This window comes from Patella vulgata, chromosome 1, assembly GCF_932274485.2.
Source record: "Patella vulgata chromosome 1, xgPatVulg1.2, whole genome shotgun sequence".
Lineage (NCBI taxonomy): Eukaryota > Metazoa > Mollusca > Gastropoda > Patellidae > Patella > Patella vulgata.
Window position 1 is genome coordinate 2336248 of NC_065879.2, and position 117723 is coordinate 2453970.

General features: G+C 36.8%; 3 protein-coding genes and 2 long non-coding RNA genes across 5 annotated transcripts; 2 read left to right on the top strand and 3 right to left on the bottom strand.

The window, feature by feature from the left end:
• The first annotated feature begins 1778 nt into the window (after positions 1 to 1778).
• LOC126825505 (dynamin-1) lies at positions 1779 to 44436 on the top strand. The gene is made up of 9 exons (XM_056102152.1): positions 1779 to 2015; positions 8129 to 8202; positions 11281 to 11430; positions 12444 to 12647; positions 13696 to 13794; positions 14097 to 14205; positions 14628 to 14822; positions 15418 to 15439; positions 44428 to 44436. The coding sequence occupies exons 1-9, from the start codon at positions 1852 to 1854 to the stop codon at positions 44434 to 44436; spliced, it is 1026 nt and encodes a 341-aa protein (XP_055958127.1). The 5' UTR covers positions 1779 to 1851.
• A 3229-nt stretch (positions 44437 to 47665) lies between these two features.
• LOC126823102 (alpha-(1,3)-fucosyltransferase C) lies at positions 47666 to 49392 on the bottom strand. Its single transcript, XM_050551849.2, has one exon. The coding sequence runs from the start codon at positions 49224 to 49226 to the stop codon at positions 47850 to 47852; it is 1377 nt and encodes a 458-aa protein (XP_050407806.1). The 5' UTR covers positions 49227 to 49392; the 3' UTR covers positions 47666 to 47849.
• A 9622-nt stretch (positions 49393 to 59014) lies between these two features.
• LOC126823091 (uncharacterized) lies at positions 59015 to 67348 on the top strand. Its single transcript, XR_007681076.2, has 5 exons — positions 59015 to 59157; positions 62248 to 62371; positions 63017 to 63189; positions 64779 to 64862; positions 65879 to 67348. It is a non-coding gene; the product is annotated as an uncharacterized LOC126823091 (long non-coding RNA).
• Positions 67349 to 68429: 1081 nt separating this feature from the next.
• LOC126812562 (uncharacterized) lies at positions 68430 to 78576 on the bottom strand. Its single transcript, XR_007675984.1, has 5 exons — positions 78440 to 78576; positions 74568 to 74642; positions 72151 to 72329; positions 71465 to 71548; positions 68430 to 70007 (listed from the first exon to the last, which is right to left on the bottom strand). It is a non-coding gene; the product is annotated as an uncharacterized LOC126812562 (long non-coding RNA).
• Positions 78577 to 92050: 13474 nt separating this feature from the next.
• On the bottom strand, positions 92051 to 102524 carry LOC126825499 (glutamate-rich protein 6). The gene is made up of 7 exons (XM_050555133.2): positions 102320 to 102524; positions 99400 to 99536; positions 97688 to 97773; positions 96214 to 96366; positions 94798 to 95026; positions 94360 to 94439; positions 92051 to 92372 (listed from the first exon to the last, which is right to left on the bottom strand). Exons 1-7 carry the CDS (start codon positions 102522 to 102524, stop codon positions 92159 to 92161), a joined length of 1104 nt encoding a protein of 367 aa, XP_050411090.1. The 3' UTR covers positions 92051 to 92158.
• Between the last annotated feature and the right edge of the window lie 15199 nt (positions 102525 to 117723).

A 117723-nucleotide genomic window follows, 5' to 3' on the forward strand; every position in this document is an offset into this window, starting at 1 on the left:
CCTTCACCATAGAATAATATCATTTACAGATTTGCAAAGTTCCACCTCCCTGAATTTAGCAAGTAGATCAACCAGCATGCAGACAGACAGGAAAAGTATGAAAATTCCGAGAAAACCCGTCAAAAATAATGATTAAATTCCAGTCTTTATCATTGTTAAAATCACATCAAATATACACCTTCGTGTTCTATGATACATATAGATTCATAAAAACGCTACGATACAACAATCAGCGTCTACAAGTAGCACAAAAGACGGTAAAAAGACGACGATGTTATACGGACCTTTTCCGTATAAAAGCTGTTCGATACGCGCTGCCGTATCCGTGTGCCGTATCACGTATGAGAAATACACACACATTGATGACGTCACACACCAAATCCATACGGATAAGCGATACGGACCAGGAATTTACTCTTGCCAAACGTCTCTATTGAGTCAGCTGGCGTGACGTACAACCGGGGAATCGAAATCATGACAGTTGACTCCTTATCTGTACTTTAATAAACGTAAAATCGTTAGATATCCTACATGTATACGTCTCCGTTTACAGGAACAGTGCCTATAGATCTTTCATTAAGATGAAAAATAAAAGTAATAAATTAGGATGAGTGTGTGTTAATCTTTGGTAGTGGGATTATAAGTCCTAGTGCGGCCAGGCCCGTAAGTAGGGGGGAGGGGCAAACCCCCGCAAAAAGTTTCGCCCACTCCCCCCTGTGAAAAAATTGTCGACCATAAAAACAATAGATATACGTTGTCCGTCAATTTTACAGCACCCCTGAGAACACATCCCGTCCCCCCCTCGTTGCTCTGAACTAGTTATGGCCCTGTGTGTGACTCGCTTATTGACAGTCGAGCACAGCATCGGTTATGTGCCGACGATGGCTTTCATTTGGATTTAACGTCCTTCATTTCTACACCAACTAGCAAAACGAAGAAGGACATACGTCATGCTGGGAATTTTGTCCAAGCAGCGTCGCGTACACCCTACTATTCTTTCCAATTCAAACTACCTGGGGTTCTTTAAAGTCCACGCCGACGTAAACACGTGCCATCGGTTTTTGCCCCATACGAACTACTAGACACTGTAACGTGCCAGGTCCTCGATCCATCCTGAACCACTGACAAGGGGAAACCCACACCGAAAAGCGTTTTCATTGAACATAAAGTTCTGTTTCTCAAAACAAAGCAACTTATAAAATTTAATTAACCGTCAATATATTTTATCCAAATCAGAGGGAGTTCTAAAAACTACTTGCCATGCAATGTTTTAAATTGCACTCGTTTCATTATTTACTTTATTTGTAAATCTTATGTTTAATTAAAATATAAAACCAAAAAAAATCAAACAATTCCTTTGTGAATTGTTTATGATGGTTATTCTATATTTAGGCATATAATCAGTTTAATTTGGCAGTGTCATAGTTCTATATTTATTAATGATGTCGCCCCCTTTTGATGAATAAACCTAAAGGTATGCTTTGTTTATCCAGGGATTTATTATGTTGAATATTTGGTTGGCGTCTGGATGATCGAAATGTGATACGTCACGAGCCAGTGACAGATATTTTAAACTTTGACCTACATCTGAGCCGCTCAGAACATTTACAATATTTTTGTTTTCCGTAACATCTTTCTTCAAGTATCCGGATTTAATACAAATAATATTTTTTTCTGTTTCAAAACGGTGTATAGAGTGAAAACAAAATGACGCCTTGCTTCAAGTTGGAATGAAATAAGTTATTTTCAATGAATGAATTATCGTTGATGTAAGCGACGTATTTCCGCCATGTCAAATTAATAATTGGATAGTGTTTAGATGAAAGTTTGTATATAAGTTCAACCCCAAAAATGTCTGGGAATGTGGGAATGGAACAGTTGATCCCTATTGTGAATAAACTGCAGGATTGTTTTGCTTCACTAGGGATCCCAATTTCTCTGGATTTGCCGCAAATTGCTGTGGTGGGCAGTCAAAGTGCCGGAAAAAGTAGTGTGCTTGAGAATTTTGTGGGCAGGTTTGTATGGTTATCGAATGATAATTTTAGTCTTGTTTTTAGCTGATTTCAACACTTCCGCCTTATTTAAAAACCACTTAAATACTTTCCCGACTTTGTATATTTCCTGAATTCAATGACTTCCTATCTGTTTGAATCGATCGACTGAATCTTATCGATCATGAGAAATTATTGATTCTTCTAGCGGGCTAAATTATGTTTATTTACGTTCTGTGTTTGACCTATCTTTCTCATCCAAATATCCCGGCCTATATGGCATTGAAAAAAGGGGGCGTCACCAAGCCACATTAAATGACTTTTTAGCAAATTTCTTGTGTGTTTTTTTGCTTATCAATGAATGTTTTTGGTTAAAAAGAATGTTTCCGTTGCAGAGTGACGACCTGTCGCTTGTAAAAAATCAATACATGTATATATATATATAGAAGGGATAATCTAACCGAAGTCAACTAATCAGTTGGATTGGTTGGACTGTGAATCTATAAGTTTAAATTTGATCAATAATTGAGTGTAGTCTATCGTAGGATACGTTTACACCCGGACTATAAGCTTAGTTTACTGATTTTATGTCAGTTACACATTTAGATTGATTATTTCTGGGACTGTAGTAGGTCGTGTAAACCATTTGTAACTGATCTCGCTAGTCTTATCTTGTCGAGATTTACTTCTGTGACTGTAAGTCAAGTAACTGAACTTATGGATTTTCTATTTCTTTGTTTATTACATACAACGTTTCATCCCTCTTACAGGTATCTTTATCAACCATTGAAACGTTGTATGTAATAAACTAAGAAGTACAATGTAAATCCATAAAGTTGTGTTACCTCTACTTCTCTACTTCTAAATGTCATGTAAGGATTATACATTGTCAATAACTGACAATCACTCGGCAAACCTTGGCAGATTCCGGTACCCTCGGCTGTATGACGGTAAGTGATATGTACCTACGCCTATGCCGATTTTAGAAAGAAGTTCTAACAATTGCATTGTTCGAAGAGTGTGTAGAATTTTCAGTGCAAACTTGTCCTTGTCCAAAGAAAATCGGATAAACTTGAAAGAAAAACAGCTTCAGACTTTGAAATCTTTGTATGATAAAGCATTCTTCAAAGTCGTCGTCATGGCCAACGCCATTTGTAATCCGGGAACTTGAAAGTTGTTCCAATGGAGGACTTCGTCATACAGCCGAGGCTAGATCTAGGGTACTGGAGTCTGCTGAGTGAACTGACAATAACTCAAGTTACTTTACCATTCAAGGTTCGCGCACTCCTTGAAAATCCTGGAGGGGGGTTGGATGGCTGAATGGTTACCGTGCGCGCGCTGTATCATAAAGTCTGTCATTGAGTCGACTGGCGTGGTTTCGATTCCCCGGTTGTACGTGACAAGGAGTAGGGTCGCCTGTCCAACCTCGTGGGTTTTCTCCGGGTCCTCTGGTTTCCTCCCACTGCTAAAGACCCCTACGCACAAGCGAATTATTGAAATAAAATTAAACCATATGTTAGTCCCGAAATGACCTAGTTTGTGTCGAGTGGACGTTAAACCCCATTTCTCTCTCTCTGAAAATCCTGAAAAAATGAAAATGTGATTTCCAGTACTGGAAAATCCTGGAAAAACAAAATTACTCCTTGAAGCTTCTGGAAAATTAACATACATGTACATGTGTGGTTTCGCTACATATTTTAAGATGTAAAACTGAACGTAGTCATCGAATGTTTCTTCAAAAGTTCACAAGTTCGTCGCCTTAAATGTTCTTCAAGCGTAAAGAAAATACATTATGATGTAGAATTCTATACAGGGACTCTTGGAATCTGGTAAATACTGTAACTACTGAAAAACTCCTGGAATTTTAAGTGTTCACACTTCACTTCCATCTTCCAAACAGAGTCTTCCCTCCCAGTACAAGAGCTAATGGCACAATTGACCTCGCCACCAAGATTCTTGGTGTTGATGGACAATGATAAACAATACGATTTAAAACAAATAAATGATAATATATTTAATACTACAATGTATTACCATATCTAAATTTAAATAGAAATGGGGTCACAAATGCAAAGTAACAATGTATTTACAAATATTACAGGAAATTCTTTCACGTAAGATTACAGGGTTAAATGGTTGGAAATACAAACTGCGCATGTCGCCGTGCTAATTTTAGAATATAATACAAATGGATCTGTTTACCTTTATAATGTGATCGTAAGGCCTAATACATTACACACGAAACATGCAAATTAGACTGTTTTCTTTCGGAGGGCCGGGTAATAATTGATGACATTTTCCCCTAAAATTGACTAAAACTGACATGCCATTTTCATCATGTAGTTAATCCTGTGACCAATGACCTCTAGGTCAACCAGTGTAGTGCGTGAGCCTACGGCAGAGTCGAATGCTGGATAGCGAGACTTGTGTGGAAAGTGACTTCACTTAAAAGTGTTCTGAGTTGTGCACACCCTGTTGTAACAGATCTAATTGAACTTATACTACCAGTACTGTTGCTATTTTTCAAGTTATTGTACACCATCGTGTCCAACTTGTTGGTGTTCTCCGGTTCTCCTGTTTCCTCGAATCCCCGGTTGTAGGTGACAAGGAGTAGGGTCGCCTGTCCAACCTCGTGGGTTTTCTCTGGGTCCTCCGGTTTCCTCCCACTGCTAAAGACCCCTACGCGCAATCAAATTATTGAAATAAAATTAAAAACCATATGTTAGTCCCGAAATGATCTAGTTTGTGCCGAGAGGACGTTAAACTTCATTTTTCTCTCACTCTCTCTCCTGTTTCCTACCACTGCTAAAGACCCCAACGCGCAATTGAATTAAAAGGATTGAAATAAAATGGAACCATGTGTTAGTCCCGAAATGACCTGTTTTGTGTTGAGTGGACGTTAAACCCCTGTTTTTTTCTATCTACATGTAACTGAACGTATATGAATTGAAAATGAAATGGAATGGGGTTTAATGTCTGATTGTTCTGCTCCGACTGGGCTAATGAAGACGGCCATGGAGGAAATTTTGCCCTTACAGCGGTACTACGGCATACTATTAATATTGAATTCTAACTGTCAAATATCACTAACAAAGGGGAACCACGCTGGAAAATCCAGATAAACTTTATCGGGCAAAACCGGGATCAAACATCTTACTCATTGAGCCACCGTGGCTATTATGACAGAGTCTACTGGTATTTATTGCTATGTTAAATATTATTGTGTTAATTATCCTGGTCACTGTACTTGATCAATACTGCTGGCTAATCTTATTATTCCTACATGAATATGTAGCCGAATCTCTTGAAATTTTACTTCCCATCTACAGTTACAATCAGATCTTCAGATCAATAATACATGTACATGTAAGACGAGGATATTCTTTTCTTCAAAGTTCATGGTTTGTCACACTCACACCAACAGTGTGTCACTACATTTACATGTGTACATGTAATTTCTCCACTGCTCTGCTCTGTAGTAATTGTAGCCAGGCCACTATCAGACATAAAATCATAGTTTGTAATATACATGTACATTTCTACAACCTCTGATGTCTGGCAGAGAATTTTATTAAAACTTTCATATAGGTCCAACACAAAATTCTTAATACATGTGTACATGTGTGTTGATACAAAATACTTCTAGCAGGACAGATTGTGTAAAATACAATGTACATCCTAGAACTAGAGAAGGACAGATGTCTAATAGACATGTACAATGAATGGGACAGAGTGTTTTTTCTGCATTACCCACCATTTTGAGTTACAGTGTAGCTGTAAGCCGGTTTCATTTTCAATAAGATAATACACTATATATAGGAGGCCTATACATGATACATGAACATGTATTTATAACTTTTCTAGAAAACTTGTCTGTAGATGAATTAAAACTAACTGAATAAATTTTATCTTGAATATATAATAATTATATTTGACACCATGGATTTGCCAGAATTTATTTTAGCTCGGTAAATATAATACACTGTAATTAACTGTACTGTAACAATAATGATATGTTATATGAACTACATGTACGGTGGTAGGGTATACATGGACAAACTGTCAGACTATACATGTGCATACGTAGGGTAGAAGGGTATACCTGTCAGTCTACATGTAGGGTAGTAGGGTACACCTGGACAACCTGTCAGTCTACATGTAGGGTAGTAGGGTACACCTGGACAAACTGTCAGACTATATAATGATGATAATAGATGTCCATTTATAAAGTTATTCGTGTTCTAATGTACAGCACCCTGTAAATTTGGACAAAAAACGAAAATGAAATAGGGTTGAACATCCTACTTTTCTGTACCAACCTGGCTAATTAAAATGGTCATCCACGGTCGCCATGCAATGTTCTATCGGAAAAATTGTGCTCCGACAGAACAATACACTATTTATTGATTAGTTTTACAATGAAAAACTGTGATTTTAAAGATTATTTTAGGAATAAATTGTCAATATTGTCAATTAATTTACAGTCATATACATGTATGTAATTGTGATTTGCAAGCAAGAAAGGTGTTGACTAGATTGGACGTTAAACCCCAGTTCATTTCATTTTATTTTAGTTACTGGGGTAGTTACATTTTGTTCATTTTCTTGACAGTATTTAATTTAACATTGAATGAAGTTAAAAAAACATCATAGCGTACACAGACATTTAGGAAAAGCAATGGGTTTATTGTATTGCTAGGTACATCATACATGTACTGTATCTACATCTCTGTCAATCAAAGGGCAGGGGGGTTCTATCCATAGGGGTGGGGGAGGGGGTGGAGATGTGTGTATGGTTTTCTATCTTTAGATTGTATGTCACAAGAAGCCGTCCGCCATCTAACAGTACATGTAACTTCTTCAATTTTCTTAATTTCCTCTGGTTTGATAACATTGCTAAAGGCCCACTTCTTTCAAGAAAATTGTTGATATGATACTATAAATAGTCCTGAGAAGACCTAGATTCTGTTGAGTGGAAGTTAAACCCTACTGCTCCCCTCTCTCGAGAAACTGTCAGATGACTGAAACAAGATGATAGATTGTATGGTTTTATTTTTATTCTATTATTACTGATCCCTCCCCCTCGTATCAGGTGTCACAGTGTAATTTAAATGTCATAATATCCTCTAGCTATTATGTCAATCATGTTTGATCAAATGAATCATAGTACAACATCTATTAAAATATAAAATCACTTTAATATTTTAACTCTTGAATCATACATACAACATCCATTAAAATACATACATGTAATCACTTTAATTCATAATATTTTAACTCTTTTTATGACCTAACAAATAAATAGTTCAAACAGGAAATAAAACAACAAGAAATGAAATTGAGTTTAGTGTCCTACTTGTCTGCTCTGATGAATATGGGCATACGTCATACAGTGGGGAGTTGGATGAGTCAGCTGGCGTGGTTTCGATTCCCTTGTTGTACGTGACCAAGAGTAGGATCGCCTGTCCAACCTCATGGGTTTTCTCCGGATCCTGCGGTTTCCACACATCGTATTAAAGATTCTTCTTTCACAATATTTTAGTTTGCAAGGGACTCTTATAGAACTAAATAAATGAGGAAATGCAATGAAATGGGGTTTAACGTCCTACTGTTCTGCTCTGAACTGGGCTAGTGAAGACAGGCATACGCCATACAGTGTGCTATGAGGGAAATTTTGCCCAGACAGCGGCACTATCGCCTACTCTTATATCGACGTCCAACTGTCAAGGGATCTTTTACGTGCACGCCAATGTGTACACAGGACCTCAGTTTTTCATACCATCCAAGCAACTAGACAGCTGTCTTTGTCAGGCCCTCCGTCCTGCATCACTGACAAGGGGCAACCACGCTGGAAAATCTGGATGAACTTTCTCGGTCAATGCAGGGATCGAACACCCGACCTCCAGGCTAGCGCGCCAGGGTCTTGCCCACTTAGCCACTGTGACCCCCACATGTATTAGGACTTTAAAAGCTGAATTAAAAGACTGACTTAAATGTACATGGACTCTTTTGTAATACATATTAGAGTATAAAAGTTTTTGTAATACATATTAGAGTATAAAAGTTTTTGTCTCATATTTAATATCCTTAAATGGTTTTATACAATGTAATTAATTTGATATTTTATTTTACTTCAGAGATTTTTTACCAAGAGGCAGTGGAATAGTCACCCGACGACCTTTGGTTTTACAGCTCATCAACTCCCCTACAGGTTGGTAACGGGATAAATCTGACTTTACAATAGACTTGTTTATCTTGTCATACAATGTACATTAAAATGAAATAAAATGGGGTTTAACGTCCTACTGTTATGCTCCTAAACTGGGCTAATGAAGACGGGCATACGCCATACAGTGTGCTATGAGGGAAATTTTGCCCGGGCAGCGGCGCTACGGCCTACTCTTATATCGAATTCCAACTGCCAAGGGATCTTTTACGTGCACGCCAATATGTACATGGGACCTCGTATTTTTGTCCCATCCGAACGACTAGACAGCTGTCCTTGTCAGGCCCTCAGTCCTGCATCACTGACAAGGGGAAACCACGCCGGAAAATCTGGATGAACTGTCTCAGCCAATTTGTCATACATTAAATCTGTGAATCACTTAATTCTTTCTATTGATATGAAATGGAGATTAAAGACATTAACAGCCTACTTTTTGGCTCTTACCAGGCTAATGAACACTGTTTTATACAAGTTGTCTATCGTATACATTTAGATCATAAGGTCCGTCATTTAATCAAGTGGCACGAAAAATAAAATCCAAGATTTTTATCAAATGTTTTGATTAAGTTTGTCACAAAGTGCTTTTTATAAGTCCAAGGTATTTTTTAAGGGCTTCGTATATGTAGATAAATACTGGTAAGTTAATTAATATTTCACACAAATACAATGTACCTATTTTGGGAGGATGTTTGCTGCGTGCAGTGAATGCATGTGCCATGGTGATCAGTCTAGTAGTACATTTGAGAGGCATCATGCCCATTAATACTGGGGGGTGGCGATGGATGAATGGTTAGCGCGTGCATGTTGTATCATAAGGTCTGTCAAAAAGCCAATTGGTGTGGTTTCGATTCCCCGGTTGTACGTAACAAGAGGTAGGGTCTGTCAAACCTCTTGGGTTTTCTCCTGGTCGTCCGGTTTCATCCCACTGCTAAAGATCCCTACACGCAATAAAAAAGTGAACCATATGGTAGTCCCGAAATGATCTAGTTTGTGTCAAATGGACTTAAACTCTCTTCTCTCTCTCTCTCTCTCTCTCTCTCTCTCTCTCTCTCTCATATAAATCCGTGTAGGTTCAGTTTTTATAAGCACATATTTGAGGATATGGACCATGCTACCGGTATGATACATGTACCAATGATAGTAGTAGATTTAATAGAAGCAAGAAGTCAAGCAACCAAACAATGTATCGCCTATTTGGATTGGTCTGTAAGCAAACTATAAATAGATCAATGAAAACAATCACCCATAATTATTATTTAAATACAGCCATGTTTATTGAGCTCATTTAAACAGACGACTAGCATTGTAAATATTAAATTTGTTTACATCAAAAACAATAACAAATTACAAGATTGAGATAAATTCTAAAGATCTAATACCTTTGATCTTATTATTATATTTTGTTTCGTTTTCTTATACTTTCAATGGCCTACACAAGATCTGACCAGATGTTTTGGAAGGTTGCGTCAGAGATCATACGAGTGGCTTTTGACCCCATAACGTCAGACATTTGATTAATCAATCAGCATTGATGTTTCTAGTGGATTACCCACAGGTCCGTGCACCTCACACCAAAAGCTTGCCGTAATCCATCATATCAATCAGAATGTGGGTTATATAACAACTCTTCCAAATTTGAACTATAAAAACGAAACGAAATTAACCTAGTTTATGTCGAGTGGACATTAAACCCCATTTCTCTCTCTCTCGACCGAGAATATGCCGAATCGGACATCAAGATGCATGTCAAGTGAATCATTTAAAACTCAAAAATATATTAACTGCACTGAGGTTATTACTATTATTAATCTCAATACAATTTGTCAGGTCCATCATAATCCAAGACATATCGTGGCTTAGTGAGGATTGGCTGAAAAAATTTATCAGGAATATCTGGCGTGGCTCCTGCTTCAGGGAGGAGGGTGTGGCAAGGGACAACGTACCGTAATGTCGTTTAGATAAGATGAAAAACCGAGTTCCCTTGTACATGTACACCAGCGTTCATGTAAAACATCCCTTGGCAGATAGAATTCGATAGCAGACTAACCCGTGGCGCTGATGTCCTGGCAAATTTTCTCTCATAACACACTGTATGGCGTATATGCCAGTTCTTCATTAGCCCAGTCGAAGCAGAACAGTTGGACGTTAAACCCCTTTTTATTTCATTTCTATAACGACCCTTCAGGAGTGAATCAAGAATCTATCAGATATATATTTCTACATATAAATTAAAGCACAAACATCAAGAATCTATCAGATATATATTTCTACATATAAATTAAAGCACAAACACATAATATTTGCAATTGTCAACAAACAGATGTAAGAGTTTAATTAAGTACACAGCTACTTATAGAGATAAGGGGATCAATATCTTGTATAAACTGTGATATGGCAGGTATTTGATAAAAGTTGTATCTAAAGATTGTAATTTAATATATCTCTGCATGTACTGATGTACCAGTATGTATCACTTTGTCATATATTGGGGGAGGAGCGGGGCTGGGGGGGGTCTCCGAATGGTTAAGCACATGAGCTTTAGAAATGAAATGGAGTTTAAAGTGCTACTGTTCTACTCCGACTAGGCTAATGAAGAAAAGTATGGGCCATACAGAGTGCTATAAGGGAAATTTTGGCATGCTTTTGATCCCCCTGCTAAAACATTTTTGTGCAAGCGAATTATTAAAATAAAATTGAATCATACATGTATATTAGTCCTGCAATGACCTAGTTTGTAGCAAGTGGGGGCTAGAGCCCCCCTCTCTCTCTCTCTCTCACTCTCTCTCTCTCTCTCCCTCAATGACCTAGTTTGTTTTAAGTGGAGGCTAGAGCCTCTCTCTCTCTCTCTCTCTCAATGACCTAGTTTGTGTCAAGTGGAGGCTAGAGCCTCTCTCTCTCTCTCTCTCTCTCTCTCCCTCAATGACCTAGTTTGTGTCAAGTGGAGGCTAGAGCCTCTCTCTCTCTCTCTCTCTCTCTCTGTTTGTTATTAGCAATCACAGAAAAAGTCCTAACCCTCTCTAAACTAACAAACTGTAAATTGTTCTATGTTTTCTTTTTTTACAGAATATGCTGAATTTTTACATCAGAAGGGAAAACGGATATCGGACTTTAATCTTGTTCGGAAGGAAATCGAAGATGAAACAGATCGTGTAACAGGAGCTAACAAAGGAATCTCCAACATTCCCATTAATTTAAGGGTTTATTCTCCAAATGGTAATTATAGATAGGTCACTGCTTCATAAACAAAAAAAACAAAAACTGAACACTCTTTTTCTTTTAAACAATCGTTGACGTCCTTTTAGTCCTTCTGTTCATAGAAATATAAACTAGAATATGAGCAGAAGGACTAAAATGACGTCACAAATTGTGTATTGACGGAAAATTGTGACTACTCAATTGAATGGTCAGCTTTAAACTGGACACAAGTACAAATAAGATGATTTATGGTGATTTTAAACGTTTTTTACCAATTTTTAAACAAAAATTTGATATTAAACATATGTGAAAGAAATTAGTGCTAGATACTCAAGATTAAATGAGACCTGGGTTATAGTGTTATGAGTGTTTGAAGTTTTGACAAGAAATAGCCATTAATTGTCTGTTATTATTGCTGAGAATTGTTTATCATTGGCCGATGGAATACGACGCCCACAAGTTATATTCTCTGTTGTCAAGTACTTTGTAATGAAAATAAACAAAGCCTCGACAAAAATCCAGATCAGCATTTGAGGATAATTATCCTCATCAGTAAGGGCTAAGGTTGATATTGAAATTATATCATTTGTGTTTTTTTAGTATTATAAACAGAGATTCTCCTACACGTTTTTTTTTTATATCAAAAAAGCCAAGTAAAAGGTTTTATTTATCATCCAACCCTTAGAAGATATCACTTAGTAGATTATAAAAGTTATCACACAAGCGATTTCTACTGTAGATTGTGTTATTAGGTGATAAATTATGTTTTTTGTATTTTTCATTATTGAATTATAATTTATGTTAACGTAACACAGTTTTTATGGGAAATCAATCACTATTTCTTTCTAAAAGTTTGACGTTTCGACAAGTATCACTGCGCTCGATAACGATAAGGGTATACTTGTTGAAACGTTAAGCTTTTTAGAATAAAGTCAGTGATTGTTTCCCATAAAAATTGTATTCTGTTAATATGTGTTTCAATTTCTAAATGCAACTCAAAGATTAAAAATGATTTTGTTTGTATTTTTCAGTATTAAATTTGACATTGATTGATTTACCTGGTATGACAAAAGTACCGGTTGGAGATCAACCAGCAGATATTGAGATGCAGATACGAGCTATGTTACTAGAGTTTATAGCTAAAGAGAGTTGTCTTATCTTGGCTGTATCACCCGCTAACGCTGATCTGGCCAACTCTGATGCTCTGAAGATAGCTAAAGAAGTTGATCCACAAGGTAAGGGGAGATAATTATTATCTGTTCAGGAGGTTGGATGGCCGTATGGTTAGCGTGTGCACATGGGTTCATAACGTCTCTCATTGAGTCAACTGGCGTGGTTTCGATTCCCTGGTTGTACATGACAAGGAGTAGGGTCGCCTGTCCAGCCTCATGGGTTTTCTCTGGGCCCTCCGGTTTCCTCCCACTGCTAAAGACCCCTAAGCGCAAGCGAATTATTGAAAGAAAAATTGACCCTTATGTTAGTCCCGAAATGACCTAGTTTGTGTCGAGTTGACGTTAAACCCCATCTCTCTCTCTCATTATCTGTTCATTTTCTGAAAGCTTACAGAGATCACCAGACAAAATAAAATGAAATTGAATTTAAAGTACTACTGCTCTGCTTAGACTGGGCATATTCCAAGCAGGGTACTATGAGAGATATTTTGCCTGGACAGTGGCCCTACGGTCAGCTCTTCATCAATCAAATTCCAACTGTCAAGGGTTCTTTTACATGAATGCCAATGTGTACACAAGACCTCGGTTTTTCAGCCCATCCGAACGACTATACATTGTCGCTTGCCAGGACCTCTGCCCTACATCTATATCACTGACAAAGGGGAATCACGCCAGGAAATTCATATGGACTTTCTCGGCCAACACTTGGATCGAACACGGAACCCCCAGGGTAGTGAGTCAATGTCTTACTCACTGAGCCATCGTGGCTCCTCACAAACAATACAAAAACATTACATTCGAAGTATTTCTCCATAGTAACCAGTTAGTATATTTTATTGTCCTTTGAATATCCAGTAGAATTATTAAATGCTATAAAGAGATTTTATCAATCAACTTGTGACTGGATAATCATGTATTTCAGATTAAATATCACTCAACTTGTGACTGGATTATCATTTACTTTAGTGAGAAAAAGCATGTTATGTTGCCATTTTCACAACACTAGTGTTTGGATTTTGGTTCCGAACTGCCTTGTACATGTAACTAAAAGTCAAAATTGTGTTCCCTTCTAATTAATAGAAATTATTTGACATATTATGATTTTCTTCAGGTTTACGAACTATTGGTGTGGTAACAAAATTAGATTTAATGGATCAAGGAACAGACGCAAGAGATATTCTAGAAAATAAACTTCTTCCTTTACGTAGAGGTAAGTAGAATATAATTATAATCTTAGCTTGTTCTTTGTTTTAAATTTTTTTTGTTTAGAGAAATAATTAATTATTAGGGTTGTCAAAAATATTGCTATATCGATATATTGCAATACTATCGTCCCTGATACACTGTATATTGATACATTTTTGTTGTATCAATATTTTTCTACTTTTATTTTATGATGCCATGTATAGCTCAATGATGTCATGTATAATTTTATGATGTCATGTATAATTTTATGATGTCATGTATAGTTCATTAATGTCATTATAATTCATTGATGTCATATATTTTTAGGTTATATTGGTGTTGTTAATCGAAGTCAGCGTGATATTGAAGGAAGAAAAGATATACGAGCTGCTCTAGCTGGAGAACGTAAATTCTTCCTGTCTCATCCCTCATACAGGTAAATACAATACACATTATCTCTCATATAGGTAAATACAATACACATATCCCTTATACAGGTAAATACACTACACGTTATCCCTCATATAGGTAAATACATATTATCTCTTATACAGGTAAATACCTGTATGATTTATTAAATAAAAAAACGATACAGTGACAATCATGATAGTGATAATCATAGAGAAACACAATAGTGTGACAATAGCAACAGTGACAATAGTGTGACAATGGCAACAGTGACAATAGTGTGACAATGGCAACAGTGACAATAGTGTGACAATGGCAACAGTGACAATAGTGTGACAATCACAACAGTGACAATAGTGTGACAATGCAACAGTGACAATCATAATAGTGAAAATATTGACAGTCCCAATAATGCAATATATTGTTTAAAACTATTTATTGTTTTTCCAGACATATGGCCGATCGTATGGGAACACCATATTTACAGAAAGTTTTAAATCAACAATTAACTAATCATATTCGTGAAACTCTACCCAATCTACGCAATAGATTACAGTCACAATTACTGGCCATGGAGAAAGATGTAGAGGAATATAAAAACTTCAGACCAGACGATCCAGCACGAAAAACAAAAGCCATGATGCAGTAAGTAGAGAAGGGTGGTGGAAGCTGTTTAAAATATTTACGAAAACAATGAGAATTGTTCTAGCTTACGAATTAAGAGTAGGGTTGGGTGGCCTAATGATCTAAAGTGTGTGCTATAGACCATAAGGTCTGTCATTGAGTCAGGTGATGTGGTTTCAATTCCAAGCTTGTATGTGACAAAGAGTAAGGTCTTACGTAGGTTTTCCCTTGGTCATCCAGTAACCCCCCCCCCCCTCCAAATGAAATTGAACCAATGTTAGTCCCAAAATGTACTAGTTTGGGTCAAGTGGACGTTAAGGTTTGCAGTAAGGTTAGATAGTTCTTTGAGATTTGCCTACCAGGTTTCTTTGTGTCATTCAGTTTTTCTCTGTTAAACCCCATTACATTTAATTTCGCGAAATGGAATATCTATTTCAATCAGGTTTTAATTTTAGTTGGCCTACTTCATCATGTCAGAATTGTACACTGCATGGTGTATGCCTGTTTTCATTAGCCCGTTTGGTGCAGAAATGTAATGGTATTTTTTATCCAGTTCAGTACTCAGACTTTTTACACGTTATGATAGAATGTGTGTATAGAATTTGTTTATTTTTAGAATGATCCAACAGTTTTGTCGAGTGGACGTTAAACTCTCTCTCTTGTTTATTTTTAGAATGATCCAACAGTTTGGTTTAGATTTTGATCGTGATATAGAAGGTTCAGGTAATCAGGTCAACACAGAGGATCTGTCTGGTGGCGCCAAAATAAACAGAGTATTTCATGAAAGATTCCCTTTTGAACTCGTTAAGGTGAGTTGCTTTTAAGTGATCTACTTTTGTGGGGTCTGGGGGTGGGGGGAGAAATGAAATGAAATGGGGTTTAACGTCCTACTGTTCTGCTCCTATACTGGGCTAATGAAGACGGGCATACGCCATACAGTGTGCTATGAGGGAAATTTTGGCCGGGCAGCTGCACTATCACCTACTTTTATATCGAATTCCAACTGCCAAGGGATCTTTTACGGGCATTCCAATGTATACACCGGACCTCGGTTTTTCGTCTCATCCGAAGGACTAGACAGCTGTCCTTGTCAGGCCATCCGTTCTGCACCACTGACAAGGGGAAACCCTGGGGTCTTAGGGAGGTCTAGTGGTCTAACATGTACACTTTAGATCATAAGGTCTGTCATTTAGTCAACTGGCGTGGTTTCGATCTCGTAGTAGGGTTGCCTGTTCAACCTTGTGGGTTATCTCTGGGTCCACTGATTTCCGCTCACTGTTTTTGTTTAAGTGGAGTTCTGTCTTGTATATATAAACGTTTGATTGAGCAACATGTATATATGATGTTTGATCAAGCATATTGTATATAAATGTTTGATCAAGCAGCTTGTATGATGTTTGATCTAGCAACTTGTTTATATGAGGTTTGATCAAGCATCTTGTATATATGATGTTTGATCTAGCATCTTGTATATATGATGTTTGATCTAGCATCTTGTATATATGAGGTTTGATCTAGCATCTTGTATATATGAGGTTTGATCGAGCATCTTGTAGATGTGAGGTTTGATCGAGCATCTTGTATATATGATGTTTGATCGAGCATCTTGTATATATGATGTTTTCGTATATTTAGATGGAGTTTGATGAACGTGAATTAAGAAAAGAAATAGGAATAACAATCAAAAACATCCATGGTATCAGGTAATGTAATCTTACTGTATTTACCTTTTATTTACACAAGTGTTATCAGGTGTTACAGAATATCCACACAAAACATATTAATATTATATTAATATTTACTCTGACTATTCTATAACTTGGGGGGGGGGGGGGGTTGCTGAATGGTTAGCACGTGCGCGCTGTATCGTCATTGAGTCAACTGGTGTGGTTTCGATTCCCCGTTTGTACGTGACAAGGAGAAGTGTCACCTTTCCTACCTCGTTTGTTTTCTCCGGGTCCTCCGGTTTCCTCCAACTGCTAAAGACCCCTACGTGCAAGCGAATTATGGAAATTAATTGAACCATATGTTAGTCCCGAAATGACCTAGTTTGTGTCGAGTGGACGTTAAACCCCATTTCTCTATCTCTCTCTCTAACTTGGGTTATCGATATAGAGTCACTAACTCAGTTACTAGCCAATCATGGTTTTTATTTTGAGTTTTATCACTGAGTAGTGACTGCTAATTGCCACAGCTTGAATCACATATTCCTGAAACAATGACAAGAGAAATCCCTCTCTGGCCATTGCTGGATTGGCTTCTGATACTTGAGCTTTTGAGGGAGTGTGTCTATCCTATCGTTCAATCAAATCTATCCCCAAGCACAGCAACATGACAGCCCTTAATCTGGGGTATTCCCTAAAACTTTGGACAGTGGATTAATGTATTATAAACAGTGAAAGTATTGTTCGTCTCCAAACAATGTTGTTTACATTGCATCCGTTTTGATGGCCTCGTTTGTCACGCAATTAGTTTTTCTGCAATATTCTGCTATGCACTGGTTAATTGGGCATAATAAAATTGTGAGTCATGACGTTGGTCCAATTTGGAGCTATGTATCGTTACGCAGTTAGTTATTGGTGGTCAATCAGGCTATTGACCAGTCATAATTTGAAATAGCAATTTTCTTCCATTACAGCAGTGTTAAGTGGGATTAGCTCTAATCAAACGAAACACTGCGAGGAGTATGCTTGAATCTCTCTCTCTGTTATTAGGGCTTTATTTTATTTACTCCATTGCCACCCCGGTATCTTTTTCCTGATCCAGTACCCACGCAGATGTATCAGCCTGTCCAGCTTTAGTCACCTTGTCAAGGGTTTGTTGCTGTTCCTCTTCTCGTATCTTATATATACTATTCAAAAAAAGTAGGGGATATTTGATTTTGGGGGCATAATACTAAAATATGCAAATGACTACGAAAAAAGTCACTATAGAACCTAACAGAAGAAACATTTCCAGTTACATGTGACGCCCAAACGCACCAATAGCTACCGCATGGAATGCAGGTGATGCTTGGGATCATCGTGGGGGTCCAACCCAAGATTTGCACGACTCTAACTTTGAATGTTACAGTCATTGTGGCATTGAATTCCAGGGTGGAAACATCAGTTTAATTGTTTTAGTGACCAGAAAACAAATTTTGATATGCGTCGGCTTACCCAAAATGAAAGGTTACGTGCCCTTGGCATGCTACAGATCGGCACAACACAGGCGGTTGTGGCGCGGACGATGAATGTTTCTCAGTCTGTCATAAGCAGGCTATGGTCCAGATACCGTGATACACAATCTGTACAGGACAGACCACGCTCAGGTCGACCAAGGGCGACAACTCAAGCCCAGGATCGATTTATCCGTACCTTGGCCTTGAGAAATCGTGTCATCACAGCAAATCAGATCAGCGCTCGTCTTCAAACAGACACTGGTGTGAGAGTGAGTGGCCAGACGATTCGGAATCGACTGCATAGGGGTCACCTTCGCGCCCGACGTCCTCGTGTTTGGCAAACAGAGGAGGATTTACCCGTTACTGACTTGGTTGTGATGCTGTGGTAACTTTGCTGTTTGACCCCGGGTATCATTTTACCCTTATAATGGTCAGTCTGTGCCTTACTTAGTCTAACGATCATTTGGAATAAATCGATGAATGTGAACTTCATTTCATTTTGTCATTTGTTTCTTCGTCAGTTTCATTAGGTGACTTTAATAACACTTAAAAATCAAATATCCCCTACTTTTTTTGAATAGTATATGTAAAAAACCAGGCTACTAGAGGGCCTACATGTAGTACACCTGTATACAATAGTAGGTGGGATGGCCGAATGGTTAGCACGTGTGCGTTGTATCATAAGGTCTGTCATTGAGTCAACTGGCGTGGTTTCGAATTCCCGGTTGTATGTGACAAGGAGTAGGGTCGCCTGTCCAACCTCGTGGGTTTTCTCATGGTCTTCTGTTTTCCTCCCACTGCTAAAGACCCCTACGCGCAAGCGAATTATTGAAATAAAATTTACCATATGTTAGTCCCGAAATGACCTAGTTTGTGTCAAGGGGACATTAAACCCCATTTCTCTCTCTCACAATGGTAGGTTAAGAATGAACTATGCCGATACTGACAATCCAATCAATCAATTGATTTCAACTTTTAACTTCAACCTGTTTTTTTATAGAACTGGTCTATTTACGCCTGATATGGCATTCGAAACAATTGTAAAGAAACAGATAAATCGTCTGAAGGAACCATCACTACGTTGTATTGATATGGTTGTTCAAGAACTCTCCAAGACTATCAGAAAGTCAGCAGAAAAGGTAGGAACTGTCAAATTACTAAAAATACTTGGACATAACTAACTTTTGCTATATATCAATATTCTCCATTTAATTTGACCAAGGCTGTAGGCACCAAAAAATGTTTTCATTTTGGATTGTTAATGATAGTGACTGACACAGAATCACATTGTCTGGAAGTTTATTCCACACAGTTTATGGACTGTACCAAATATTTCTGGATTCAAATGTCTTCATGTTTTGGGTAGGTACATGTACATCTAATAACAATTTGCCTTCGTATGGTAATGAGCATTTTGAAAGATACTAGATTTGTTATAGTTAAGATATAGTTTAATTATCGCCTGATCGTTTGTTTGGGGTTCTGTTTACACTTGATTTTCATAAAACTGCTTTTTATACTGTGTCAATCGAAGTTAAGATGGGATATTGAAATGGCTGGGTCTTGTTTTAATTCAGTCATTTATCAAATAATTTTATATTCTAGGCAGCATAATATGTAACCTGTCAAAAAAGTTTAAATCCCACTCAAGACAAAATTAAGGGCAAGATATTGAAATTTGCACTGTCTGTCATTCCATCCTGTTTTGTTTTTTTTTGGACCATATCTCATAAACCTTTCATGGTATCATTATAAATCTATTGTAATCGTTGTGCTGTTTCTGGAGCATATCTCATAAACTGTTCATGGTATCATTATAAAACATTTTACACACGTAAACCTATTATAATCATTGTGCTGTTACTGGACCATATCTCATAAACCGTTCATGGTATTATTATGAACCTAATATAATCGTTGAACTGTTTTTGGAACATATCTCATAAACTGTTCATGGTATCATTAAAAAAAATTTTACACATGTAAACCAGTTATAATAGTTGTGCTGTTTGCTAATTATCAATTTATGAGATTTAATCATTTTTGTGTTTCCATGGATATCAATGTTTATGAATGAGAACTGAATGAGATGATGTGTTTTTTTGTAGATGTGTCGATATCCGTTATTACGAGAAGAAACAGAGAGAATAACTAATACAAGAGTACGTGAACAGGAACAAAGAACAAAAGAACAATTATTATTATTAATAGATATACAATTGTCTTATATGAACACAAATCACGAAGATTTTATAGGTTTTGCTAAGTAAGTACATATTGTGTCATATTTATTTGATTTATCTTTCATCATAAGGTCTGTCATTGAGTCAACTGGCGTGGTTTCGATTCCCCTGTTGTACGTGACAAGGAGTAGGATCGCCTGTCCAATTGTGGGATTTCTCTGGGTCCTTCGGTTTCCTCCCACTGCTAAAGACCTCTATGCGCAAGCGAATTATTTAACTAAAGTTGAACCATATGTTAGTCCCGAAATGACCTAGTTTGTGTTGAGTGGACGTTAAAACCCATTTCTCTCTCTCTCGTTATCTTTGAAGAATTGTAATTATATTAGCAGCTGGGCTGGAACGAAGGGTGGCTGACTGAGCTGTAGTCAAGGGCCCCATATACATTTATTATGTATGTGCCAAATAAATCTATCTACCAAACTGACATACGAATTGCATTTGTGTGGGTGTTCCTGACAAAGACAAAAATATACTCCCTCTTTACTGTTGATGAAAGGGCCCCGGTTTCATTTTCAACCAGTGGCCCAATATATGGTTTATTAATCCAGCCCTGATAAGAAGAAAGGTTATTTTTTAGAAAAAGTAACTCGAGTCAAATCGATGAAATCAATGCGGCTTCAAACAAAGTTATATACTTTACAAGTATTTCAAGTTTTGACTCTTAATATTATCAGTTTTTAGAATCTTGCCATTTTCTAGGAATATCTATTTAATTCCCTTTTTATTAAAAATTTTAAACTTATTTTAGTGCTCAACAGAAATCCGAAAATACCACAAAGAAAAAAATTGGAAATCAGGTTCGTATTAAAGATTTATGTATTTATTATTATTCAACCTATTTTTCATAGTCAACCAGTTTTTGATCAGCACTTGTTGAGAAACTACAGGAGGTTAATCTGCTTAGCTGGCCATAAGAATGGTGTTATTGTGAGAGACGTAAATGACCGTGACTATTGGTAACTCCCCCCCTTGGTAACTTCCGCTCCCCACACCCCCACACCCCACACCCGCGCATTTCGGAAAAAGACAGTGTGGAGTGAGGATGAAACAAGTGACTTTCTGTCCCGTATTTCTAACACTAGCCAATAATAATAGATAGATAAATCACTTTACAAAGGGTGTGCCTTGTCATTTGTATCAAACCGAAAGTAGAGATCTTAGTAATGGTTGGATAGTTGTAAGGCTGCCATGGCGAATTCTTGCAGTAGAAGTATTGACTTTGATTGAAAACTTACAAATCTGATAATAATACAGATCTATATTTCGTTTCGTTTTTTTATACTTTCGATGGCCTACACTTCATGACAATCTGACCGGTTGTAGTGGAAGTTTGCGTAAGGTGTCATACGAGCGGCTTTTGACCTTATGACGTCAGGATTTGATTAATCAATCAATGTTGACGTTTCTAGGGGTTTACCCACAGTTCTGTGCAGAGCACACCAAGAACTCGCCGTAACAGACCATTTCATTGGCTAATTCCTCACATCAACCAAACGCCAGTAATATAACAACTTTTCCAGATCCTAGTGTTGTGAAGACATGTAAAACAAAATTTTGAACTATAAAAAGGTCCGTGTTTTAATCAGAATGAAGACTTATAATATTTTTTTTTTTTTTTAAATTCTAAATCTATAGGTTGTATGTAAAAAACAGGCTAAATTACAGTGGCTGTCTTAGCCAAATTTTTTCTGTAATAGTATTGTCAAAACATGAATAAATGTTTTATTTTCAATTATTAGGTTATACGTAAAGGCTGGCTAACTTTACATAATGTCAGTTTTATGAAAGGCGGGTCGAAAGATTTCTGGTTTGTTCTGACAGCCGAGAATATCTCCTGGTTTAAAGATGAAGAGGTACGTCCATGTTTTATATTCATATATCACAGCTACATCTAATATTTAAATCTATATGTTGCAGCAACACGTGTGGCACCTAAAACATGGCTAAGTGGGTTAGACGCTGGGTCGGTAGCCTGGAGGTCGGGTGTTCGATCCCTACATTGGCTGAGAAAGTTCATCCGGATTTTCCGGCGTGGTTCTCCCTTGTCAGTGATGCAGGACGGAGGACCTGGCAAGGACAGGTGTCTAGTCGTTCGGATGGGATGAAAAACCGACGTCCCGTGTACACATTGGTGTGTACGTAAAAGATTAATTGACCGTCTTCATTAGCCCAGTTCGGAGCAGAACAGTAGGACGTTAAGCCCCATTTCATTTCATATCGGCACCTTAAACATATGTTGCAACTACATGTGTTGCAATATGTTTCAGCTACATGCATGGAAGCGGAAACGGAAAATATATGTTGCAGCTAGAAGCGTGGCATCTAAAACATCAAATATATGTTGCAGCTACATGCGTTGTCCCTCAAACATAAAACATATGTTTCAGCTACATGGGTGGCAACTAAATTATAAAATATATGTTGCAGCTACGTGGTGCCTAAAACAAAAAATATATTTTTTTGTAATGACAACTCTTCATGGATTTTTTTCTGATGAAATAAATTATGCATATTTTGATTTTTAACAGTGCAGTAATTCATACAAGCAGCACTGTTTGATGTAAAATAACCTATGTTCAGCTGTCCCTTCTATCCCCTATTTCTCCACTGGATCATTTACATGAGCAGCTAAAAACTTTACCAGTCTATATTCATAAAACTCATCCAGATCACCATGTGTTCTTCATCATATAGCCCGGTTGGAGCTGACATGCCATAAAACTTCATTCATTCATGCCTTTTTACAATACTAGCAAAAATTCTGCTTTTTTTATCTGTAACCAAATTATCCAACAGATCAGAATTCTTACTTTATCTTGTAAATGTGCACTAATTTAATTCTTGATAACCACGTCAGCTTTATGTCCGCAATTGTTTTATGAAATGTATTTATGTTTGTCATCGTAAATTATGTTACAAATGAATACTATACTCCAAGCCGTACTTAATTTTTAACATCATAAGCTGACTGGTGGTGTTTATTTTCGGGCTGGTCTTGAAGGTCGGAATTTTCCACACAGAAAATTTGGAAAATGAATATGTCAGAATTTGGGTGGAGGGTTAGTATTGGAGTCTTCTACCCCGAACACCATCAGTGTCTAATTTCGTGTGTGGAAATTTCCGACCTCCGCAACCAACCTTAAAATGACCTCTCCCAAGAAGCTGAACATTATAAAGTGTTATTAATGAATAATGTATCATACTCTGATTTATGTGGTGAGGCTCCTAAAAAAACTCTCTTTTTTTAAATTTTAAAGCTATTGAATTGGAAATGGTACAAGTAGTTAAAAATGTAATAAATAAGAGATATCTAGCTTTAGAAAAAAATGGTTTTTTTATACAATTTTCCTGATTGTTACCATGGCCACGCCTTTTTTTAAAAACTAGTTTTCCCTTATTTATTACATTTTCTAACTACTTGTGACTTGTACCATAATTCAATTCCGAAGTTTTAAAATTTGAATCAATGTATTCTTTCTGGAACACCATAATTATAAAATGTTTACATATTACATGGCATATTATACGATATTCATTTAAGAAATAATTCTAATGATCCCCATCTGCTGTATTAAATTTATTCCCTATCAAAATGGTTCTATCTGTTTCTATTCATAAACTGAGCTGTACATCGAACGATTGACGTTGTTCGTCTTCGGTAAAAGGGAATAATTATAATATAGCAGTTGCTTTCATTAAAACAGAAATACTTTTTAAAAAGATTCTAACAACGGCACATGGCTTATCTTCCTCTGACAACCTTCAACTAAATGACCTTGACCCTCTACAACTTTGCGTTGATTGTTTTTATCTAGCGTTGTTTTTATCATCTATCTTTACTAACCTTTACCATGTTTCTCTTATATATTAGTAATACAAGCTTTCTCTAAAAAAAATATTTTTAATTCCACACATGTTCATATTCTGGCTCAGTTCAATTCTTAAAACTAGACTTAAACAAAAAAAGTAAGAGGCGAAAACCAATATATCCTTCTGGATTTTTTTTTTCATCCATTTATTTTCTTTTATTAAGCATTGTTTTAAAAAAAAAACTGATTTATTGTAAGTAAAACAGATTTTCTGGTTCTAGTTCAGTTCTCTTCTTAAAACTGTGAAATGAAAACTTGAATAAATTCTGGTTTTTTTCTCCTTTTATTTAACATTTCAAAATAACTAATTTATTGGAAGTAAAAGAAAATTATAATAGAGACTTTCTAGCTCCATTTACTTCTTAAAACTAAAATGGAATAAAACAAAAAAGTTTTACATGTATATTAAGCTTTTTTTTTTATTATTAAACAAGTCAAAGTAACTGATTTATTGGAAGTAAGTCTTACGGGAAATTTGTGTTGAAACAATTTTTTTTTAATTACACATTTTAAAATACCGGTAACTAATTTATTGAAAATAAAACAATATCATTAATTTAAATCAGTGTTAAAGGGAATTACTGTGAACTGTTGTTATCAAAAAAACTGTGCCAGATCAGGTAAACTACAGAAATAATGTGTATTCACTTCACATTACCCTCCCACCATCCCTTATCCTCATGTTATGCTTTTTTTCACTTTCTAAATCACAAATGCCTTGTTGAAATTAATACTAAGAATATACAGGTATATCCAAATTATTTTATAAGAAAAATGACAATTGTCCAAAAAAGAATTCATAAACATTAGAATCAAAACAATGGTTCCAAAAAGAATTCCTAAACATTAGAGTCAATCAAAACACAATTATTTTAAAGTAACTGGACAAAGTTAGTCTAGTTTATTTTGAATTAGAGGGGCTGAATGGTTAGCACGTGCGTGTTGGAACATAAGGTTTGTCATTGAGTCAACTGACGTGGTTTCGATTCCCTGGTTGTACGTGACAAGAAGTAGGTTCGCCCATCTAACCTCATGGGTTTTCTCTGGGTCCTCTGGTTTCCTTCCACTGCTAAAGACCCCTACACGCAAGCGAATTATTGAAATAAAATTGAACCATATGTTAGTCATGAAATGACTTAGTTTATTTCGAGTGGACGTTAAACCCCATTTTCTCGCTCTTCTTTTTTATCTTGAATTATTGAATAACATACCTTGCATGTTTTCCCTCTTAATGCATGAGAAAGTAACTTTCAGACCGTAGAATTAACTTTAAGACTGATATCTTTATAAATCAAGAAAATTCTTAAAACATTTCTTATTATATATACTCTAACAAATATTACTAAAGTCCATGCTTGACAAAATAAGTAGAACTAATATTAATATTTTGCAGCAGATTATCGTGTGATTTTCGATTTAAGATCAACAGAATGCTACTTTTTATTTAATCCAGTGTTTACTAAAATCATTATTAAGAGTTTTAATATTATTTATCATTTTATAACCATGCTTCAATACCTTATTTTCAGGAGAAAGATAAGAAATATATGCTACCTTTGGACAGCATTAAGCTACGCGATGTAGAAGCCGGAATTTTTTCGCGTCATCCTACCTTCGCGCTCTTTAATTCTGAAAATAGGTATATCTGCAGTTGGAATTCATATGATGCTGACCCAGCCTCTGCTCTATTACACTTTGCGCAGGAAAGATAATTGATGACGTCTGCATGTATTTCATGAGTTTCATTTGACATTCACGCATTTGTGAAAAACTCCAAATTTATTCCTTGTTTAGAGCTTCCTTCTGATTAATGCCTACTATTTGAAAGATCATGCCATTCATTGTAGTGTGAAATGCGAATAGGGCGTTCAAAATACCAAATGGTAAATCAAAAATTGTAAGGAACAAATAAATATAAAGCAATGGAGCAGAAGGCTATGGTAGCATCTGGGCTTGCCTCACATCCTAACTCTTAACAAGCTATAGATACATGTATAGTCTTAGTGTTCATGTGTAGTCCTGGACGTCTTTGTTGCATGTCTTAGTCATTAGTCAACAGTATCGTGCTTTCAGCTGTGATTTTAATGTGCACGTCTAATTTCTAGTTATATTATTATCTTTATTTGATTTGAAGTTTATATGTTTTCCTTTTTAAGTTTTAAGTTTTAACTTAGACATATAATATATCAATATATATTTTTTGTTTATTAGAAGCATGAATATATATATATATATTTATATACATGTATATATACATATTAGTATTGGTCCAGTTGATTCTGTACATCTTATCAGATGCTGACAGTAACTAAATGTTTTTATATCAAGTACATTTTTCTTTGATCATTACCAGCCATGAACATGGTGATAATGATCACTTAATTAAATTTTAAAGAATCAGAGTTAAAAGGAAAGCAAATAAATAGACTGGGAAAGAAAGAAAGTAATTCAAATGTACATTCTTTCTTCCTTCCTCTTAATATATTCATGGTGATGGTCAATTTTTGTTTTCACGGTAATGGTTGTCATGGCTTTGTGTTCATTCTGTTTGTCCAGGAGAAAGATAAGAAGTACATGCTGCCATTGGATAATTTAAAGATACGAGATTTGGAAGCAGGGTTCATGTCACGGAAAATCTCGTTTGCTCTCTTCAGTCCTGACTTGAGGTAGTCAGTTCATATCCAGTCTCTCTGATTCTGATCTTCCTGGCTTTCAACTTTCAAATTCATAATTGCATATATTTTTTTTATTGCTCTCTATTCTTATAGCAGTTTGACAAAGCTATGTGTGTTATTAAACAAACATAGTTTATCATTTGGTCATTTTCATGGGCTCCTTCTGTTAAACAAACTTCAATGAGTATAAAACAAGATATAAGACTATGCTAATTATTTTTACGATATTTTAAATCCAGTACAAAAGTTGAAAGTCATGATATTAAGGATCAGCTTCTTTCGCTATTTCAAGACTTTCTTTACCATTTCCTCTCATCACCTGTCTCTCCTTGACTATTATCTCTTAACAGTCATCAAATAGACTTCTAACTTCTGACATACAAAGAGTTAGTACCCTTGTAGATATTGTTATCAAAATCCAGTCTATTCATTCCTATCTTCTATTATGCGCAAAAGAAAAGCTAACCCAGGTTAACACTTATTTTAAGATTTTATACACCTTTTTATCAGTTTTTAAATAAAAAGGGAAATAACTCTAATGCACAGCACACACTTTGACTCAGATAGTTAACACAACTCTGTTCAAACATTTAAAACTCAGAAACATCCTATGATGTTCTGGCACAAAGATTGTCGTCTTTTCCAGTAATTGGTTTATCTTTTATTATTTTATTTTTCTGTGTGTGAAAAAGCTTTATTTAACGTCCACCTCCTCCGAAGTGATATCAGAGACAAGTTTTTCTAATTCCCAAGGCCTTTTATGTAAAAATGGACACAACCATAAAATCTGTCCCAGTTAAAATCTATAAAGTAGTAATAACTGTTTGTCAGTTATATGAAACAGGGTTCACTCTTTTCAAAACATTATTCAACCAATTATTTTGTGGACCTTTAACACCCCAAAATATAATTCTTTGAGTTCATTTGTGAGTTGTAGAAATCTACCAGTTACTGGAAAGTACATAAATTCTAATATTAATGAATGACTACTAATCATACACATATGTATAACAATTACACAAATTCTACTAAACAAGTTGACTGTAACCATGACAAAAAAACCAAAAAGACTTGACCGTAAGCATGACATAATAAAACAACATGGCTATGACCATGAAATGATAAAACAACTTGACTGTAACCATGTCATAATAAAACAACTTAACTGTGACCATGACATAATAAAACAACTTAACTGTGACCATGACATAATAAAAAACAATTTCCCTGTAACCATGACATAATTTAAAATACAACTTGACCATAACCATGACAGAAACAGGTGAGTAAAATTAACAAATTTTAAAGATGTTTTCAGGGAGAAATATTTTTTGGCATGATTTTTGAAAGTCGTGGGATTTTTTTCTGGCCCGTTTTAGGAGAAGGAGAAACGTTACATGTTACCGTTAGACGGAATTGAAGTACGAGATGTGGAGGGAGGATTATTTTCTTCTAAACGTTTTGCACTATTTAGTCGAGGAATGAGGTATGTACTGTAATGACAATGAATCCTGATTTATTCCTGGTTTGGGTTTGAAATTGTTGAAAATATATTATAATTTAAGAATAAAAAATTACTAAAACTCATTCGCGATGTTTTGGATTGATTTGAAACCAGTAACTTGACCAATTAATCAAATGTTTTAGTTAACTTTTATTTTGTTCTGAATATATCTAAAAATCAGTTAAATTACATATTCCTGAATGGCTTCATTAATATTATTTAGATTTAATGCATGGTTGTTGATTCAGAATGGTTAGAATATGTGTTTGAATGAAAATTTATAATCAAATGAATGTTGTACATTATAATTGTGTGCTTTTGTTTTATTTTCTACCATCTTTCTATTCATCAGAATTGTTACTATGATTTTAGAAAAAGTAATTTTAAGATTGCATCATTCTGATTAAAACACAGATCCTGTTATGTTTTGTTTTTTAGAGTTCAAAATTTTGTTTTTACTTGTCTTTACTACACTAAGATCTGGAAGAGTTGTTATATAACCTGAGTTCTTGATGATGTGAGGGATTAGCCAACAAAACGATCTGTTACAGCAAGTCTTTGGCTTGAGTTGCATGGAACTGTGGGTAACCCATTAGAAACATCAACACTGATTGGTTAATCAAATGTCTGATGTCATAGTGACAAAAGTCGCTCGTATGATCTCTGACGCGACCTCCCACTACAACTGGTCAGATCTGTATGTAGTAAAGACAATTGAAAGTATTAAAAAAAGAAACGAAATATAGATCTGTATTTTAATCAGATTGAGATTGCATGGTTGAGATTAACCCTTTGAATCCCCAAACTGTCCTTCAGTAAATCTAACCAGTACAAATATGAAGCTTCTGAATATAGATAGTGTGGTAGGGTTGTAGCAAAATGTATCTTCATAGGCAATGTGAATTTAATTTAAAGCGAAGCAACTTTAGATTCTAAAAAGTTGAAATCTATCATGCTCTTTGCTCAGTATTAAACAGTAATTGTATTCTCAAGATAGAAAGGACAGTAAAGTTTGAATTCATTCCACAAAATGCTGAAAAGGCAGAGGAACCAGGACATACTGGTACAGATAAATAAACCCCATTTCATTTACTACCAGATATGACTGTTATCATTGAGATACCGGAGAGGACATTAGTTACTACCTTGTTTGTATAGTAAGGACATCGCAAGTTGTAGGCTAGACCAGTAGGACGTTAAACCCAATATCTTTTCATTTCATGTTAGAAGTGACTTATCATTGAGAAATCCGAGAAGACATTAGTTATTACCCTGTTCTCGTATAGTATGGCCGTCGCAAGACGTAGGAATTTAACCCCATATCATTTCATCATATAAGCTAGATAATACTGATAATATTAGTTGATCAGGTTTTGTATTTCTGTCCTAGCGTGGTATGGTTTTATGATAAAAATTAAAATGTAATAAAAATGACAGATAACAAACTATTAATAATATATCCTAAGGACTGTCATAGGCATGAGAAATGCTGTCTTTTTATCCTTAATAGTTTTAGATGGTTATGCATTATTTTACTGCTAATTGGTTTTACATATTTTCAGATCTGTTAGACCTGCTTTCTATTTACGCGTTTTCGCCGTTGAACAAGTATGTCTAATGCAAATGTAATAGGACCGTTTCCGTGAGCAAGAAAACGTGAACAAAAAATTTGCTTAATAAGCAACTTTTTTTCATAGCTTGCAATCTGCCTGTCCAATAGGATGTTTATAGGCAACTTCTACGCAGTCAATCAGTAGCTGTTTATCAATAGCTGTTATTGGTGCGTGGTCAGCTTGATAATAGCAGATTATTTGGACATAGTGTGTGTTAATGTCATTTCAAAAATGTGGCAATTGAACGAAAGTCATAACAGCTCCCAGGCTGTGAAGAGAAATCCTCGCTTATGGTGTAATTAATGTTTCAGTAATTTTCAGTACAGAGTGAAATCCAAATGCGTACATGGAAAGCGACCCTTCGTTTAGGATCCAGAATGACTTATGCTACAGGATGATTATATAGAATTTTAATGGACAAATTAATCTCCAGATTAGGACTGGACTTGTTTCTCTCTGACAGCTTTATATAATTTGCACGCTTTTCTATAAACCTTCCAGTCTTTATATCCTTCTCAGCTCAGTTCATTGCAAAATGATAAATTCATTTCCATATTAAAACTAAAATCTTAAATTAAAAATATGTAAAATTGGTTTGTATTTTGTTAATTACAATATTTAATCAGACCAAACATAACAAGATGTAATTGTGTATCAATTTAAATTTGATGCAGATTATTGACTGTGCTTTTCTGTTTTATTATTATGTACAGAGAAAATTGATAAAACTTATTCATTGATTATTTTTTTATTTTATTTTTTTTGTATTTAATTGTTTTCTGTTTGTTAATTATCAAGATACGGCAATCAATTTAAATTTGAAAACAGAACTGAAATGAAATGGAGTTTATTTATTTATTTAGGAATGTATATAAAGATTATAAACAGTTAGAGTTATCTGCTGAAAGTCAAGAAGATGTGGATAGTTGGAAGGCTTCGTTTCTACGTGCTGGAGTATACCCTGAACGAAACAAAGAAGAAAGTACACATAATGTACGTCTTCTTTTTATTTCTTCAAGTGCTTTACCCAACTTTTCAAGGCGGATCAGTTGAGAAATGGTGAACATGTGCATGCTGCATCATAATGTCTGTTATTGAGTCAAGTGGCAGTTTTGATTTCCCACTTGTACATGTTGCCTGTCATATCTCATGGTTTTTCTCACAGTCCTCTGGTTTTCTCCCACTGCTAAGGATCCCTATGTGCAGGCATATTATTAAAATAAAATAGAACCATGTCTTAGTCCCAAAATGACCCAGTTTGTGTTGAGCTGACATTAAAACCTTTTTCTCTTTCTCTCTGTACGTTTGAAGTAAAAAAAAACAGACCTTTGATACATGTAGTTGGTCTCTGACAAGGAGTAGAGTTGCCTGCCTCGACTTTTGGGTTTTCTCCAAGTTTTTCCATATTTTAGTTCTGAATGACCTATTGAAATAAAATTGTAACATAGGGAGTTTGAATTCTCTCTCTTGATAGTTGGTTATTGTTTTCATGAACACATATTTTATGAGATAACAAATTTCGTGAAGGCGCAGTGAGTAAGATGTTGCCACGCTAACTTGCAGGTCACATGTTAGATCCTGTGTTGGACGAGAAATTCATCATTATATACCGGCACGGTTCCCGATTGTCAGGGCCTGGCCAGGGACAACGTATAATCGTTTTGATAAAACGAAAACGGGAGGTCTTAGGCTCTAACGGCACTCTCTGGTCGAAATTTCCCTCAAAGCGCACTGCATGGCATGTCCTCATCATCATTAGCCCAGTCTGAGCAGAACAGTAGGAAATTTCAGTTACTTTGATAAATTTAACTTCATTTTTATTTATTTGCAGTCGAAGGATGATATGGGTTCCATGGATCCACAACTTGAAAGACAAGTTGAAACAATTCGTAACTTGGTCGATTCCTATATGAAAATAATCAACAAAACTCAGAGAGATCTGGTTCCTAAAACTATTATGTATATGATCGTTAATAATGTAAGTTACTCATAATATAAGTCTTTCTGAAAGTAGGACGGTTTAGAACCTAAGTTCTGTGTCATTGAATCGGGCGATTTAGAACATACATTCTCTGTCATTGATTCGGGCGGTTTAGAACATACTTTCTGTGTCATTGATTCGGGCGGTTTAGAACATAAGTTCTGTGTCATTGATTCGGGCGGTTTAGAACATAGTTCTGTGTCATTGATTCGGGCGGTTTAGAACATAAGATCTTTGTCATTGAATCAAGTGACTTTGTTTCGATCCCACAGTGACACTTATTTTATCATGTGTTAAAGATACATTGTGGAAGATAAAGATAAAGAGCTGACAGTTCTCACTATAATAGTTAACAACTAGATAATGTAAAGGGAATATGCTGAAAATATCAATCAAATTGCTTCACTCTAAGCCAAGAAAACCTTATTTTAAAATCACTGTAGCCTTGATTGTCATTGTTACCACTGTCACGATTATTAACAAAGTCTTGATTATCCATTTTTGCGGTTAATCATCAATGGGGGTTGAACAGCAGATCGGATTCAAATCCAATGAAAATCAGACACATAAGATGGCATCGAGAGTTGATGATGGTCTGGATAAGTTAACTAATATCTAATTAATAATTTAGATAACATTTCAGCCCTAAAGAAAGACCTGCAATAGGCAGATTTATCTCTTGCATAGTGTATCTTTAAACAATCAATTTGATTAGATTTCAGTGGAGATTAAGCCGTGAAAATTTTTTTATTATCTATAATATATTGTACTGATATTTTACTACAATATAGTATGAAGGGGTCATTGTGGAGGAAACTCTATTCTGACATACCTTGTATGATTGTAGATTAAATAATATCCTGTTAAACCCTATTGTAATATACAATTAAGGATTTTCTCGTAAAACCCTATTGTAATGTATAGGTTAAGGATTTTATTTTTATACGCCCACATTGAAATGTGGTCGTATATTGTCGTCGCCCCCATCCGTCCGTCGGTCCGGCATCCACAATCTAGAGGCTAAAGTTAATATCTGATTGACTTTAAATTTATACACAGTGTTTAAGGTCTTGAGACGAAGAAGCCTATTGATTTTCAGCTATTTCTGATAATTACTGCCAGAGTTATGGCCCTTGATCACTTTTTAAAATCTTGTGGACGCTCTAGAGGCCAAAGTTAATATCCAATTGACCTTAAATTTATACACAGTGTTTAAGGTCATGAGACGAAGATTCCTATTGATTTTCAGCGATTTCCGATAATTACTGCCAGAGTTATGGCCCTTGATCACTTCAAAAAATCTTGTGGATGCTCTTGAGGCTCAAGTTAATATCCGATTGACTTAAATTTATACACAGTGTTTGAGTTCATGAGACGAAGATTCCTATTGATTTTCAACGATTTCCGATAATTACTGCCAAAGTTATGGCCCTTAAGTTATCCGATTGACTTCAGATTGATACACAGAGTGTAAGATCTTGAGACGAACAAGTATATTGATTTTCAATGAATTTTTATGACTTGAACAGTTAAATCTATGATATTAAAAGCTTTGCATACAAAACGTTAGCATGGGGCAGAACTTTATAAAAACCAAACAAATTCTAATAGTTTTCTGATAATTACTTCGTGAGTTGTTGCTCTTAATCAGATTTTAGTGTATTATAAATGTTTCATTACCGAAAAAAGTAAAAATATGTGACAATCCTTGTTGACTGCCCGGACGATTTAGTTGCTGTGGGCGTATGTTTCGTTGCCTGGCAACCTATCTTTTAAAAAAAACTATTGTAATGTTGTACAAGTTTAGGATTTTGTTGTAAAACCCTATTGTAATATAGGTTGTAAAACCCTATTGTAATATGGATTGTAAAACCCTATTGTAATGTAAAGATTGTAAAACCCTATTGTAATGTAAAGATTGTAAAACCCAATTGTAATATAGGTTGTAAAACCCTATTGTAATGTATTTTGTATAATTACAGCTTAAGGATTTTATTGGTTCTGAACTTTTAGCTCATCTATATTCATCAGGTGATCAGGTAAAATTTATTTATATATCTACCATTTAATTTTATTTTTCTATAATTCTTACTTTTTCTATAATTGGCCCAGAAAGTTCATCCAGATTTTCCGAAGTGTTTCACCCTTGTCAGTGATGCAGGACGGAGGGCCTGAGGTCCCGTCTACACATTTGAGTGCACGTAAAAGATCCCTTGACATTTGGAATTTGATTTAAGAGTAGGCTGTAGTGCCACTGTCCAGGCAAAATTTCCCTCATAGCACACTGTATGGCGTATGCCCGTCTTCATTAGCCCAGTTTGGAGCAAAACAGTAGGACATTAAACCCCATTTCATTTCATTTCTTAAGCATTGAACAATTGCCGTAAAAGTTCTTCAGGATTTTCCGGTATAGTTTCCCATTGTCAGTGGACGTAGGGCCTGGCAACTGACAATGTATAGTCGTTTGAATTGGACGAAACACCAAGATTCTGTGTACTAATTGGCGTGCACATAAAGTTTGGTATTCAAAATAAGAGTAAACCGTAGCACCGCTGTCTGGGCAAATTTCCCTCATAGCACACTGCATGGCATATGTCTGTCTTTATTAGGCCACTCAGACCAGAAAAGTAGAACGTCCAACCCCATTTTATTTTATTTTGTATCTTTCAGTCATCAATGATGGAAGAATCGATGGAAGAAGCTCAAAGACGAGAAGAATTATTACGAATGTACCACGCAACAAAAGAAGCATTAAGTTTAATTGGTGATGTATCAGTAACAACAGCGTACACGCCCACACCACCTCCAGTAAATAATGATTGGTTGAATCCTGAGCTAAGTAATAACGGCTCGGGACCACCATTCAATGGGTTAGTTCTTCTCTTTTTGTTGGGTCAACAATTTAAAGAAGCTAAATCTCTAACTCAATATTATCCTTAATCATTCGACATTTACAAACACAAATTATATGCTCTCGAGCACCATAGTAAACATCATAGCTCACATTCTCAGTGACTACCAATATTATAGTAAAGATGCATTATGTAAGAGCTAAATCTGCCTGTTGCAGGTCTTTATCCCTTAAATGTTTTATAAATTATTAATTAGATATTTATTCACATGAGCAGCCCATAATCAACTCTGTAGACCAGGGGTCACCAAATTAGTCTTTAATATTCGTTTTTTTTTTTTTATTATTAGACGTCCACCATCACCAGCCAGACAGCGAGTTCCTCCAGTTCCTAATCGTGTTGCTGATAACCAGCCACCTATGATGCCAGGTCGTCCAGCACCCTCTGTACCTCTACGACCAGCTCCTTCAGCACCTCTTATTCCAACGTAAGTACAATATATCTTGATACCCCTTCAGCACCTCTTATTCCTATGTAAGGGTGGCCAAATGTGCGCTTTAAATCGTAAGGTCTATTATTCAGTCAAGTAGAGCGGTTTCGATTCACCGCTTGTACATGACGAGGATTAGGGAAACAGGTAAATCCCAGGAAACTTTATCGTCCAACCCCACGATTGCAACCGGGACTTGCTCGTTTTTCACCCACACAGTCTTACCATGGCTTCTGTTTTCAATTCGGTGGGTTGGGTAGCTGAATGGTCAGCGAGTGCCCGTTGCATCATAAGGTCTGTTATTGAGTCAAGTGGCGTGGTTTTGATTTTCCGGTTGTACGTGACAAGGATTAGGGTCACCTGTCCAACCTTTTGGGTCTTCTCCGGGTCCTCCGGTTTCCTCCCACTGCTAAAGACCCCTACATGCAAGCCCATTAATGAAATAGAATTGAAAGGTATGTTTTTGTTGAGTGGAAGTTAAACAACCTACTTTTCTGGACTGAACTGCTCTACTGAAGACGGAACTTGGTATATAAAAATAAACTAATAGTGACACCGTTCAAGAGAATTGTGGGGGTTTTTTTTTGGGGGGGGGGGGGAGGTTTGTCAACGAAAATACGTAAATGTTTTTCATGTTTCTTTTGTAGGCGACCAGGGAGTGTAAAGCCTCCACCAAGAATTCCAGATAGGCCACGCCCTTAATAGGAGATCATTTTTATATTATGCAAATTAGGTCAAAAGTGTTTATTCATACATTCACCATGTCACACCTTGTCTGGACATTCAAGTATATGATTGTTTCAATAGAATAGAAGTAGTCTCAAACAACCAGTTGATGTAATCCACTTATTGAAACATGTACATACCTATGGTAGATGGAGTTAAAAATATATATATATATACACATGCACACATGTATAGGGTTGGCTTAGTCTTAAATAATTGACACCGCAAATATACTGTCTTCATTTTAGATGTAGATAGTTCATTGTCATAGACTGATTGTGCAATTAATTATTTATTTGATTCGATACACATCATATGTAATGATTAAAATTAGCATATTAGACACATGAATATTTATCTTTATATAAAATTAGCATATTAAACATGTCGCGTTTGAATGAGTATCTATCTTGACATAAAGTAGTACACATTTCTAAACAGTGGCAGTTAAGTATATAGCTATTGCATTTTGACTAATATATTCCGGAGCAATTTGATGTATGTATAAATTATTCAATGTATAAATTGATCACACAAAAACTTTATTTAAGATGTTTTTACTAATCTGTAAATTATGAATTTTGTAGAATAGATATGACTAAATTGAGTATTAATTGTGTTGTAAAATAGTCTTCATTGTTATCGATATATAATTAAAGCTACTACTTAACGTAGTGTGGGGAAAATTTGGCACAGAATGGAGTTTTGGTACATACATGTATATCATGCAAGCTGAATTCTGAAAGTCATCTAATTAAATCATGGCATTATTTTTATGAGAATTAAAAATGATGTATTAGGAAAGTTGAAGACATAAGAATGTTTTATGATAAACTTTATAAGAAATAAATATTATGTTTTTGTATATAGAAGACTGTATATTGTTAAGTTTTATAATCTGTAGTCTATTGTATTGTTGTTGATGTAAAAATAGACATATACCTTGTATACATTAGTTAGGGTATATTAAAGATACTATCATGCTGAATCCTGTAATAGTTTAATAATGAATGTCTTGTATAACATTGTAGAAGCCAATGTCATATAATTAATAATAAGTTATTGTAGCCAATTTCCTATATATATATAGTATACAACATTATACTAACCAATTGTTCGTTATTATACTATTCCAGGAATGATGACCAAACTGATGCACAAGTGACACATTGCATCTCATAATAATAATAATTATCCTAAGTTAAAAAAGAACAAAACTAATATGACTCTAAATATGAACATCTTGGAGATACTAAAATAGAATTATGAACATCTGATGTTTATGGATAATATTTGGTGCGTGGAATGTAAAGGATTTGCAACCTCTGCTCTATAGAATGTAATCTTAGTTAAAGAGAAATGAAGAATGTTGTCTTGTCATGACAGTTTGGTAGATGTAGTTAACTTAGTATTTGTTCACTGAACATAAACACTGAACACTAATCACCCAATACTGTTATTGAAGAAAAACACTGAAAATGATCGTGTAATACTGTTATTCAAGAAGAAGGGATATCAATAACCATGTAATACTGTTATTGAAGAAGGGGTACCAATAAGTAGAATATGGTAATTAATCTATAGTTAATAATTAAATTAATGAATGTAATTAGTATAAATTGTTAATCAGGTTACAATTATATCAACTAGCTAAATAGAGTATAATAACAATAATATGTAACCGCACAATCTGGTAAATATGTCAATATGTAATAGTAATAATTAGTTATTTATAACAACACAGTATGGTAAATATGTAATAGTAATAATTATTTATAACAACATCATCTGGTAATTATGCCAATATACAATGTAATATTTATTACAAACACAATTCACAAATATAAATCAAAAATCTTATTAATGAGTTCCTTAGTTTTACTTTTTACACACTGGGGTCTAAATCACGAAAATTTAAAACTAAACATTTCATTGGTTGTTGGGGGAATATTTGTACACATTGTAGCTCTTAGCCCTTAGTCAATGAAAATGCTAAAGTTTTATAATATTAGGGTAAGGGTACAAATTGTAGCCCTTAGTCAATGAAATGGTTGAATTCTTAAAATATTTGAGTTTATATTTTTTGTGAATAACACCCCACGATCATTTGTTTCTTCACTTATTTATAATGTGATAACAACAGCTTTTAAACCTCATTTATTATTTGAACCGGAAATACAAATTTTACAGTTCTCTGGTCGTTATTAAGCAATGACAGATAAAACCATACATGCCCCAGTCGAAGATGTGTGAATTTTTTATTTTTCTGAGTGTAATCACTTCATTTTGATAGCATTATGTTAATTCATGTTTTATTTCTTGTTAATATTTTGTTTCTTTTGGAGGATTCTGTGTCTAGTAATTTACTGATAAATATACATATGAAAAGAAATATACCGTCTTAATATGAGTTATATTTTATTCTTTGGTAGTGGGGTTTACGGTCCTAGTTTTGGTATCAAACCGGCTAATAAACATGAATCATTTTTGGGGAGGAATAAGCGGTTAAGAATGTCAAGACTAGTGGGTACAGATTTTCCTAGTAGACTTTTACTAGGTTAATCAAAGGTTCATAAGTCGTGCTTGTTTGTTAATTTGGCAGTGCGATTCCCCATCATCCATTTTGGTTTGGGAAATTATTTCAGCATAACTTTGAAATTCATATTTTTATTGTTTTGTACATTAAGACAGAATAATTTGTTTTAAGTTGAATCCATGCAATCATGGCCCCAAATTTTTATTTGCTAGCAAAGATTTCACGCATTAGTCACGTGACTAGGCAAGATATTGAAAAGCAACGTCTTGAGACAAACACAATCAAACCTGACCAGTAGTCAAACTTAAATGGCCAGAGGACGTAGTCGCAAAAAAAACCCCAACAAACAAGAAACAACAGCAAGCGAAGCCGCCACATTAGAAACGTCTCTAAGAAATGAAATGAAAGGGGTTTAATATCCTGCTTTTTCTTCTCCAACCAGTCTATTGAGGGAATAGAATGTTTTGGGGGTTAAACGTCCTACTTTCATGCACCTGCAACGACTGGTCGACGATTGTTGCCCGAACTGGAGTTAAATTACTCTTAATACTGTTGTTCACTATTGCTGTCCTACTTTTCTTCGTTATGACAAGTGTTGTTGGTGGTGCTTGTTTCATGACGTTGATGATAATATATAATTTGTAATAACACTACAGGTTAATTAGATTATATTTGTTAATAGAATTGAAATTGGCGTCATGTATAGCGTATTGTTGTTCTTATAGACTATGTAAATATAATACTTATATGTCATTATTGGGGTCGTGTCATTATTATTGTCCTCGCGACACGTAGCTCATTTCTTCTTCTCGGCCTCTGTTTGAACACTCTATGGGGAAAGTTTCAAGTTTCTTGGTAGATTCCTTTTCTATCTGACGATAATCCGAAGTAAAATGCAAACAGAACCCCAGTCCAATTATCTCATTTTGCTATCGATTTATGTCTATTTTTCTCTGTGTCTATCTTTCATAGATTAGAGCCAAAACAACATTTTAATAATTATACCAATCATGTCACTTATTGGGAAGACCTGATAGCTATATTGCTTAGCAACAATAGTTTAACGTCTGTCAGTAACCCGGGGGTTGGATGGCCGAATGGTTAGCACGTGCGTGCTGTATCATAAGGCCTGTCATTGAGTCAACTGGCGTGGTTTCGAATCCCCGGTTGTATGTGACAAGGAGTAGGGTCGCCTGTCCAACCTCGTGGGTTTTCTCCTGGTCCTCCGGTTTCGTCCCACTGCTAAAGACCCCAACGCGGAAGCGAATTATTGAAATAAAATTAAAAACCATATGTTAGTCCCGAAATGACCTAGTTTGTGTCGAGTGGGCGTTAAACCATCTCCCTCTCTCCCTCTCTCTCTCTCCCTCTCTCTCTCTCTCTCTCTCTCTCTCTCTGCCAGTAACCCAATCTGATTAAAACACAGATCCTATTTCGTTTCGGGTTTTTTTATAGTTCAAAATTTCATTTTACTTATCTTTACTACACAAGGATCTGGAAGAGTTGTTATATTACTGGCGTTTTGGTTGAAGTGAGGGTAAGTCAGTGAAACGGTCTTACGGCGACTTCTTGGCGTGCCATGCACGGAACTTTGGTAAACCACTAGAAACTTCAACGCTGATTGATTAATCAATGTCTGACGTCATAGGGTCAAATGTCTCACTCATAGGGTCAAAAGCCGCTCGTATGAGCCTTGACACGACCTCCGTGTACAATTTGTCAGATCTTCGTGTAGTGAAGGCCATCGAAAGTATAAAGAAAAGAAACGAAACATAGATCTGTATTTTAATCAGATTGTCAGTAACCAAAATATCAACCAGTTGTTATACGCCCACATTTTCATGTGGACATATATTGTCGTCGCCCCTGTCCGTCCACAATTCTTATCCGATTTTGACGAAACTTGAAATATAGGTTTATCTCCAAGAGATCTCGGTTGCTTTCGATATTGGCATGTATCGGACCGAAACTTCATGGATTGTGGCCTCTGATTGTAAGAAAAATCATGTTTTTAGCTTGTGTGCCTTATAGAGGTCATAATTGTTATCCAATTTAAAAAACCGTTTTAGTATATCACCGTTACACCATAAGGATGGTTAAGTTCGAATTTCGTGAAAATCGGCCCAAAACTGACAAAATGACCGTCCCTCGTTCTCAAATAGCGTAAAAATATGGTATATCAATGTTGTGGACCCTCTAGAGGTCACAATTTTCTTCTGATTTTGATGAAACTTGACATGTAAGTTTATAACCCAAAGACCCCGATTCCTTTCAATATTGGCGCATATCGGACCGTACCTTCCTGAATTATGGCCCCTGATTGTTCGAAAAATCGCATTTTTAGCTTGCGGATTCTCTAGAGGTCACAAATTTTTTTTCCAATTTTTGAAAACCGTTTAAATATTTCACCATTCCACCATAATGGAGGTTGAATTCGAATTTCGGGAAAATCGAAATGAAACTGCCCGACAAAATAGCCGCTCTTTGTACGCAAATTGTGTAAAAGTATGCAATACGAAGGTTGTGCACCCTCTAGAGGTCACAATTTTTATCCAATTCTGATGAAACTTAAAACACATCTTTATATCCCAAAGATCTCAGCCCCTTTTGATATTTGCGCATTTCAGACCATAACTTTCTGGATTATTGCCCCTGATTGTACAAAAAATCATTTTTGATTTTAGCTTGTTCTCTATCCATCTCTTGCAAAATGGGGGCGTATCCTGCCTGGCAGCCGCTGGTGTAATTTCGACCACAATTGGACGGTAAATCCAAAGTTGGGTTAAAGAGTGGTTAAAAACGCGCGCGTTAGATCACCAGGTCTTTCAAGGAATCAGGTGGGGTATGGTTCCGATTCCTGGGTTGTACGTGACAAGTTGTAGTCTCGCCTGTCCAACCTCGCGAAAATAATAAGAAATGTGGTATTAACAGTATATGTAAGAAATGGCATGGGGGATTTGCCGTTCTACTGCGTCGACTGGGATAATGAAGACGGCGTATGCGTAAGGGTTGCATACAGCCAAAGTAAGATATGTAAAGTGCCGCCCAAAATATATTTCATTTTGTTTGCTTATTCTGGCGCTGACATCACTGTGACGAATCCCACTCCAGATCTATCTGTCAACAGGTTTTTTTTCTATGTGAAATTTGAGGGTTAACAGTTGGGGAGTGTCCTCAATTTATGTGAAAAGTTCGTTCAACATCAAATAAGGCCAGTCATCGCTGAAGAGGACGGAGATTCTTATTTCCTGTTTACGAGCAACTATCGACGTCATCTAGCAACTATAAAAGTCATTTTATGCAGATGATGACCAATATGCATGTTGCTTGCACACACCGACTTCTCCACCCGTAATGTTCTAATAGACTGATTATGTGCCGATTACATATATATAACATTTTTTACCTATTCTAAATAATTTATTTTTTTATATATATTTAGAAATAGGGGTTTAACGTCCACTCGACACAAACTAGGTCATTTTGGGACAACATATGGTTCAATTTTATTTCAATAATTCGCTTGCGCGTAGAGGTCTTTAGCAATGGGAGGAAACCGTAGGACCCACGAGGTTGGACAGGCGACCCTTACTCCTTGTCACGTACAGCCGGGGAATCCACACCACGCCAGCTGACTCAATGACAGACAATACGATACAACGCGCACGTGCTAACCATTCGGCCACCCAACCCCCTATTTTTATATATAACATGTAATTGTCAGCGATATCATATCGGTAGGCCGCATTCCATGGGTTTAACGTCCACTCGACACAAACTAGGTCATTTTGGGACAACATATGGTTCAATTTTATTTCAATAATTCGCTTGCGCGTAGAGGTCTTTAGCAATGGGAGGAAACCGTAGGACCCACGAGGTTGGACAGGCGACCCTTACTCCTTGTCACGTACAGCCGGGGAATCCACACCACGCCAGCTGACTCAATGACAGACAATACGATACAACGCGCACGTGCTAACCATTCGGCCACCCAACCCCCTATTTTTATATATAACATGTAATTGTCAGCGATATCATATCGGTAGGCCGCATTCCATGGGCACAAATTGTCGTTGCAAAAATATTTTCGTTCCTACAAATCCGGTCTAGAAGAAATTTTGTCAGTGTATAGTTCATATAGAGATATTCGTTTGTTGTAATGTTCCCCAAAAAATTCCATAGTTCTTCGGTGATATTCTTCGTTGAAATCCGGACTATTTATTGATAGTAAAATTCATAGTGCGCGAGGTCACTGGACAGAATTCAGCGTTGTTCGCCGCGTCACGTGATCGTTTTTTCCACAATCGACCAATCACGTTATTGTCTACATTCGCGTGTGTTGTTGGTAAACACAAAATGGCGTGCTTCACGAGGAACACATTGCAGTTATACATGTAGAAGCTACACTAAATGGCGACAAAGGCTCAATTAACTTGTATTGTTCACTTAGACAGTGTTAATACGGGAAGTGCAGAACCCTTTACAAACACAAGGTGAGATAAATGTCGTGAGGTAGTTATAGACTGGTTTCAATTGGATGGAAATGACCAATCCATTGCAGCATTTTTCGATACAAATGGATATTTTATTACGAAGGATATTATATTGAAGATACAGTCGGCAGTGGTTTTGGATTTCATCCAACGTTTTATAGATGTTTTAAGAACAAAACAGTTAAATGATGCGAGAAAGAAAGAGAGTGACTCAGTGATAAGGCAGCGTCTACATTCAGTCCAACCGAAACTAAAGTGTCACGACATACATACAGACTATTAGTATTAGTATTACTGTGATGTGGTCATAATATATTTTACCAAACATTATTTAACAACTTACTATTATTATATTAATCATTCGACAAAAATAATAATTCACTCATAACATAATATTTTAAACACGGTTTCACCAAACCTTCAACAAGATATGACCACTTCTATTCCAACTAGTATAAGTAATAAATAAATGTAATAAATAAAGGTGCATCATATATAGGCTACAGACCATAAGTCAAGAAAAATTTGTGAATGAAAGAATTGAATATAACCATCCAAGTCAACCCAGAACATTGCATGCTGTGATTCAAAGGAAAGAGGGGATTAATCAAAGTTTTTGATAATACCTAATTAAGTCTTTCACACCCCACTGATAAAGTAACATGAGCTGAACATTAATGTCCAGTCGACACGGTTCCCTTTTATTTAAATAATTTGCTTGCATGTAAGGGTCTGTAGCAGAGGAAGGAAACTGGGGGACTCGGAGAAAACTCACAAGGTTGAACAAGTGACCCTAGTCCTTGTCACGTACAAGCAGAGAATTGAAATTAAGTCATTGACGCAATGACAGACCTTATGATTTCATGTGTACATGTTAAACCATTCGCCACCCACCCTCCATATTAAATAGATGTCTTTGTAAATTATGTATGTTATAGTTATACAGTGTATTAAGTATTAAATGTCTACAGTGTTTTTAAATTTATGTATTAAAGAAATGTATATGAAAATATTATCTATTAAGAAATATTGGTATTTATATTATGCAATATTTATATTAATAAATATCATTTGATACATAATATATCAAAATTCAAATGTTCTTTTTGGCCATTATGACCCTAATGTTTTGACCGTTATGTAGTTTTGACCAAAATGTTTGACCGTTATGACCAAATACCTGAGCCATTTTGGTTTAGGGCCTTTATGTCCATAACCCCTACTACTAGGACTAGTACTTCAACAAATTTAAAAACTAAAAGTGTGTCTCATTCACCCCTACTCCTTCATTAATATCACCAAAGGAATCACATCATGGTGCAGTACTTGTTACTACTTCATCAGAGTTAAAGAAGTCAGTTTTATCAGAGAGCTGTATAATTTGCAAGAAAAAATCCAAGTATGTTCGAGCAGGGGCCATACAAAAGAGGGACAATTTAGTCCAGTGCGAAATAAAAACAGCATTTTTATTATTTTATTTAAAGCACCAATAACACTAATGCTGTTTTGATAAGTCCAGTGAAACAAATACCGGTAGCCTTATTCTAACTACTAAATAAGTTAGTGTCTTACTCTTAGTGTAAATCCTCCATTAAATTGTATTTTATTTATCTTAGGTGATCAAAAATATTTTTCAAATCAAAGGTAATTAGTTTTGGATTTGATCGACTACATGTACAGTATCTGTTATAATTTTTAAAAAAAATCAGAATATTTATTAATCAGAAGCAAGATTCCAACATTGAAAGTGTGTTTGGCACTTTTATCGATGATTACATGTAGACTATGTCGTAGGTGAGCCCCATATTGATGGGGGGGGGGCACCTGGTTCATTCGCAATTGCAGACAAAACCCATTTTGAATTCATATATCTATTGTAAGCTTATACATTGTAGATGCAAAATTTTATTTTGTCCATATGGGCTTTTCCCTGACAATTCTGAGCTAGTTCAAATTATTTAAGCATTTCTTCTTAATATTTCTGCAACTTTTAAAGTTTTCAACCTTTATTTCAAAATATGTTTTTTCATTCTTAATCTTAGCTATACACTAGCCTATCCATGATCATTATCAAGACAGCAGGCTAGACAGGTTTTAATTATTTTGTTATGTAAAATGAATGATTTTATTAGAATTACACTTATAGAAGCAGTGACCTTGTTGCATTCTCTGTAATCTCCCTTGATATTAAGGCATTTTTCTAGTGAAATAGACCGGTCCAATATCCTTAATCAGTGTCGAAAAAACCTGACTGACTGCCACATTTTATGTCAGTGTGATCAAAATACCTTTTGTGGCTCTCATACACCACTTCTCTACACGAATGGGACGTTTTTGGGGTTCATTTGATCTCTGTTCGTCCCAACCGCAAGCGATTTGCAAGGTAAATCGTTCGCATGGCGTTGTTTACAAATGCTATGACCTGGCACTTGACCCCAGAATTTTTGACCGCAACCCCGCAAGCGAGACCGCTGATTGGCCAAATTTTAAATAGATGCGCAGGATCCAACTCACATCTACGCAAATATGGCTCCACACTATAAAGAAATAAGTCATCGATTTATAGCCTATTTCGAGCTTGAACTATTAAATTGGCAGATTTTATTGGAGAACTTTGTTGACATATTGATTGCACGATTATTGATAGTCCGATTTGTAGACCGGTTTAGCGGGAGCGAAGGTGACAAGATTTTCACCCCGAGAATACGGCCTACGGTGGAAGCAGACGTTATCTCTTACAGTTTTCGTATCGCAAGACATCCTCACTCACAAACTTCTTTCAAGTCCAACTGAGATACGGCGTATACAAAAACGATTGGAAACATCGAATGTACTGGGAAAAAAAAACTTAATATCCAATTCTTTAAGTTACGTACAGATGCAATGTGATTAAAAACACTAATTTAACTGCTATAGGAAAAGCGCTGAATATACCCATGTTGAATGCCGAAACTCATAACTGGGATTTGGTCTGAACCCCCCACCCCCACCCAGGGGTGTGTAGTTAAGGAGTTTAGAGCGATACGTTATGTCATATATAGGGTGACCCACCATAAATAAATATCTCCATATATCTCGACAATTACGCCACAATACTTATATATATGCCAAGCCTCAAATCAGTTCCACACAATTATAGTCACTAAATAAACGATCATGTTGTACTTAATAAGCTATGGCCATTAATCACGTATAAATAATAGACTGAAAACTGGTTCCAAGAGTCGTCCATAACATCCAGACACTTTTGAGTAAAAGATAGGTTACGTGCCCTTGTTTTGAAATTAGTCTCGCTTAACCAGTCTATCGACCATTCTACGTCTGATTGACAGGTCGGGATAATCAAGACTACTTTTTTACGAAACATAACAGAAAGCTAGAACAAGAAATTGAATTTAGAAATAAGCACGTTAGGTAGCTCAACAATCGTTTTAAGAAGCTTGTAAAAGTAAAATGAAACTACTGCTAGTATCATGTTCTTGCCTAACCTGAGTGTTTCAGAGATATTATTTGTACTAAACCAAAAGATGCCGCTCTTAACGGTACAGTTAATGATAAAGCGATTTAAAAAATGAAACGAACGTAATTTCTAAATCTGCTGTAATAACCAAGAAGCTTAATTTTACTGCTATTCAAAATCGTCAACAATAAATTTTTACGGCTGTAATAGTTGATAGATTTGTAGAGAATTGCACGTGCCATGGCTATTTATAGTATCATACTGTCAGAAAGTTGGTCTCGGCACGGCGAATGTGCACGCTTCAGTGGTAGTCTCGAACTATCAGCGGTGGACTGTATTTCTGTGAGTACATGGGCCACCCTATCATATACGAGGGAGTCGAAAGAAATTCCTCCTGAGAATATCAGTACTGGTGATCACAGGCAACACATATTACAGGTAAACAGATCAAATAAAATACAGGAACAACAGGACAATCTATATTCTACAGGTCCTCGCAGCAACAATCACACACCACATCACACACAATACAAGACAATCTACATTCTACTGGTCCTCGCAGCAACAATCACACACCACATCACACACAATACAAGACAATCTACTGGTCCCCAGATATCACACACTACAAATAATACAGGACAATCTAACCCACGGGTATTACGCTCTTTTCGATCCAGGGGCCACATGAACTAGAATTCTACTTCAAGTGGGTCAGAGGTATACAGAAATTCTATACACAAAGCCAAACGTCCTTGACACAGGTATTTTTTAGACTGGTTTCCAAATTGCCAAGATTTAATATTGAACACAACGTTCTCTTGTATGACATAGAGCGCAGAAGCCAGAGTTTTACCGAAAGCGTAAAACAATAAAAAATGATTTCCTCCACTAGTTTCTAAGAAGTATCGATACGTCACTTGTTGAAATTTGTTCCACGGGCCGGATTTAAACCCTTGGCGGGCCGCATGTTTGACACATCTGATCTAGATTCTACAAGTCCCCTTGTCGGTAATGTAGGACAGTGGGCCTGACAAGAATGGTACAAACAACGAGTTCCCATATCTATGTTCGCGTTGTTGGAAAAGAATCCTTGACAGTTGGAATTCGAAATAAGTGTAGGTAGACCGTAGCGCCACTCTCCGGGAAAAATTATCCCCATCCAAAGTACACACTACATGTCGTGTGTCCGTCTATATAAGCCCGGTTGGTACAGAAGAGTAACACATATGCGAATAGAAACGTGTTTATTTTTGGTTATTTACTTGAAATTTAATTACAAATTATTGAGATAAAAAAGAAATACATTCTGATCGAAACCAGCATGGGATTAATGTTGGCTATAATCTGTTGGCGTTCGATACAAGTTATTTATAACTGTTCACACAGTTTACATATTGACGCCATCTTGTATAAAAAAGATGGCGACCACTACTTATCCTAGGATTAATGTTGGCTATAATCTGTTGGCGTCCGACACAGCTTGAGATCAAACCACGCCTTAATGTCATGGTAAACCTTACGATACTTATTAACGTTCCATAATCGTTCACATAGATTACACATAGACGCCATCTTGTAATGATAATTCGTATACAAAAGATGGCGACCACTTCTCAGTTCGTATTTTTCGAATTCTGCTTTATATTGGTCTTTTCGCCTAAGCAGCGCTTCATATAAAGTGTCATTCTGGTTTAACTGATTCAGATATCTCGCCAGGTCTTTCGGTGATTTAAAATCAGCAGCATCGACATAAACACCCTTTGGTGCGATCTGGGAATATGTTTTCCCACCACGAACCACGGTTATCAGATCTTCGTTAAATTGACGGAAGAACTTCTCTGTGACGTAATCATCACAAATGGCGTTTTCAAAAGAGAGATAAAACTTGTAATCGTTGGTTATAATCTTTCGACATTTTGATTCAGAACTTCGTGGACATTTTTTTCCACACTGCCCCCAAATATCAACGGACAAATAGTTCCGTAGCACTTGAACATATTGTTCCCGCTTGCCAGAGGTTCGACAGTGTGACGTCATCCACGCTCCTACTTTCGTTTTTTTCTTTATAATGTCTGTATAGTTTTTATTAGTAGGTAATTTACGTTTTGTTATCAATCCATATGGGTAAACAATGTCTGAATCCAGTCGATAGGACATCGTCCAGTTTATTTCATGTTGCCAAGCAACCTTCCTGAAGCTCGGCCTTTTCCGCCATCCCTCGTGCGGCGACTCGTGGTTGTGAAGAACAAATACTTGATCTGAACGAAAACGTTTAGGTGGATCAAGTCGCATGGTTTGAGCTACGAATATTGCCGCATGACTCTGGTTGTAGTAAGCACGGTTTGTTGTTTCTACACATTTCCAGGGACAACTTTTCAGAGGGAAAAGTTCAGCTGAATACTGAATAAATCGTGGTTTCACATACCACAGAATAACTTTAGAGTCACGTGGTACTTTCATAAGCTTAGGTTTCTTTACGGGCGCTTTTTTGGCCTTTGTCTTGTTGCGCCCAGTTTTGGGAACATGCTTCTTTTTCAATGCTTGACCATTGACATCATTATGTTCACGACTTTTATTGATAGTAGGCCTAAGTACTTCATCAAAAGCCATTTTGGATTTGATGACGTAATTACCTGTTATTGATGTCAGCATTTGGTTACCCATGTCCGCAAATTTCGTGACGTGATAATGATGAGCTGTAAACGTCATCAAAGTGATACGTTCATACAGAGTTTCCTTGACAACCAGCAAACAGAAGACAAAACAAAAAGAATAGACAATAAATGTCGACTTGGATCCTTGTGATGACGAGGACATCATTGGGATAATAATGTCTTCAGAAACCCTGACAGCAATAGAACTGGACGATCAGAGAAAACAGATTAAAACATGGGTTTCTCGTTGTGAGTATGAAAGCTGTTGGTCTGTACAGTAGACCTAAAACTGTTTATACCCTGACGAAGACAGCAGTGACTCGACAACAAACATAAACAGTGCTAAATAAACATTAGAAAACTGATCAGCAGTGAATATTCGCTAAGCCGCTACAATCACTGATAGGGATGACACCGGTGCGGCTTAATGAGACCCAAATATTAACTATTTTCCTTCTGCAAATTAAACTCTATAACATTTTTTTGAAGTATTAGAAAAATAAATAAAGGCGTTTAAAGTATATATAGATGAAAATATTTCCTATTTAATGTAAATAATCCAGACTTTGTGTATTATCGAAACATGCATAACTTCGCTCATAATAAAGTAATTTGATTACCACTTTCAATATATATATATTTTTTTTGTCTATTTTAACTATAGGCCTACTAGCGAGAACTGGCCAGCTCTTTATCTAAATCTTTGATAATGTATCTTTAATATAACTATTATAGCAAGAACGTCCAACTCTTTATCTAAATCTTACATAATGTATCTTTAAACTATTATAAAAGAAGTGTCAGCTCTTTATCTAAATCTTACATAATGTGTCTTTAATATAACTATTATAGTAAGAACAATCAGCTCTTTATCTAAATATTACATAATGTATCTTTACTATAACAAGAACAACCAGATCTTTATCTAAATCTTACATAATGTATGTTTAACACTTGGACATAGAGACGATCATGACTCGTTTATATGGGTTGTAGAGGATACAGCCTATTTTCGAAATCTTCAACTCAACCAACCTGATTAAAATAAGATTTATATTTCGTTTCGTTTTTTAATTGTCGTCGCCCCAGTCCGTCCGTCCACAGTTTGTTTGTGGACAGTCTACAAGTCACAATTTTTATTCGATTTTGACGAAACTTAAAATAAAGGTCTATCTCCCAACGATCTCGGTTCCTTTCGATATTGGCATATATCGGACCATAACTTCATGGATTATGGCCCCTGGTTATACGAAAAATCACGTTTTTAGCTTGTGTTCACTCTAGAGGTAACAATTTTTATCTGATTTAAAAAACCGTTTGAATATGTCACTGTTACACCCTAATGATGGCTGAGTTTGAATGTCGTGGAAGTCGGACCAAAATTGCCGGACAAAACGGTCGCCCCTCGAACGCAAATAGTGTAAATATATAGTATATCAAGGTTGTGGACCCTCTAGAGGTCACAATTTTGATCCGATTTTGATGATCATAACTTCCTGAATTATGGCCCTTGATTGTACGAAAAATCGCGTTTTTACTTGTGGTCTCTCTGGAGGTCCCAATTTTTATTCAATTTCAAAAAACGTTTGAATATATCACCGTGACACCCTAATGATGGTTTTTGAGTTCGAATTTCGTGAAAATCGGACCAAATCTGCCGGACAAAATGGCCACCCCTCGTACGCAAATAGTGTATATATGGTATATCAAGGTTGTGGGCACTCTAGAAGGCACATTTTTTGATCCGATTTTGATGAAACTTGAACTATAACCCAAATATCTTGGTTCCTGTCGTATTCGCCAATATCGGATCGTAAATTCCCGAATTATGGTCCTTATTGCACGAAAAACCGCTTTTTGTTTTAGCTTGTTCTCTATCCATCTCTTGCAAAATGTGGGGGGTCAGGGGGGGGGGGTCTCCCCCCAGAAAATTTTTGAAATTTGACAACAGGAAACGCGTTTTGCAAGCACTTCTGGGAGAAATCTAGGTATTATATTTTCCAAATTTATGCTGCTATTTTGACTATAAGACATACTACTGTACTACACAAGACACTCATGACAGGTCTGCTTAATATAATGCTTATACAATGTATTTCTATCCAAATAATAAATTGCATCTTATACATATCGAGGCATGAATACATGTATGAATCTTTAGTCTCTATGAGACATGATACTAACACAAAAATGCAGGAAATGCAATTATGCTATCAGCACCACCTTAAGGTGACAGACATTTGCACGTCAGCATAATATATTTTACTAATCGTTGTGTATGTATGATTTTTCGCGTGCGCACTCTCAATTTTTTGAGGGGATTCCGCGTGAAAATTAGAGCTCTCGGGGGGGGGGGGGGGGGGCGCTTATACGGGTGGACTTATTGTTTGATGGGGGCGTGGGAGGACACCGTCCTCCTAAACTCCCTGCCAGCACGCCCCTGCTGCCTGGCATCCGCTGGTTTATACTTTCGATGGCCTACACTACATGAAGATCTGACCAGGTGTTTTGGGAGGTCGTGTCAGAAGTCATACGAGCGGCTTTTGGCCCTATGACGTCAGACATTTGATTAATCATTTAGCATTGATGTTTTTATAGTGGATTACCTAGAGTTCCGTGCACCTCAAGCCAAAAGTTCGCCGTAACAGACCGTTTCATTGGCTAATCTCTCACATCACCCAGAACACATCAATGATAACAACTCTTTGAACTATAATAAACGAAACGAAATAGGATCTGTGTTTTAATCAGATTGCAACTCAGCCATCGTGGAATGAAACAACCTTTACAACAATGTTGTAAGAGATTAATGATCTGTTTATTTGGAATTATACATTTTTTTAAATAATCGTGTAGTTTGCAAGAGATTTAAAATTTAATTGAAATTAATAATCCGTTTGTTGGAAAATGTTTGGCGGCTAATGAAGTCGGTCGTTTCTCTTATTACTATCCATTTAGATTTTTATTGACTTTAAACATGCAAGAGCTAAATCTGTCTATTGCAGGTCTTTCTTTATCTAAAATATTAATAAGACATCTATTAAAGGGGCATTATGAAAGATTAGATTAAGAGCTGGCCCTTCTCCCTATAATAGTTAAAAATATAGATATTGTAAAGGGAATATGCTGAAAATTTCAGTCAAATTGACCCACGCTGAACCGAGATATTAGGGATTGAATTTTAGACCTAAAGTCGGCACGATAAAAAAAGCAAAGTCTCGATTATCCAGTTTTTGTGTTTAATCATCAATGCGCGTTGAACATTTCAGGACCCCCCCCCCCAAAAAAAAACAACCTGCAATAGACAGATTTAGCTCTTGGATAATGCATGTTTAGCTTGTCAACTCTCGATGCCATCGGATGCTCTAGATTTTCAACAGATTTACATACGATTTGCAATTAATTAAATTGAAAGGGGGGCCACGGTGGTTAAGTGGGCAAGACGGTGGTTCACTAGACTGGAGGTCCATGGTTCGATCCCGTTGGTTCTCCCTTGTCAGTGGTGCAGGACAAAGACAACCGTCTAGTCACTCGGATGGGACAAACATCCGAGGTCCCGTGTACACATTGGCGTGCACGTAAATGATCAGTTGGAATTCAGAAATATAAGAGTAGGCCGTAACGCCACTGTCCGGGCAAGATGTCCCCCAAAGCACATTGTGTGACGTATGTCCCTCTTCATTAGGCCAGTCGGAGCAGAACAGTAGGACATTAAACCACATTTCATAATCATTTAAATTTGGATAATCGAGACTTTGTTGATTATCGTAACTGCGGTAGCAATGGCAATCGTGACTACACTGTTCAGCAATTAACGTTAACTCAGCTCAGAATGGAGAGAGAGAAATGGGGTATAACGTCCACTCGACACAAACTATGTCATTTCGGAACTAACACATAGTTCAATTTTATTTCAATAATTAACTTGCGCGTAGGGGTATTTAACAGTGGGAGGAAGCCGGAAGACCCGGAGAAAAACCACGGGGTTTGACAGGCGACCCTACTCCTTGTCACGTACAGCCGGGGAATCGAAACCACGCCAGTTGGCTCAATGACAGACCTTATGATACAGCGCGCACGTGCTAATCATTCGGTCATCCCTCCAATCCCCCGAATGAAGTTATTTGAAAATTAAAACTATTATAACAAGAACTGACAGCTCTTTATCTAAATCTTACATAATGTATCTTTAAGAAAGGATTTATAATATTTGTCTTGGTAAGATATTACGTTCCTGGACTACCGAGTGGAATGGCTGTAAAGTGGTGTGCTCTAATACTGTTTCTAGTTAGCTGTCGACTTTATTTGTCAAATAGTGAAACAATTTATATTCCAGCCGACTCTCCGTTTATAGAATTCAGGAATGTTGGAAGGCAGCAATCGGAAATGGTGTGGATAAAGGGGACAAGAGGTGCAGTTGTGGGACTCTTTGGGTCTACAAATACTTCTAGCTTGCTTTTTGAGGTGCTGATTGGCGTCTTTGACAACACAAAGATGTATGTGACAGCGGTGAAAAGTGGAGTCGTTGTAAACAAAATGGAATCGGGTCTTCGATTAAATCCTGATCAGTATACGCCATTTTGGATTGAATGGGCGGATACCAGTGTGTACATCAGATCGGGTACTGTCAATAACCAGGAACCACAGCTTCAATTGACACGTGACGGTGATACTTTATCAGTCGGATATATGGCGTTTAGATCTGGCCGATATAGCCCAGTTCAGTTTAGGTTGGGCCTGTCGTGCAGGAAAGGTGATATTACGTATTAGTACATAATAAACAAAAAGAAATAGTATTTCTTTTTGTTTATTATGTACTAATTAGGCATTGCCTTGAACACGGAAATAATAAATTTATATATTTTAGCCCAGATTTCGTGGATTGCCATTGGTGGAATGAGGATAAAAGTTATCTAAATTTCAGGAGCGACTCATTGGCAATAAATATGTAGTAGTTATTAGCACACTTTCCGAGGTGTATTGGTGAATATCAGGATAGTTTTGGTCGAGGGGCCCAGCCGAGGCGGCTCCCGACCAAAACTGTCCTGATATTCACCGATACACCGAGGAAAGGTGCTAATAAGTTACTTACATCACATTTCTATCGAGTATTGTGAAGCAAAATGTGAAAAATAGTATTTATTATCGAGTCGTTTCAACCGAAAAGTGACAAATACTTTCTGTTCTTTCATTATTTATCCCTTTCTGAGCCTCACGTTACATTTCATGGTAGAATGATTTCGCAGTGGAGAGACGACCTGAGTAGTATTTACACGTGCGTCTTGCTATGATACTCTGAGCGTAAAACAATCACGTGTTTGTTTAGACCACATCGTCAAAACAACTTGTCTATGGCGTAGAGGACTGCGATATTATTAAATGTAGTGTAAAGGAAATGCGAAACGTGGGTCATTCCTGGTGAAAGTATGCATCGGCGGATGGTTCTTCCGTTGAAATTTATTTGTAATAAAGTTTATGACTTTCTAGGCGGTTTTTTTTCATCCTGCTTATTTTCAATGCCTGTGAAGTGTCCAGCAAGAGAACTGTGCCTTCTATCATCACAATTAATTAAAATAATTATTCAATATTCTAATTTATATATTTTGCATATTAATATAAATCAAACCAAATTATGAAATAGATGCCAATTGATATGTATAATAATTGGTTTTTGTAATATGTTGTTATGTTAATTTAATGTCATTGTATATGTTTTTGAACTGCCATGTAGTTCCCCCCATTTTGTTTTGTTACTATGATTTTGACTAGTTGTTTCATGTACATTGGTTAGAGCCTCGTTATCAATTGCGATCTCGGTCGGACTAAACGTCCGCTACTTATTGCTTGATAGATATCTAAAACGGTATAAAAGTATCCGGTATAATAGTATCCGTGTATCAGAAATGAACAGTACTCTTTCTGTACATTTCTGATACACGGATACTTTTAAGCATGTATTGCAATTAAACAGGACAGTTTTATCAAAGGTTGCCAGTGGCAACGAGAAGAAGTGGGATGTAATTCATGGTTACAAGCATCTTTTAACAGTGGCAATACATTTTATTGCAGGAACTGTTCATTACTTGTGGACATTATTAATATGTTGTTTACAAAGAGTCGCTGATTAATATAAGATACCCAGTTGTCTAGTTGTCATGGTGATTATAAAGTATATCCAGTCATCTTTCGGATTAAAATTGTTTATCTTTATTTCGTTTCGTATACATTGTTTGAGCAGCATTGAGTTGCGGCTAAATCTATTTGTCATGGCCAGCTCAATTTTCGTCAAGGTCGCTGAGATGTAAATAAGGTTAGGGCACGTGATTGTTGGCGAGATTGTAGGTTAGGTTTAGGGTAAGCATAAGTGCTAGGGTCAGAGTTGGGGTTTGGGTTGGGATTAGCGGTAGTCCTGTTTACATCTCGTGACCTTTGAACAAACTTGAATTTGGCCTTATCAATTAGATTTAACCGTTGAGTTACTTGGAAACATAGCCAGATTTACCTGTAGGTTTAGCAAGGCTGAACCTTGGGACCTCCAGATCTAGGACTGGGCATGGGATGCTGGGCTCCAGCCAACGTGTACGATATTTTTGACGCTGTCTTAAGCCTATCGTACTTAAGCCCTCTAATCTGAAACATCCAACTTATTCGTCATCTTCAATAGAAGGCTTGGTCTCGCTTTAACCCCGTACATCTTATCAAGCCCTTCACGTAATACCTCCCATATTTCAGCACTATTTTCCATTGGGTACTGACCCAGCTTGAGAGCCTATCAGATTCCTCATACATTTCCAACTAAAATGTCTACATGTGATAATCGAATTGCAAAGTTCAAGGTTTGTTCAATACAGACCACTTATATGATTTAGTGACAAAAGTTGTCATTACTAAAAGGCCTAGGTTCATAAGTCAGAAGTATCAGTTTAACAGTGTATTGAATCAGGTAAAACATTAAATACGGAATATAAACCAAAAGGAAACCATGTAAATTGAAAAATATGTTATTTAATCAGATTGGGGACAAGATGTATCGTATCCCCTAAATGATAATCTGTTGTACGATGATGTATTTTCTGTTGTAAATGTAAAACCGTTGCCATTACGCCTGCAAGGTCATTGACACAAGTTTAAGCGGCCGGGCGACACTGTTTCACGTGTGAATTACCAGCATTTAGTTAGTACATGTATGTGGTGATATTGGGTAATATTTAGTTAGTATGTGGTGGTATTGGGTAGTATTTAGCTAGTATGTGGTGGTATTTGGTAGTATTTAGTTAGTATGTGGTGGTATTGGGTAGTATTTGGGTGGTATTGGGTAGTATTTAGTTAGTATGTGGTATTGGGTAGTATTTGGGTAGTATTTGGTGGTATTTAGTTGGTATTTGATGGTATTGGGTAGTATTTGGGTAGTATTTAGTATTGGGTACTATTTAGTGGTATTGCCCAAGCTATTGTATGCTCAGAATTCACAAGACTGCGCGAATTACTGTTGATTATTCAGAAAATGTCTGAGGAAATCAAATTTCTATTTATTTATGATTGATTTTCCTGGTCCTAATCTTTTATTTTATTCACATAACATCATATAACAGAATGTAAATCTGATTATAAGATTAAAATATTGGATTAGAACCCTAGGACAATATCGCGTCTATGAATAAATGGACACATTTCACTTAACGTAATGTATATATCAGTTTGCATTCTATAATCATTTCCTTTTAGACTGAATTTAATAAGGTTTATTTGAATTTATCCGGAGTCGTAAAACTAAACGTTTATCAGAAATAAAATGAAATGAGGTTTAACGTCCTACTGTTCTGCTCCTAAACTGGGCTAATGAAGACGGGCATACGCCATACAGTGTGCTATGAGGGAAATTTTGCCCGGGCAGCGGCGCAACGGCCTACTCTTATATCGAGTTTCAACTGGCAAGAGATCTTTTACGTGCACTTCAATGTGTACACGGGACCTCGGTTTTTCGTCCCATCCGAACCACTAGACAGCTGTCCTTGTCAGGCCCTCCGTCCTGCATCACTGACAAGGGGAAACCACGCCGGAAAATCGGATGAACTTTCTCGGCCAATGCAGGGATCGAACATCCAACCTCCAGGCTAGCGAGCCAGCGTCTTACCCACTTAGCCACGTGATTCCCTTAAACGTTTATCACATGAGAGTATCGTGTGAATCTGGAACGGACATGAAGTGTCATAGCCGCCATCTTCGTATATCAAATCGAAGTCCGGCAAACCTCAGCAGATTCCAGTACCCTATATCTAGCCTCGGCTGTATGACGAAGTCCGCCATTGGAACTACTTTCAAGTTCCCGGATACCAACGGCGTTGCCCATACCAAGCATACCAAGTTTCCACTATGGAGAGTGTAAATATGGTCCAGACATCCACGGTTCTCTCTGAAACCACATTGTTCATCAGCTAATAGATCGAGATTTTCTATATACAGCTGATGTCCTGTGGCTAAACAGATCTAGAGATAAACGAAAGAAATTCAGCACCCAGACCGTAATTGAATTCCAACCGTCGGGGTTTTTTTACGTGCACGCTCACGTGTACATAGAATCTCGTTTTCTCCCATTCATCGACTAGACGTTGTCCCTTGGCACCCCCCCTCCTCCCCCTACTCCCCCTCCTCCCCCCACCCAATCCAAAACCATCTTGCAACCATGGGAAACCACGCAGGTAAATCTAAGGGAACTCTCTCGTCCAAGACCGCGACCCAACTCTTGGTTAGTGAGATAGAGTCTTACTCACTGAGTCACCGTGACTCCAGTTGAATGATGTGTTCTAATAAGCGTAAGGGTGGCATCTTCCAAACATACCATATCGTCAGGCTAAAGTCAATATTGCTTAATTAACTTTTGAAAAGAAATACGACATACAAGATTAATCGGGGCGTTGGAAAGCTGAATTGTTAGCATGTGCGCTGTATCATAAAGTCTGTCATTGAGTCAACTGCGTGGTTTCGATTTCCCGGTTGTACGTGACAAGGAGTGGGGTCGCCTGTCCAACCTCATGGGTTTTCTCCGGGTCCTCCGGTTTCCTCCCACTGATAAAGACCCCTACGCGCAAGCGAATTGTGGAAATAAAATTGAACCTTGTTAGCCCCGAAATGACCTAGTTTGTGTTGAGTGGACGTTAAACCCCATTCTCTCTCTCTGTTTTTACAAGATTAACCAGCCTCATTGGTTATAATTGTAAGCCCCGGTGACTGCCTGGCGAGAAATGATAATTATAAGGGTTCATCGAAAAGAATGCAATTGAGATCTAAAATTGAGATTGTGTGGGTGCGCCCTCAGGCGGATAGACGTAATTCTGTTTTACCCGAGTTGCCGCTATAGTTTCATGTAAGCTGAAAACCAGTTTACGACTTGAAATTATCAATTACTTATTTACTACCAACCCTATGAAGGGGGATTGTGGGCAGTCTCGTGGTTTAACATAAGGTCTGTCAAGTGATGTGTGTAGGGTCGCCTGTCCACCCTTGTGGGTTTCTCTGGGCGCTTCAGTTTCATCCCACTGCTACAGACCCCTACACACAAGCGAATTATTGAAATAAAATTGAACCACAGGTAACTCCCAAAATGTGTCGAGTGGACATTACTCTCTCTCTCTCTTTCTCTCTCTCTCTCTCTCTCTCGTTAAAATCAATAAACATACTGGAACTATTTAGATAACCAAGCTAGGTTATTGACGTATATTCTGTACATGTTTTAAATTAGAGATATCTGTATCTGTATATATTAATGACAAACGGGAATCAAGCGATATCTCGAGTTCTATTGCTTGTAACACGATAATCCTGGGAGAAGGGGAATAACTATTAATGATCAATTGGAATCTATCGATCACTGGAGGTCTATTGCTCACGATGATCTTGAGTTGAGAGAAGGGGAATAACCACTGATAATAATGATATTAATTCTAGGGGTCGCTACATACATGTAAACATGATCAACATATTGAAGACTGCCAGGAAGGAGACGACTGTATCTTTTGTCAGTATTGTTAAATTGCCATTCTGTCAGATGACGATATTGACGTAATTCCACCGGCGACATCAAAGGAAGGAGAACTCAGGTAAATAAGAATACGTTGTCAGTTTTATAAACAAGGTAATTATAATATAATATCAGTCCTAAACGTCGGTCATTGGTAAATGAATGAAATGGGGTTTAACGTCCTACTATTCAGCTCCATCCGGGCTAATCAAGGGGGGCATACAGTGTGCCATGAGGGACATTTTGCCTGGACAGCGCCACGACGGCCTGCTCTTATATCGAACTCCAACTGTCATGGGTTCTTTTGCGTGTACACCAACGTATACATGGGATCTCAGTTTTTCGTCCCTTCCAAACGACTAGACAGCTTTCCTTGTCAGGCTCTCCGTCCTAAAATACTGACAAGGGGACCCACGCGGAAAAATCCTAGGAACACGATATTCACCGAGTCACAGCGTTTGCCTCGCTCACTAGTAAACTAATGGAGGGAGTTAAATATTCGATGATAAAACAAAAGCAATGGAATAGCATTTAACGCAAGACGTTATTTTAGCGAGACAGCGAGAGAGAGAGAAAGAGAGAGAGAGAGAGTTTAACGGCCACTCGACAAAAACTAGGTCATTTCGGGACTAACATATGGTTAAATTTTGTTTGATTAAATAGCGTGCGCGTAGGGGTCATTAGCAGTGGGAGGAAACCGGAGGACGTGGAGAAAACCCACGAGGTTGGACAGGCGACCCTACTTCTTGTCACGTACAACCGGGGAATCGAAACCAATGATAGACCCTATGATACAACGCGCACGCGCTAACCATTCGGCCATTCCGGATCATTTTGAGACTAACATGTAGTGATGTTTATAGATACATTGAGAGAAGAATTATTTTGTCTGCGCAGTGGGCGTTTTCATCTGTCAAGACATCCTATGCTTTCAAGGGGTACACGTGACATCGAGTCCATTGACTCAACACAACCCTGTATACACGTTAATTCTGAAAATGTCGAAAGGGACTTTCTTGGCTCGCGTTTGGATTCGAGTCTAGGATCTTATAGATATGACACCCCTTCTTGCGTTCGTTCCTGGAGTTTTGCGTCCACCTCCACCAAGGGTGATATCGCAGACAACTAAGAAACTTGCCAGAAGAAGCCACAGAAATAGGCTGTCGTGTGAATAACATCCAAAGCAGAAGCTCCGGGTGTTAGGACTTTTTTAGTGACCCTAAAACAGAATTAAAGTCTAGCATATTGGAATTTATATAGAATCTCGAAAGATTTTTACAACTGAAAGGGGTATATATTAATATTGTTTAAACATATACGTGTACTAAACAAAAAATCAAAGTCATAAATAAAAAAAAGTCAATTCGTTTGATTTTATCATGGCACGGTAAGGGGTGTTCCCAAAGAAAGAAGTGGAGTTGGATATCCGAATGGATAGCGCGTGCGCGTTGTATCATAAGGTCTGTCATTGAGTCAAAAGGCGTGGTTTCGATTCCCCGATTGTACGTGACAAGGAGTAGGGTCGGCTGTCCATCCTCGTGGGTTTTCTCCAGATTCCCCCTGGTTTTCTCCCACTGCTAAAGTCTACTCGCAAGTTTGTATCGAGTAGACGTTAAACACCATCTCCCCCCCCCCTCTCTCTCTCTCATTTATTGTAGAAATACTTTTAGGTAGTCGAAGGGCCCGCCTGTCACAAGATCGTGAAATCTTTTAGGTCAGAAATGCAGTGAGTGCGTCATAAACCAAATATAACCACTGACGATAAATTGCCGGACTAGATCAATTTATATACCACGCTCAGAATTTATTAATTTATACTGCACGCTTGTTTACAAACACAGACGAGGAGGCGTTTCTCGATTCCAATAACATTTCTCGCAAACACTTCATCAAAAATTGATCTGAACAATAATTGCCTACACTCTAAACAATTCAATAATGGGATGCAGACTGCTGGTGTTTGAGATAATTCAACATAAAAAAGATAAAATCAGTTGTTAGGATGGCCATGTATGTGAGTGCTAAATCTATTTGTTAAGGCCAGCTCAATTTCTATCAAGGTCGCTGAGATGTTAATACGTCTAGGGCACGTGATTGTTGGCATAATTGTTGTAGGTTAGGGTTAGGGTAAGCATTGGGGCTAGGTCCAGGGTTAGAGTTGGGAGTAGCACTAGCCCTGTTTACATCTCGTGACCTATGAAGAAAATATTAAGCTGGCCTTATCATTTAGAATGAACCTGTATGTGAATCACTGTTACATGAATACATCGTGTTGATGTTGATGATAGCGGCTATATAATAGAACTCTTGTTGGACCTCTCTATTGATTTTTATACCATGATATTATCAAGGTTCACTGGGCCCGATCTGACATTAAATGGCTGCCGTACGGCAAATACCGATTTTTAATTAAAATAACGAATAACATAAATACAAGGTTGCCATGCAACGAATAAAATCAACCAGCTTTGTGGAGGGTGTAAGGACAGCACCCACGAGAGAAGAAACGGACCCCACCTCAAAAATAGCGTTTCGGTGAAGCTGGCAATAGCACCGCTTAAACCGTATTTTGATAGGATCACACATTCCATGCAAGTTTGGAACAAAAAAATCTATGACCTGTATTTTAAAATATTTGGTGACTACTCGATTCTGAATATCGATTGGGTTCTTCCCCGTGGCAACTTTGGAAATCTTTACAGGGATTAACAGGGTTTCAATGAAAAGGGGCAATAAATGGTTATTGATGAATTTTTAGTGGGGAATTGAAATGGTTTAACGTCTTACTTTTCTTCACCAACCGAGCTAATATCATACAGTATGCTATAATGAGGAACATTTAGCATGCAACTGCCAAGGGATCTTTTACGTGAACGCTAATGTCTACACGGGACCTCGGTTTTCCGCCCCATCCGAACGACCAGACAGCTGTTCTTGTCAGACCCTCCGTCCTGAATCACTGACAAGGGGAAACCACTCCGGAAAATCCCGATGAATTTTCTCGGCCAACACCAGGAGAGAACCCGCGACCCCCAGGCTAGCGAGCCAGCGTGGCTCCTATATTTCCTATTCCCTTCTTCATTGGCACATACGAAGCAGAACAGTTGGACTTTAAACCCCATTTCACTAAATTTGAGGTTAATACATTTAAAAGTATGTATATTTTTAGTTTATGCACCAGGAAAACATTATGAATGGTAGTTAGAAAAAAATAATCATAATCATGGAGAACGGTAGGCAGGAAGAACAACCTTACACCATACCTAACAACATACGACATAATTCAGATATCGGTAAGTAACAAATAGTCATTGATGTGAACAATCCAAACTGTTCTCCAGCGATGCGAGGTTCGAAAGCGATGGATTCTAATCGAGAAAGCAGTGCTCTGGTTCCTGTAGCTTCATAACTTACACGTTGAGCAAGAATACTAAATGGCGAAATCTATTTGTTAAGGCCAACTCAATTTTTGTCAAGGTCGCTGAGATGTAAATAAGGTTAGGACACGCGATTGTTGGCAAGATTGTGAGTCAGGGTTAGGGTAAGCATTGGGGCTAGGTCCATGGTTAGGGTTAGGATTGGGATTAGCGCTAGTCCTGTTTACATCTCGTGACCTATGACGAAGAATTGAGCTGGCCTTATCATTTAGCACTAACCGGTCACCAATGAACACCCTGTCTTTTGCGAGTACGCGCGCAGAAACGCCGTGTCAGGGATAAAATCTTCGACGCCCATGCAGTGCACTGGTAATCATTGCAATGTAATTCACCATAATTATATTAGCCTAATAAAGGCTATAGTGTTAACGAGAAGCTTTAAACACCATGCCAAAGTGAAAATAGAATATTGATATTTTGAAAACCTTGAAGCACACTCTAATTACTACTTTCGTTTCTTTTTACCGTTTGACATTTATCTGTTGTTTTTTTTTTCTTCAGTTGAAATAGAAGTGAAGAGACTCCGTGTTGTTCGATTTTTCAGAAATGTCTCATTTAATCACGTGCCGCTGGGAATACTAACCATAGCGGTTTCCATAGTAACCATCTTTCTCGTTACTAGGGCGCCACGTTTGAACTTTGCAACCGTTACTCCAATACTTGTCGGATTTCTGGTAAGTTGGGTATTTTCGTAAATATTATTAAAGGGATAGTTTTCACGTTCCAATCATTCAAGCGTTTTAAGGGATGGCCGACGTTGGCGGCTTGTTCCGAAGGGCCCTCTCCTAGAAATGTTTTAAAATTATATACAAACTGGAAATCTGCCGAAAAACAAATGAAATGAAGATGTGTGTGAGGGAAACTCGAGATGACGTGTACAATATACTGGTGTTGGTCGAGGAAGTTTGCCCTATGATCAAGGGCGTGGATTTGTCATAACTTTTGTGGGGGGGGGGGGGGCGGACGAACCCTGGAACCTATCATTACCAAACCAAAATAATAATTACGAACAGTTTACTGTACCAGTGTTATTTCGATGAAAGCTGTAACTAGGGGTAATATGATGAGACGATATAGTAAAATTGACTACATACAATTAAGGAGGAAGATATCGTGAAGATGAATTACTGTGGCAAGACCCAAGGCAGTGGTTAGATAGCCTTCAGAACGGGACATTCATGTGGATATAAACCTGAAAATCAGTCCTGGCGATCAAAATCATGGGGGGACAGAGACCTATCCGCCCCCCCCTTCCGATTCTAAGGGGGGACCCGTCCCCCCCCCCTAATTCCACGCCCATGCCTATGATGCATGTTGGATAGGACAAAGTTAGGGGGGCCTTAAGCGTGAATCGGGGGTCCTGTCTCAGGGAGTCCATATCTAGTTTTCTACCAGAATTCGGCGTTTTATACCAGTTTTCTTTTTGAACATTTTCAAAAAACTTCGAGGAGGAGGCCGCCGCCTCTGGCACCTCCGCTTTGGCCTATATCTGCTTCTACATATGGGTCGATAAAGGCGATATAATTGCTGTAGAAAGTCTTTATTCATTTCTGCCATCTAATAAATAATTTCTTCTTTAGTAATTGATATACGTAATACACACAAAATATAATATGGAACACCCACACACAATTACTAAGGTGTTATCAAACTTGACAACGTTGATAGGAATCTCAACGAAATGTCGCTTTAATTAAAATAGTACTTGTCTTCCATATTATGTTATTGTGTTTATTACGTGTGTCACGTTGATAGAAATCGCAACATAAAAAAATGAAATGAAATGAAATGAAATGGGGTTTGAATTCCTACTGCACTGCTTTGGCTGGTCTAATAAAAAAGCGAACACACGCCATACAGTGTGTTATGAAGGAAATTTTATCCGGACAGCGGCGCTATGGCCAACTCTTATAAATATTGAATTCTAACTGAGAGTGATCTTTTACGTGCACTCCAATATGTACACGGGACCTCATTTTTTCATACCATCAACACGACCAGACAGCTGTCCTTGTCATGCCCCTCCGTCCTGCACCACTGACAAGGGGAAATGTAACGTCGCTTGAATTATAATAGTCAGACGTGTTGGATATTATGTTAAAACTGTACATAGGGTACATTATGTTCTTATGTTTAACTGTATATTATATTGTTTATATAGGGTATATTATGTTATTGTATTTAACTGTATATATTGTTTATACAGGGTATATTATATTGTTTATATAGGATATATTATGTTATTGTATTTAACTGTATATAGGGTATAGTGAGTGGGGTAGCAGGGTTTCATGTCAGTAAAGCCGCTCTGTATTCAGAAAGAATCGAGAAGAGTGTCAGCATACAGGTGAGTATATATATATATACACGGTCATATCACGTGGTTGCTGTGGTGTATGACAATACACAGGTGTGTAACACAATACACAGACGTGTAAAACAATACACAGACGTGTAACACGCGGCACTAACATATCGGACAGTTTTATTCAAATAGTTAACTAAGCCCAGTGGTCCTTTACGAGTTGAAGATAACTGAAATTCTCGGAGAAAACCCAGTAGGTAGAAGAATGTGTGGTATATCAATGTTATGTCGTTGCTTCAGGAACATAAATAGTTGTAGGCCCCATCAAATATGAGGGGTTTATTGTACAAAGACTGTCATCCTACCATTACCGACGTAACCATGGATATAAGAATTGCCAAAATGCAGTGGCGGACTGCCCAATGGCAAATGGGCCCCCCTAAGGAAAATTCGAATTACATCTTTTTGTTTCCACTTACATATTTTTTGAAAATTTAATTTTCATTTTAAAAATTAAATGATAGAATTGTATTGGTGGGTGGATCCCCTTTATCTCCTAGCAACCAATATTTTCAGACCCAGTCCGCCACTGCCGAAATGACGGAAGTAATATTACTTGTAGTTGGTAAAATAGCTCAGTTTAAAGATACATTATTCAAGAGCTACATCTGTCTAATGTAGATCTTTTGTTTGGCCTCAAATCTTATATAAATCATTAATTAGACATTTATTTACGTCATGCCAGGCCCATAAACAGCCCTCTAGAACTTCGGATGGTTTTGTTTTTCAACAGATTTAAATACGATTGGCAGTTAATGATTTAATTTAAAAATGGATAATCAAGACTTTGTTTATTATCCTAACAACGGTAGCAATGGCAATCAAGACTACACACTTCTGCGAACGACGATAACTCGACTCAGAATGAAGTAATTTGACTGAAATTTTCAACATTTTCCCTTGTCATTATCTATGTTAGAACTATTATAGCGAGAACTGTCAGCTCTTTATCTAAATCTTACATAATACAGCTTTAATTTATTTTCTTTTCGTTTCAGATTATTATTTATATAATAGTTGGAACCTGCATTCTTCTGCTCGTGCCGCTGTATACGGGATTTAGCACGGGAATTTGTGATCCGTTTACGTCAATTCTGTGCCCGTCAGCTACACCAAGGGACATTACTCTAGGGGCTCTGAACATTGCCACGTGCTTGCTGTTATTCTTGTCTATAAGTGTTAATTTCTGTTTAATTCTGTGTTGCCAAAAGTCGATCGGTGTCGGATTTCTCAGTCGATACGACAACCTATATGAACGTATCTCCATGTCGGATCGTAAGGAGCCCTCCTTCCAGCTCGCGCTGAGAGATGACTGTTATCTGAGACTTCAAAATGGCGGTGATGAGTTTCCTGATTTGAATGATGATTGTGATAAACGTAATGCCCTTCAGTCTGTGGAGAATGGTTATTACACGTGGGATTCTCCACCATCTATAGAAACTTAGAACCACTCAAATTATCCGAAGCGAAACATCCGATTAAATACTTCTCACGATTGCTATTGTGGCTAGTAATGGCTTCTACATTTGGCCATATGAAACACTTCATGAATTTTAACACTACAGTCAAATACAGGTACAATCAAATAAACGTGCGATTCATTCATTAGCCCCGAAGATTTGATTTTATATTGTATTACACTACGACTGGAAACCGTTGCTAAGGTCGGCTTATTGTTAATACACTTGGTCATCTTGATAAGTTGGCAGAGGTGGAAAAAAGTCAAAACAGTCGGGTCCCAAGTCGTCGCACCTCGACCTCGAGTTCGGACCGAGTCCCAAGTCGCCGGACATCGACCTCGAGCCGAGTCACAAGTCGCCGCACATCGACCTCGAGCCGAGTCCCAACTCGCTGCACCTCTAGTTCGGGCCGAGTCCCAAGTCGCTGACTTTAGTACCGAATCGAGTCGAATCCCAAGTCTTCACAAAGCCAAAGTTCAGTTCAAGCCGCCAGTTATCCAATGAGTCAGCAATTGATAGCAAATAAAGAAAATTTGAGTTATGTCCCCTGACCGCGACAAGTCGTGAGTTGTCACGAACACCGAGTCTGAATCCAGTCCAAGTTGAGTCGCAAGTCGGACTCGAGTTCCAACCTTTGCAAATTTGAACCAGCACCAAGTTTCTTGTTGGCTGTTGAGCCTGGATGTTGGCCAATGAATGCGCTCAATACAACGAGTGTGCTAAATGTCAAGAATTAATAACACGGTTGTTTTTATTGATATTAAAGTAGATGTAATAAAGCCAATTTTTCGATACAAGAAATAAAATTGATATTGGGTTGAGATAAAAAAAAAAACTAATTGATATTAAAGAGGCCCGGATAAAATTCAATTTCCCAATAGGAGGATAAAATTGTCATATTAACTGGGTCTAAAATATCATGAAATATATAGAAGTAGGTGGGTGTGGCAATTGTAATTCTTGTCTTGAGACGATGGCGGTAATCAGCATTAAATTAATCTGTAATCAGGCCCGTAAGCTAGCGTAGGGGTTGGTGGGGGGGGGGGGGGTCAAGAGTGACTCATAGGGGGAACCGATTCTGTCCACAATGGGCAAAGGCACCATTGGGTGCGCCGTTTTTTTTTCAGGGGAGGCAAGTGTCCCTCTTGCCCCCCCCCCCCCCCGCCCCCTTAATAGCTACGCGCCTGATAATACCATATACTGTTAAACTTCACTATCATTTATTTTTATTATTTTATATTGATGTATTGCGTATTTATTTAAAGGATCTTTACGATCTGTCGTAGGCCTGCTATTGATGTATTTTGTAGTTTATTTAATGAATGTTTACGATTTAAAGTAGACCTCAACATAATGCTCAACATAATATTTAAAATGTTAGAATTCTATTTATTGTGGTCTGACCCCTGTCATTTTTTTGTAACTGAGTTTTCAAGGTCTTGAAAATAAACAGGGCTGTCGGGATTAGTTGGGTTTTTTTATATCTGGGTGATATTCATTCTACTGTGCGAATAGATCTCTGTCCTGAATGGTCGCCATATTGAAAATTTATTATACCATTTCTTTATGCAGGTCTAATCCGTTTTAAATTCTTTGCAAGGCTAAATAATCATTATAAACATCAAGTTGTCCACAACATTTCTATTTTAATTTTTTTAGGTATTATAAATGTTATTTATTAACAGAAATAAAGAATTCAATTGACACGTGTTTTATGATGAAACAGTTCAGACATACCGACTGACAGATTGTGTCTAATAAATCAATCATGAACTTCCACTGTATCTTCAAGGAAACGTTTTTTTGGGCGTTCTTTATGTTAGACATTTAATTAACCAATCAGCGTTGGTGTTTCTAGTAGGAAACCCACGGTTCCATGCATTGCACACTAAGAGCTCGCTGTAACAGACCGTCTCATTGGCTAATCCCTCACATCAACCAGAACACGGGTTATACAACAACTCTTCCAGATCCTAGTGTAGTAAAGACAAGTAAAACAAAATTTTGAACTATAAAAACGAAACGAAATAGAATCTGTGTTTTAATCAGATTGAATCAAAGTTTAAAGATAATAACTGAATACTTTGAATAATGAATCAGGTTTTATTGATGGTGTAATATTTAGAATAATGGATCAGATTTTATTAATGGTATATGAATATTCTGTATAATTTAATCTCTCTTGATATCAGAATCAACCCTATAGAGCGCTGTAACGTGATGACTACATACAGTCGATGTGTAAAGCTCTAGTCAATCTTGGTTCACTTAGAGACAGGAACTAACTGGGGGCGCCACTGACATGGGGGGTTCAGGGTCTATGGGGCCCATGAATATGAAAGTTCAAAACTGAAAAGGGCAATTGTGCATGATTTTTTTATTGTTCCTTTGAAGCTCATATAAGTATATACAAAAACTGACTGCTGGGTGTCAAACCTCCGAAGACTGCAAATCATCCAATATATACTATAGCAAGAAATAAGTCCAATATCTAAAACGACTTAAAACAGGTCCCCAATTTCCGTGAGAATACTCTTTTGTGATCCCGTCAACATACTCACGGACTCCCGTTCTGTCCATTCCTGCTTGGAGATAGCTGTCGTGTGTAAATCTTCACTGATACCAAACTTTATATGTCCTATAAATACATGACTACATGCTCACTTGCAATTGTATTCATTCAGGTATTTGGCCCATTTATTAAGTGTAAGTAGATGGAAAATGATCCGAAAAGCCCCGTTTACCCCGCGCTGTATAATCGCGACTTTTGAGCAATGGCGTTCATAGCTTGGGACACCATGTCTCTTATTAACTAAGGCCCCGTTTCACAAAGTAGCGTACATGAAAATCGAACATTTTACTAAACAACGTTGTTCATTCTTCGTGTACTTGTACGTAACTCTACGCAGGCCTACTACCCTTCGTGAAACGGGTCCTTAAGGGGGTAGATCTATTTGATAAGGCTATAAGTTTGGTCAAAGGTCACGAGATGTAAACAGGGCTAGCGCAATTCCCAACCCTAACCCTAATCCTAGCCCCAATGCTTACCCTAAGCTACAATCTCGCCAGCAATCACGTGCCCTAATCTTATTTACATCTCAACGACCTTGCTGAAAATTGAGCTGGCCTTAACAAATAGATCTAGCCGACCCTAGGGGCTAATTAGCTTTAGAGCATCTTGCATCCACCAAACAATCGTTATGGTCCAATTGATGTCGTAAATAAAACCGATTTCGTCAACCATCGAAATATCTATTCATCTATCTATAATTTAATTTATACTTCCATTTTGATAATATCCTTCACCACAGTTCTCATCCTTTAACGATATTCTCTCACGTGACTTGGATGACTTCATAATATTCATATGGATCATCTGATTCTCTAGCTGCTTTTGATTAGCTAGGAGTTGACTCGTTGCTATGGCAAGTCCAAGGTCATGACGATAGTGAAGCTTGATGACGAAACATATGATGCTGTAGATGCATACACAAAGAATGATGACGAAATCGATAACTGCTAACACGTGACCCTGCGTGACGTCTTCATCTTTGGTGCATTTATGAGTAAGAGCTATTTCGGAGATACAAAGGCCCGAGGCATTCCATAGGGTCGTCCATAGACACAGGGCAATGGTGAGAACTTCCATTATAAAATGAAACCACAGCTGTAAAAAATCAAATATGATTAAAAAAAACCCATTAACTATGGATTATGTAGGAGGTAAATCTGCATATTTCAGGTCTTTTTTGTTTCAAATGTTATATCAATTATTCAAATGACAAGCCTATAATCTAGGCTATCGGATGGCTGAGATTTAAATGGATTAGAACACCCGCGAGATTTTAAAATTTAACGATAATATGGATAATCGAGACTTAGTCGCGTTTGTACAATACGATAATAAGCAATCGACGCTACAATTTTCCAAACTCATAACTACGCTCAGAATAAAGTCGTTTGAATGAAATATTGTGGCATAGATTGTTTATTGTCGTAGCAACGATACTTATTAATCTCAGTCTCGATTCACCATTTTTAAATTAAATCATTAAGTGGCAATCGTGTTTCAATCTGTTGAACTCTCTGCCCGCCACCCGGTGATGTAGAGAGTTGATTATAGGCTTGTCACGTGAATAAATGTCTAAAAAATATATAAGGGCATCTATTTCAGGGGTGCAGACAGGGCCATCTATTATCAGCGGTGGGATAGACAGGGATGCAATAGAGAGGGGTGCAATTGAGGGGGTCATCTATTTCAGGGGTGGGATGGACAGGGGTGCAATGAACAGGGGCGTCTATTTCAGGGGTGCAATAGAGAGAAGAGCAATGGACAGGGGCATCTATTTCAGGGGTGCGGCGGGGTATCCAATCAAAGAGTGAAATTAAATTCAGTTTTTATTAAATTTTCGCTGCTAACTTTGTTGAACAATCTGTCCTATTTATTTTATCTGTTTTGACTTATATTTAAAATGTCTTCATTTATCACAATTCTGGGTACAAGGTCCGATATTTACGTCTTGGTGGCAAACCGTAAGCTACAAGGCCCTATTCTTGAGTTTTGGTAGCACTTAACCCTATACTTGAATCTTGGTGGTATACAGTCAGCTACTAGACTCTATACTTGGTGGTATACAGTCAGCTACTAGACTCTATACTTGGTGGTATACAGTCAGCTACTAGACTCTATACTTGGTGGTATACAGTCAGCTATTAGACTCTATATTTGGTAATATACAGTCAGCTACTAGACTCTCTTCTTGAGTCTTGGTGGCAAACAGGAAGCTACTAAACCCTATACTTGAGTCTTGGTGGCAAACAGGAAGCTACAAAATCCTATAGTCTTGGTGGCAAACAGGAAGCTACTAGTCTCTATACTTGAGTCTTGGGGGCAAACAAACAATGAAGTTGTTGATCAGGGGTATCACCAAACCTCTGCACACCACTGCTGCAACCCTTCTACTTCCGAAATCCAAGCTCCGCGCCTCCTATTTTGAGTCTGATACATACTGATGTATACATGCTTAATTAGCCATATTTTGTTTATAACCCAGCCAGTACAAATTAAATAAAAACAAGAAACAATGATATCGCCTAATAAAGATAAAGTTAAAATATAATTACCAATGGACTAACTTTTCTCTCTGTGGAATTGTTTCTGAACTGTAGAAAACATTCCGTAAAAAGAAACGAACCAGACAACAAACTCTGAAATAGAATAAAAATAAAACAATAAATTTATGTATTAATGGCGAGCGCGTCTTGTCAGTTATTAATTATCAGTCTAACGCGGTTTTTTTCTATTTTTTTTTTGCTTTCGGTTTACGTTATTAAATTATCTGGCTAACACGTTTCTTTGGGTTTTGTTTTTTTCTATTTTTTTTTTGCTTTCGGTTTACGTTATTAAATTATCTGGCTAACACGTTTCTTTGGGTTTTGTTTTTTGGGGTTTTTTTTTGCTCTCGGTTTATGTTTTAATGGCGAGCGCACCTTGTCGGTTATTAAATTATCGGTCTAGCACGTTTCTTGGGTTTTTTTGCTCATAGTTTAAACTGGACTAGTAGGGATGGGTTTAACGCCCATGGGGTTATTGAGGGTGGGGATAACACCCATGGAACTTCTAGGTGGGAAAGTGGCAGTTCGAGGAAAACAATTCTTTATATCGCATTGAGCATTTAAATAAAAGAAATAATAAATTTCCTTTCGTTCAAATCTTGACTTTTTTGTAGGAAAATCAGATGTTATTTAAAACATTTAATCCCCACTTTGCACCAAAACATACAAACATAATCTATTTGAGCTTTCCTTACCATCAATCCTATTGAAAGTGGCGCTGCTGTGTTAAAATTCACCACAACTTCATCTTTTTTAATCTCATACATGGTGATAATGCCCATCATGACTGCCAAACCTCCGGGTGCCAAGTGAAACAAGGCCATTTTGTGTAGAACTGGCCACGCCCATGATACAGTTACACCGCCATTTGTTGCTACATAGAAAAATGGATAATATCACTTACTTTAAATAAAACTTAACTCGTATGCAAAGTAATTGAAGAACTAAGAGTTTTCAGACATTGTATTTGAGACAGTTGAAGACAACTGATCTACCATCGAGTTCACAAAACATTCACAAAACATACATTATGCAAGAGCTATATAAATATGCTTATTACAGGTCTTTCTTTAGGCCTGAAATGTTATCTAAATTATTAATTGGACATTAATTAACTTATTCACACCGTAATCAAGTCTCGATGTCATCGCTAGCTGGCGATATTTTCTGGATTAGGATGCGTCTGCTGCTCTATGCTCATTCATGATTAAATCAAGAAATGGATAATCGTACCGACTTTAGTAATGATGATCGAGGCTAGGCCCAAAATTCAATAGCTAAATTCTTGGTTCAGAGTGGATCAATTTGACTGAAATTTTCAGCAAATTCCCTTTACATTATCTAATCTCCCATAATGTATCTTTAAGTTAAAAATTTACTCAACTTTCATTCACTATTTATGAGAAATAGCTTTGATCCAGAAACACGAAACTTTGCAGATGGTTTCTTATTGATGTATTCGATACATTAAAGCAACAAAAGTATTATAAATGGCTATATTTTAGTTAAAATAAGACGAGGAATGCTTTGTGAACTCGGGGCCTATAAAAGTTTGTTTCTGATGACAATGTTGTCGCGATGGATGATATCACGCGCCGGTGCAGAGACCTTGCCAGTCTGTCATGTTTTCTGTGAATTAAGCCAACTCAGACTTTGTCAGTTTTAAGACTACATTTTCGACTTTAGGATGATCTGGACAAATATATGGCTTTATTATTCACAACAACCCGAGATCCATTTGTTGAAGGCAATTATCAGTGAAGTGAAATATCTTGCCCGAAGGCTAGACCTGGCATTTATTACAAGGACTGGAATTATGCAACTGAAAGCTCGATATGGAATAGCAACGGCTGTAAGTTCCCCCAGGAATGTCTTAGAATTCATGTCGGATTTAATGCTAAAACAGGATGTCTCCTGGCAACAGGGCTGGATTAAAGGGAAGCTTAGGCTGAAATCAAGGGAAATAAAATGAAATAAAATTTAGTGGGGTTTAACGTCCTACTGTTCTGCTCACACTGGGTTAATGAAAACGGATATACGCTATACAGTGTGCTATGAGGGAAATTTTGCCCGGGCAGCGGCACTATGGCCTACTCTTATAATGAATTCAAACTGTCAAGAGATCTTTTACGTGAACGCCATTGTATACGCGGGTCCTCTGTTTTTCGTCCCATCCGAACGACTAGACAGCTGCCCTTGTCAGGCCCTCCGTCCTGCATCACTGACAAGGGGAAACCCCGCCGGAAAATCTGTCTATTATATCTACCCATACTGACATAAAAATAAATCTTAACTACCAATTAAACTGATATACGAATACATCTATCTATCATACTGATATACAAATATATCTATCTATCTACCATACAAACAAATCTATCTACCATACTGACATACAAATACATCTATCTACCAAACTGATACAAATACATCTATCTAACATACTGACATATAAATATATCTATCTATTATACAAATAAATCTATCTATCTACCATTAAATAAATCTATCTATCTACCATACTGATATATACAAATAAATATATCTAACATACTGATATATACAAATTACAATGGTGTGATTGAGACGGCCAATGATCAGAATATGTTCTCCCTTCACTGTTCATGAAACGGCCCCGGTGTCATTTTCAGTCAGTAGATCCATTCAAGCTTAACCAGACCCTGTCTGACAAGGGATGACACTCAGCTTGTAACCCGATATGATTAAAACACAGATCCTATTTCGTTTTTTATAGTTCAAAATTTTGTTTTACTTGTCTTTACTACACTAGGATCTGGAAGAATCGTTATATAACATGTGTTCTGGTTGATGTGAGGGTGGTCTGTTAGGGCGACTTCTTGGCGTGCTGTGCACGGAACTGTGGGTAAACCACTAGAAACATCAACGCTGATTGGTTAATCAAATTACTGACGTCATTGGATCAAAAGTCGCTCCTATGACCCCTAAGGCAACCTATCAGTGCAACCAGTCCGATCTTTATGTAGTGTAGGCCATCGAAAGTATAAAAAAAAACGAAACGAAATATAGATCTGTATTTTAATCAGATTGAGAAACAACAACACCTACAAATAAAGATGGTGCATGTTTTTACCTTTATTTATGAGTTCAGTTGATCCATACGGTCGGCTCATGGTGGAGGAGTAGATGTTATTTCTAAAACAATGTGCTGAAAGAAAGTAAATCTTCGTTATTTACCCAATGACGTTCTGTGGGGTGGGGGTGGTTGGCCGAATGGTTAGCGCGCTGCACGTTGCGTTATGAGGTCTGTCATTGAGTCAAATGGTGTGATTTCGATTTCCCGGCTGTACGTTACAAGGAGTAGGGTCCCACTGCTAAAGACCCCTACGCGCAAGCGAATTATTGAAATAAAATTGAACCATATGCTAGTCCCATATGCGTGGTTTTCTCCGGTTTGGGGGAGGGGGTCTGGCAAGGACAGTTGTACGTCTAGTCGTTCGTATGTATGGTATAGTACGAGAAACTGATTCCCCCATGTACACGTTGGTGTGCATGAAAAATACCCCTGGAAGTGGGAATTCGATAGATATACCCTGTGAAAAATGTCCCCTGTAGTACACGGCATGGTGTACGTCAATCTCCATGAGAGAGAGGGAGAGAGAGAGAGAGAGAGAGAGAGAGAAGGGGGGGGGGGTAACGTCCACTCTACATAAACTAAAACATTTTGGGACTAACATATGGTTCAATTTTAATTCTATAATTCGCTTGCCCGTAGGGATCTTTATCTGTGGGAGGAAACCGGAGAACCTATGGATAAAACCCACGATGTTGGTCAGGTGACCCTACTGCTTGTCACGTATAAGCATGGAATCGAAACTACGCCACTTGACTCAATGACAGACCGTATGATCTGACGCACATGCGTTAAATTATTCGGCCACCCTGTCCCTCAGAAAAGCAGGGGCGCAGATCGCCAAAAAATAGTGGTAGGGACAGTCCATACGCGGGCGACTATTGGTAAAGATGGGGGTTCGGGCGCCCCCCCCCCCCGAAATGTTTTGAAAACTAGACGCTCTAAAACGCACACTGTGGGTATTTGCAGCATCAGTTTCTGGCAAACAATTCTAATCCCTGAGGCAGCAAATGATACGAAATCTAATCTAAAGACAAATCTTCAAGCCACCGTTCACGATTTATTCTCTCATGTACACTACAACTAGAAATATTTACACTACTGAGATTCCAGCTCCGCCTCCAAATCCGATGGCAAAGGCGAATTTCCCACGTTAAAATAAAAAAATGGCGGCCACATTGAAATAATAACTTTTCGCTTTTTTTAAAAAGTTAAATCTAGTTGTTTATATAGTTCCCATAGCTATTTTAATGATTCATATAGTACCAGTTGTAATATATTATCTATTTTGAATGTGACAGTGGTGATGTTATGTTAGAAATTACATGTTTGGGATGATTTCAATTTCAAAAAATAAACAGTAAGCAAAACATCGGAAATAAGTGGTGGGGACACCGGGACGCGTCCCCACCAATATTTTTAGTGGTGGGGACATGATATACTGTGTCCCCACCACTTATTTCCGATGCAGAAAAGTAGGTCATTAAACCATATTTCATATAATGTAATTTGCGTCATACTTTGAAGTTAATAAAAACAACCACATATTGACAGATGTAATCAGACGCCTTCGATACATTTTAAATTTGTAACGTATCCCATGTCATTGACGCAGTAGTCCCTTGGGAACATCGATTCAAACAACTGTTAAGTTTCAATAGTTCATGTACTGCGCAACATTTACAGAAAATAATATGTACGTTAACCACAGTAAATAAACCGACGCAATGTGTGTGTCGAACAATTAAAATCTAATTTACTAATAGATGTTGGGATATTACACAATAGCAGCAAGTCATTTAGTGATATTATACAAGTCAATCATTGTGTATTTTGTCATAGTAACGTGGGTTTTTCATGTTAATATTTTATATGATAGTTTTATTATATTTACAGTGAAGGTTGCCGTAATGAAATAAATCAATCATTGAAATTATGAGTACACACTAAAAATTAAAATGTAAATTCGACATGTAAGAATTGTAGGACGTTAAACGCTAAAATCATATTCCATTTTGAGACACGCAATGTATACAGGTTGCGACAAATAGTATAATGTCATTATAGCGTGGTTTAACCTTATCAGCGGTGCACGGCAGAGTGATGTCCCCTCGACACTGGTGCAGGGCAGAGCGGTGTAGGACTGGACGCCAGGCATGTAACGGCGTCTAGTGGTTCAGATGGGACGAAAAACCAAGGGGGTTGGGGTTAGGTCATTTCAGGATTAACATATTGTTTCATTGATTCGCTTGCGCGTAGGGGCCTTTAACTGTGGAAGGAAACAGGGGAATCCGGTGAAGAGCCACGAGGTTGGACAGACACATATTATAAGTAGTAGTAGTAGTTCTTGGTGTTTAACGTCTGCTTCCACATAAGTGATATCGCAGACATATTATAACAAAATATAGTGTATTTGTAGTGTAGACAGGGCCTTAATTTGTTATATCATAACAAAATATAGTGTATTCGTGGTGTTGACGGCCTTAATTTGATATAATATAACAATACATATGTGTATTTGTATTAGTGTAGACAGGGCCTTAATTTGATATAATATAAGAATACATATGTGTATTAGAAGAGAATAGGGTGTATCATATGTAGTGTAGACAGGGCCTTGGTTTGATATAATATAAGAATACATACTTGTATGTAGACAGGGCTTTAGTTTGATATAATATAAGAGGACATGCGTGTATTAGAAGAGAGTATACAGTATCATGTGTCTATTAGCAGATAATATTTACCATGTTATAGAATAATAGCCATGGTCTATTGTATTTAGAAATCAATAAAACTCTCTCAACCATGTGCATATAAATAATATATCATACATTCTTACATACAGGCTAGAGTTACCAACTGTTCTTATATACAGGCTATACTCACCAACTATAAATGTTTAGCGCAGATAAAAATGTTCTTTTTTGGTCAAAAGTTCAATTATTCATAATTTTGTCAAAATTTCAATTATCCATATTTTTTTCAAATGTTTTAGTTATATATAATTTTGTCAATTGGTGTTGATATTATTTTTAACGACATGATCATAGGGTGGGGGGAGAGAGAGAGAGAGAGAGAGAGAGAGAGAGAGCTGCAGGTACATGTTGTTCAACCCTATTTCATTTCTAAAGCGCATGCGTTAAACCATTTAGAGAGAGCGAGAGAGAGAGAGATAGAGAGAGAGAGAGGGGGAGGTGGGGTTTAACGTCCACTTGACACAAACTAGGTAATTTCGGGACTAACATATGGTACAATTTTATTTCAAGAATTCGCTTGCACGTAAGATTCTTTAGTAGTGGGAGAAAACCGGAGAAAATCCTGCTCCTTGTCAAGTTCAAAAGCGGGGAATCGAAACCACGCCATTTGAAACAATGACATGATTTGTTATGTTACGCGCACCCGTTAAACCGTTAGACCCCCCCCCCCCCATCACAGGTAGAGGTGAGGTGTTCCGATATTAGAAAATACAGTATCCTGTCTGCCCCTTTCTTTAACCCCGTCTTCATTAGCCCAATCGGAGAAAAATAGTAGGACGTTAAATCCCATTTCATTTCATTTCCTTTCTTTTACATACGAAATACCGTGTTCGATTCCTATCTTTATTCTCTAGCTCTTCTTACTGAGTTATATACAAAGTTCAAATCAATAATTGCAGAAGAATTTGTTAATAAAATATTTATGATTATTTCATGTTTGTTGCCAATAATGTTTTCTGATTTTAAAAAATAAAATTAATAGATTACTCTTTGATGCACACGTATAGAAAAACACAGAATTACATAAAAACCCTTAAATTTACATTGCACAACAATAAAAGGTGTGATATTTATTTTATAATCTCTGAAATTCTTTAAAATTGATCAACTTACCTTTATTTAAATGAAAGCACCTGTTAATTATCTTATCACCTGGTTTAATAATCACGCACCTGTTGTATAACTATATAGATAGATCTCAACTTATCTATGCATCGTTACAAATAGTTGGTTGGATGTTGAGGTTAGTGGATATGAATATTCAGTGGCAGCCACTTGTTCCAACCTTCTACTAACTCCAGTTGTTTGTTGATTCCTGGCTTTGTCATTATCATCTTCGTTATCCCGCGTATCTCACATTTAACTTTATTAAATGAAAAGGGGTTTAACGTTCTACTGTCCTGATTATCATCGTCGTAATCTTAGAGCTAGACTTGTTTTCTCAAAACGATTTTAGAAATGAAGTAAAATGAAATGGGGGATTAACACCCTATATCAGTGATTCTCAACCAGAGTGCCGCGAGATCTTCCTAAGTGTGCCGCGAAATTTTGAACGGCACACTAAGAAAATGTGAAAAAACACGCGATCCCAATTGAGTGTCCACTGATAAGTTCATAGCTGTGTTTTTCTTATTTAGTTTGTCATTCTATGTGTCTATGACTAGTCTCTGTCTACGGTTGTATTCCGTTTGACTTACCATGTTTTTATTTTGCAAAATTCAGATATTTTTCATATATATTTAGCCAGGTGTGCCGCTATTTCTTAATGTGTTGCAAGGTGTGCCGTTGGGAAAAAAAGGTTGAGAACCACTGCCCTATGTTCTGCTCCGAATGGGCTAATCAAGACGGGTATAGCGATACAGTGTGCTATGGGGGAGGGAGATTTTGCCCAGACAGCGACACTACGGCCTCTTCTTATTTTGAATTTCAACTGTCAAGGGTTCTGGTACGTGCATACCAATGTGTACACGGGACCTCGGTTTTCCGTTCCACCCGGACAACTATACGTGGTACCTTGCCGGGCCCTCTGTCCTGCACCACTGACAAGAGCTAACTACGTCGGAACATTCCAGTGAACTCTCTCAGCCAACACAGCACCCACATTTAACGAGCCAACGTCTTACTCACCGAGCAACCGTGGCTCCCACTTAACGTTATAATGCCGTTGTGTACAATCCGTAGTGTGGGAAGTATGTCCATAGAGGAGCTATTTCAATAGTATTACATGCATATATCCTTCCGCTTACCCTGTTTGGGGAGGGTGGGGGGCATCTTCAATAGAAGGCTTGATCTCGCTTTAACTACGTACATCTTATGAAGGCCTTCACGTAATAGCCTGCATATTTCAGCACTAATTGCGAATTGGTACAAGCCCAACTTGTGAGCCTATCAGATTCCTCGATCGTCGCGAATACCAAGTCTCGCGCTTTCAAGTTAAAATGTCTACCTGTGATAATCAAGTTGCAAAGTTCAAGGTTCATTCAATGTCAAGGTTTCCGTGGAGGTCGCGATGTCACAACCGCTGATTGGACGCTACTGCTCACGTGTCTATAGATAGATACCATAGCTATAAGTTCAGGAATCGTGATGTAAACAAGCAACGGCCAGATGTTGTGAAACTCGCAGTCGTTGCTTCAGGAATATGGGAGGTGGGTTTGGATGGATGTCGTCATCTTGCCGTGAAAATAATGGAATCCTAATAATCAATATTGAAGACACAATTGTAATTTAATCCTTTTAAGACATATAGAAGTAGATTTCACGAATTAAAGACACTGATATAGGTATACAATTTCTGAATTTATTAACATGCTACGTTTCGATACACATACCGATATCGTTATCGTTATATACATTCATATTACATTAATGTGTGCTTTTAGAACCATTTTTGTCTATATTAATGTACCAGAGAATAGATGCCTTTTAAGCAGATGTCCCAGGTCGATGACGATGCTGGTATTGTTTTTCCTATTTGAAGAGTATTTGCGTGTATCGTGTATTATTGTAGATGCTACTGGTCAATGACGATGCTGGTATTGTTTTCCCTATTTGAAGAGTATTTGCGTGTATCGTGTGCTATTGTAAATGTTACTGGTCGATGACAATGCTGGTATTTGTATGGATCGTGTATCATTGTAGATGAATTAATGATGATATGATCGTACTGAGAGTTGGGGGGTATAATTTTATTACATTGTTTATCCCAAATAAACAAAATAAACAAAACATCACATCATTTTATACAAAAGAGAACAAATTAATTAATTTATGTTCTCATGATGACAGTAAAACTGAACATAGACGAGTATTGTTGGGTTCACTTTATAACAGACGAGTTTCTCTGTTTTATACACAATGAAATGGGGGGTTGGATGACCGAATGGTTAGCACGTGAGCGCTGTATCATAAGGCCTGTCATTGAATCAACTGGCGAGGTTTCGAATCCCCGGTTGTACGTCCAACCTCGTGGGTTTTCTCCGGTTTCCTCCCACTGCTAAAGACCCCTACGCGCAAGCGAATTATGGAAATAAAATTAAACCATATGTTAGTCCCGAAATGACCTAGTTTGTGTTGAGTGGACGTTAAACCCCATTTCTCTCTCTCTCTTCTCTCTCTCTTTCCCTCTCTCGTATAAAAGACGAGTTTCTCTGTTTAATACACAATGAAATGGGGTTCAACGTCCTACTGTTCTGCTCCGATTGGCCCAATGAAGACGGGTATACGCCATAGCATACAGTGCACTATGAGGGCAATTGGACTCGGGCAGCGGTGCCATGGCCCACTCTTTTATCGAATTCCAACTGCCAAAGGTTATTTTGCGTGCACGCCAATATGTACACGGGACCTTGAGTTTTCGTCTCATCCGAACGACTATACTTTGTGCCTTGCCAGACTATCTGCCCTGCACCACGGGGGAACCACGCTGGAAAATCCCAATGAACTTTCCAGGTAAACACTGGGATCGAAAACGAGACCTCGAGGTTAGCGAGCCACCGTCTTACCCATTTAGCCACTGCGGCTGCATGTTACCCACTGCCAAATAAAAACATATTTAGAAATAACCTATAAAACCACGGCTGGGTAATATTTCTAAATAATGAATGTGCCCCGATTCTTTTAATTTTGTGCAAGTAACGTTTTTCTGCCCACATACCATTACGAATTTCCTCCGATTTAGAGCAAAACCATTACGAATATCCTCCTATATAGAGCACAGCTAACTTTTGAATGTCACATGATACTGACGATTTTTAATATGATTGGTCAAGCCAGTCTCACGTTTGTTTATTGTTTTTGTCGCCGTACACTGATAAACAACATGTTAGCTACACAAATCCGTTTATTTGAATCAATTTGATGCGGGTTTATAAAGACTGAGAATGGTCGAGTTGTACAAGTATAGATAGAAAAATAGGGTTTCATGTCTACGCGACACAAATTTGGTCATTTTGGGACTAACATATGGTCCAATTTTATTTCAATAATTCGCTTGCGCTTAGTGGTTTTTAGCAGTGGGGGGAAACCGGAGGACCTGGAAAATAACCACGAGGTTGGACAGGCGACCCTACTCTCGGGAATCGAAACCACACCAGTTGACTCAATGACAGACACCATGATACAACGCGCAGGCGCTAACCATTCAGTCATCCAACCCCACGAGTTATACAAGTAAAACTTGACTGATCATGTTTGAGTTATACAAGAATGATATAAGCTGGTGAAGATTTACTTCAATAATTCATGATTCGTTCAAGTTGAATGATTGTTGTGTCTGATATCTGGGCTGATCACCAACCTTTCAACGATAACAATATATAATATATAATTCATCAACAACCACTCCCGTCATCTTCATTAATCAGTAGTCTCAACAACCACTCCCCTCATCTTTATTAACCAGCAGTCGCCTATACAATCATACAATTCATCGACAGCCACCAAACGACGTCATTAACCAGTAGACGCATATACAATTATATAATTCATCAACAATCACCCCCCATCATCGTCGTTATCTAGTAGATGTTGTTGTATAGTTGAACATCAACCCGTTTCTATCAATCCCTGGTGCCGGACAAAGTGCTCCATAACTTTCATCAAATTTAGACTATTTTAGAGGGAAGAAATATTTGTCTTAAAGTAGTAATACACGGTGTTTATGTTCCTGTTTCATATTTTGTTCCCGATGTAAATAAATTCTGTATTTACGAAACTGATACGCCTCCTCTTGCTCGAATCACAGGCAGTGTCATCCACCTACCTCTCCCAAGTGGAAACCAGACTTGAAATACGGGTAATCACTCAGCGAGTAAGGCGCAGTTTCGATCCCAGTTTTGGTTCAGAAAGTTCCCCGGTATTTTCCAGCCTTCACGGGCCATGTATACCAGAAGAGTCATATGAACTGGTAGCCAGAGAACGTAGCTAAAACCGTTGAGATATACTAATGTGCTTGTTTTTAACTACGATTGGGTGCCTTTAGTTTCAAGTGGCAAACTCAATTTTTTTATTAATGCATGTAACATCTTAAAAATAAAAAAAATTGTATACTATTATGACTACTTAAACTTACAGAGGCCAATGTAGTGGCACAACTATCGCCTTACTCCAAATATTCGCGTTTAAATTAATGAAGCGTTGTTTTTATCCGACATACACCGTCATACATCTCCCGTTTAAAAATGGTGTTCCTAGAAACGGCTTAACACCTCGATTTTAAATACGATGATTTATATCCGTTTCAGGTAGGATTATATGCTTAATTGTAGTTGGATGTGGCAGAAATTTTATAAATAACAATAATAAATCGTTGTTTTCATGAAAAATATTGGCAATTTTGCTTACAGAGGCCCGATCTGATTCGCGTTGGGATTTGCTACGTGGAACTATATAGCACCATCTCTTATCTCAAAACACGAAGGGTTGAGAGATGAGGTTTGTTATCTAATGAAATGGCTCCAGATAATCTGATCCCTGTTTCTCGAAATTTTAACTAAATATACAATCCAAATTTTAGTAGATTCTTCAATTTTGATTGGTTAAGCACTAAAATCAATCTAGTATTATCCAATCAAATTACTAAAATTTGGACTTTATCGTAGTTAAAATTTCGTGAAACAGGCCTCTGATCCCTTGTTTTGTAGTGGAGTTTCTAAGTATTGTAGACCATGGATCTAAAATGAGCGTGTTTGGATACTAGTAAGATGTAATTGCTCCTGTTCCTATTATTCCTGTGTGTTTATTTATAAGTAATTATATTGTTTATGTATGTCTATATAGTTTAACAACAGTATTTGTTTATTAATAATAACATGTAACTAATCCCCTGTTGATCATCTACATCCATTACTCTAACATACAATATACACTGTTAACATAACTCCTATATATATTACACTGTAAAAACATTACTCTACTCTCTTATAACATACAATATTCCTATATATTACACTGTAAAAATAATTCCTATATACATTACACTGTAAAAATATTTCATAATTTCTATATATATGCATTACACTGCATAGCTCGCTTATAACTCCTGTAAACATGCTCTCTCTTTCTCTCTCTCTCTCTCTCTCTCTCTCTCTCTCTCTCTTTCTCTCTCTCTTGTAACATACCATTTACAATGTAAACATGTGGAGCCGCGGTGGCTCAGTGTGTTAAAAAGCAGGATCGGTAACCAAGAGGCCCACCCGGTGATGTATGATCGTCTTCATTAACCCGGATGGATCAGAACAGTAGGACGTTAAATCCCATTTCATTTCATTTCATTTCATTTCTTTATTTGCTCAAGAAGACTGGTTTAGGTGATAGAGGGGCCACGGTAGATTTTAACAGACATGTTTGTATAGTCTAACATCATGGTTATATTATCCCCTGCTTCAGGGACCACAGAAGATTTTCATTACAAATGTAACAACCATGCTTGGATAGTGTAACGTCAGTACTGTATTATACCCCTGCTTCAGAGGCCACGGTTGATGTTAACTACAAATATAACAGCCATGTTTCTATAATGTATAGGAGCAACGGTAGATTATAACAGCCAAGTTTTTATGGTGTAACATCATGACTATAAAACATCTCAGGAGAATGATAAGGTTTGATTATTATAAAACGTTTCTCTAGAGAGAATTAACATGCCTGGCCATGTGCTGTTTACTCATCTTCAAGATTAGATCTTTGCCCTAAATGGCCGCCATATCCAACAATTAGTTTTGTAATGTGGTCCCACTCCGGTCCACATCTGTTATACAGAAGCACACTAATTAAACCTTTTCAAGTTTATTAAATGAAAGTAGAACATATACGTCTCAAAATTCTTGAAATATACTTAGAGGTTTTGACTAAAATCGTTGATTTAGGACTTAAAATGTCGGTCAACTAGCTTAGTGTCTGTTCTCAAGTTTAGTATAATTTCATATATTATAATGGCCTAGCCTCTTGCTTATCCCTTTTCTTAGAATAAAATAATAAAATACTGTTTGTAACCCCTCCCCCCCCCCCGCCCCGCCCCGCCCCGCCCCGCCCCGCCGCCCCGCGGCACAGAATATCTTAATCCTTATCTGACACAATACATAACTCTAGACCTGGGGTGAACCCTTTATTTTTGTGTTCCTTATTTTGTGGTGTAACACTGGAACCGTAGTTCTTCTACTCGACGATCGTCAATCAGATAATATGGAGACATATTAAAAACATTATAGAATTGTAGCAACATAAGACCAAGTAAGCGCCCACGTGAGACAAAGTCCGTTTAGACCCAGTCCCAAATTACATATTATCTGGATTTTTTTTGCGCTAAAAGCACAGTTACATAAATTTTTTCGCGACTACGGCGCTCGATTCCATTATATCATCATTCTTCCACTCCTGGTCTGTGATCTTATACTTTCACATCATTATCATAGCACTAGTGAGTGGGTCACTGTAGGCGCGACAGACTGTAGGCTACAAATGTTCTATCCACTCTCACAAAACAGGCGAAATTAACATGCAGGCCTCGAGATTTTGTCCCATTGAACACAAATGGCAGGAAATTTAGGCCCAGTCCCATAAAATTAAAAAGCTTAATTACATATTATACGTCGCTATCTGAAATTTTTTCGCGCTCGATTCCATTGTAGCTCCTCCACTCCTCTGTGGTCTTATATACCACCTCATCACTATTATATTCACTGTTATAGTGAACCGCCCAGTTAGTTGTACCACTAGTGCGTGGGGCGACAGACTGTACAAATTTTCTGTTAACTCTCACAAACCCCGGCGGAATTGGCAGGCAGATCTCAATGTCCCATTGACTCCCATTTCTGATCCTCTCAGTCATAAGAATTTGCTCTCAGCAATCACCTCAAAAGCCAGGTTATTGACTCAAATTTTCAAAATTTTCTCAGAGGGTGAACCCTCCCCAAAACACCCCCTTTTAGGTTGCTCAATGATATAGTCACTTCTCTAAGGTTGACAAAAATCAATAACAATCATGATATGACTTGAATTTTATGTCAAATTGAATAAAACAGTTTACAATGAGATAACGATCGATCGGCGAACAACTATATAGGCAATACGATATATGTTCCATGGGGGCGCTCAGAAAGAGTTATAGCCAATATTTTGTCGACATCCATTGTAAGGTGGGATTGTGGATGGCACCCTAGATTTGCCCACCCCCACCCCACATTCACAGGTTCTAGAACGGCTTCTGCTCATAGCACACTGTATAACGTATGCCCGTATTCATAAGCCCAGTCAGAACAGAACAGTAGGACGTTAAGCCCTGTTTCATTTCTTAACCTTATAAAATTTCCAAGAAACGGGAAATGGCAGTACTACACAACCAGACCTATGTAACTCCCACTGCTCTAGATGCCCTTATTACCCCAAACTTCAGCCACCAACCCAGAACAAACGACGCCCTAGTGTAGCCACTAACCCAGAACAAACGACGCCCTAGTGTAGCCACCAACCCAGAACAGACAAACAAATGACCCCCTAGTGTAGCCACCAACCTAGAACAAACAACGCCCTAGTGTAGCGACTAACCCAGAACAAACGACGCCCTAGTGTAGCCACCAACCCAGAACAGACAAACAAATGATCCCCTAGTGCAGCCACCAACCCAGAACAAACAACGCCCTAGTGTAGCCACTAACCCAGAACAAACGACGCCCTAGGGTTGGTGGCAACACAAACAAACAACCCAGAACAAACAATGCCCTAGTGTAGCCACTAACCAGAACAAACGACGCCCTAGTGTAGCCACCAACCCAGAACAGACAAACAAATGACCCCCTAGTGCAGCCACCAACCCAGAACAAACAACGCCCTAGTGTAGCCACTAACCCAGAACAAACGCTGCCCTAGTGTTGCCACCAACCCAGAACAAACAATCGACACCCTAGTGTAGCCACCAACCCAGAACAGACAAACAAATGACGCCCTAGTGTAGCCACCAACCCATAACAAACGACACCCTAGTGTAGCCACCAACCCAGGGTAGTCAAACAAAGCCCTAGTGTAGCCACCAACCCATAACAGACAAACGACAATATAGATAGATATAAGATAGTTTTATGACAATATTTGTTTTATGAATGAATAATATATTTACAACCAATCAGCAGTTTGGACCACAATTTATGGGACCATTATAATATATATAATAATTATAAGGCATATCAAACTAGTAAAGAAGAAACAAAACAGATAAATCGCTCACAATAGTATTATAATCAAGCACTTCAAACCAAAGTATTATATAGAAATGGATGCAGGACACTGCTACAGGTGGTTTATAAATAAAATCTTTTTACAGTGTTCTAAAGAAACAAATTTAATGGCATTTATAAATGTAAAACGGGAAGTATAAAAAAAGAATAAATTTTAAACTAAATACTGTTATCACTATTTATTGATATTTTCCATAAATTCTGTATGTTCCCTTGCTCTTTTTTATATATACAATACAAACTTTTCTTGTTTTGTTAGTCCAACAGGTCCTAGAATGACAAGTGCAAACCTGGTTTGAAAAATCCTAAGTATCGTGTTGACCCACCCACCCAAGTATCGTGTTGAACTGCCCACCCAAGTATCATGTTGACCCACCCACCCAAGTATCGTGTTGACCCACCCAATGATTTAAACCTGAGATTATATTCTAATTGAGAGACCATGTTGCCTTACAGCTCGACTATAGTTGTATATCAGCCTCTGATGTTGGTCACACTGTGTGTATAGTGGACAATATAACAACATAGAAAGGGTCTTTAGATTCCATGCAGCCATTTTAAAGAGCATGATGGAAATCTTAAATTCCAACTTGTCATCTGTGTCTCATAGACAGTATCACTACAAGAATATGACAATCAGTGAGGCATTTAATACAAAATAATTACTAGCAGTATTCACCATGATCTTCAGTAAAATAATCAATCACATAGCAGATAATGTACAAACTGTTTAGATTTCCATGAAGAAGGGCATGATGAAATTCACAAATTTACTCAGTTTAACTACAAGAATCAGGGGCGGATCTAGGAATTTTGAAAAGGGGGTGTGTCGCAAAATGAGGGCATTGACCGCGGAGACGGGGCACGCTGCCCCTCGCGTTCCCCCTTGGATCCACCTCTGGGAATATATTTACAATGTTAGCAGTATTCACCACAATTGTCAGTGAAATAATCACATAGGCTAAAGAAAGTATATAATACAATAAAAATACAATGAGCAATTTATATACAGGCACTACTTGTTGGTTTAAAAAATATCACAATATCACAGTATTCTATTGTATAAACAGATAGTGTGTGGGCCTTTATCTAGTGTCGTAGGCCTTTATCTAGTGTCGTAGGCCTTTATCTAGGGATGTAGGCCTTTAACTAGGGATGTAGGCCTTTAACTAGGGATGCAGGCCTTTATCTAGAGATATAGACCTTTATCTAGAGATATAGACCTTTATCTAGTGTTGTAGGCCTTTAGCTAGTGTTGTAAGCCTTTAGCTAGTGTTGTAGGCCTTCATCTAGTGTTGTGGGCCTTTATCTAGTGATATAGACCTTTATCTAGAGATATAGACCCTTATCTAGTGTTGTTGGCATTTATCTAGTGTTGTTGGCCATTATTGAATAAAATATTAGTAAAGTATTTCAGCGTTGTGTATAAACAATATAACAAGGCAATCGTTAATACTGTAATGTATATAAACAATGATTTTAAAAGGACATCTGATAGCAAATAAATTTTTATGTAAAACAATATCAAAGTAAATATATAAATAAAAGGTATATTTTCTTTTTGATAGTTCTCTATGGGAAACCAAATAGTAGAATACCTTAAATTTACAAAAAATTATTCTTTTTTACAATAAAATTACTGGGCTCTGTTTCTCGAAAACTTAACTAAAGATAAAATCCAAATTTCAGTAGATACTTCAATTTTGATTGGCTAAGCACTAATATTATCCAATCAAATTACTAAAATTTGGATTTTATCTTAGTTAAAATTTCGTGACACAGGCCACTGGTGCTGTATGGATGAAATAGATCATATATGTCTATAATAATAAACTGTATAGAATTTCTAGAACATGCAATGTACTGTAATGTACAAAGTTAATGATGACAGTGATCCATTTATTTCATACAATAATAAGCCCTATACAGGAATTAGTATTGTGCTAATAATTAAATAATTAAAGATTATTAAAGTCGTTACAATTAAAAGTTTCATAAAAATCTAATTGTTTGTCATCAACAACAATATAAAATGTTCAAATGTAATAATTCATATTAAATAACAATAAAAAAATTTGAAATATTTAATATTTTTTCATTCCTTTCAAAATGGACAGCTAGATATACAGGTATTTACAAAACTTACGAAAATAATAAATTAAGTTTTTGGCGATTAACAATTTTAGAGGAATTACAATTTAATCCCTTTTATTGTTTATCAAAATGCTTTTAAAATAAAATCATAATAAAAATGGAATGAGATTGTTAATTGTTAATTTTGGCTGTTTGTACTAGAAAACAAGGCAAATATATTATATGAATATTAACAGTAACATGGGGAAACAAGGCAAGTATAACTATTTATATTAATAGCAACTTATTGTAATATAGAAACAAGGCAACTATATCTAGTTATATTAATAGCAACTTATTGTAATATAGAAACATTTACCATTCACACACGATATTCTGTATAACATCATACACTCCAAATTACTTACCGGTATTAAATAAATATAGCAAACCACATCCAGTGTTTGTATGAAGATAACACATACTACTATATAATGTTCATCTATAAAGTTAATGAATCTTATATACTTCACATTTATCAAATATGATCTTTGAAAACTCTATTTCTTAAAGGGCCAATCCCGATGATAGTTTGGAGAATAAAACTGTTTAATTTTGTGTTAAAATCCCTTACTTTAGGGCTGAACAATTAACTGGAGATGGAGACCGGTGTCCCAAGCTGTAATATGTGGTGCCTGGATAAAACCAGACTTTTATTTTACGAAAATAACGTGTAGGTGAAATTTACCTTTCGTTATCATGTACAGCACATTGATCATTCACTGTATAGACCTCTAAAGGAACGGGAATCGATTATTAGGTCACCCAACGAAAAAATTGACCCGAAATCTTAAAAAGGTTACTTGTCCGGATAAGCAGTTTTGACGTTCACGTCCAAACAACTCAATATTTTGAGCTGAAATTTTGAGACAAGGTAAATACACCATTCCTCTATATTTTGGCACTTAAATTTCATACGTACTCGGACTTTTATTTTTGAGACTCTGTTTAAATCGGGATAGTCCCTTTAAATAATGTTTGTTTACAGTAAGTAACATCATAGAGAGATCAACAATAGATCATTATTCAAGGATATTTAAGTACCAGTGCTAAAACAAAGCATTCCCAAACTCAACATAAGAATTTACTCAAAATTGTTTGTCTTATTTTAACTAAAATATAGCCCTTTATAAAACTTATGTTGTTTTAATGTATCAAATACATCAATAAGGAACTATGTACAAAGTTTTGTGTTTCTGGATCAAAGATATTTCTCATAAACAGTGATTGAAAGTTGAGTAAATTATTCTTAAGTCTGAGAATGCTCTGTGAACTCGGGGCCAGAATTACGAAATTAACAAACATATTCAACATATAGAATGATTAAAGGCTAATTATTTAATGATGACAATTTAATTTGACTTACACAAAGACTTATTGTCGTTATAATATTACGGTAATATTCTGATCTACATGATTCATTTATTTTTACTGAAACTAAAGATAGAATATTCACAATCTAGACAAAAAATATTGAAAGCCGCAAATTTCAAATATTTCAAAACAGTTCTCCACAAAATATGGAAATAATTCTTATGTACATTGTAAAATTTACTATTTGTGAGAATAAAAATTAAAAATGCATGGAACAATACATCAGTTGATTGAAATTATCTCGTACGGTTACAACAATGGAAATAATTTACTGTCATAGATTAACAGTGAGATTAATGTTTACTGGCAATTTACAAAATATCCACTTGAATTGAGGAAATTATTTTTATGGTTATTTAGTAATTTAAACGTGAATTACACTATGGACTTGATTCTATGGACTACAATTAATGTTTATTTCTGAGCGACGTTTTAATTAGGTTTGTATCAAGTATCATCCTAGTCTAAATATTGCCCAGTAATAAACAGGGGTGAGTTTCGGGGGAACTCAGAGTTTTATATGTTATTTTTACAGTAATGCTCAAAATTCTTATATTCTTCGAAAAAAAAAGTATCATTCTATTCTGCGGTAAAAAAAATATGTAAAAAAATGATCCAGCTGAGGAATATTTGAATTAAAGGGCCATGTGTTGTAGATCTATTAATTAACCAGTTACATTGTTGTATACTATAATTAAATCAACTAATGAATGAATTAAAGATACATTATGCAAGAGTTAAATCTGCCTATTTCAGGTTTTTATTTTGGCTTCAAATGTTATATAAATTAATAATTAAACATTTATTAACATGAAAAGCCTATAATCAACTCTCTAGACAATCAGATGGCAGAGATTTAAACGGATTAAAATACAATCGCCATTTGATGATTGAATTTAAAAATGGAGAAGCGAGACGGGTCTCGATTAACAAGTAACGTTGTTACTATAATAAACAATCTATTTCAAAACTTCAAACTGTGATAACATCGCTCAGAATAAAGTAATTTGAATGAAATTTTCAATATATACATTTTGAATCACCTATTTGTTTGGCCTCAATTAATGTTATATAAATTATTAATTAGATATTTATTCACCTGACAAGCCTATAATCAACTCTCTAGATCATCAGATTGCAGTGATATTAAATGGATTAGACTATCATCGCCATTTCATAATTAAATATTGACATTGATCAGCAAGACTTTGTTTATTATCGTAGTAGCGATACTTGACAATCAAGATTATCTTTTTTAAACTTCAAACGCTCATAAATTTGCACAGAATAAAGCAATTTGACCGAAATTTTCAAAATATTCATTTTTCATTATCCCTTTTTTAACTGTTATAGCAAGAATTTTTAAACTATTATATAACAAGAACTGTCAGCTTTTTGTCTAAATCTTACATAATGTGTCTTTAATATAAATATTATAGCAAGAACAACCAGAATTTTATTTAAATCTTACATAATGTGTCTTTAATATAACTATTATAGCAAGAACGGTCAGCTCTTTATCTAAATCTTACATAATGTATCTTTAATAGACTAGATGAGAATATTCCATTTATAAATACAACCTGTATTATCTCTAGTTCACGGTAACCGCTGGTAACGATGAATTACTTGTACTCTGTATTTGTTCTAGACTAGATCGATTCATCCCTGAACGCCGACCTCGCTGTTTGTTTCGTAGTTCCTCAACTTTCTGTAACTTGTTTGTAACTCGTATCGGTGGTAGAATTTTGTCTATTTTGGGGGAGTGTGGAAACCGTAGCAGATTGGAAACTTTGTCTAAAATACATCTGAAAACAAGAAATTCATTTAACTTGATGTTAACTATGCATTTTTTGGAAAACATCTAACTTTTCATGACTTAAGCCATGCTAACATGTACTCAAATTGATTATTTATTTAATCATACATTATACAAGAGGTAAATCTGCCTATTGCACGTCTTTCTTATCTAAATTAATTAATTAGACATTAATTAACTTATCCAGACCATAATCAACTCCCAATGTCATCGGTAGCCTGCGATGTTTACTGGATCAGAATCTGATCTGCTGCTCAACGCTCACTGGTGATTAGATCAAAAAATGGATAATCGAGACTATGTGTTTTATTGTACCAACTTTAGTAATGATGATCGAGGCTAGGCCTAAAATTCTATCGATAAATTCTTGGTTTAGAGTGGATCAATCTAGTTTTTAACTAACCCACTTAGCCAAACACCGTGACCCCTATAGAATGTCGAATGTTACATTTCAATTCATCATAACTATGTTAAAATACTGAACAGAACTCAGCCATTTTTGAACTGATATTCCTTTAGTCCCACGGTGAAAAGGGTTGAACCAACGGTCCAGTTGTGTACCTGCAAAGTTTTTTTACAGTTTCTATATTTTTGAGGTACGCAACTGCAATGTTCACCCCCAAATTGGTCTTTAACTGCTGGACTATTTTTAGAGATTAACATTTGACAATATTGTAGTTTACAAGGGATTTGAAATCTCTCCACAGACGATCAGCAGTTTTAATTAATTTACAAAAATGGAAAAATATCTACTGTGATGCAGAAATTGAAGAATGTTCAACTTCATTGAAATGTGAGAGAAAAATCAAACTTGTGATGCAATATAAAAAAAAAGGAAAAAAAAACCCCTATATTTCCCAGCAAAGGATATTTATCATATCTAGAGAGAATGCCAAGGTTGAGACCTAGGAATTATTCTCTTTACAAATGTGAACATAAATATTATTCATTTAAACATTATGTTGTAGAAAAATAAACATTGTATTATTATGTTGCAGAAAAATAAACATTGTATTATTATGCATCCACTGTCTTGTTTTAAAAGTCAGCTTTATTCTATTATTACATGTGAGCATAAATATTATTACTTAAGAAAAGAGAGAGAGAGAGAGAGAGAGAGAGAGAGAGAGAGAGGTCATTTTGTTTCAGGACTAACATATGGGTCAATTTTATTTGCGCATAGAGGTCTTTAGCAGTGGGGGGAAACCAGAGGCCCCGTAGAAAACCACGTCAGTTGACTCCATGACAGACTTTACCATATATCCCCCCCCCCCTTAAACATCATTTACCTGAAAAATAAACTCTCCACTGTTGTTGTAAATAGCTTTAGATTATATGTCAGCTTTTTTCTGTTAGCAATATATTCAATTTTTCATACAGGCTTCCGTATTTGTCAGAACTTTCACTCCTTTGTAAGCAATATGTTTTTATTTCAGTTTTTTCTTTTAGCATATTTTTAAAGTTGTGATGAAATCTGAATACATGATAATTTGAATATGTATCTCCCCCATTGATGAATCCAGGGGTTAGTGCAGTGGAACGGAATGAGACCACTGTTGATAAATGAAATGAAATGAAATGGGGTTAAACGTCCTACTGTTTTGCTCGGAACTGGGCTAATGAAGACAGGCATACACCATACAGTGTGCTATGAGAGAAATTTTGCCCGAACAGCGGCACTACGGCTTACTCTTATATCGACTTCCAACTGTCAAGGGATCTTTCATGTGCACGCCAATGTGTACACAGGACCTCGTTTTTTCGTCCCATCCGAATGACTAGACAGCTGTCCTTGTCAGGCCCTCCGTCCTGCATCACTGACAAGGGAGAACTACGCCGGAAAATCTGGATTAACTTTCTCGGCCAATGCAGGGATCGAACACCCGACCTCCAGGCTAGTGAGCCAGCATCTTACCCACTTAGCCACGTGATCCCCCACCACTGTTGATACTGAGGATGTGATGAAATGTACTTACTCTATTGCGACTTTCTTTTCTTCCATAAAAACATAATTATCATTAATTTGTTTCTGTTTTATATTCTCTGGTGCCACCAACTTAAAAACACAAAACATACCATCTTTATTTTAAAGATTCAACAACTAAATCTGCCTATTGCAGGTCTTTCTTTAGGCTTAAAATGTTATATAAACTATTTTATTTCAATAATTCGCTTGAACGAAGGGATCTTTAGCAGTGGGTGGAAACCGGAGGACCTGGAGAAAACCAACGAGGTTGGACAGGCGACCCTACTCCTTGTCACGTACAATCTGGAAATCGAAACCATGTCAGTTTACTCAATGACAGACCTTATGATACAACGCGCACACGCTAGCCAATCGGCCATTCAACCCCTCCTCGGTCTGTGAAGAACAGTAGGACTTTAAAAAAACCCATTTCATTTTCTTTTTTTACCTTTAACTTGGCTCCTACATTAAATCGACAGCTACAGTTTTTAGCCATGAAGGTAACAGCAATATTCTCCTGACTCATCACCCGTATTCCTATATAGCGATTAAATGCGAAACAGATTGGTTGAAATGGTGGGGCATGGACATGGGTTGTATGATCTCTCCACGACCATTTCTTACGTTTTCCACCATCTGTATCTAATTCTACTCCCTCCAATTGATCAAAATATAATCTGAAATAAAATATTTATAAAGTTGAACATCCATTAAACAAGAGCTAAATCTGCCTATTGCAGGTCTTTCTTTGGACCTGAAATGTTCTATTAACTATTAACCTGTTAAGTGTGTAGGTGGTTATATAACGTCCTGGACAACTGCCACTCACTGTGTGTAGGGCGTAATATAACGCCTTGGAGGTATTTTCCCCAACTTATTCTTAGAACATAGTTCGTCACTTGGGGGAATCCCATGATAACGCCTTGGAGGTATTTTCCCCAACTTATTCTTAGAACATAGTACATAGTTCTTTGTCACTTTGTCAAATTAACAGGTTAATTAGACATTTGTAAACATGAAAAGACCTCAATCAACTCTCGATGCCATCTCATGTGTCAGATTTTCATTGATGATTTAATCCAAAACTGGATAATCGAGACCAACTTCAGTAATGATCATCGAGGCTAGGCCTAAAATTCAAATGCTAATATCTCTGTTCTGAGTGGAGCAATTTGACTGAAACTTTCAGCATATTCCCTTTATATCATCTAGTTTTTAACTATTATAGTGAGAACTGCCAGCTCTTTATCTAATCTCCCATAATGCCCCGTTAAGTACAAGTCTGATATTAGAAAGAGAGAGAGAGAGAAATGGGGTTTAATGTCCACTCAACACAAACTAGGTCATTTCAGGACTAACATATGGATCAATTTGCTTGCTTGTAGGGGTATTTAGTTGTGGGAGGAAACCCAAGGACCCAGAAATAACCCTCAAGGTTGGATAGGTGATCCTACTCCTTGTCACATACAACTGGTGAATCGAAACCGCGCCAGTTGACTCAATGACAGACCTTATGATACAATGTTCATGGTTTAAACCACTCGGGCACCCAATCCCGCCCCTGATATGAGAAAGAACAAAATTAGTGGTCACCATGCAAGATATGTCCGTATAGATGGAGAACAGGCAAAATTGATAGGGTTTACTGTCTCATTGTCCCAATGTTTCATATAAAATTAAAAAACCCTTAAAAACTGTAACCTCTATTGTGTTCATATGGTTTTCAGAAAAGAGGGGTAACTCCGGAATGTAAGGTTACAGAATGCTAAAGTTCATCCTCTTGTGCTCACGATGCTCCAATCCCAAAAATTATGACTGTTGACAGATGAAACCTTAAACATTAATATAAAATTTGATGACTTACCTGATATTTCCGTTGTCATGGTAACAATATCCATAACCGTTTGGTTCGAATACACCCAGCACATGTGACTGTTCTGTATTATCGTGAATAATGTAGATGTACGAACCTTCATCCATTTTACAAATGGCTACAGCTAAATTGCCTGATGGGTAACTTATATTTGTTAATGAAAACTAGTTCATCTTTTATCATCTTACCCTAACCCTATATCAATGATTGTACAATGTTTTGACCATAGAGAGGAATGGAGTTTAACGTCCACTCGATACCATTTAGGTCATTTCACGACTAACATATGGTTGAATTTTATTTCAATAAATCCCTTGCGTGTAGGGGTCTTTAGCAGTGGGAGGAAAACGTTGAGATCAAAGAAAACCCACGAGGTTGGAAATGAAATTAAATGAAATGGGGTTTAAAGTCCTACTGTCTGTTCTGTTTCAAACTGGTCTAATGAAGACAGGCATATGTCATACAGTGTGCTATGAGGGAAATTTTGCCAGGACAGCGGCACTACGGCCTACTCTTATATATCAAATTCCAACTGTCAAGGGATCTTTTACGTGCACGCTAATGTGTACCCGGGAGCTCGGTTTTTGTCCCATCCGCACGACTAGACAGCTGCCCTTGTCAGGCCCACTGTCCTGTATCACTGACAAGGGGAAACCACGCCGGAAAATGCAGGGATCGAACACCCGACCTCCAGGTTAGCGAGCCAGCGTATTACCCACTTAGCCACCGTGATTCCCCCACAAGGTTGGACAGACGACCCTACTACTACTTGTCATGTACAAGGGAGAATCAAAACCACGCCACTTGATTCAACGACAGACCTTATGATCTAATGTGCATGCATTAAACCATTCAGACACCCAACTCCCCTCGTCCATAGAGGTTTAGAAACCCTCGTTGGTTACTTCCTATTAGCACCAGTCAGCATCTACGTTACCGAACCCTTGGATTACCTCTCCATCAATCTGGATTGTCCACAAACAATCAAAGACTGGATGATCAAAATAATCCTTATGACAAGTGGAAACAAGGCTAGCCGGCATATTTTAGCAGAGGGACACTTGATGAGAATGATGTTGACTCACTAACCAAGACACATCTTCAGGATTTTCCAGGATGGTTTCCCTTGTCAGTGGGACTTGATGCAGGGTATAGCACATCAAAGATCTCCTCAAAAGTGGAAATAAAAAAGAAAGTAGGCTTTAGTGCTGCTGTCAGGGCACAATCTCCCTCATCGACCATGGCATGGTGTATGCTCAAGCAGTTTTAATACTTATTTCTTGTAATGTCTATGTAGTTTCTCTTGTCAGCAGGTTTGTTGTGTTGGTTTTGTTTGTTGGTTTTGTGTGTGGTGCAGTCCTCCTGTATATACTATTAGGTGGACAATAAATAGCTAAATCTCTGTATATACTATTAGGTGAATAAGTGCTTGTGATATATGTAACATGAATAACATCAAGGATACAACACATTGCCTGTTCCATCAGGAAAAATAGTTAAAAATTTCTTTCCACTATCGTAAGATTTCTGTGTTAACTGACTTTTACCAGACTGAAACACAAATCAACAATTAACTAAGATGGCATTTAATCTTAATAAAAGTGGCATGTCGCGACTGAGAAACACATTAACAGAACACAATTTCTATGGGAAACAATCACTGGTTTTATTTTGAAAGCACAACGTTTCGACAATTATACTCTTATTGTTGTTTAATGTCCACTCAACACAAACTAGGTCATTTTAGGACCAACACATGGTTCAATTATATTTCAATAATTCGCTTGTGCGTAGGGGTCTTTAGCAGTGGGAGGAAACCGGAGGACCCGGAGAAAACCCACGAGGTTGGAACTTGATAACAATAAGAGAAAACTTGTCGAAACATTGTGCTATATGTGTATAAACCAGTGATTGTTTTCCCATAGAAATTGTGTTCTGTTAAGATGACATTTGATCTTATTTTGTAAAGAAATTAAATTTAAGAAATATTTTCTATAAAATAAAATTCATTTCACAAGAAACTTTTCATTAGAACTAAACATTTTATTTCTAGATTAAAACATTTGGCAATGTGTAACAGATTTAACAGAGTATATTCAATACATTGTGTCATAATTGAAACTCTTCTAAATAAACGAGGAAACCTGGCTCAATAACCCGATAAACGAAATGAAATGGGGTTTAACGTCATACCGTTATGCTCCGAACTGGGCTAATGAAGACAGGCATACACCATACAGTGTGCTATGCAGTAAATTTTGCCCGGGCAACGGCACTATGGCCTACTTTTATATCAAATTCCAACTTCCAAGGGATCTTTTACATGCATGCCAATGTAAACACAGGATCTCAGCTTTTCTTCCCATCCGAATGACTAGACAGCTGTCCTTGTCAGACCCTCTGTCCTAAACCACTGGAAAATCATGATGAACTATCTTGGCCAAGGCAGGGATCAAACATGCAACCTCCAGGCTAGCGAGCCACCGTAGCTCCCAATAACCAGATAAAGTTCCGCTTGATTTTCCCTTGGTGCTATACACAGCATGGTTTACCCTTGTCAATGGTGATATACACAGCATGGTTTACCCTTGTCAGTGGTATAGTACACAGCATGGTTTACCCTTGTCAGTGGTATAGTACACAGCATGGTTTACCCTTGTCAGTGGTGCAGTACACAGCATGGTTTACCCTTGTCAGTGGTGATATACACAGCATGGTTTACCCATGTCAGTGGTGCAGCACACAGCATGGTTTACTCTTGTCATTGGTGCTGTACACAGCATGGTTTACACTTGTCAGTGGTGCTGTACACAGCATAGTTTACCCTTGTCAGTGGTGCTGTACACAGTCGTACACTTGTTGGCATGCTGTACACGGCATGTTTTCTCCTTGTCAGTGGTGCTGTACACAGCATGGTTTCTCCTTGTCAGTGGTGCTATACATAGCATGGTTTACCCTTGTCAGCGGTGCTGTACACAGCATGGTTTACCCTTGTCACCGGTGCTGTACAGTCGTACACTTGTTGGCGTGCACGTAAAAGAACCCCTGACAGTTGGAATTCATGGATAAAATTTCCCTAATAAGACCACACTTCATTTTCTCAGTTGGTGTAGAAAAGTAGGATGTTAAACCCCATTTTATTTCATTTTCAAATAAAAGAAACAGAAAGGAAATTACCTTTTTAGTGATCATTTCAAAAACATCCATCATATCTTCGTCGTCCAGTGCAGGACTGGGAGCACGGATTGTCCAGCCCTCTTCAAAACATTTTTGTGAAGACAGTTGATAATTAATTGTTTTCATCTGTCGAGCAACTAAAAACAAAAAAATCTAAATACCAGTATTTGAAACACATAATTGTTTTTGCATAACAGTATATTTTTGGGGGAAAAATGAAAATTTTTTAAAATGGTTTTCATATTGATTGTAAATCAGCATATATAAAAGATATTTAATTTGGACACAATCTATATTTTTCGTATTTTAATTTTGGCTCTCATTCACGAAAACTTAAAAATTTAACAATGTAGCCTTTTTACTGATTGCGATATAAAATCATAGTACCAGTAGATATTTTGAATTCTCAATCCTTAAAATATATAATTTTAATTTTTTGTGAATAAGTGGTCCAAGCTGGATAATTATTCGAAAAAAAACATTTTAATAATATTGATGGTTCGTTTAAAATATTTTAGTTTCAGTTTTTTTTTTAATAAGACCCATGGGTATATAAATAAATGAACAAATAAAAATAATTTTTCAAAATTTATAATTAACACTGACATGAGCAATATTTGTAGTTTAATGGTCGAGTGAAGACATTAAGTAATACATAGATATATATATATATATATTAAACGATGTCTTGCACGAGACACTATCTAGCATGTGTATTTCAATGAAATACGTCACACGTGTCCAATATTTCAACTGTGAAATAATGGTATGCCAACATTAAAGGATGACGTCACATCTGTATTTTAAAATTTTATATTGAATATATGAAGTATATGGTATTTTATATTTTATATATATATATGAGAATCTAATATTATTATTAAATATAGGAGGTAACAATATACGGGTAACAATATACAGGAATAATCAAAACTTGATTTCAGACATTAATTAGAAATATTGTTAGAAATATATTAAAGGCTTGATGCATCATTTGCATTGTTGTTAAAATATCAAATTCTGAAGGCTGGATTATTAAAGAGCTGGCAGTTCGCATTATAATAGTTAAAAATTATATATTTCAGTAAAATTGCTCCACTCTGAACCAAGATATTAGGATTGAATTTTAGACGTAGCCTCGATCATCATTACTGAAGTCAGTACGATATAAAATATAGTCTCGAATATCCATTTTTTTGATTTTTCATCAATGAGCATTGAGCAGCAAATCGGATTCAAATCCAGTGAAAATCTGGCTCATAAGATGGCATCGAGAGTTGATTATGGTCTGGATCAGTTAATTAATGTCTAATTAATAATTTAGATAACATTTCAGGCCTAAAAATCGAAGACATTGAACTATTTTTGGACTAATATTCCCTATTAGAGATTCAACTTTCACAATATTGTAGTTTTCATGGGATTCCTATAGCTCTAAATGATGCATCAATACTTAAAACTCAAAATGTCCTGTATCATTTTCAGAACCAGAAAGAAAGTGGCATCATATTACGCTCGAGCAGCATAGATAACTAAGAAATTTCAATTTATCATAACTTTGTAAATAATGAACAGAATTTAACCATTTTTGGACTGATCTTTCTATTAGAGATTCAACTTTCACAATATTGTAGTTTTCAATGGATTCCTATAGCGCTAAATGATGCATCAATATTTTAATATACGCTAAAGAATTAGTAATGTGATATATCACACAGATATTTATTAAAACTGTTTGGGATATTTCTATAGGAAAACTTGAGTATGGTATACACAGTAAAAACCAATAAATAAAGTCAATATTATGTTTATAATTAAAATGAGAGTTATCATATTTACACTGTACCCACCACTGTATAATATCAATTTAAACTTAATCCAGGATGGTGAGTATCGCATTCACGCAATAGGCTGTAACACCAGTATAGGTTACAAAATATCCTTCATAGCAGACTACATGCCCGTCTATATTAATCAGGCTGGTACAGATACCCCATTTCACATCCATCAAGGAGCCACAGTGGATCAGTTCGCATGCACGTTTATGAACTCTTAAGGTACTGTAAGTACATACTCAATCTGGTTAAAATACAGATCTATATTTTGTTTCATTTTTTTTATACTTTCGATGGCCTCTACTACATGAAGATCTGAATGGTTTCACTGGAAAGTAGCGTCAGGGTTCATACGAGCGGCTTTTGACCCTATGACGTCAGACATTTGATTAACCAATCAGCGTTGACATTTCTAGTGGGTTACCAAAAGTTCCATGCACCGTACGACAAAAACTTGCCGTAACAGACTGTTTTATTGGCTTATCCCTCACATCATCCAGAATGCGGGTTATATAACAACTCTTCCAGATCTTAGTGTAGAAAAGACAAGTAAAATGAAATTTTGAACTATAAAAAACGAAATGAAATAGGATCTGTGTTTGAATCAGATTGGTACAAACTGTAATAGCACACTGCAGTATGCCCATCTTCATTAGCGGGATTGGTGTGGAGAGAAATGATCCAACTGAAATCTGACCTTTGTTTTTTAAATAATTTATTATAAGGGATTCTGTTAGTTCCAAAAATGGTATAAAGACAATATAAGTGAATGAGGCGCATATAGCTGCTGGCAGTGTTTCGTTTGATTACACCTAATCCCACTCAAGTTCTCGGGTTGTTGCTTCAGGAATACAGGTGATGCAATGTCTGTTTACGATGATTGTTAATGTTATCTATGGCTTCCAAGATAGTTGATTGTCTCTCATCCCACACAGATCAGCAATTTGTTTACATAAACACAAATAATGGAAGCAGAGGTTAAGCAGCAAAAGGCAAGCGCATTTAATACAAACAACACCATGTGTTAAAAGGGGAAATTCCCTATGTTAGGGGAAAACCGGGTTATTCTATAAATAGTAAGTAACCTTCAATAGGTTGAACAAGTGCAGTTACTCTACTCTGTGCTGATTGTGAAACTGTTTTTGAACTTGATTTGTCTGTGCAGTATATAAAAAATATAAAATGTGCTAGTGTTACCCTCACAGTAATATCAGAGAAGCCATTTAACACGACTCTACCCCTTACAGTATATGACTCCACAGAAGGTGACTTCACCGCCTTACAGTACATGACTCCACCCCTTACAGTACATGACTCCACCCCTTACAGTGCATGACTCCACCCCTTACAGTGCATGACTCCACCCCTTACAGTACATGACTCCACCCCTTACAGTACATGACTCCACCCCTTACAGTACATGACCCCATCCCTTACAGCACATGGGGGGGTATACATGCCAAAACAACTATCAAGCTGTCCCATTGATTTGAATGTTCCTGTTGAGCTTTTATAAAACTATAACTATAATAGATACCAGTATCAAGAGAAATTTCTGGTTGTCATATTTTATCTTCCACGTGAAGACTTGTGATAAAACCTATGTGTTAGGATTGTACTAGAAGGTACTGACACAATCAACATCAACTTGATTTGATGCTACTTTATTTTATCACTTGCAATGTCCGTGTGTCTTTTCCGCGAGTTTGTCAGGACCGGGTCTATATCACAACATACTAGACTTTTTAAAGAAGATGAATCTATATAATAAATTTTAATTGTATGCAACTTGCTTTTGTTTTTCCACCTTACCTACTATATAGTGCTTAATTTGTCTTGTTAAATTCACCATATGTTTGGCACTATGGGACCGTTGAGTGCTGACTTGTCATAAAAATCTCTCATTCTTATTGGTTTCTGTTTATCTATGACAGATGCAATTCTCCTGTACTGGCTCACATGAAAATTTTATACAACGATTTGACGTAAAACGGCATGAAATACTTGACATGCAACAAATAAAGACAACATGAAACCTACCCATGTCCTTATATGATATTTGTGGACCACCACCTCGGTACTGATTTCCTCGCGTGGAGACAAGAGGTGTGACATGTGTTCCCTGAGTTGCTCCGTTTACCTCTTGTTTACTGCCACCTGCTGCACTAATTTCAGCTGGCCCACCTGTCGGAGAACCTACAGACAAGTAAAGCAAAGAAAAAAGGCATCTAGCTAAGTTATAGAGAAAGAGATAATATATTTAAGGAGAGACTGAAATAGAAGAGTATATATATATTAGCGTATGATATTATATAATAATCAGAGTCGTATATAGAGAGAGTGGGGGGACAACTATCGTCTTAATTAAAATGGCTTTATTGTCTAATCGTAGTTCTGCACAATTTGATATCTTTTATAGAGAACTGTCATTCCTGGTTATTTTATATTTGTTTTCTGTTGTAACATTGGTCTATTAAACTTACAGAATGGGTAGAAAATATTGCCTTTTATATGAAGGACTTCTTACATAATTCCCCATCTCTTACACAGTTCCCTGTCTCTTACACGTACAGTTCCCTTCCCTGCTCTTACACAGTTCCCTTCTCTTACACAGTTCCCTGTCTCTTACACGTACAGTTCCCTTCCCTGCTCTTACACAGTTCCCTTCTCTTACACAGTTCCCCGTCTCTTACACAGTTCCCCTCTCTTACACAGTTCCCCTCCAGTTCCCCTCTCTTACACAGTTCCCCTCTCTTACACAGTTCCCCTCTCTTACACAGTTCCCTTCTCTTACACAGTTCCCCTCTCTTACACAGTTCCCCTCTCTTACACAGTTCACGTCTCTTACACAGTCCCCATCTCTTACACAGTTCCCGTCTCTTACACAGTTCCCTGTCTCTTACACAGTTCCCTGTCTCTAACACAGTTCCCTGTCTCTAACACAGTTCCCATCTCTTACACAGTTCCCATCTCTTACACAGTTCCCTGTCTCTAACACAGTTCCCTGTCTCTAACACAGTTCCCGTCTCTTACACAGTTCCCTGTCTCTAACACAGTTCCCATCTCTTACACAGTTCCCTGTCTCTAACACAGTTCCCATCTCTTACACAGTTCCCGTCTCTTACACAGTTCCCTGTCTCTAACACAGTTCCCTGTCTCTAACACAGTTCCTATCTCTTATTGAGAACTATCATTCCGTTCACTTTCTATATAACTTACAGATTTATTAACTAAATGGCGACAATGATCACAGTTGACCAGACTCTCTCTATATATGGCTCTGATATAGGCTACAAACAATAGAGTTTTATATATATATATGGATTATATTTCACCTAGCCTATATGTTTATATAACTTTATAACTCTAGCTCTAACTTTAAACAGTGCTTTTATACATATTATAACCCAATCTGATTCAAATACGAGATCTATATTTCATTTCGTTTTTTTATACTTTCGGTGGCCTGCACTACATGAAAAACTGACCGGTTGTAGTGGAAGGTCGCATCAGAGGTCATACAAGGAGCTTTTGAACCTATGGTGTCGAACATTGATTAATCAATCAGCGTTGATATTTCTAGTGGGTTACCCACAGAACGCTGGTTATATAACAACTCTTCCAGATCCTAGTATAGTAAAGACAAATAAAACGAAATTTTGAACTATAAAAAATGAAACGAAATAGGATCCGTGTTTTAATCAGATTTGTTATAACTGAATTCTAATCAGACAATCGCTAAAGTGTTCGTCTAATCCTGTGTGTAAAACATTCAGATCTTGTTACAATGTGAGACAACCTCGACAACTACAATGTTTATTCTATTTTTAATATAACACACTAATCCTTTATATTAAATCTTTTATATTAAATGTGAACAAGAAAATTGAAATGTAGAAAAACTCTTGAGTGAAGAATTTCCACGGAGGATGCTGAAAGTATCATCTTCCACCTTTAACTGTCATAACGCGGTTTCGCTAAACCATACAAGGCTTTTGATTGGATAAAACCAGCCATAACAGCGGATACACGTAATCTTGAAGGATGTTTAGAAAACGTGTTTAGAACAGATCGTAGCAAAATTGAGGAGCCGCAGAGTAAGGAAGACGTTGGCTCGCTAATTGGATGGTCACGGGTTCGATCCTGGTGTGGGACCAGATCCTAGTAAAATCTTAAACACGACTTACATTTCATTTACTGAAAACTGAATGAAATATTTTCTAATATTTTTGTGTCGAGACACAGGAAAAATTGTGGCTAACTCACAATAAAACTTCTGTAGGAAATTAACAAGACCCCATTTAATTCTTTAAAAAATATTTTCTTCATTTGAAATAGATTGAGGAATTGGCTAGGTCTATGTTGACCCCTCTCCACAGGTGATTTAGGGAGAGAGAGGGAGAGAGAGGGAGAAACGGGGTTTAATGTCCACTCAACACAAACTAGGTCATTTTTGGACTAACATGGCACATTGGGACCTTTACCTGTGGGAGAAACCTGAGGACCCGGAGAAAATTCTTGCGGTTGGACAGGCGAAGATGATTTAGGTACCCAGGCCCTGCGTTATTACAGTTAAAGGTGAATACTGGTTGTACGCGAAACATCTGCGAGGATAAAGACAAAATTGAAAGATAGTAATATTAGCTACATTGATATAGCGCATCATTTCTGTGCTCGATAAGAAGATGAGGTTAAAAGACAAGAAGTAGGGAAAAATATATCTATTTAAAATTACCTGCGTAGTAATTCTGTAAACCTGTAGCCTCTTGTTGTCTTCTCTGTAATTCTCTATCTCTCATTCTGATATAAATAACACTCAATCATTAATATAGTATACAAAATCCGTCAAATTTCTAATTAGTCAAATGTACAACTACTATAATAGTCTGATATCCGATTGAGTCAGATATAGTCCAATATTCCAGTGGGAGTCAGATATAGTTCGAAATCCCAGTGAGAGTCATACTTAGTCTAATCTCCCAGTGAGAGTTAGATTTAGTCTGATATCCCAGTGAGATTCAGATATCCCAGTGAGATTCAGAAATCCCAGTGAGATTCAGATATCCCAGTGAGATTCAGAAATCCCAGTGAGATTCAGATATCCCAGTGAGAGTCAGATATCCCAGTGAGTCAGATATCCCAGTGAGATTCAGATATCCCAGTGAGATTCAGATATCCCAGTGAGATTCAGATTTAGTCTGATATCTCGGTGAGAGTCAAATATTGTATACTATCTCAGTGAGAGTCAGATATCCCAGTGAGAGTCAGATTTAGTCTGATATCCCAGTGAGAGTCAGATTTCGTCTGATATCCCAGTGAGAGTCATATTTACTACAAGTGAATTTAACCCACCTCTGTACAGCTCTTTCTTTCGCAGCTTTTCGAGCTTTTTTACTGCCAAAGTGAGCATGAGGTTTAATACTGATTTTCTTTTTAACTTTTGCTGTTTCTTCTTCCAGTTCGAAGGCTGTGGTCGTTGCGAAATGAACAAATTCACGATACTGTTCACAGCAGTATAATTCTTCTGGCGGAAACTTCTGTTGTTGTTCGACATTTGGAAATGGTTTGATTTCATGCTCACAGAATTCACAGTTTCCTCCGTAGATGCCAACAGGTCTTCCATTTTCATCAACGGGAAAATCTCGATAATCTGCGTAACCACCAACTTCCCCCGACAATTTCGTTTGTTGATATTCCGTAGGGCTGATTTCTGATTCCTCTAATTCAGACTCTCGTATATACTGTAAAATCAATTGGCACTTAAAAGCATATTAAGAATAAAATTTCCCTCCAAAAAAACTCAGTTATGACTTATATAAAAAAATAAACACAACAGTTCTAAGGAAAATAATTACTGTATTTTAAACGGAGGTAAGTTTTTGCAATGATTCTCTTGTCATTATAAATAATATATACATCAATCATAAAATTTGAATTTAAAGTCTTTGATCCTAAAATAAACTTCATATATATATAAGAAAAATACTGTACCACAGTTTAAATTATTATCTTTTTTTTACAAAATAGGGTTTAATTACTGAAGCAGTATTATCTTATTACTAGTACTCATAATATTCAATTACTCCTTCAATGTTATTCAAATAGACATTCAATTTTGTTACTCATTCAATTGTTCATTCAATAGTATTCAATGGTATTCAATGATATTCAATATGGTATTCAATGGTATTCAATGTTATTCAATTACTCATTCAATATTATTCAGTTACTCATTCAGCAGTATTCAGTTACTCATTCAGCAGTATTCAATTACTTATTCAAGTATTCAATAGTTTCAATCCATTTAACAATTATTTAATTCATTAAAAATAATGAGCCACTGATATTGGCTATATAAAACAGCAACTTTCTTCAAAAATCAATGATTTAGGAAAAGATAAGCTGAAAGGAAAGTTGGATATTTTCAAACATAAATCAAATACAATAATGAGGGGTTGTTATGGTGATGAAATGTTTATTAGTATAATAAGAATTTAGTATGAACCAAGGACTGAGGTTGATGTCTTCGCAGCCATCTTTAAAGCCATCTTAGATTATGACATTATATAAAAAATTGAGTTCTGTCAAATCATGCTAAGTTATCCAAAGAACAAAAATTCCATGTTAATTAAATTTAAATTGAGGGTGCCTTTGTTGGTTGTTTTTTGAAGCGCATCGCCTAAAGAACAAGAAGATAACAACAGTATATAATTATAAAAACAGAGGGAAGAGAGTATGTGTTTCTATTAAATATACAAGTTAGGATTATGTCTACAGCAATTAATGTAGGTCATTTAGGGACTAACATATGGTTTAATTTTTTATCACAATAAAATGCATGTGCTTAGGGGGATTTAGCAGTGGAAGGAAACAGGAGGACCCGAGGACCCGGAGGTTAGGCAGGTGGCCCTTCTCCTTGTCACATACAAGTGTGGTATCAAATCCACGTCACTTGACTCAATAAAAGATGTTAGGATCTAAAGTGAACAAGTTTGATAATTTGGCCAAACGAAACCCCGCTCTATAAAAATAAAATATATATATAAAGTGAAAAGCAGAAGAAAAAAAGTATGTGTGTTAGTATAACGTACGTCCAATCTGATTAAAAAACAGATCCTATTTCGTTTCATTTTTTATAGTTCAAAATTTCATTTTACTTGTTTTAACTACACTAGGATCTAGAAGAGTTGTTATATAACCTGATGTGAGTTCTAGATGATGTGAGTGATTAGCCAATGAAACGGTCTGTTACAGCAAGTTTTTGGCGTGAAGTGCACAGAACTGTGGATAACCCACTAGAAACATTAACGCTGATTGGTTAATCAAATGGTCCAACGTCATAGGGTTAAAAAACGCTTGTATGACCTTTGATGCAACCTTCCACTACAACTTGTCAGATTTCATGTAGTGTAGGCCACAGAAAGTATAAAAAAACGGAACGAAATAAAGATTTGTATTTTAATCAGATTGACATACACCATGATTAGTAAGTAATCTATCTAGATAAAGCATGATGAGTCATGATTAGTAAGTAATCTATCTAGATAAAGCATGATGAGTCATGATTAGTAAGTAATCTATCTAGATAGAGCGTGATGAGTCATGATTAGTAAGTAATATATCTAGATAAAGCGCGATGCGTCATGATTGGTAAGTAATCTATCTAGATAGAGTATGATGTGTCATGATTGGTAAGTAATCTATCTAGATAAAGCATATTAGTAAGTAATCTATCTAGATAGAGCATGATGAGTCATGATTAGTAAGTAATCTATCTAGATAGAGCATGATGAGTCATGATTAGTAAGTAATCTATCTAGATAGAGCATGATGAGTCATGATTAGTAAGTAATCTATCTAGATAGAGCATGATGAGTCATGATTAGTAAGTAATCTATCTAGATAGAGCATGATGAGTCATGATTAGTAAGTAATCTATCTAGATAGAGCATGATGAGTCATGATTAGTAAGTATTGTATCTAGATAAAGCATGATGAGTCATGATCAGTAAGTAATCTATCTAGATAAAGCATGATGAGTCATGATTAGTAAGTAATCTATCTAGATAAAGCATGATAAGTCATGATTAGTAAGTATTGCATGATGAGTCATGATCAGTAAGTAATCTATATAGATAAAGCATGATGAGTCATGATTAGTAAGTAATCTATCTAGATAAAGCATGATAAGTAAGTAATCAATCTAGATAAAGCATGATGAGCCATGATTAGTAAGTAATCTATCTAGATAAAGCATGATAAGTCATGATTAGTAAGTAATCTATCTAGATAAAGCATGATAGGTAAGTAATCTATCTAGATAAAGCATGATGAGCCATGATTAGTAAGTAATCTATTTAGATAAAACATGATAAGTCATGATTAGTAAGTAATCTATCTAGATAAAGCATGATTAGTCATGATTAGTAAGTAATCTATATAGATAAAGCATGATGAGTCATGATTAGTAAGTATTATATATATCTAGATAAAGCATGATGAGTCATGATTAGTAAGTAATCTATCTGGACAAAGCATGAGTCATGATTAGTAAATATTATGTCAATGTAGATACAACATGAAGCAGGATTACATCTATTGCTACCACAACCTGTGTCAAGTTACCTGCAATATTTGAGGAGGACCAATACTTGGTAAAAAGTTTCTATCATCTGGATTCGTCTGAGGTATGTCATCGTCAGAACTCTTTAAAAATAATTTGTTTTTATTAATTAAATCTGCTTAGAAAAGGGCTGTTAAGATGGAGATTAAATTAGAACAGAAAAGTAGTGTACATCCTGATAGGAATGTAAATTGTTGTTGAAAACGAAATTCATCAGCTACTCTTTGTGTTGGTTAGATAGTTGGAAGGATCTGCATGGCTGTCTTCTGCATTCTGAAACCGGACAGCACTTCAACTTGACGTCTTAATTTCATGTGAGCGTCACAAACAAAAATGAAGAAATCAAATATGCTTCTTACAGTCTCTGATCTTCATTCTAATTTTTCAGAAAATATCAAATTTTGCACGGCTTAATGTGTGTTAATACGCACTCAAATTGATCATTTAATTAAAAAAACAAATCAACTGGATTCAGTCAGATTAAATGAGAGAGAACAAAATGGCGTTTAAATGCCACTCAACACAAATTAGGTCATTTCCAGACTAATATATAGTTCAATTTTATTTCATTAATTTGCTCATGAGGTTGGACTTGTGACCCTACTCCTTGTCATGTACAAGCAGTGAATCGAAACCACACCAGTTGACTAAATGAGAGAGAGGGAGAGAGAGATGGGGTTTAATGTCCACTCGACACAAACTAGGTCATTTCGGGACTAACACATGGTTCAATTTTATTTCCATAATTCGCTTGCGCGTAGGGGTATTTAGCAGTGGACGAAACCGGAGGACCAGGAGAAAACCCATGAAGTTGGACAGGCGACAGATAATCAGAGACTTTAAGAAATACTCAATAACAATAAATAACATATAACCAAACAATAAGAGAACAAATAAACAGATTTTAAAATATTTTTTAACCTGGTTTTAAACTTTGAAAATAATTCAAAATATCGTAACAACAGAAAACAAAACAATAATACAACAATTAACTGAGAATTTACTCAATTTTATTCTACAGGGTTTAAATATTTAAACAGGTAGCAGCCATCTTCATAATAGATCCACTAAACCAATCCATAAAATTTCTAAAACTCGCAACAGTACAGCAGTGGCATGAGGGGGAGAGAGAGGGCATGAGGGGGAAGGAGCGGGCATGAGGGCGGAGAGAAAGGGCAAAGGACATCCATTTCATAAAGGTATTAAATTAAATGAGGTTTTTTAAAATTTGAAATTATCACTGTTAACTTGGTTGCACAAGCTGCCCTACTTAATTCAAGTATTAGGCGCTATATTTTTAGTCTTTATTTCGCTTGCACATAGGGGTCTTTAGCAGTGGGAGGAAACCGGAGGGCCCTGATGATCCACAAGGTTGGACAGACGACCATATACCTTGTCCCGTACAACCAGGGAATCGAAACCATACCAGTTGACTCAATGACAGACCTTATGATACAGCGCATACATGCTAACTGTTCGGCCATCCAATAGTCACGGTAATCACCAACCCTCTGTATGCCACTGCAATATAGCAACCATAAATGATTTCACGAAGGCACATGCGTAATTAAAGATATAGACCATTGATTATAAACACCAGCAATATTCAAGTCTAAGCTTATTTTAAAATTGAGGCCATTCTCAGTTAACTGACATTAACGGCCGAGGTTGACGAATATTTTATACTTACATCATCGTCGGACGTACTCATATCTAACAAAGGAATACCATATTCATCATTATAGGGCATTGAAAAGGGAGATTTATTGGATAGTGAGTCAAGGGAGTTAATTGTGTCCTCTGATTTACCACGACTTGTTATCTCCCTTGTGGACTGATCACCCTTGGCTAATGTCAACAATACAATATAAATTAGCATGCAATACATCAAAAATAAATAATAGACATTAAATATCAAATAAAGATCCTGTTTGCACCTGACAAAATGTCTGGCACCAATGGTCTTTATAACAGGCCTGGGAATTTGATAAAAGTATCAAAAAAAGACAAATATGTGCCAGACAAACTGATCGGCGTCATAGGGGTTTTGTCTGCCAAAATCTGAATCTGTGGTGGACATTGTCTGTGACAGATGACTCATTTCCAGGCTTGCAAGATCTGCTCTTAATTCTGAACTATGTCCCTGAAATTAACCCCAAATCATGTCAGACCTAATGCTTGGGGTTGGCATTGAAGATGTATTATGTAAGAGCTAAATCTGCCTATTGCAGGTGTTTTCTGCTGGCTTCAATTGTTATATAAACTATTATTTAGACATTTTATTAACATGAGAAACCAATAAACAACTCTCTAGATCATCGGATGCCTGAGATATTGAATTCTAATATTAAAATGGATTTCATATAAAATTTAATGAATAAAAGAAAACGATTTTTAAAGTTTTACCAGTTAATTCTGCCGTATCTATATCGAACTTGGTTTTAGTAGATTGAGTAGCTGGAAGGAAGACAGGGAGGGTAGATTATAGACCAAACAAACATGTTAATAAGGCCATACAAAACAAATATTTTGGTTCTCAGGCAATCCTTACCAAAAATCTGATCCGGGAGGGAGAACTAGAGTATATTTTTTGTATGGCCTAAGACAAAGTCTTTGCATACCAGATGTTTATTTAGGGCATTAGTATAGATCTGAGTTATATAGGTTATAAGGTATAAATCAGTCTGGTAAATAGAGACTACAGATAGACCCAACCAAACGTTATACAGGAGAGGATAAATATCAGTCTGATAGAGAGAAACTATAGTTCCAGTATGTTAAATAATATGCCCTGAAAAACTGAGTACACTATTTAATGCGTATTGACCCTATATCTAACCTATATCTGTGACTTCTCATTCTGACAAAATATAATTTGATGTTGTAAGTCAATACATTTTGAACGATGCACTCACAATTTGAATTGAAGTTGTACCACTTGTGAAATGTTAATACGTACATTAATACATTTTGAATTATTCCCCTTTAAATAGTGTACGTATTCACTTTTTTTCTGGGTCACTCCATACAGAGAAAAACACACAGAGTATTTACATTATGACCTTGTATCTGTTGGGTGTTAGATTTCAAATTATAAAGCTGCTCTCACTCGCCAACATTATCTTTATGTCTGGGAATGGAATTCCGAGCCTACGGCCATAGAAGCAAGCCCACGTGGTTGATTGACTATAGTAATAGGCCCCTACTATGGATTAATAGACTTTTATGTGCATTTTTCCGATTGTGGGTTGTGACATACAATAGCAAGTAAAGTTAGAAATTCATGAAAGGTAGCAGTCTACCGTACTTTCTGTTTCCGAAAATGGCAAAAAATCAGACAAATGACAAAAAGCTAGGAAGTTTCACCTGACAAGGTGCGGAATTCGATCGATCAGACTTTGTCCGTGTCCGACCAGTTATAGTTATTTCCAGGCATGTGGAACACCCTTTAAAAAATCTGTGAGGTTGGACATACAACCCTACTCCTTGGCAATCGAAACCATGCCACTCATTGACAGACCTTGTGATCTACAGTGCACACCTTAAACCATTCGACCACCCAACCCCTGAAGTTAGTAAAGCAGAATAGGAGAGAATATCTGACATTCAGATTTCACAAAAAATCATAGAATCTATAGTTGACTCCTGAAGACAGCCATGTTTTAATAATACCTTCTCTGGCCGACATTTCTTTCACAGCATCATCCACCCAATCCCAATCTGTCTGTGTAACCAAGGTTACAAGAGTTACCTCACGTCCATCATAAGTTTTCTTTTTCTCCATAATAGGTGAGTCAATGGAACTGCAGTCAAAATAAAATTAGATTAGGAAAGAATTGACACAAGATGATGCAGCCATCGATATCCTGTACTAAGTTAAATTTGTTTCTATAGAAACACAAAACATTATTAAATATGAGTGGGCAAGAGAAATTGGGTTTATTGTCCACTTGACACCAACTAGGTCATTTTGGGACTAACATGTTTTTCTTTTATTTCAATAATGTGCTTGCGATTAGGGGACTTAGCTGTTGAAGGAAATCAGAGGACCCGCAGAAAATCAACGAGGCTTGACCAGGGAATCAAGACCATGCCACCAGACTCAATGCCAAACCTTATGATCTAAAATGCATGTGTTGAACCGTTCGGCCACCCAAGCCCCTAATTAGCAAACGGCAGAGCTATTATAATAGGTTGATGAGTGTACAAAGTTTCATAAACTCTGGAAATAAAACCGGGCTGGAAGCCAGTCCCTTCTTTGTTCGGCTATGGGTAGAAATGAAATGGGGTTTAATGTCCTACTGTTCTGTACCGACTGAGCTAATGAAGATGGGGTGTACACTACACAGTGTGCTATGACGGAAACGTTACCAGGACGACCTGCTGTTATATCAACTTCTAACTGTTAAGGGATTTTTAATGTGCATGTCAATGTGTAGGGTAGCAATGAGTGCCATCTTTGCTAAAGAATTCAAAATATCACTGAATCAAAACGATTTTCTGTTTGATACTTGTGAAACAGGGTAAATCAAATGGCCACAAATTCACTGAGGGGATAATTGGCACTTAGTGCATTGTTGTGATTTTTAGTTTTGTAGCCAGACTTCCCCACCTTGTCTATTAGTTTATTATCAATAAAATGCAATTACTAACTTTTCTTGATTAAATTTGACAGATCTTTGAGAACTTCGACCACTTTTATCTCCTGATTTCAGTTCTGGTCGGAAATTCTGGGTTATTTTTGGCAAGGTCCTCTTTGATCCCGGCCGATCTAATATTGCTGACGTTTCTGAAAAATTAAATAAAAAGTAGAAAATAAGTATTTTAAAATCCTTAATAATTTATTCAACAGTTTTAGAATGACATCTGGTGCTCATCCTACCTGAGGGGCTGGGTGGCCGAATAATTTAACGTATGAACTTTAGATCATAAGGTCTCTCATTGAGTCAAGTGACATGGTTTCGATTCTCCCGCTTGTACGTGACATGGCATAGGGTCGGCTGTCCAACCTCGTGGGTTTTCTCTGTGTCCTCCGGTTTCCTCCCACAGCTAAAGGTCCCTATGTGCAAGCCGATTATTGAAATAAAACTGAACACGGACATAAACATCAGTTTTTGTTCCCTTAGATGTGCTACACAGACGGGGGACAATTTATACATCTCGCACCCAATCAATGCAAATAATGATTGCTTGATTGAACTTTTTTAGTTTTTAACCACAACTGCCCGAGCAAATCTAGAGTGTTTTCTAATTCCCATATTCCTCCGTAATTAAATGTTTACATCAGTAGAATATACTTTACCATAATAGAGCCATGGAGGCAAATGTATTTCCCTATAATGTTTACGGCTGATCATTTAGACAGATCGTTACAACATCAACTTTCATAGTTCTTAAAAGCAGTAAGGTTTCATACTAGCCATTACACAAATATTGATGATGTCATTATACTGTGATGTCATAATCAATTTTATGTATTATGATGTCATAAATGATGTGATGTCATTTCCTGGTGAATTTGAGTCAGAAATTGTGAATAAGCAATTTAACTTATTTTGGCTGTTTCACTTAGTTTCAGTAACCAAAACATTTAAATTTGGTGCAGCAAAGGCCTACATGAAGCTTTCCATAGCATTCACACATTCTGAGCTGAAAAATAACTCTAGCACTAAACCTGGAAGTGGAAATAACACATTCGTCACGACTATCAGTGTCAGGTACAATCATTCTATAGTCTTTTTTCTGTTGTTAGAGGGGAGGGGGGAGGGGTAGCTAGAGTTGTTAAGTCACTTGTATTGTTTTATCTAGTTATTGTTATGAGTTTAGTCCAAGGTTTGTGCTCGATTACAAGGACTAAGCTAGTCTGCCTATATTTATGAGTTTCTCCCGTTTCTCACCAAAGTGAAAGAAAATTAGTGAAATAATAAAATGATACAATCATGTTAGGCTCAAATTGACTGGAGCTTTTGCAAGAAAAATTAACATTATAATTTTTCATTAGATTCTGAAGAGAAAACTCACAGGTTATTCACCTCATGCAGACAGCTATCATACACAATAGCTTAAAATCTTGCAATGGTTAGATATATCATTACAGATGCATTACCTATGTATAAACAAACATTATGCAAGAGCTAAATCTGTCTATTGCAGGTCTTTCTTTAGGCCTGAAATATTATCTAAATATTAATAAGACATTAATTAACCTATCCAGACCATAATCAATTCTAGGTGGCATCGCTAGCCTGCGATCTTTAGTGGATTATCAGCCGATTTACTGCATAACTTTCCTTCACGATTTAACGATTAACTGGATAATCAAGACTATGCTGTTTATCGTACTGACTTTAGTAATGATGATCGAGGCTAGGCGGAAATTTCAATCGCTTAGTTCTCTGTTCATAATGGATCAATTTGAATGAAATTTTCAGAAAATTGCTTTTATATTATCTAGTTTTTAACTATTATAGTGAGAACTGCCAACTTGTTATCGAATTTCCCATAATGTATCTTTAAGTTAGAGCTAAATCTGTCTATTGCAGGTCTTTCTTTTGGCCTCAGATGTTATATAAATTATAACTTACACATTTATTCACATGACAAGCCCATAATCAACTCGAGATTTTTGTTGGATTGAGACACGATCGCCATAAATAGTTTAATATAAAAATGAGTAATCGAGACTCTGTTTATTGCTGTTAGATTGGTATCAATGAAAACCGAGACTATGCTATTCTTATCAGGATAAAGTAATTTGGCTTAAAATTTTCAATATGTTCCGTTTTAATTTCTATCTTTAAACTAATAAAGAGAGAGAGAAATGGGGTTTAACGTATACTCAACACAAACTAGGTCATTTCAGGACTAACACATGGTTCAATTTAATTTCAATAATTGACTTGCGCGTAGGAGTCTTTAGCAGTTGGAGGAACCCGAAAGACCCGCAGAAAACCCACGAAGTTGGACAGGTGACCCTACTTTTTGTCACGTACAACCGGAGGAAAATCGAAACCATGCCAGTTGACTCAATGGCAGATCTTATGATACAGCACGCACGTGCTAACCATTCGGCCGTCCAACCCCCACAAACTATTATAGAAAGAACTGTCAGCTCTTTATCTAAATCTTACATAATTCTTCTTTAAAGAGCTGACAGCACTCGGAATATTAGTTTAAAAAATAGATAATGAAAAGGGAATATGTTGAAAATTTCTGTCAAATCACTTCATTCTGAGCAGAATTATGGCGATTTGAAGAACAGTGTAGTCCCGATTCTCATTACCACCGACGTTACAACAATAAACACAGTCTCAATTATCCATTATTTAAATTAAATTATTAACTGCCAATCATGTTTAAATCTGTTGAAAATCAAAACTATTCAAAGTTCTAGAGTTGATTATTGGGCTTGGCAGGTGAATAAATGTCTAATCAATAATTTATATAAATTTGAAGCCGAACAAAAGATTGGGGTTAGGCAGATTTATCGCTTACATAATGTATCGCTAAGGTGGCCGAGTTTAAAAGTTAAAATCTATGAGTGACATAATTTACCGTCTGTTTCCTCAGCTTGTTGCACCTCTGCGGAACTCGGAATTTTAACATCATCTTCGCTGTCTTCACTTGTCGTTTCTTCGTCTTGTTTCATCTCTCCTTTTATTTCTGTCTGTCCATCGTTATCCATCTCACTCTCTGTTCCGTCTGTCGGAGTTGAACTGGATGTATATTCTTCCTCCATCTTTAATCACGTCTTTCAGTTGATAAATGACGGTTGTCGTACTTCTTCTGTAAATGTCGTCGAGTTTCGTAGTTTAATCACCAACTTATAACAGATCCATGACGACGGCGACTGTTTGTCTAAAGTTA

What these genes read in the sequence shown, in the direction of transcription:
- LOC126825505 (XM_056102152.1), top strand. Translation starts at nt 1,852, where the DNA reads ATGTCTGGGAATGTGGGAATGGAACAGTTGATCCCTATTGTGAATAAA. An exon ending in TAAAGAAGTTGATCCACAAG is followed by an intron (nt 12,648 to 13,695) that starts GTAAGGGGAGAT and finishes GATTTTCTTCAG; the next exon opens with GTTTACGAACTATTGGTGTG. An exon ending in ACTTCTTCCTTTACGTAGAG is followed by an intron (nt 13,795 to 14,096) that starts GTAAGTAGAATA and finishes ATATATTTTTAG; the next exon opens with GTTATATTGGTGTTGTTAAT.
- LOC126823102 (XM_050551849.2), bottom strand. Translation starts at nt 49,226, where the DNA reads ATGATGTCCTCGTCATCACAAGGATCCAAGTCGACATTTATTGTCTAT.
- LOC126825499 (XM_050555133.2), bottom strand. Translation starts at nt 102,524, where the DNA reads ATGTACTGTAAGGCGGTGAAGTCACCTTCTGTGGAGTCATATACTGTA. An exon ending in ACTTGTTCAACCTATTGAAG is followed by an intron (nt 99,537 to 102,319) that starts GTTACTTACTAT and finishes TTTTGTTTTTAG; the next exon opens with TTGCTCGACAGATGAAAACA. An exon ending in TTGAAATGATCACTAAAAAG is followed by an intron (nt 97,774 to 99,399) that starts GTAATTTCCTTT and finishes TTTGTGTTTCAG; the next exon opens with TCTGGTAAAAGTCAGTTAAC.